We start from the raw sequence: 144,179 nt of genomic DNA on the forward strand, positions 1-144,179 counted from the left end.
CGGAGACAGCACGGGTATTGGCGGTGGACATCGAGAAGGCCTTTGACAGTCTGAAGTGGAGTTTCCTTTCCACGGTAATGGCGAAGAAGGGTCTGGGGCCTGGTTACATCGCATGGGTAAAGCTGCTGTATACCAAACCAACAGCTAGGGTTCGCACCTGCCAGACAATTTCAGATAGCTACACAGTAGAACGAGGTACCAGGCAGGGCTGCCCCCTGTCACCGCTGCTGTTCGCGTTAGCAATGGAACCCTTGGCAGCGGCAGCTCGGAAAGGAATAGGAGGTCCGGGTATAAGAGCTGACGGAGAGCCATTGTATCACCCTATATGCGATCTTAACTTTTTGAAACATATGCAGAGAGATCTACAAGGGCTCAGGAAATGCTGGCTGAGTTCGTGGGACACTTTGGGGCTCAGAGTTAACTGCGACAAGACCCGGCTCTTCCCCCTCGGGTCAAACGGGACACCCCCCAGGATCAAGGTGCTGTGGTGTGGGAACCACACTGTCTTGCATACTTGGGGGTCGGAATATATCACAACCCGCAAGAACTCCTAGAGGGAAATGTTGGAAAGTCCCTCCGATCCATACAGAATTGCATGGCTTTCTGGTAGACATTGCCGCTGTTGGTAGCAGGAAGGGTAGCACACCTTAAAATGATAGTTCTGCCCTGGCTACTGTACTACTTTACAGTCCTGCCGATGTGGCTTCCCAGGGCAAACTTTAGGGATTTGGATGCACTGGTGGTGTCTTTTATTTGGGGTAGTGGGCGGCGACGGGTGGCCCTGACTACTCTTCAGCGATCGTCATCGGAGGGAGGCCTGGCGGTGCCTAATTTTGAGGCTTACTACCTGGCAGCACAACTCCAGGGACTCGCACAGTTGATAACGAGCAAACGAGGTCTGGGGGAGTTGGCGGAGCTGTTCACCCCTCTGCTGGTGTGACTACGGAAGGTGGTGCTGGGAATCCGATGCGCTAAGGGGGAGAAAGACTCCCCTGAACTGAAAACTGTCACACAATGCTGGACCAAATACTTGTGTAGGATTAGGTCCACGGGTCTTACTCCCCCGATCTCCTCCTGCTGTTCCTAATGGTGCTGCTGCGCAGGGGCGACTGGGAAGGGTTGCATACTTGGTGTGCAGCAGGTGTGCTGACGGTTGGAACCATAGTGAGCTCATTTGAGGATCTCAGGGCAGAGTTTAATCTCCCCAAAGGTCATTTCTTACTGTATGGCTCGATATCGGCAGGGCTTCGACAATGTTGGCGGACGGGGCTGGGAGAACCTCAGACACAAACCACATGTACATACCTGGCGACCCCGACAGGGCAAACAAAGGCTGTCACAAACCTATATAATAGCATACGAATAGATACAACTCTACCACTGATCTCGCTAAAGCAGAAATGGGAGGGAGATTTAGACATCAATGTCCCTGGCAAGGGCTGGGCACAAATACTGGAGAGAACCCCTAAAGGATTGAGAATTGCCAGATTTAAATTAATCATGTTTTATGTATTACATCGGGCATATTTAACCCCTGGGCAGATTAAAAGGCACTTTAACACTGTAGGAGCATCATGCCCTAGATGTGGGGTGCTCAGTGCCAAACTCAAACACATGTTTTGGAACTGCCCACAGGTTGGTTCATTCTGGGAAGGGGTGACCCAAGTGGTAGCAGGGGCAATAGAGAAAGTGGTTCCATACACCATGAGTCATTGCCTACTGGGATGGTTCCCATGTACTTCCAAAATTAAGACCACCAGCAGATTCCAAGACTTAGCTTATATTTTAGCCAAGAGGGAGATCGCAATGAATTAGAAGAACACTAGGGTTCCGAGCATAGCCAACTGGCGCAGGGAGTTAAACAAATGGGCCGGTGCGAAGGAGATGTACTACTCAGGGAGGCAAAAAGGGGACCGTGAACTTTAGAGACGGCGCAAGCATAGGACAACCTAATGGAATTGTTGAGAGAGACAGCCAAGAATCCACGGGACCCTGACCGAGAGGGGCATTGATGGGCCCAACCACTGATAGAGCGTTCCGTCCTAATAAATTACCTGTATCTGGATGCTCTTGGGTCGATGAATCTTTTGACCAAGTGGGGCTCTCTTCACCCGAGAGTAATCAATTTAATCAAATCAATAATCAATAACGAACATAAGCAATGCCCTGATCAACATAACACTTCACAATTAATCCAGAAAACATTTCGGCGAACCATGACCTTTCGGCCATGAATAACCACACCAGTTTATTCAAAGTTAATGAATTTATTTCCCTATATTAACAAAGCTAGCACGATATAAATGTGTCTCAACACCAAATGATATATGTAAATGAACATTAATAGCTGTCCATAACGGCGAAAAAGATGCAATCTATGCAGCATTTGAATAACAATGCATTCGATAATAGCAACGCAAACCACTAAAACTATAATCTGTAATGGGCTAATTGCATACATTAGTCAGCATAACAAGGTCTCAAATTGCATCGTGCATCAAATGAATCCTCATCTAACCTCAAATTAGCATCTGCATGTGGGACTTCATGCAAAAACAATTTAGCAACATTAATTTGGAAAACTCCTAACTAGGGCCCTTATCAAAAATCAGCAGTTGGTTACCTAAAAGAACCACAATGCAATTGTACATTTTCCTTTCATATTTACCAAATTCAATCAGCATTCAAGGAAGTCTTCGTCTCACAGGTACCGGTTTCGATCAGCATGGGACGGGGGCAAAGGGGCAGGGTGGACGGGGCAATTGCCTCACAGCGGCAAGATAAAAGGACAAACTACTACTTTATGCAAAGGGGCAAATCAAAGTTAAAGTCTCTAGGGCGAGAATTACTTAAAGTCTCTTTCTCTCGATTAGAGAAAGCATCAAAGTCTCATTCAAAATGGCGTCGAACATCAATTGGCATCGTAGAAGATGGCAAAATGACGAGGTCGGCAAGATGGGCCATAATGGCTGCAATGTCCTGCAAATGGCGGGTAATGGCAAATGGCGGGTAATGGGTAATGTCTAATGGCAAATGGCTAATGTCCGGGTAATGGCCGCTTTCTTCTTGTGCACCAGGTTTAAATAAACAACAGTTCAAATCCAGTAGGGTCTTCCATTGGAGGGTTCATAGGTTGGCCTCAAATTGTCCAATCAAAAACAACAATTCACAAGCTTCTACCTAAGCATACATTATCCTTGGAGTCGGGAACGTAAGTTGCAACATATTTTACCAATTAACTCACTTTCAGAGCTTCCATTGTCTGCACCTGCAGATTGACCTTGGAGCAAATAAGAAGATGCCAGGCTGGCACGAAACCTTAAAGATAAGCATGTGAACCGATCTCACTTGAAAAGTACAGCTTCAAGCAAAAATACACGTTTAATAGCACATTAGAAAAACACGAGCATCTAAACCGTGAGACAAGGCAACTAGGCCGAAGCCTCCACTAAAGTTATGCTAAGTTAAAACATTTCAAACAAGCAAATCATGGCACACGTTTACGGTTATGTCAGATTAGTACAATTCTAATACATCACGTTATATAAAGCACGCTTATAAATGTTGGCGAACTACTCTGAGGGCACATTTGTCCCCGTACAATCTTTATTAATTCGGTTAAAGTCACACTTGATTATTTCAGCACTACGTTTATGCGCTAATAAATGTAAAACCTTCATTTCTGCGTCATCAATCCCTCCTCTGATGACTACTTGTCATCACACAAAACTATTCCCACAAATTTTATTCCATTAAAATTCTGTCAGTTCTCTTTGCCTTTTAGTTCCCCTTGTTCTTGCCTTGTATTCTTCTGCCATTCTTTTCATCATTTTCTCTTCCTTCCTTCTCTTAATTCTTGCCATGATCATTAGTATTCCCCTCTTTATTCCCCAAATCCCAAAAATGCAAATTAGTACTATTAGTATTCCCTGTATTATTTTTAGTAATATTCCATTCCAAATGCTACCAAGCCAATTTCCCACTGAAGCAACTCCCTTTCCAACCTTCTCCCAAACTCCTGGTTCTTTCAATTCCTTCAAGTCTGCACTCTCTTTTGTTAGATTTGCAAGCATTGTTTTAATCTTCACACTGTTGTCTGGTATATACGTGCAACAGTGACGCGCACCAAGCATTTTGCAAACGCCGCCATCCTTTGCTAAAAGAATGTCTAGGGCAAGCCTGTTTTGAAGAGTCATAGCTCTTTCCGCTGCAAGTTCAGCATCCATCAGGATTATAGCACCTGAAAACTTTGTCAACATGTTATCCACTATAGTAGACAACTTTCTTATTTTGATGGAATTCAACACAACTCCCAATGAAGGAATCATGGCTCCAAATATATCTCCTACCACAGCAGCTGCGGTCTCTCTTTTCTGGATACGATGAGATCCAGGCGTCTTTGGAATCACTGATAGGTCATCCAGTTGATAAACCTTTGGGAACACTATACCCAAATAACATCTCCCCCACCATCCCTTTGGAAGACGATAATAGGCATTATGCCCACAAATTTAATATACACCAGGTATGACAGGGTCAAGTCCGTTCAGCATGAATGTCCATTTGGCCTTAAAGATAAACGTATGTTTACATTCACTCGCTCCCACGAAAATGTTATCATAATAAGATTCACCACGATATATACAAAATTTCCCTACATGCCAAGCGTCTAAAGCTATTCTTCCCTGTGTTTTTATTGCGGCAAAAGCATAATTATCTACTGAAGTCCTCTTACTTAGCTCTTTTTCTAATTTCGCATTCATTTGTGCCCTTCTATCATCTGTGCGATCTAAAAAGCTTATTTCTACTGTAGAGAGCGAGCAGGTAAGGTTTTCCCTATGAGTGTGAGCTGTTTCAAAAGGTTGCATTGGCTCGAAAAATTCCCTCATTATTTTAGCATCCCAATCTTTAGCAATCTGGCTTAGTTGCGTTATTATAGGAACATATGCAAAGGTAACATCAGAATTTGAATAAAAATACTGTATGTTAGTTTGACCATAAAATCTAGAAGCTACTAAACTACATGTAATCCCATATGTAAGAGGCATGTGGTGATAAGTCACCCCTTCCGTTACCGATGTCGGTATCTGTGTACACACATAACAATCTTTCGCATCCATAGTCTCAACATATTCTTTTAGTAGGCGATAGAAAACATTATACGAAAGTTCCTTCTTATCATGCAAGTGTCTCTCATCTAATTCTAGTCTTTTCAATGCGGTTAGTTCAGTGACAGTAACAGGAGCAGAAGTAGAAGCATCAATTTTCTCATTCTCACCCTCACCACGCGTTGCAAGCACTATTGCCATTATTATTAGTACACATGCAGTTAACAAGCCTATACACGCATATTTACAATATTTCACTCTACTGTTTTGTGTAGCGTACTTAGTCATGATCTGTATAGAATCAGAGAGCTAGAAGCACTTATAAAGAAACGATTTAGCAATTAGTTACAAAGCTGAACGAGCGCAGTGTTCACACAGTTTTCTTCAGGAGCCCAGTCACTTATCGGTTAGCAGCATTTGTCTCAATTCGGCAATAACTCAGTCTTTTATCAGTTAGCAACGTTGTCTCAAATCGGGTTTAAGAGTCAATCAGGTTATCAAAGTCTTATCAAGTTAGCAAATGTCTCATCTGGTTTAGCAATGTCTCAGCTGGTTGTATCACGTTACATTATAGCAAGCAATGTCATTTATCAGTTTTTTTTTTTTTTTTTCAATCAATAGTGTCCATAAAACTTTTCTTTTCTATTGGTATCTCTTCTTCTTCGTTCTCGAGGCTAAGAGATACAAATTCGTCGGTCCAATCGTCATTGACTACATATGCCCATTCTGGACCGGAATATCTCCTGTTTGGTATCCTTTTCCTTTTCAATTTTGCATCTCTCTTTGATTCTGCCTCACTGGTACTTTCCTCTTTGGCCAAGTCTTTTTCTTCACTTGATGTTGGTACCACGACAGACACTTCCTTTCTTTTCTCTTTCACTCTTGGCCCTTCACTGTCGTTCAACTTTTCTCTAGTTCTTAGTTTTACTGGTGATATACTTTGTCTTCTCTTTGCACTGTGTCCACTTGATGGACCTGCGATCCCTTCTGAGGAAGTTTGAACAGTTTCGTTCTGTTCTGCCTTGTCCCCTCCTTCTGGGGAGTCAATCAGGTTTTCCTTTTCTTTTTCTGTACCGTCTGCTTCTGGGAAAGCCCTCCTCTGATCAGGCTCTCCTGCTTCTTCACCTCTTTCGAGCCCTTTGTCACCGTTACTTTCTTCAGGCTCTTTGTCACTTTCAGCTGCTTCAGGCTCTTTGTTACCTTCAGCTGCTTCGTCGCTGTCTGAGGTTTCTCCTTGGTCTTCCCCAAGTGAATCGGTTGTTTCGTCCTCAGAGAATATTTCTCTCTCCTCTATTTCTGCCTGTTCGCTTCTAGTTCTGTTTTGCTCTGTCTCAGCGCTCGGCACTTTGTTATCAGGTACTGGCAGTTTCAGCGCTTCAACTTCCTCATCTGTGGGACACAACACCTTCTTTGTATGACTGGCGTGAATCCAGTTGGGAACTCCCGCACACTTCACAGCGGTAGTGGTCGTCAGGATCACTTGGAAAGGGCCTTTCCAACGGGGTTCCAGACACGACTTCCTCACGTGCTTCTTTATCACGACCCAGTCACCTGCTTTCAGTGTGTGTCCTGGACCTTGGATCGGTGGCAAGGTGGTTGCTTCCACCTGGTGAGAGAAAGAGCGAACCACGTCAGCCAGACCTTTGCAGTAGTCTAACACCATATCATCTGTAATATTCAAAAGCGCGTTTGCGGGAACTGCAGGAAGTCTCATGGCCCTGCCCATGAGAATTTCGTGCAAGGACAATCCAGTCTTTCTGTCAGGGGTGTTTCTCATTGACATTAACACCAAAGGCAATGCGTCAGGCCATTTCAAATTTGTCGATGCACATATTTTCGCCATTCTTGATTTCAGTGTACCATTCATTTGTTCCACCAGTCCTGAGGCTTCAGGGCGATAGCTACAATGCAGTTTTTGCTCAATGTTCAGCGCTGCGCAAAGTAACTTTATCACCTCGTTATTGAAGTGACTTCCTCTATCTGATTCTAAAGAGATCGGGAATCCGAAACGTGGTATCAACTCCCTCAACAATAGTTTTGCAACTGTAAGGCTGTCATTTCTACGTGTGGGGTAGGCTTCAATCCAGTGACTAAAAATGCACACAATCACCAACACATACTTCAGACCTCCATGCACAGGCATCTCAATAAAGTCCATCTGCATTCTGCTGAACGGGCCGCTCGCCCTGCCAATGTGGCTCATGTTCACAACCGTTCCCTTTCCTGGGTTCATCTGCTGACAAATGACACAACGCTGGCAGACTGCTTCTGCAACTTGACGGAATCTGGGGTTAAACCAATCAGTTTTGAACAATCTTATCATGGCATCTCTCCCTAGGTGAGCCTGCTCATGATAGAACCGCGCTAGCTGCGATAAGAGACCATTTGGTAAAACAAATTTTCCTTCATTTGAAACCCATAACTCATCTGGTCTCCTCGTACATTGTGACTTAATCCAGGAAGCTCTTTCATCCTCCCTGACGCTATTCTGTAATGCTTTTAGTTCATCCATTGTATCCACGACCTTCAAGGCAAATGCTTCAGCTGGTTCGAGTTCTGGCTCACTTATCAAATTCCATTCATCCCTGAGCAATATACAGTTCAAGGCACAAAATCTTGCGACTTGATCCGCATATGCATTTCCCAGGGAAACATAGTCCTGTCCTTTTGTATGAGCACTACACTTTTACCACTGCAATTTCGGCTGGCATCTGAATGGCGTGTAACAATTTCCTTATTCTCTCCCCGTTTTTCACTGGGGACCCTGAAGAGGTCAGGAAACCTCTCTGTGACCATATTTGCCCAAAGTCGTGCACAATTCCAAACCCGTACTGACTGTCAATGTAAATGGTAACCTTCATCAATGTAGACAGTTGGCATGCTCTTGTAAGGGCTACAAGCTCTGCTACTTGTGCAGAATAGACTCCTTGAAGCCAGGACGCTTCCAAGACACCTGTTACAGTACATACAGCATATCCTGCTTTCAAAATTCCCAATGCATCTCTTAAACATGACCCATCAACAAAAACAATTTGGTCATTTTCATCAAGCTTAGTATCCTTAATGTCAGGTCGGGGTTTTGTGCAAAATTCAGTCACCTGAAGGCAGTCATGCTCGACGTCTTCAGCGTTCTCAATTTCAGCATTTTCTCCGGGAAGCAAGGTTGCTGGATTCAACGTAGTGCACCTTTTCAGCTGCACATTCGGTGAGCCCAGAATTATTGTTTCATACCTTGTGAGTCTTGCTCCAGTCATGTGTTGCGTTCGGGAGCGGGTCAAGAGTATCTCAACTGAGTGAGGGACCATGACTGTTAATGGGTGTCCCATCACTATTCCTTCACTCTGAGTGAGGCTGATACCAACTGCTGCTACGGCGCGCAAACACCCTGGCAGTGCTGCTGCGACCGGATCCAAAGTAGCTGAAAAATACGCTACTGGTCTGTTTATGCCACCATGGGCTTGGGTCAAGACAGACAAAGAACATGCATCACGTTCATGACAAAACAATGTGAAAGGCTTTGTGTAATCAGGCATACCTAAAGCTGGAGCCCTGCACATGCATTCTTTCAATTCAATAAAAGCATCCATCTCATCTCCTTTCAGCTCAATTTCATCCAAGGCATCCTTCTGGGTCAGTTTCAGTAAAGGCTTTGCTAGAGTTGAGAAGTTGGGAATCCACTGGCGACAGTAGCTCACCATCCCCAAAAACTTCCTCACCTCCCTCCTTGTCTTTGGTGGACTCATTTGAAGTACACTTGTTATTCTTTCCTTCATTATTCTCCGTGACCCTTTCTCTATTTGATGACCCAAGTATTTCACTTTCTTCTGACAGAACTGCAACTTTGAAGGAGACACCTTGTGTCCATTCCTTCCCAAATGGTTCAGTAGAGCAATGGTGTCGGCTGTGCAGCCACTTTCTGTCTTAGATGCAATCAGTAAGTCATCAATGTACTGTACTAGGGTTGACTCGAATGGCAATTCTAACGCTTCCAAGTCTTTCTTTAGAATCTGATTGAAAATTGACGGTGACTCCGAAAACCCTTGAGGAATTCGACACCAACTGTAAATTCTGTCTAAGAATTTGAAACAAAAGAGAAATTGGCTGTCCTCATGAAGAGGCACCGAAAAGAATGCTTGTGACAAGTCGATGACTGAGAACCACTCGGCATCGCAAGGGATTTGAAACATTATCACAGCTGGGTTCGGTACTACAGGGCAGCATTTAACTATGATGTCATTTATTTTCCTCAAGTCCTGCACTATTCGGACCTTTCCACTCGGCTTTATTAGTCCCATGATTGGTGAATTACATGGACTGCTTAACACTTCTTTCAGTACTCCCTGTTTTACAAACTCGTCAATGAGTTGGGCGACTTTCATGAGGGTGTCTTGTGCCATGTGGAATTGTGGGGTCTGGGGAAAGGTTACATTGGGTTTTACGGTCACTTTCACTGGTTCCACTCCTTTCACCAATCCCACCTCTTTTCCTGTCATATCCCACACTTCCTTTCCGACTGTTTCCCGTAATTCAGCTGGAATATCTTCTTCAGTTATCATCGGAAAAAGGTTAATCAGAGGGTATTCTTCATCGACAGTTTCCATCTCATCCCCTTCTACACTGTCCTCTTCTTCCCCATCACTGCTCGTCTGAATTCTAATTCCATCGTCCGAACACATAATCGAACATCCCAATTTGCACAATAGGTCTCTCCCTAACAGTGCTATCGGGCTTGAGTCACATACCACAAAACTATGTGTCCCTTGATAGTTACCAATTCTGACTTGTACTGGATCTGTGATTGGGTTCGTCAGGTACCTGTTTGCTACTCCCACTACTTGAACTGTTCTCCCTGAGAGTGGCAAATTTGGTACTTCAATGCTCCTAACAGTTGAACGTGTGGCTCCTGTGTCAACCAAGAATGAGACACGATGACCCATAACTCTTCCCTCCACATACGGACCCTTTTGATCAACTTCCAAGGATGCTGCAAGCACACAATTTCCCTCCTCTTCTGAACTTTCACTCTCCCATACATTGTTTATTCCATTCTCACTGTGTAATGGGAACTGTTGTACTGTGCCATTTGTATTCATCACCTGACCCGAGACCTGTGGAGGAACCATCACTTGCTGCTGACTCACTGGTGCCAAAGGTATTTGCATTTGCTCATTAGGTACCAGGGGAAACTGCTGTTGCATTGGCTGCATTTGCGTCATCTGCATACGGGGCATCTGCATCTGCTGCGGCTGCATGGGCTGTAATCCCTGCAGCTGATTTATGGTCTGAAAATTTGGGTTTGGACCTCTCATTTTCGGTCCCCTCATTGTCTGGAATGCATTGACATCATTGTTTTGCTGACCAACACCTGCACCTTCCTGCACCACCATCGGGCACTCGCGTTTCCAATGTCCGACGATTCCGCACACGTGACACGGCATCACCCTTTTCATTGCCTGCACACCATTCGGAATCGCAACAGTGTTCAAATCTGGACCATTACTCCCAAAGCCTCCTCTGCCTCTCCCTCTCGCCTGTGGCTGAAACACCATGTTTCCCTGCGGCTGCGGCTGCGGTATCTGCTGTTGGAACCCTTGCAATCCTTGCAAACCTGTCTGAGCTGCTTTAAGTTGCATCATCATCACTTTCTCTTTCAACCTTTTCTGTTTCACTTCAATTTCGTCGCTACAGTATTTCGCATAATTCAACACCTCATCAATAGGTTTCGACTGCCAACAAATCAAATGCGTCTTTATCATCTGACTTATCTCTGGTCTCAGCCCTTCCACAAATCTAAACACAAAATGAAGCATGTCCTTCGCCTCTATTGTTTCTGTGCCACTGTAGTTCTTGAACGCCTTCAACAACCTCTCATAGTAACCATGAATCGACTCTTTAGCCTCTTGGGCAGTTCGATCAATCTTCTGCCAATCCACATTTTTCGCGGCAACCTTCGTCTTCAAATGCTCAATCACCTTATAGTACAAGCTCATTACCATAGGTGATGGTGCACCCGTATCCCTGTCTCTCTCTGGTTCACTTGTCGGCCAACCTACAGCCCTTTTGCAGTCTTCCCACAAATCTGCCGGAACCACAATCTCAAAGAGGGTGTTCAGGTCTTCCCAAAGACATTTTGCAAGCTTCACAAACCTATCAGTCTGTTGATACCATTCAATCGGTTTCTCTCTCAGTTTGGGAAAATCATCCGTAAAAGACTGAATGTCGCTTCTGTGCCACGGCACATGTACTAATTTTCCCCCTGCTGTCTCCCTCATTGGTAACATGGTTATTGCATCACTACTCTGTGGTCTTTTCTCCTTGTGCTCTGGGACACTGTCTTTCTTCTTTTCCTTTTTCTTTGCCCATCAGCTCTCCCATTTGTCTAAGCACCCCCACACTTGTGCACTCTGCAGCAATTCTCTAAGGTGCGTTTTCATGCCTGCTGACCTCATGTGTTCAAAGTCTGTGGTCCCGAAATCCAATCTATAGCTCCTGCTCAAGTGTTTTGTCTTGTCTATCTCAACCCCGTTTTTGTCAGCTATTTCTTGCAACCTTCTATGTACCTTGTTCACTTCTCTCGTAATCCTGGGACATAGATACCTCAGCTCTTCTTCCGAGTAGGACTCTAACCTATTCAAACCCATAGTCCCTTCCACCAATTCTTCTGCTTCCATGTTCAACCTGACCCTATTCATATAGTCTTCTCCCTTCCCACTGGCTGAGCTTTGTGTGGAATTCAGACTGTTGAAGCACTGTGTCAGCTGTTGCGCATTCAACCCCATCAGTGTAGCATTCCCATTGACTGCCATTGATGGTTGCGGCAACTTTTCAGTGTTCGATGATAGCGGTATCATCAGTGGGGGACTCGACCTCACCACTGTTGACTGAGCACATATGGGACTAAACTCCATCAAGGACCCAGATCCAGTTGGCAGAGCCGCTATCGGAGTTGTCTCTGGAGTGTTTTCTATGCACCTCCTTTCCGTCCCATTCTGCACCATTGATCCTTGACCGCTCATACCTAAGTTAGGCTGAGTGTACAAAGGTACCGGTGGACCTACAGTAATGGGTAGGGATATCGCATCTGGGTTCTGTCCATTCCCCAGGTTCTGAGGCATGTTCATTCCCACACTATGGGTCATCATTGCCGGCATGCCCGTCTGACTCCCCGTCATCTGAGCATGTGCGGTTCCCCCCTGCATCTGCTTTTGAGGCATCAAAAACTGGGTTGATTCAGCTTGTGCCAATGTTGGGTTGCGACCATTCTGTACTCCCATTACGGTTGGATCTAGAATCATTCCCGTACTGTTGTCACTGCTGTAGTACCTTGGGACCTGCGGCTGATAATTTTCTGCTGTTTTCAATATAGGCACATCTGGATATATTCTCCTAACCTGCGGTATCTGCGGGGTATACAGTAAACTCGGGTCCTTAGATCCCGATGGCGTTTCTGAATTCGGAGTTTCATTATTCTGTACCGGTGCCGGAGGGGCAGAACTGGTACTTGGACCTTGTTCACTCTCTGCATAAGGTGGTGGACGGTCGTTCAGCAATTGCATGATGAACTCCTCATCCTCTGACTCTTCTTCTCTCCTTAACTTTTCCTCGTCCTCTCTATCTTTGGAACACCTCCTGTTTGTCTTACAGGTAGCTTTCTTGCCTGTCGCCTCTTCTTCCTTAGCAATTGCGGGAAACAATTTTATCCCCTGCAATATATCTGACCTCCACACCTTCTGTGCATTATCCCACCTAGCGTCCGCTAGTGTCTTTTCTACCTTCTTATCCTGGTCTCGAACTTCTTCTGCTGTTGCTGTCTAGCCATTAGTTCCCAAATCGCTAGAGCCTCAAACTGTGCTGGCCTTGGAGGTACCTTCATGTCGTACATCGCGAATCTCAAATTCTCTAGGATCCTTATATTGAATGTCCCATGGATCGGGAACGCTACGCTCCCATGTCTCTCTGTCAGCTTGTGCCATTGCTTTAGCCAAAGGCACGGAGCTACCCCCCTTTCCTCCATTACAATGTAAGCTGGTGTACCTTCGGGTGGCGTCTCCTCTCCTACGCTCGCTTTAATGTAAGACTCCCCCTTCATCGCACTCTTTAATGCTTTAAAAAATTTCATTTTCTCGTCTTTTATTTCACAAAGTTTGTAATCAATAGGTGACTTTAATTCCCGGAATACTCTTCGCTTGCCTTTCCCCTTCCAATCGAGCCCCACGGACTGCGTCCAATCCGTGCGCGACCCTTCTCTGCAACCAACCTATCCCAGCGCGGCTCCTAGTGACGTCACACTCACACACACTGCGGCTGACAAAGCCTCGCGGCTTGTCCTCCTTCACTCAGCTCCTCTCGTAACAACTTCTAGCATGTATCGCGAGCAACCAAATAATAATAAAACAGATCTGTCGGTTTACTACAGGAAGGGTAACACAATCGCTTCAGGACCTTAGGGATTTTTCACTAGCCTCGGCAGTTATTCCATCTTTCTCGGTCCCCACTTTCGCAAGCAAATCTGACCCGCAGACTCTGCTCTCAACTTGTCAATGATCTATTCTAGTGCACTTAGAATTTGTCAAAGCCCGAAGTCGAAGTTTTCTTTCACTCCCTTAACACACGTACCGACTCGTTGACCACGCCCGGTCAACCTATTAAACCGACCAGACCACAGCATAAAACAAGTGTCTCATACACTTTTCAACATACTCCGGAGTCTCTTGACCTCGCAGGGCCCGTCTCAACAACAACAACCACGTGGACCTTTTTCTGCACAAAGCGCCACATGCACATGAAGTTCGACGACTTCCCTACTCTCACACTCGGAGTGGCACCTCCGCTATTCTCTAAAATCCTCGCAACCTTTTCAAACAATCTGCGGCAATAAGCTGTGCAAGCGCAAAATCCTAACTTCACTCATACCGTCACTAGTACCGCCAACGCCGATTTCACACCTCCATTCTCTCCATTCGCAAGCTCCGAGATCCCGGGAAAGTCGCGGGGGACTTAGGGCATCATCATTCTCTCAATCTGTTTTACCCAAGAAAAATCTAATTCAACACCATATATTTCTCGAGTGGGGTCTCAAAGGGCGTAACCTTCAATTCAACACCATATACCTCTCGAGTTGGGTCCCAAATGGCGAAACCGTTACCTCTCGAGCGGGGTCCCAAAGGGCGAAACCGTTACCTCTCGAGCGGGGTCCCAAAGGGCGAAACCGTCCTCTGCTACCATCTATTGATAGAGCGTTCCGTCCTAATAAATTACCTGTATCTGGACGCTCTTGGGTCGATGAATCTTTTGACCAAGTGGGGCTCTCTTCACCCGAGAGTAATCAATTTAATCAAATCAATAATCAATAACGGACATAAGCAATGCCCTGATCAACATAACACTTCACAATTAATCCAGAAAACATTTCGGCGAACCATGACCTTTCGGCCATGAATAAACACACCAGTTTATTCAAAGTTAATGAATTTATTTCCCTATATTAACAAAGCTAGCACGATATAAATGTGTCTCAACACCAAATGATATATGTAAATGAACATTAATAGCTGTCCATAACGGCGAAAAAGATGCAATCTATGCAGCATTTGAATAACAATGCATTCGATAATAGCAACGCAAAACACTAAAACTATAATCTGTAATGGGCTAATTGCATACATTAGTCAGCATAACAAGGTCTCAAATTGCATCGTGCATCAAATGAATCCTCATCTAACCTCAAATTAGCATCTGCATGTGGGACTTCATGCAAAAACAATTTAGCAACATTAATTTGGAAAACTCCTAACTAGGGCCCTTATCAAAAATCAGCAGTTGGTTACCTAAAAGAACCACAATGCAATTGTACATTTTCCTTTCATATTTACCAAATTCAATCAGCATTCAAGGAAGTCTTCGTCTCACAGGTACCGGTTTCGATCAGCATGGGACGGGGGCAAAGGGGCAGGGTGGACGGGGCAATTGCCTCACAGCGGCAAGATAAAAGGACAAACTACTACTTTATGCAAAGGGGCAAATCAAAGTTAAAGTCTCTAGGGCGAGAATTACTTAAAGTCTCTTTCTCTCGATTAGAGAAAGCATCAAAGTCTCATTCAAAATGGCGTCGAACATCAATTGGCATCGTAGAAGATGGCAAAATGACGAGGTCGGCAAGATGGGCCATAATGGCTGCAATGTCCTGCAAATGGCGGGTAATGGCAAATGGCGGGTAATGGGTAATGTCTAATGGCAAATGGCTAATGTCCGGGTAATGGCCGCTTTCTTCTTGTGCACCAGGTTTAAATAAACAACAGTTCAAATCCAGTAGGGTCTTCCATTGGAGGGTTCATAGGTTGGCCTCAAATTGTCCAATCAAAAACAACAATTCACAAGCTTCTACCTAAGCATACATTATCCTTGGAGTCGGGAACGTAAGTTGCAACATATTTTACCAATTAACTCACTTTCAGAGCTTCCATTGTCTGCACCTGCAGATTGACCTTGGAGCAAAGAAGAAGATGCCAGGCTGGCACGAAACCTTAAAGATAAGCATGTGAACCGATCTCACTGGAAAAGTACAGCTTCAAGCAAAAATACACGTTTAATAGCACATTAGAAAAACACGAGCATCTAAACCGTGAGACAAGGCAACTAGGCCGAAGCCTCCACTAAAGTTATGCTAAGTTAAAACATTTCAAACAAGCAAATCATGGCACACGTTTACGGTTATGTCAGATTAGTACAATTCTAATACATCACGTTATATAAAGCACGCTTATAAATGTTGGCGAACTACTCTGAGGGCACATTTGTCCCCGTACAATCTTTATTAATTCGGTTAAAGTCACACTTGATTATTTCAGCACTACGTTTATGCGCTAATAAATGTAAAACCTTCATTTCTGCGTCATCACCACCCTCCTATTGTAGGCAAAGTTGCCCCAGAGGGATTCCCTCACTCATCTTGCCACAGACCTGAGAGATGTTATCGTCCCCCCACCACGATGGACACACTGCACATTACCACATACGACTCACTGGGAAGGGGGAGGGGAGTTGGGTAGGTTGGAGTAGTACAAGGAGCGGAAACCATAACTGTTTAGCAATAACATTGAGATCCGGATATAGAGTGTAGAAGACATGCATTTTGACTGGTTATCTGAGATGTAACATTTGAAATATTACCTGTATGACTGTTTCCTCATTCATGATAAAAACCAATAAAAATTTGCTTAAAAAAAAAACCCAAAAAACCCAGTAGAACCTATGATTATTGCACCGTTTATATTTCTTTCAAGCATAAATGGATGCTGGCAATATGGGGCACGTAAGCCTCCATGTAAGTTACATGTATTGATCTTTAAGTACTATTTAAATTTTACGAGGCAGGACACGATTCATCAACTGCACCTAAGTATGGGGTAAAGAATCAGTCTTGACCAAAACCTTGGACCCATAGAGGCCATAACGTTTAGGCAGAAACATGTTGACTTTCAAAATGGTGTAGGGACACTAATTCCCATTGACACCAACATTTACAATTTTTAACTATACCAAGGGCACTCATGATTAAAGAGAAACTCAGGTGTCCATGGGGTAATTTTACTCTTGGAACCCAGTCAGATAAATATCCCTGGAATATGGTCGAGCCCATCCTGATATAGAGGGATCAGAAAAACACCCAATGATGAGGCATGCCGCTAATGGAGTGTGGGAGGTTCCACAAAGAAGCTAAAAAGAGAATCTCTATTTAGTCTTTCCTGCTCTAATGGAGGAGCAAGAGGGCTATAGGATACCTTAGTGAGTTGTTTTTTGAGAAATTAACACAATTCCCCTGGTTGACTCCTGTGTCAATGAGGTATTCATTTATTTAAAAAAGTCCAGCCTTGCAATTTTAGTAGGTTGGGCTTTGAATCAGCAAAACAACACATTTTTGCAGTACGTAATAAACACTCTCGAAAAACGTTGTCTTGCTTTGTGTTGTTTGCCTTGATTTATGCGGCTGTAAAGCTTTAGAAAATCTGTGCCTGTATTTTTCTACATTCTTGACCTATGTATTAAATGTATTTAATGGTTTTTGCAGTCGCAAATCATGCAATTCACAAAGCCACAAATTGCAACGTACCAAAGGAATGTTGCAATTCAGAAGCATGAGTGGGCGTAAAGGGGTGTTTTCCCTTCCTTCTGAGTTGCAAAGTATCTTATCAATGATTTGAGATTGCAATTGTGGTTGTAAATTGCTGATTAAATAACAGCAGTAAGCACAAAGTGGAAATTATTGGAGATAGTTTCTGCTTGGTAAAAGTGGGTGTTTAGCATTGAAAAAAGCAGACAGGGGTCTTGGAGATGTATGCACCCACTCTTAAATGCCATTCAAAGACTGTTGCTTTTATGAAGGCATAGTTTATTTACGAGATGCAAAAAACATCCTACATCATTATCGTTAATAGAGTGGGATTCTGTGAATCCTAACAAATAGTTATTTTGTTCTGCAATGGATTTGTACAGACTAAAGATGAGGTCACAAAAAAGTCTGGGCCATATTTACAAGGTCCGTGTGCACAGGGCTTCTGAGCAAGTGCCTTGCTGCGCTGCCCTGCGCCATCTGAAAAGGGCAGAAATGAGCCGTATCTACAAGAAACTGCGCAGTTCTGTCCTCTCCCCCTGCGTTGGTGCAGACATTGCTGCCATGCGTTTACAAAGGCACCCTTGCACCATGGTGCAAGGGTGCCTGCAGGTAACGCACTGGTGGTGCAGGCTTCTTGTAAATATGAGCCCCAGTGTTTTTGCAGAGTGACTACTAGGTGGCCTGACCTTTGTTACATCAGGTTCCTTGTCTCTTGTGTATTTGAACTCATACGCAGTACGTGAGCCGGTAAATGACACAAGTAATCCAAGCAGGCTGAATAACACTACAAAGTATAAACCCAAATGAATCACTTTACATGTAGTTTGGTCAATTTGATAACACGTTACTCTCAGGGATAGAAGGATTCAGCTGCAAGGTGTGTGTGGTTCCTGCAACTCTAAATAGGTGAAAATTCTACCATTGGATTCAAGAGATCATTTCATATAGGCGTGTGCAAAATTTGCATCATTTCCTTTGCATAACTTGCCGAATGCTGCACCAAATTCCAACCCAGCATTTTTGAAGTTGAGGATTTATTTCACATTAAATAACAGAGCAAATCCCACATCCGTCGGGAACAAAACCAGTTTGTGTATTTTTTACAAACACATTCTTGCATTCAGTTTTGAATGTGAGGATGCATTTTGTGTTAACAAATAGAGCTAAATTGCATGTGAAGAGAACAGCAGCAGCTCATGTTCTGTTTATCTGCATTGATCCAGTGCTCCTTCAACAGGTTTTTTATCTAAATGGAATGTCAATTGTGGGATTTTTTGTAATGGCTTATTGTTAGGGGGCATAACTGGTGTAATCCTCTCTAGAATAATTTATGGTTTATGTACTGTAAATTGTTAATGGGTACATTACATTAATACCGGTTTTTTTTCTATAGAGTCTTTAAAGGTTTCTTTAAGTTGATTCATTTTTCTATCTTTTGGAAACAATTTAAGAAAGCTTGATTGTAATTTTCTTTCAAGATCAAATCAACATTATTTGGGCCAGTGCCAACTTTATTTAATTGTTAATCCAGCACTGGGTCCTGCTAATTTTCAGGACTTTCAAGTAAACATTGACAGGTCAAAAATTACCTAGATTACGCCGGTGTAAATGAAACTTCACCTGCATCTAATTTTCAACTGGCGAAGATTAAATGGCACTGAATGAATAAAAGCCTTCCGGAACAGGCACATGAAAGAATGAACCCATGGAAAAATATTCACATAGCAAATAAGTCACAATTTTCCTCCTCCAGATAATGTCATCCACAATAAACTCACCCTCTTCCAGGTTGCCGGTCATTTATTTGTAATTGTTTTTAATTGGACTAGCACATCAGGACCTTTTGAAAAGTTTCCTGAGGCATGAATATATCGAGCAGATACTGGACAAATATAAGCCCTCCTCCTTATCATGTCCTGCCAGCGCAGCTTTTGTTCCATGATTCACTTCCTCATTAACAATAATGAGAAGTCACTGTATTCCATGAATAAATTATAGCATCTGTTGTGTTCTTTAGTGTTGTGTTTAATGTTCTGTCAAGGATTTCACCCCAAACGCCAAAGTTGAGAAAAAATAGGTAACTAAAACATTACAGTTTTAATAAAATGAGTAAAGCAAAGCTGTACTAAAACCACAGAGAAGGAACTGAAAGAAAATTGATCGAAAATATGCTAGTGTGAGAGGGTTATAACATGGAAATTACATGAAAAGGTATATGTAATAACAAGATTAACATTCATTATCTTTTTATTATTTTTATGTTTAATATTCTTTGGTTAATAAAACCATTTACACAACCTAAAACATAAATAGCACTTACAAAAAATCGATGAAACCCTTTCCTTAGTATTTATACAGAAACGTTAGTGATGGACCCGTTATGAATAAAACACTACCAAATACTGTGATAGTCTATTTATTAAGGTAGAAATGTGGTCACAAAAGGGAAATAAAACTCAATCCATAGTAGTATTCATATATTTAAATATTGATGCTATTTTCACACTTTAAAAATTTTCATGTGTGTATTAATTCTCAAAGTGTATAAAAATTCTGTCATCAATTTATGCATCTTTTCATGCCACATCTTAAATGTTGCTATTTCAGTCGACTTCAAAAGCTGCATAGTTAAAAGAATAAACTGTTGACTCTGCACTAAATATGAATCTTGCTTGAAAATGATCAAGACCATTTAAGAGCATAGCTGAACAAATAATCTAATGTTTGGATCTGACATGATGTTATGGCCAGATCTAAGAAGGCCTAGTGCCTTCTTGCGCTCGATTAGAGTAATTTGTTTATGCTAATGTGGCTCAAGGAGGCAAGTTTCGCCGCACTCTATTCACAAAGTGGTGCAATGCATGCATTGCACCACTTTGCAATCCCTTCCGCCACATTATGTCTGCGTCAGGAATAATGTATGCAACGGGGTGGGGCGTTCCAGCATTAGGAGTCCCGCATAAAATTTTGGCATCATTTTTAACGCATGCTCAAAGGCAGGCGTAAACATGACAAACCCATTTTAATCAATGGGTCTCCTTGCACCTTGCTACACTAGCATTCAATTTTTTGCCACTAGTGTAACACAGCGCCACAATAGCGTCAAAAAGGTTGATGCTTTTGTCCTAATTACCACAATGGTGCACCGTATGTGAAATACTGAGCAACCATAGTGCTGTTAGGTGTTGGTAGGGGGAGCTGAAAAGGTGGCGCATCAAGGTTTATGTATCACTTTTTCATAAATCTGAGCCTCTGTTTAAACCTTTGACCAATGATAACACACAGTTCACCCAAAAGAGAGTCAAATTCTTGAAGGTCCTGTTCCTATGCAACCAGTCACCAGCAGCATCATGTCTCTTTGCTTCAGAATTGATATCTGAAGCATAGAGACAACGCATTGGGATAGAATATATCAAGAACTTGCTTTGTGAATACAGCAAAGCATCTATTTTTAATAAAAAATCTGTCTGTCAATATGTCTGAAATTGGATTGGCAGCACAACAAGATTTGTTACTAAACAGAAAGAATTCAATTTATATTTTTAGTATAATTGTGACCCCCTTCTTACCTTCACATCGACCAAAAGTTTAAATTAAATATTTCTAATGTGTATTCTGTATGAACATTTTATACCAATCTCCTTTCTCTTGAGGTCTCATATAATGTTTTTAAATGTTATGAGAATAACTCTTCTGTACTTGTAACTGCAATATGCTTGATAGGAATAATTATTCTGCAGTTCTAACAAACGTTTGAAAATCATGACTCACTGTAACTTTAACATGCTAGAAAAACTCTGTTTTCCTTAAAACTGGCACCTGAATGGACATATAGCTAATCCTCTGAAGTTTTGACAAATAAGGGAAAGGCAATAGTGAGTTCTTTAACCATCTTCTTGATTATGGAATTGTCATGGGCAGAACACCGTGCAGTGCTTTCATATAGAGACATGATAGTTGTTAAAATGGCAAAATAATATAGTCAGAAATTGGGAAGGGACAATCTACAAAACTGCCTGTCAATCTCTAACCTGGATAATTTGGTATGAGGGTGTTGACAATTCCTTGTAAATTTTCACAGTAATTGATCAAGTTGAGTACGAAAAATGCCTTGTTCCTCACAGAGAACATTTAAGAATATTCATTAGAAAATTCATGAATGCAACTTAACCTGTTATAGAAAGAGGGAGGGACAGAACTTTTGTGAGCATACGTTTAACTTTATTAAATGTTGAGAGATGGTTTAGTTGGAAGCAACTGTGTAACCAGCAACAGCTAAAAATACCAACATATATAAGAGATCAACTATGCATATATTTCCTACATAAGCTAATCGCCGGGCAATCAGCAGAGAATATACTTTATGCAAGGAAAAAAGCAACAAAACACAAACAGCTTGCTAAATTCGTTGCTCCTGGGGGTCCTGTGGTAGGATTTGTGTGCCAAATTACTCATAATTACACAAATGGGTGTAATTGAATAATATTTGGTCATTTTGCATCAAAAGACTAACACGAAATTAAAAGAATTATTCTGATTACTCTCATATAATTAACCTTTTGCCAAAGCCTAATCCTGATGTGAAGACCTGGAGAAAGAAAACTCTCTTTGGTCCATTAAAACGTTTATTTTCATGGCATCTTTTGAAAAAGCTTTACAAGTTGGCAAAATCAAATCAAATATTTGAGTAGCCTAGTTTCTCAAAAAAGAGGCATTTTCTATTAATGCATAAGCTCACAACAAAAAAACTAAAAATACTGCTCTTGGAAATTACTGCCCTTATGGGTGTAAGTGTCAAATTTAAACTGCCAGTTAAATTTATAGTTCAATTGGGACTGGACATGAAAAATATAGTAACATGAAAAATTGAGTAACTAGCAAGTCTGTTTGTTAATGCACTTGGTATCAATATTTAGCTACTGGAGGGTGATTAGAATGGAGTGATGTGGTCATAAACACAGCTGTCTCAGTCAGGCTACTGTGTGTATCGCTGCCTTGAGTGGGTTAAGAAGCACTTTCAGAGTCATAGTGAATACAGAATTCCCAAATCCAATCTTGACAGCTCCATGACTCACAACGTTGTCCTAAACTCCCGTTAAGGGACAGAGCCTTCCTGAGAAGCTTGAGTTGGAATTTGGTGTTCTTGGTAGATTTGTTTATACGTGGAGGTTAAGGCCCTCATTACGACTTCGGCGGTCTTTTCAACAGACAGCCGAAGTCACAGCGCCAGAAGACCGCCAGTGTTGGCAGTCCGATGACCGCCATATTACGACTTCATTCGGATTTCTGCCCATTTACGGGTGGAAATCAGACATCGTCGGCCTGGCCGATGGCGGAAGAGAGGCGTTTTCCACCGCCAGCACCGCCATGCCAATAGGACTCTGCCTGCCTTATTACGATACGTAATACAGCGTGGCAGTTTCCTGAATGGCGGTGCGGTGCTGGCGGTGGAAAACGCCGAGACCATCTCCTCTGAGATGACCACCTCGCTGAGACAGATAGGTGGATAATCCGAAAGGGGGGGGTGCTGTGTGCATGTGTGTGGTGTGTCCGTGTATGTTAGCAGTATGGGTGTGCATGAGTGCGTGTGTGTTTGTATGTGTGTGTGGAGGGTGTGAATGGAAGCAGAGAGGAAGGGGGTGTCGGGGTGCGAGTGAGTAGGTGTCTGTATTGGGATGCGTGCAAGTAGGGGTGTTTGTGTGGGTGAGTGTGAGCGAGTGGGGCTGTATCTCAGGGAGTGTGTTGTGAGTGGGGGTGTATGCCAGGGAGTGTGTTGGTGAGTGGGGGTGCGTGCATGAGTGTGTTGATGAATGGGGGTGCATGTATGAAGGTGTGCTGATGAGTGGGGGTGCGTGTGTGAAGGTTTGTTGATGAGTGGGATGCATGTATGAAGGTGTGTGGATGAGTGGGGGTGCGTGTCTGTGTGCGAGCAAGTAGGGGTGTCTGGATGTATGCATGCGGTTGGGGCTGAGTGTCTGCAAGTGTGTGGATGGGTGAGGGGTGTTTGCAGGTGTATGGACGTGTGGAGGTACGTGTGCCAGTGACAGGAAAGGGGATTCCTGTCGCCGGGTGCGTTACCACCAGGGTTTTCATGGTGGGGTGACTGCCGCGGAAACCCTCGGGGTTTGCCAAGTCTTAATACCGCCGGCGGTCATACGGCTGCTGCTGAGCTGGAGGTGCTCACCTCCATCCTGGCGGTCCGACAGCCTGGGTGGTACTGGCGACATTGTGGCAGATTGGCTTCGTCCAAACCACCACACTCATAAAGCGCCGGTCTTTACCACCAGGTCCGCGGCTGTAAGACCGCCACCACGAGTGTGGCGGTCTTCAGACCACCACACTTGTAATGAGGACCTAAGACTCCTATTCAAGACAGTATCATTGATTAGTTGCAATCAGTGATGAAAGGTTGGATTCCAGACTGGCAATTCAGGTTAGCCAAGATTGGTGAGGCGGGTTAGAACTAGGCGGTAGATGAGATGAAACTCAGTTTTCTGCTTGTTGAGATTCAGTTGGTGCCATGTTTTCTAGGAGAGATTTTTCCCATGTCAAGGAGAAGTGTGAAATCGTATTTACTCAGGTGACCTAAAAATAGAGGTTTATATGGATGGTAGGAAATGCTCAAATGTATTTTGCTCGATTTCTAAAAAGGTAGGAGTATGTACCTTTGTGAAGCCCGACAAAATACAATGTGCCTAATTTTGCTTGTGAAAGTCAAATTAAATTGAAAAATCACCTTTAGTACTCTTCACCATTCATTGCTCCTCACACCGTCTCCTGATAAATGGGAGCCCCTTGTTCTCTGATAAGGTGTCTAGATGCACATTCATCTTACTTAGAATACAACTCTATTGTCACAACATGGCCCCTCCAATCTCATAAAGGGAAGCCAGTAATAATAATTTGAGGTTCGGATATGGGGGACATACCAAATAAAGTATGTTAGACTTAGCATCCTTGACGTGGTCTCCCCTAACTTTCTGCCTCTGTTTCCCAGGTTGTTGATGGGTGATGGACTCAGTTTTTACTGTTTGTGATACTCTGGGCATTTTACCACTGCTATCCAGTGCTAAAGTGCAAGTGCTCCTATGTAAAATGTATGTGTAATTGGCTTTCCATGATTGGCACATTTGATTTACTAGTAAGACCCTGGCACAGTGCACTAGAGGTGCCCAGGTCCTGTAAATCAAATGCTACTATTGGGCCTGCAGCACTGGTTGTGCCACCCACATGAGTAGCCCTGTAAACATGGCTCAGACCTGCCACTGCAGTGTCTGTGTGTGCAGTTTTAATCTGCCAATTCGACTTGACAAGTGTACCCACCTGCCAGGCCTAAACCTTCCCTTTTCATACATGTAAAGCACATCTAAGGTAGGTCCTAGGTAGCTCCATGGGCAGGGTGCAGTGTATGTTATGTTTAAGGTAGGGCATATACTAATGTGTTTTTTATGTCCTAACAGTGAAATATTGCCAAATTCAGTTTTCACTGTGCAAGGCCTATCTCTCTTATAGGTTAACATGGGGACTGCCTTTAAATATTATTAAAGTGCAGATTCCCTTGGGGCGCAGATTGAAATGTGAAGTTTAGGGTCTCTGAATTCACAATTTTAAAATAAATCTTTTGGTAAAGATTGTTTTTAGACCGTGTGTTTGAAAATGCCACTTTTTAGAAAATAGGGACATTCTTGCTTAAAGCATTCTGTGACTTCTGCCTGTTAGTGGATTCCCTGTCTGGGTCAGTTTGAAAGTTTGGGCTGATTGCACCTCTCCTCTAGACAGTGACACAAAGGGAGGAGGGGAGTAACCTGCATATCCTGATGAGCCATCTGTGCTGGGAGGGAGGGGAGGAGTGGTCACTCACTCCTGAAAAGAGCTGTGCGTGCCCTCACACAATGCAGTCTCCAACCCCCTAGTGTGTTATTTGGGCAAGGCCGGATCTTACAAACAAAAGAGACTTTCCTTTGAAGTTTGCCTACTTCAAAGGCAGAAAGCTGTATAAGTATTGGACCCCAACCCCTGAAAATAAGATCACTTCTGGAATCAAGAGGAACCTCTGACAAGGAGAAGAGCTGAAGAGCTGAGGAGAAGTGCTGCCCCTGCCTGTGACTGTGCTTTGTTGGGCTATCCTGCAGTTGCTGCTTCTGCCTGTGAAAGGGGACTAAGACTGGACTTTGTTGTGCATTACTGCTTGGAAAGAATCTCCATGGCTTGACTGAGCTTGCCTCCTGTTGTTGAAGTCTCAGGGCCATCAAAGACTTCCCCTGCCAGCACCTGGACTCTCTGCTGAGAATCTTGCCCTGCCAAGTGGTGCCCTATCCAGTCCATGGGGCCTTGAAAGGTGAATCTGGCAGACAAGAACTGAAAATCCACGCACAGAACGCAGTGAGGGTACATTTTTGGCTGACTTTCCGCAACACGGTTGATAAACGACGCGCCAACAGCTTCGCGGCTGAAATCGACTCTCCACCTGCATTGGGGCTTGGAGATCGATGCATTGCGGCTGGAAAAATGACACGCGACACTCACTTACAGAGGCTGATAATGACACAAACCCCACACAGTGCGGTTTTCTGATACTGTGCGACTGGATCGTCCCTGGGAGTCAAAGTCAACCCAACTCTGCGCGGATCCGAGGTGCCCCGTCTAGAAATCGACGCATCACTCTCTTGTTAGGGAGAAAAAGGATGCATCGCCGACCTGACCAGAGAAGGAAATGATGCACGGCCTCACTTGCGAGTAAGGAATCGTTGTATCGCTACCCTTTTCTAACACACGCTCGCCTATGCAGCTTTATTTTTTATGCTAACCAAGTACTTTGTGTAAAACAGCATTCTCACTCTTTTCTAAGGATTAAGGGCCATATGTACGAACACTTTTTCCCATAGACACAGAATGGGTAAAAACCTTTGCTACATCTGGCCCTAAGACTCTTATTCTTTTGAAAATTCATATCTTGACATGTGTATGTTGTATTTTTGTCGTTTTGGTCTTGTTTGATTAAGATAAATATTACCTATTATTCTAAATTGGTGTGGTGTCCCTTTTGTAGTCTTTTCACTGTATTACTGTGTGTGTTGGTACAAATACCTTGCACATTGCTTTTGAGTTATGCCTGCCTGCTCGTGCCAATCTACCAAAGGGGTGAGCGTGGGTTAACTGAGTGTGATTCTCGTTTACCCTGACTAGAGTGAGGGTCCTAACTTGGACAGGGGTAACCTGACTGCCAACCAAAGACCCCATTTCTAACAAAGTACTACTAAGAATTCCACCTTAGCCTCTATAATTCTCACATGGAGTTAATCCTTAATAGATACTGAACCAGCAATATTCACAAAATTATTTTTTATTTCATTGCAGAACAATCTTTGTTACCTTTACATCTCATTTATCTGATCTATATTTATATATATATTTATTTATATTTATATTTATATCTCATTTATCTCCCTTACACTGTCGCTGTCTTTGTCATACCTTAAATGGCCACTTCCAGCTGCAGCGTGTCCCATCCTTCAGGGGCAGGACATTCTAAGCTGGAAATCTACCCCATACGTGAACTGTGAGTGGATTAAGCATTTCATCATTGCAGTCAAATGAATTTGCGAAAAGTCATCCACCTTGGCTGTAGGAAAATATTTGGGCACCCTTAGAAGTAAATCACAAAGTGGTTACAGATGAAGACTAAAGAGTGCTGAAGAATAATTTTGCCTTGATCTACACCTTCTAGAGGAGGATGATAGAGAGACCCTGCTGCTAAACTCTGCTGAACAGATAGGATGTGAACAGACTGAAGACCTAGTCTCAGCTATCAAGGTAGCGATTTAAAGACATAAAGAAATATCTCATGGTTAACAGTATTCATGGCAGCTGACAAGTGCAAGAAGCTTAGCAGACATCGATCACCAGAATCAAGGACTCACTGGGTGTTGATCATTACTTCAAGGAAGGCCGAGTCGGAAGACTGATTGGAAAACCTTTGAAAAGATTGTTGACAGAGATGAACTGCTTGAGCTGAGTGTCCATGCGCCACTCTATGACTTTCACCAGGAAGGAAAGAACCACAAATGGGAGAAAGTTACAGCTTGGCCAGACAACATTTTTATAACATCTCTTTATATTATTACTTTGGAAGAGAGAAATTATAATAGCCCATATCATACAACAGAATGGGGTTCTGAAAGGGTGTTTAGATGTGCAAGAGAACAGGGTCAAACATTACCCAGCTACACATAGTGAAGTCACATCATCCAATAGCTTGCAAAAACTTCACATGGTCTGCTCAGTGAGTAGTAGGGGTTAGGGTCATCAGAGCATCCTCTCAGTCCTTCATTAGGACCACTCCATGGAGCTGATGAGGACCTTAGCCAAAGGCATGATCAGACTGCTGCAATCTGTGTACCCCAAACAATCACTGTAATAATACAAATGCTTTGACCCAGTACAGCACATCACTGACTTTCCTCACACTACACAAACACCACATTGAAGCATACAAAGGCTCCAAAGCCAGTCCAACAGACCCTGGGTGATTCTGAAGAGACAAGGCCACATTTAGTCAGCACTGAAAGCTGTACGTTGACTTAAGGTATGCATTTGGACCAACTTTAAAGTCCTCTGCACAGTACACAAGGTCCACTAAGTAAAGAACCAACACACAGGAACCAGTACACCTTCAAATACTCACTCCTCCTTACACGCCTAGCACAAACCTGTTCTCTACTTCTGCACATCCAATTACTCAAAATCCCAAATCCTTTGAAGCAGATCAATCACAAATTGTAGACTGTGGAATGCATCGAACCTGAGCTTAACTATTTGTATTACGGGTAAGACCTCAACATTGAGCTGTCACAGCTCAACATTAAACTGATCTTTTGCACAGGGGATGACGGTGAAGAATATCGACCTGGCCCACCATCGTTGATTGGATTCCCAGTGTTTTGCTACCCATATGGCACTTTTGAGGCACGGAATAGTGACATGTGGTGCTCTATCAAACTTCTTAAGAAATAAATACTTTCATCAGTGGTGGCTGGTGAAATTTCAAAATGGTGGGGCAGAAAGAACCAAAGTGAAATACACAAAAAAGTGAAATACACCACCCCAACACCTAAAAGTTTAGCAGGTTGTCTCGCCCAAAAAAGTACTGTTGTACTATATGTAGTCTATGCCCATCCCAGTGGAAGTAAATAAGTAAGCATTGCACAGGGCCACTTATGCACGATTGCCCACGTTGGCCTGTAAATACAGTGAAAACACTACACTTGTCTCATGCCAGGACAACAGCTTTATGGGCAGTTTATGACATGCATTCATTCATTCCTTTATATTTTAGTTTCAAGCTTCCTGAAGGTGGCCCTATTTGATTACAATACATCATAACAACTCCATTGCCGCTTTTAGTTCATCTATAACTAATCTAAATAAAGTAACTGGTGTTGCGGCATATAGGTGAGGTTTCTGAAGCTGCACAGCACAGTCCGACCATGCTGCCTGTCATCTATGAAAAACTGAAGAGGGACTGCTGCAAAACACGTGGCCCTTACTCAACGAGTGGCGTGGAGCGTGAATGCATGACGCTGGTCTTTAACATACTGGAGTGAATTCAGGACAAGTTAGGGACTTCTTAAGGATTTTGAAGTCCCTGGGCCGATGTATTTTGGGGGCCCCTGTTTGGAACAGCTTTCAATTTCTGATCCTGTTTCAGCTCTTTCATGCCGCCCTTGGCCAGCTGACAGTGCACATACACACTTATCCAAATTCTAAATGTTTATACAAACTTATATTCAGGGATGGTGACGCGTGTTTTTAATATTGTAACACAGCGGAAGCTCACTAATATTACTACAAATAATCTCTGTGACAGCCTCCCGTTTTTCATATGGGAGGTCCTGTTCTGATCTAAAAGAAACTTTTTATTGGATGTTGCATGAAAGGCAACATTGCTGTGCAAAATGTCTGTAATAAACTCACACATCACTCCCATTAAAGATAAATTAAAAGTAAACTAAAACAGTTTTAAGAATTATTCAATCTCATCAGTGCTAGGCTGTCTGCAGGACACAGCTGGCTCTATAAGGGGTCCCCTGAAAGGATAGGGCCCTGGGCCAGAGCCCACTTTGCCCATGCCTTTAAACATCTCTGGTGCTAATGCCTGTAGATTGGCATCTTCTAGATCAACGATGGTCGTGAAGTCCACGCTCAACAACAGGACAGAGACAGTGAAACATAAGTACTCCTGATGTACTGGTAGGGACCTTCCGGTCAATTATCAGCCTGAAACCCTTGCTTCTTTTCTGCCACGACCACTAGAGCTACATAGCCTGATGCTGAGGGCCATACCGATCGTTAAAGGCCATTTACCTGCAATATCCTCCTCCGTCAAAGGAAGGGGCCTCTAATGAAGAAGAAGACCCTAAACTGGTGACGCAGCCAGAGGCAGAAGGTTTATAATGTTATTAGACCATTCCATCCATTGAGGATAGAATAATGTACCTTAAACAATAAGCAAAATAGAAAAGTAAGCATTGAAATGTAGGAGTAGAAGGTGGTCTTTACTAGTTATTACTGGCCCTCTCCTTACTCTTCCATGGAACACCCAACATTATAACGTTATAGTTAAGTGTTACTGCCTGCAGTTATGGACCTAACCCCAGACAAAGGCACATAACGAGAGGAGGGCAGATATAAGCCCATATTGCCCTGTAGATAAGGGCAATAAGACTATTAGCTATTCCATTGGCTCATCTCATTTGGAACTTTTTACTGCACACTGTGACATGCTGTGCAACAGAAAGTAGCTTCTTCACACCGCAGAGCAGAGCAGTGCAGCTCCTGGTTGTGTCTTTCTCACGTTGATGAAAAGTAAGTCATTACTTTTAATACAGTGGTATCCTGCCCACTTTTTAGAAGTTTGCAGGGTAAGGGGTCGTTGAAGGGGTTAAATTATTTCAGGGAAGATAATAGTTTTAAGATGTCAGATTCATCAAGAGTTTTATAGGTGTACCAAAATGCATTGTTTTAGGGGAGAGGCCATCAGGATGCTCTTCCTGAAATATGGGGGAGTAAGGTGGAGGGGCATTGATAGTTAAGAGCTTTACCGTGTTTTGGAAATCAGTGTCAATTAGGTTTGTTTTCTTCATAGAGAAGGAGGCAAATACATCACAAAAGGAAGGAATTAAATTCTCAGATGAAAAGGTATTACATTTCTAATTAGTTTGATTTTTGACAATTTCAAACACTTTTTAGGGGAGGTTTGTGGTCCTGTCCAGTTGTGGTTTGAAGAAGGATGCTTTGGAGCTTGTGATAAGCCTATCGTAGCCTTTCCTTCTTTGTCTCACTAGATTGAGGTTAGTTGGATAGAGGGAGAGTCTCCATGTTGTTTTCCACTGATCTTAGTAAGCGACGTTCTTTGTTAAGGTTGTGATCGAACCATGGGTGAAATTTTTTGATTTGGACTCTTTTTAGTTGTTTGAGAGCAATGGCGTCCAGGATGTCAGACATGGAGTTGATATAATGATTAGTGAGGTCTTGTGTGTTGGAGAGTGAATTATTGGTAATGGAAGGTAGGTACCTACACTTAGCAATAGGCCACGAACTCATCGCTAGGTACAGTCAAGTTCTCTGTAAATTAATCCTTGCTCAACCCTTGGTAGCATAGCAACGATCTGTTAGGCTTAACTTAGGAGACAGGTGTGTAAAGCATTCAATATCAACAAAACAGTAAACAAGTAAAACACAAAACATAATAAAAAATCCAACTCCAATTTATCGACATAGATTATATTTTTATCTTTATAATGACACTAAAACAACAAAAATCCAATAAAGTGAACCAGAGATATTAATTTTTAAAGATTAAGGCCCTCCTTACAACCCTGGTGTTCGGTGATAAAGCGGCGGTAACATCGCAAACTGGCCGGCGGTAAAAAAAATAGAATCATGACCACGGCGGAAACCGCCAACACAAACAGCCACTTTAACACTCCGACCACAACGGCGGTAGCAACAAACACCGCAGCGGTAACCGCCAACAGCCAGGCGGAAGACAATGTACCGCCCACTGCATTACAACACGCCCATCCGCCAGATTTTCCAGGGTGGTACCAACACCATCAAAAGCACGGCGGAAACATTACACAGAAGGGAAACCACTCACCTCTCGACACTCAAGGAAGAACCAGGACATCATGGAGCCCGAGCTGCAGGTGTTCCCCATGCTGGTGTATCTTCTCATTTACCAGGAACATGAACGCCGGTGACGACGACCACGGTGAGTACTGCACCTAGCTCACAAGGGAGGGGGGAGGCAAAAGATAGTGACACACACACGCAACACCCCCTCCCCCACCCCCAACACCATACACACAAACACATGCAACAAGATTACATATACACCCCGTAACCCTCTGGAATAGCGCAAGGACAAAAGGAATGGAGTAAAATGAGTGTAATATCAGTAATACCTAGAAATACGTTCATAAAGATAAAACAGTATGTATAATATATACAAAAGGTAGGATGATGCCCACTCAAAAATTGTCTGTGGCCCACTGGGCCAAACCACATAGTCCAAGGCCACACTTGACTCCTGCCTCAATATGAAGAGAACACTGCAGGGGCATCAAGTCGAAAACACACAGGCACCTCAGGGGGATGGGCAATGGGGGGGCACCTCAGCCGGAAGATGGGACAACACCACTGCTCCTGGAGGGGGCTCCATGCCCACTGCTTGGTCCTGAGGAGTGCAAAGCCACAGTCTCTCAAGTGGGTGGTTTGCCCACTGCTTGGCCCTGAGGAGTGCAAAGCCACAGTCTCTCAAGTGGGTGGTTTGCACAGTGCTTGGTCCTGGGGAGTGCAAAGCCACAGTCTCTCAAGTGGGTGGTTTGCCCACTGCTTGGCCTTGGGGTGTGCAAAGCCACAGTCTCTCCAGTGGGTGGTTTGCCCACTGCTTGGTCCTGGGGAGTGCAAAGCCACAGTCTCTCAATTGGGTGGTTTGCCCACTGCTTGGTCCTGGGGAGTGCAAAGCCACAGTCTCTCAAGTCTCTCAAGTGGGTGGTTTGCCCACTGCTTGGTCCTGGGGAGTGCAGAGCCGCAGTCTCTCAATTGGGTGGTTTGCCCACTGCTTGGTCCTAGGAAGTGCAAAGCCACAGTCTCTCAAGTCTCTCAAGTGGGTGGTTTGCCCACTGCTTGGTCCTGGGGAGTGCAAAGCCACAGTCTCTCAAGTCTTTCAAGTGGGTGGTATGCTCACTGCTTGGTCCTGGGGAGTGCAAGGTCACAGTCTCTCAAGTGGATGGCTTCTCCACTGGTTCTGGAGGGGGCCTTGTGCCCAGTGTGCTTCATCCTGGCTATGAGGGGCTGAGTGGATACCTTCTTCTACTGGTTCGTGAGGGGGTCTTGTGCCCAGTGTGCTTCATCCTGGCAAGGAGGGGCTGAGAGGATGCCTTCTTCCACTGGATCTAGAGGGGGCATTGCGCCCTGTGATGCAGATGTTTTGGAGTGCAAGGTCACAGTCTCTCACCTGGGTGTCACAACGACAGCTTCTGCAGGGGCCAGGATGCACTGCAGCCCATGTAGTCACCACTACACACTGCTCTCTGGCGGTGACAGCTGCTCAGTGTATGCCAGTTGCGCTGCAGGTGGTGGTGCTGTCAGTTGTGGTGGTAGCCTCTAGACCTTCACCTGCAGCCTTGGACGGCTGCCCACTGGGGCTGCTGCTGCTGGCAGTGGTGCTGCTTGTGGCAGGGCAGGTGGTGGTGCTGGCCGTGGTGCAGGTGGCGGTGCTGGTCATGGTGCAGATGGCAGTGCTGGCAGTTGTGCTGGTAGCCTCCAGGCCTTCACCTGTAGCCTCGGACGGCTGAAGTGCTATGGCTGGTGTTCTGTGCCCCTTCCTGCCAGCTGGAGTCTTTGACTTAAAATTGCTGGCTGGTTGTGCCTCCTTCCCCTTGCTGGCTGCTGTCCCCTTCTTGCCCTTGCCTGGTGGCAGATTCTTCTTGGTCTTGGCAGGTGTTGCTGGCACACTGGCAAGGCTGGCGGGTGCCTCTTTGGAGCCTCCCACAGCTGCAGAAACCACAGTGGCCGTGGACTGGGTGGCTGAGGTGCTGGGCTGGGTTCTGGCCACCCTGGCCCGAGGTGAAGGACGGGGCGGGGGAGGGGTAGGGAATAGGTCAATGTTGGCAAAGAAAAGCTTCTTAGGGACACTGGGGCGGGAAGAGGGTGAAGGTTTGGGAGTGGAGGAAGATGGAGTGGTTGTAGGAGGTGTCAGTCTGCTGTGTTTGGGTGCAGGTGCATGGGCTGGATGCTGTTGTGAGGTGGATGCCTGTTGGGTAGGTGTGTGCTTGCGTTTGTGTACTTTGGAAGGAGGAGTCACAGACACAGTGGGAGAGGACACAGGGGATGTGTGCATGGGTGTGGGAGTGGTGACTGCCAGTGAGGGGTGTGTAGCGATAGGCGTGCTGGTGATGGAGGTAGTGGATGAGGATTTAGTGCATGCAGGTATGAGAGGAGACGCTACTGGGAGGGAGGTGGATGAGGAGGAGGAGGGGACACAGTGGAGGCAGTGGATGTTGGTGTGTCTGCATGGGGATGGTGCTTGTGTGAGTGCCTGTGAGATGAAGTGTGGTGCTTGTGTTTGCCTGAGCCACTTCTGTGTGTTGATTTGGGTGATTGCCGGTCTGAAGGTGTACTTCGGATAGGCTGGGGTTGAGGGATTGGGACTGGGTAGAGGAAGTTGGAGGGGGGATGCTGGAGACAGGGACAATGGCTGTCATCAGTGCAGAGGCCAGAGCCTGGAATGCACTCTGTTGGGCCGCCACACCAGAGTGACTGCCCTCCAGGTATGCATTTGTTTGTTGCAAATGCCCTGCTTCACTCTGGATGGCATTCAGTATGGTTGACTGCCCAACAGTGAGGGATCTCAGGAGGTCAAAAGCCTCCTCACTGAGGGCAGCAGGGCTGACTGGGGCTGGTCCGGAGGTGCCTGGGGCGAAGGAGATGCCCACCCTCTTGGGTGAGCGGGCCCCGGAAACACGCTGAGGGGCTGCTGGGAGGGCGGTGCTAGTACGGGGCATGGCAGCTGTACCTGTTGTTGGGGTGGGCACAGAGGTGTCCGCCACTGCCAGGGAGCTTTCATCGGAGGAGGTGTTGCTGTCGGTTGTGTCCCCTCCTGTCTCTGTCGTGGTGCTCCCCTCGCCCTCCGTCCCACTGGTGCCCTCACCATCAGTGGATTCGGGCCTCCCGACCCATGTGGGATGAAACTCCCTCTGTCGCCAGTGCCTCTGCTCCTCCGCCAGATGATGCTAATGCACACAAGGACAGGGTGACAAAACAAAAAAGGGGGGGAGAGACAGTGGATACACTTGGTCAATGCCAGCAACAACACTACCGTTGGCGTACACGACACACAGGGAACAGCCCTATGCACTAGGCCATGCACTACCAGTTACAATGCTAGTCACCAGGCCATGGGGTACAATGCCTAATGCCATTAGCTGCACACCTGAAACCCACAGTACCCTGCCCAGTAGTAGATGCCCACTAGCACTATTAGTGTTGGAGTGCTTCAGAGCCTGCCCAACATGGGACCTACCCTGCCATGTTCGTCCTTGCCTAGGGGCACCCACATCCCCAACGCAGGTAAAACCTTATCACACGCAAAGTCATGATACAGAATCTGTACTCGCCGTCTAGTGGCTGCTGTGATGCCTTCAAGCGCCCATCCAACTCCAGATAGGCCACCACCAGGATGTGGAACATTAGGGGTGTCAGAGTACGACGGGCACCCCTTCCTCGTTAGGAGGCCAGCCCCAGCTGGGCCTCCACCGTCTTCCTTGCCTAGCAGCGCAGGTTCTCCCACCGTTTGCGGCAGTGGGTGCTCCGCCTGTCAAAGACCCCCAGGGTCCGTACCTCCTTGGCGATGACACGCCAAACACCCTTTTTCTGATGGGCGCTGACCTGCAGGAAAATATGCATAGAAAAAGGTATGAGTCCAGCCTGTTACACTCATGGCCCACCATATACCTCCCATCCCCTTACACACAGACATTGACCACCAGACATGCAGCACTCTGCCCAGGACCCCTCAGCCATCCCCCCTACATGAGGCTTACAGACACAGCAGTCCCTACATTCTTGCCCCACACATCATGCTCACAGTGTACTCACCTGTTTGTCTGGAGGACCATAGAGTAAAGTGTACTGTGGTAGGACCCCATCCACCAGCCTCTCCAATTCCTCTGAAGTGAAGGCCCTTTGCCCGGACACTCGAGCCATTGTCACTTCCAGACACAGGTCACAGCAGCACTTGCAGTGTAGGTCCTCTCCTGTTGAAGGTCAGGTAGCAAGTGAGTGAACAGATAGAAAATGGCGGTCACGTCCGCGACGGTGCATACCGTCACCACCGGCATACATCGCCATTGGCTTCTGGAACCCATAGGGCCCAAAGATAACCAATGCGAAGTTGCACTGCGGTCATCGATCGCCGACTGCAACGGCGCACAACACCTGCGGAATTACCTCATTTCCACTTGTCTCTCCTCACACGTCAGGCAGCCACCATTTCAGGGGGGCACAGGCCATGGCACCTAACCGCGTCACAACAGACATTGACACATCAACTGACTCTCGAGTTCACATACTGTTTCTGTAAAGGAAGAAATGAATATATATTTTAAAATAGGTGTGAATATGACCCTCTGCTCACCGTTTTTCACCCTAGAGTTCAACCGCTGAGGGTGAATAAGAGATGGAAACATCCCCCGTGTACAGACCCCTGGTGGACCTGGCAACAATGGAGGACAGGCACATTATCCTGACCTACAGACTTGATAGGGCCACAATCCAAGAACTGTGTGCCCAATTGGAGCCAGACCTGATTTCACCTATCTTTCACCCCACAGGTATCCCCCTCTAGTACAGGTCCCGTCAGTGCTCCATTTCCTGGCAAGTGGTTCCTTCCAAGCGACAGTGGCCATGGCATCAGTGATGTCTCAGCCAATGTTCTCAAATGTGCTGACCAGAGTGTTGTCTGACCTGCTGAAACACATGCACAGCTACATCGTATTCCCCCAGGTGGAGGATTAGGGCACAGTGAAGGCTGACTTTTATGCCCTGGGACATATCCCCAACATCATTGGTACCATTGATGGTACACATATTGCATTTGTGTCCCCCCGGAGAAACAAACAAATGTTCAGGAATAGGAAAAGCTTTCACTCTCTAAATGTGCAGATGGTGTGTTTGGCGGACCAGTACATCTCCCATGTCAATGCCAAGTATCCTGGCTCTGTGCATGATGCCTTTATCTTGAGGAATAGCAGCATTCCATATGTAATGTCTCAACTCCAGAGGCACCGGGTGTGGCTAAAAGTTGAGCCCATGGTCCCCACCCAGTTGATGTAGGTATATGGGTGTAGGTATCCCTCAATATTTACAGGTTGTAAGGAAATGCCTCTTTGGCATGGTTACCCCCTAACTGTTTTCCTTTGCTGATGCTAAGTTATGATTTGAAAGTGTGATGGGACCCTGCTAACCAGGCCTCAGCACCAGTGTTCCTTCCCTGAACTGTACCTTTGTCTCCACAATTGGCACAACCCTGGCACTCAGTAAAGTCCCTTGTAACTGGTACCCCCTGGTACCAAGGGCCCTGATGCCAGGGAAGGTCTCTAAGGGCTGCAGCATGTCTTATGCCACCCTGGGGACCCCTCACTCACAGCTTGTGCGTGCTGGTGGGGAGAAAATGACTAAGTCGACATGGCACTCCCCTCAGAGTGTCATGCCAGCCTCACACTGCCTGTGGCACAGGTAAGTCACCCCTCTAGCAGGCCTTACAGCCCTAAGGCAGGGTACACTATACCACAGGTGAGGGCATATGTGCATGAGCACTATGCCCCTACAGTGTCTAAGCAAAACCTTAGACATTGTAAGTGCAGGGTAGCCATAAGAGTATATGGTTTGTCATACACGAACTCCACAGTTCCATAACGGCTACACTGAAAACTGGGAAGTTTGTTATTGTAGGAAGTTGGCTCTGTATGTACTATTTCAAAGTAAGAAATAGCATGCACAGAGTCCAAGGGTTCCCCTTAGAGGTAAGATAGTGGCAAAAAGAGATAATTCTAATGCTCTATTTTGTGGTAGTGTGGTCGAGCAGTAGGCTTATCAGGGGGTAGTGTTAAGCATTTGTTGTACACACACAGGCAATAAATGAGGAACACACACTCAAAGACAATTCCAGGCCAATATGTTTTTATATAGAAACATAACTTTTCTTAGTTTATTTTAAGAACCACAGGTTCGAGATTTACAAACAATACTTTAAATGAAAGGTATTTCACTCAGGTATCTTAGGAACTTTGAATCATCACAATAGCATGTACAGTTTTGGCAACAATGGCAATAAGCTATTTTAAAATTGGACACAGTGAAAAATTCAACAGTTCCTGGGGGAGGTAAGTATTGTTTAGTTTTGCAGGTAAGTAAAGCACTTACAGGGTTCAAAGTTGGGTCCAAAGTAGTCCACCGTTGGGGGTTCAGGGCAACCCCAAAGTTACCACACCAGCAGCTCAGGGCCGGTCGGGTGCAGAGGTCAAAGTGGTGCCCAAAACGCATAGGCTCCAATGGAGATAGGGGTGCCCCGGTTCTAGTCTGCCAGCAGGTAGGTAGGTACCCGCGACTTTGGAGGGCAGACCAGGGGGGTTTTGTAGGGCACCGGGGGGACACAAGTCAGCACAGAAAGTACACCCTCAGCGGCACAGGGGCGGCCGGGTGCAGAGTGCAAACAGGCGTCGGGTTCGCAATAGGTTCCAATGGGAGACCCTTGGGTCTCTTCAGCGATGCAGGCAAGGGGGGGGGCTCCTCGGGGTAGCCACCACCTGGGTTAGGAAGAGGACCGCCTGGGGGTCACTCCTTCACTGGAGGTCGGATCCTTCAGGTCCTGGGGGCTGCGGGTGCAGTGGGTTTACCAGGCATCGGGTTCTTTGAAGCAGGCAGTCGCGGTCAGGGGAGCCTCTGGATTCCCTCTGCAGGCGTCACTGTTGGGGCTCAGGGGGGTCAACTCTGGCTACTCACGGGCTCGCAGTCGCCGGGGAGTCCTCCCTGTAGAGTTAGTTTTCTGCAGGTCGAGCCGAGGGCGTCGGGTGCAGAGTGGAAAGTCTCACGCTTCCGGCGGGAAACGTATGGTCTTTAAAAGTTGCTTCTTTGTTGCAAAGTTGCAGTCTTTGTGGAACAGGGCTGCTGTCCTCGGGAGTTTCTTGGTCCTTTTAGATGCAGGGTAGTCCTCTAAGGCTTCAGAGGTCGCTGGACCCTGGGGGACGCGTCGCTGTTGCAGTTTTTCTTGAAGTGGGGAGACAGGCCGGTAGGGCTGGGGCCAAAGCAGTTGGTGCCTCCGTCTTCTCTGCAGAGCTTCAGGTCAGCAGTCCTTCTTTGTCTTCAGGTTGCAGGAATCTAGTTTCCTAGGTTCTGGGGAGCCCCTAAATACTGAATTTAGGGGTGTGTTTAGGTCTGGGAGGGCAGTAGCCAATGGCTACTGTCCTTGAGGGTGGCTACACCCTCTTTGTGCCTCCTCCCTGAGGGGAGGGGGGCACATCCCTATTCCTATTGGGGGAATCCTCCAAAATCAAGATGGAGGATTTCTAAAGGCAGGGGTCACCTCAGCTCAGGACACCTTAGGGGCTGTCCTGACTGGCGGGTGACTCCTCCTTGTTTTTTTCATTATCTCCCCTGGACTTGCCACCAAAAGTGGGGGCTGTGTCCAGGGGGCGGGCATCTCCACTAGCTGGAGTGCCCTGGGGAATTGTAACACGAAGCCTGAGCCTTTGAGGCTCACTGCTAGGTGTTACAGTTCCTGCAGGGGGGAGTTGTGAAGCACCTCCACCCAGAGCAGGCTTTTGTTTCTGTCCTCAGAGAGCACAAAGGCCCTCACCACATGGGGTCAGAAACTCGTCTCTCAGCAGCTGGCTGGCACAGACCAGTTAGTCCTGCACTGAACAATTGGGTAAAATACAGGGGGCATCTCTAAGATGCCCTCTGTGTGCATTACTTTATAAATCCAACACTGGCATCAGTGTGGGTTTATTATTCTGAGAAGTTTGATACCAAACTTCCCAGTATTCAGTGTAGCCATTATGGAGCTGTGGAGTTCGTTTTTGACAAACTCCCACACCATATACTTAATATGGCCACCCTGTACTTACAATGTTTAAGAATAGACTTAGACACTGTAGGGGCATATTGTTCATGCAGCTATGCACTCACCTTTGGTATAGTGCACCCTGCCTTAGGGCTGTAAGGCTTACTAGAGGGGTGACTTACCTATGCCACAGGCAGCATTTTGTGTGCATGGCATCCTGAGGGGGATGCCATGTTGACTTTGCCTTTTTTCTCCCCACCAACACACACAATCTGCAATGGCAGTGTGCATGTTTTAGGTGAGGGGTCCCTTAGGGTGGCACAACATATGCTGCAGCCCTTAGGGACCTTCCCTGGTCACAGGGCCCTTGGTACCACTGGTACCTTTTACAAGGGACTTATCTGTGTGTTAGGGGCGTGCCAATTGTGGAAACAATGGTACATTTTAGGTGAAAGAACACTGGTGCTGGGGCCTGGTTAGCAGGGTCCCAGCACACTTCTCAGTCAAGTCAGCATCAGTATCAGGGAAAAAGTGGGGGGTAACTGCAACAGGGAGCCATTTCATTACAGGTATCAAACTTCTCAGCACAATAAATGCACACTGATGCCAGTGTGGAATTTATTGTATCATACACCCAGAGGGCATCTTAGAGATGCCCCCAGAACACCAGTCCAAGTTCTATTGTAGGCTGACCAGTTTCTGCCAGCCTGCCACACACCAAACATGTTGCTGGCCACATGGGGAGAGTGCCTTTGTTACTCTGTGGCCAGGAACAAAGCCTGCACTGGGTAGAGGTGCTTCACACCTCCCCCTCCAGGAACTGTAACACCTGAAAGGCTCACCCCTTTTGTTACAGCGCCACAGGGCATCCCAGCTGGTGGAGATGCCCGCCCCTCCGGCCACTGCCCCCACTTTTGGCGGCAAGGCTGGAGGAGATAATGAGAAAAACAAGGAGGAGTCACCCACCAGTCAGGACAGCCCCTATGGTGTCCTGAGCTGAGGTGACCCCTTGCCTTTAGAAATCCTCCATCTTAAGTTTGGAGGATTCCCCCAATAAGATTAGGGATGTGCCCCCCTCCCGACAGGGAGGAGGCACAAAGAGGGTGTAGCCACCCTCAAGGACATTAGCCATTGGCTACTGCCCTCCCAGACCTAAACACACCCCTAAATTCAGTATGTAGGGGCTCCCCAGATCCCAGGAAATCAGATTCCTACAACTTGAAGAAACAAGAAGGACTGCTGACCTACAAGCCTGCAGAGAAGGAGGAAGACGACAACTGCTTTGGCCCCAGCCCTACTTGCCTGTCTCCAACTTCGAAAACCTACAACCAGCGACGCATCCGACAGCGACCAGTGACCTCTGAAGCCTCAGAGGACTGCCCTGGACTAAAGGACCAAGAAACTCCTGTGAACAGCGGTCCTGTTCAAAACCAGCTACTTCTTTGCAACAAAGAAGCAACATTCAACGACTGCACGTTTCCCGCCGGAAACGTGAGACTTCATACTCTGCACCCGACGCCCACGGCTCGAGATCCAGAGAACCAACACCTCAGGGAGGACTCCCCGGCGACTGCGAGCCCGTGAGTAACCAGAGACAACCCACCTGAGCCCTCACAGCAACGCCTGCAGAGAGAATCCAGAGGCTCCCCCTGATCGCGACTACCTGTAACAAGGGCCTGGAACCAACGCTGCACCCGCAGCCCTAAGGGCCTGAAGGAACCGAACTTCAATGCAGGAGTGACCCCCGGGTGACCCTCTGCCTAGCCCCGGTGGTGGCTGTCCCGGGAAGCCCCCCCTGTGCCTGCCTCCACCGCTAGAGTGACCCCTGGGTCCCTCCATTGTTTTCTACCTGAAACCCGATGCCTACTTTGCACACTGCACCCAGCCGCCCCTGTGCCGCTGAGGGTGTGTTTTGTGTGCCTACATGTGTCCCCCCAGTGCTTTACAAAACCCACCTGGTCTGCTCCCCGAGGACGCAGGTACTTACCTGCTGGCAGACTGGAACCGGAGCACCCCTGTTCTCCATAGGCGCCTATGTGTTTTGGGCACCTCTTTGACCTCTGCACCTGACCAACCCTGAGCTGCTGGTGTGGCAACTTTGGGGTTGCCTTGAACCCCCAATGGTGGGCTGCCTATGCCCCAGAACTGAGACTGGTAAGTGTTTTACATACCTCCTAATCTAACCTTTACTTACCTCCCCCAGGAACTGTTGATTTTTGCAGTGTCCACTTTGAAAATAGCTTATTGCCAAGTTTACAAAGGCTGTATATGATAATGCTTTTATTCAAAGTTCCTAAAGTATATAAGTGAAGTACCTTACATTTAAAGTGTTTACTGTAAATCTGGAACCTGTGGTTCTTAAAATAAACTAAGAAAATATATTTTTCAATATAAAAACCTATTGGCCTGGAGTACGTCTTTGAGTGTGTGTTCCTCATTTATTGCTTGTGTGTGTATAACAAATGCTTAACACTACCCTCTGATAAGCCTACTGCTCGACCACACTACCACAAAATATAGCATTAGAATTATCTACTTTTGCCACTATCTTACCTCTAAGGGGAACCCTTGGACTCTGTGCACACTATTTCTTACTTTGAAATACTATATACAGAGCCGATTTCCTACACAGGTGACTCTAGTTACCCCAACCTCTCATGGCTACTGACCCCAGTGAGGAATGCCAGGACAAGGGCAGAGGAACGTTACAATGAGGCACATGGGTGAACAAGAAGGATCATTGAGAGAACGTTTGGTCTCCTGAAGGCCAGATTCTGGTGCTTCCATCTGACAGGTGGATCCCTGTACTACTCACCCAAGAAGGTGTGCCAGATCATCGTTGCATGTTACATGGTTCACAACCTGGCCTTGGGACGCCTGGGGGATGAGCCTGGAGATGGTCGTGTGGCAGCGGTGGAGCCTGTGGATAGCGACGAAGAGGAGGCAGAGGAAGAAGATGTGGACAAAAGAAGTACACTCATTCAACAGTACTTCCAGTGACACACAAGTAAGACACTGTAACTTCACCTTCCATTGCAGTATTGTGTTTGACATTGAACATGGTAGCCTGATTTCCCTATTACTATGGCCACTTACTATACCCTTTGGCATCTCTATTTTCAGATCTCTGTGCCCCACTCTGGCTCCTGGTGTGTTTACTGCTGCCCACTACAGGTCATATCTATGTAAATATTACGGTACATTTGAATTGCACTTTTTACAGTTTGTCAAATAATTGACAGACTGCATACTTGTAATCGTTCCAAGGGTGTTTATTTCATTGCTGAAAAGTAAATGGGGATGTGCAATGGGCTGGGTTGATGATGGAGGAAAGTCCAGGATAGAGTTCAGTCTATTTGTATCACAGGAGCATTGTCCAAGGGGCCATAGGAAGTGGAGCAATGGCAGTTCAAGGTGGACAGGGTGACAGAGTGGGACACAAGGGTGACAATCAGGAGAGTCTTATTTCCTGGCGGGGGTCTTGTCAATGTTCTCTGTCTTCTGCCTGGATCGCAGGGACCGTTTGCGGGGTGGTTCTCCTTCTGCAGGGGGTAGGGTCCTGGTGGCCTGTTGGTCCTGTGGCGGGCCTCCTGTAAACTAGCGCCGACGGAGGTGGAGGGCTGTTCATCAGTGTGGCTAGTGTCAGGTGCCTATTGGTGTGCCACTGCCTCCCTCATGGTGTTGGCCATGTCTGCCAGCACCCCTGCAATGGTGACCAGGGTGGTGTGGATGTCTTTCAGGTTCTCCCTGATCCCCTGGTACTGTCCCTCCTGCAGCCGCTGGGTCTCCTGCAACTTGTACAGTATCTGGCCCATGGTCTCCTGAGAATGGTGGTATGCTCCCAGGATCCCTGCAAGTGCCTCGTGGAGAGTGGGTTCCCTAGGCCTGTCCTCACCCTGTCGCAAAGCAGTCCTCCCAGCTTCCCTGTTGTCCTGTGCCTCTGTCCCCTAAACTGTGTGCCCACCGCCACTGACCCCAGGACCCTGGTCGTGCTGTGTTTGTGGGGTTGCCTGGGGTCCTTGTAGTGGTGGACACACTGCTGATTGACGTGTCCTGGGGACTGAGGTATGGGCCAGCTGGGTGGGGACTTTCGTGGTGTTTCCTGAGGGAGGAGACTCAGTGATGGGTTGGGACTGTGGCTGGGCAAACGACTGTCCAGAGGTCCCTGATGGGCCAGGTTGGTCATGGTGATCCAGGCATGCAGAGCTGCTGTCATCACTGTGGGCCTCTTCTGGGGGTGGACTGGATGTTGCTGGCACCTCCTCACCAGTGACGTGGAGTGGGGGTCCCGTGGGGATGTAAATGCAGTGTTATTGTAGCTGTGTGTGATATCTTGTGCATGGGTATGTTTCCTCTATGGTTGTTATTAGCAAGGCAGCTTTGGCTTGGTTTGGCTAAGTGATTGTCACTAGTGTGCATGCTCTGGTGATGGGTGTCCATTAAAGTCTGTAATGGGTGTCCATGCATTGGTGTTGCATGCAGGGCTTGGTATTGGGATGGGTGGGTTGTGATGGTGGGGTATATTTGAGATGGTGGAGTGATGGGGTGAGGTTTGGGATAGGAATTTGTGATGGCATGCAGTTAGGAGGGGGGAGTAGTAAAGATTAGATTTACCAGAGTCCAGTCCTCCTGCTACTCCTGCGAGGCCCTCAGGATGCATGATCGCCAAGACTTCCTCCTCCCATGTTGTTAGTTGTGGGGGAGGAGGTGGGGGTCCACCGCCAGTACTCTGTACAGCTACCTGGTGTCTTGCAACTACGGAACGCACCTTCCCCTATAGGTCGCTCCACCTCTTCCTGATGTCCTCCCTTGTTCTTTGGTGCTGTCCCTCGGCTCTCCGCCATAGCTCCATCTTCCTTGCAATGGACGTCTGCTGCACCTGTGATCCGAAAAGCTGTGGCTCTACCCGGATAATTTCCTCCACCATGACCCTTAGTTCCTCCTCTGAGAACCTGGGGTGTCTTTGTGGTGCCATGGGTGTAGTGTGAGTGGTATTTGTGAGGGTGTGTGGGGTGATGTGTTGGGGTGTGTGCTGTGAGGTGCATGGATGGTGTATGGGTGATGGTGTTCTGATTCAGTGGGTGCTCCTGGCTTGTCTCTCTCTCTCAGTTGGTAATTTTTTGTTGTTGTAAGGGGTTGTAGGTATTGTGGGTGGATGGTTTATATGGGGTGTGGGTTGGTGTGTGTATGTGTGTCAGGTTTGGGTAGTTTGAATTGTCCAATGTGGTGTAGTTTTTTTAGTGAGTGTGTATTTTAAGCGAGGCGATCTGTACCGTCAATGGTTTACTGCGTTTGAATGACCGCCGTGGTGATTCGTGGGTCATGATCCTGTGGGCGTATTTCTGTTGACATAACGGTGTGGGTTTTGGTACCGCCAGTTTATCACTGACCTTTGGGTTGGCGGACTTGTGTGGGTGTCTGTATAGTGGCGGATTTCTCTGTGTGGGTCATAATACCCGTAGCGGTATACCACCGCAGTCATGGTATGTTGGCGGCCGTCAGCACAGCGGTAAGCGGCATTTACTGCCAATGTTGTAATGAGGGCCTAAATGTTTTCTAGTGCTTAGAAGTCAAAAGCAAAAATCTGAACAACTGGTTCAGATTGCACGCACTCGAGTGGGGTAAAGTCCAAAGTTGAGGCCAACCACAATGGAGCCCTGCTTGGTTACACTGAGCAGGAGGTCTCTGTCAAAGATTTACTTTCATACTTAGACACATTTTTGGAGATTTTCTCACTGACCAGGATGAAGTCACAAGTTGAGGCGACCTCGCTGGAACCCTCTTCAGATACACATAGCAGGAAGGTTCCTACGTTAGGATTTAGAAACTTTTTCAGGACGGAAATCTTCATCCGGGACCAAGTTGAAAGTTGAAGCTGACCTCGATGGACCCTCCTCAGATACACTGCAGGGGAAGCCTCGGTCTTACCTTTACCTTGGGACTTAGAAACGTTTTTAGTGCTTTTCCTCCCCATGTCGGGACACCCTCCACAGCAAGCCGATTTCAATGCGATGTCGGCGGATTGTCTTTCAGCGGGACAAACCTGCAAGTCAGGCTGGGTCATGTTCGATATTGGCCAGCTTCACTCATGACGCCAGGTCGGTCCACTTATGAAGCTTGTTTTGTTTTTGCTCCAGACTTCTGAATCTGCTTCCAGAGTACTTTTAATGTGTCCACAACTCACCCTAAGGTTCCAGAAGTGCTAAGTTACTCCCTGGAGGGTTAGAACTCCAATTCTCAGAATGCACCTGGTTCAAATTCTAAAATGAGCACTGGTCACTGGTCAGCTAGTCTGTTTTTGCAGGGCTTGATGCAACGGCCTCTGGTCAGATATTTTCTACCCGTAGCTTACAGGAAGCCCATTCATGAGTAGTAGAAGCCAGGCACAGTCATTTTCTTGGTGAAGCTCAAAGTGTGCAGCTGGTGCAGTCATTCTGCGTGCAGGGTCCGGGTTCATGTCAGGGGTCCAGCAGGGCAGTTCTTTTTCTTCTTGTCTTGTTCCAATAGGGATCTGAGGTGGGGTGCAGCTCTGCAAATTTTATCCTTGCTTCTGGAGTGGAAGGCAGAGGGATGCTCCTGTCCAATCATGTGCAGACCACCACCCTCTTGAGTGACCACTCCCTGGGAAGGGTAGCAAAAATCAATCCCAGGGAGTAGTATTTCTCCAAAATCCGAGATGGCAAAAATTCAGTCTTAGAGCTAGATCTGACTGAACACATCTACTGGTGTGCTAAGTTTCCCTTAACACACCCCGTTCCAGCCCTCTCCTTATCTAATCAGGGGGCATCTGGCTGTCTGGGTTTGCAGGAAATGAGGGAGGTACAGTTGCTGTCCCAAATGTCGTTCCCTCCTTTGAAGTCCAGTTTGGCTGTTCTCTCCCATCCTTTTCTACTATCTGCTGAGGCAGATCTCCTCCCACCAGATGCTTCCTTTGTTTTAGCCCAGGCTACTTCACACCTCATCAAGGCAGCCTGGCACAGGCTGCCACAGGCTGACCAATCAGAGAAGGACACTACAGTTCTACAACTCTTTCCAGGTACAAGTTATATTAAATTCAACAGTGGCAAGTTGTTGGATTTATTGTAACTTTTAATTTGATACTAAACTTGCTATATTTAGCTCCTTTCCATGGAAAATAAGACTTTATTACTTTAAAATAAAGTCTCTCCATGTTAGCCTACGGAGCCCATTCACTACAAAACAAATTTGGCTATTTTTCCTCACCGGTGCTTATAAAACATCTTTTCTAAAGTCCCAGCTTATAGTTGCACTACATTCAACCCTGGTGGCAGTTAGGGCATACCTTAGTGGTGACTTATATGTTACAAATGAGGTAGCTTAGGACTCTGGAAGTACTTTGAATTCCAAAGTCGAATTTTGGTTTACCTTTAACTTAAAAGCAGCAAGCAAGAAAGGCCCCCATTTAAAATGACACTGTATAGTCCATGCTGGGGTCCCTAAACCTAACTGCCCTACCATATTCTAGGGACTTATAGGTAGGTTGGTACAGCCAATTATAATTAACCTAATTTGCATAACCCATTTTACATAGAGCACTAGTCCTGGGACTGGTTAGCAGTACCCATGGCACAGTCAGAGTCAGTAACCACCAGTATCAGTTAAAAGGTTTTGGGGTGACCAGGGCAAAAAGGAGGACCTTCCTACATTGCGTGTCTCAGATGTAAGTGGGAGGAGATAGACTGTTGTTTCTTATAGCAGGTGACGTGAGTGGAATGATACTTCTGGTGTCTCTGACCCAGCATTTGGCTTTCACTGGTTGGCCTTTGGAGATTACTACCTTTTCTGCTATGAAGAACATGATGGAATGGTGGTCTGTCCAGTCGCATGATAGGATAGATTCAGTTTGGATGGTGTTCTCCTTTGCTATTTTTAGGTCTAATTGGCCCCTTTATTGTGCGTCTGGCTGTTGGAGGCTTGAACCAAGTTGAGGTAGTGAAGGAAGCATTTGAAGCTATTCACCAAGGAGTCGTTTGTGTCATTCCAATGGATATTGAAATCGCAAAGGAAAATCTGATTGTTGCATGATCTATTGTGGGTAGCGATTACCTCTATGATTTGTTTGATGAATATGTGGTTATCACCGGGATGGTAGTAGATTGTGTGCATTGTAACAGAGACTGATCTGATGAATGCAGGCAGTGCAATCACCCAGACGGCCTGAATGGTCCAGACTAATTATGTCATGGCTGGGAGGAACCAGAATGTCCACCATGAGGGATGAGGATACATTAAGCCATATTTCAGTGAGCAGTAGGAGGTCCAGGTCAAGAATATGAATAAGGTTAGCAATATCGGCAGCATGTTTCACTGCCTATCAACAATTGAGTAACATGCATTTTAGGTTAGTTTTGGTTACAGTTGGGATGAATGAGATATGGGAACTAGTTTGAGGTTTGAGGTGTCAGTGTGTTTGACTGTGTTCACTGGGATCTGACAATCTGCATCCACAAAGACTCTTTCTGCAACATTGTTTCCATGGCTGTGCATCCTCTGAGGGTGGCAAGCCTTCAGTCTGCACAAGAAGGAAGAAGGAATCTCCCTTGGAGTGAAGGAGTCACTCTCCTGCATCCACAGGCACCTACTGCAACGACGACTGGTTGCGTGGATCTCCTCTCATCCTGAGCTGCGCGGATCCTGCATCACAGGTGGTGGTCCAGAGTAGTCCTCTTGGTCCTTTCTGTCAGCTGTCCAACTTTGGTGGAGGTAAGCCCTTGCCTTCCCATACAGGACAGTACCCTTGTGCACAACGTCTCTTGCTGCTGCCAAAACATGTTTGCATTTCCTCAAAGGGATCTTCAGACTATGTCTAGCTCCAGCCCCAGCACTCGTTCCTGTGCCGCACAGCCCTGTGCGTGGCTCTCCTACGGCGTGGAACCCTTCTTCAGTCGTGCTGCGTGGGCTCTTCTGCAAGTCCTGTGTCCTCCTCCTGTGGGTCTCCTGTGAGTGCTGCCTCTGTTCCTGTGGGCTTTCTGTAACGCTGAGGGTCCCCTCTGACTCCTCCTCCTGGGTTGAGTCCTCCTGGGCCTTGCTGGTCTCTGGCAGCTCCACTTTTTACTAACCACAACATTTGCCTTTGCCAAGGCTTGTTAGTGGAATTCCTGCACTGACACCCGACTGCAGTTCTCCTTCAAGCTTGAGACGTCATCTGCATCCCTCAGGAACTCTTCGCCTGCTCCAAGGCTGCAGTGTTGACCTTCTTCTCATCACCATCGACCAACTCCTGCATCCAACCTGGGTGAGTGGTAGCTCCTACTCCTCCTGGACTCCACTGAGACGCTTGGACTTGGGCCCCCCCTCAACCCAGGTCCTCGTCTCCAGGAATCCACTGCTGGTTTCTTGCATTCTTGTCAGGGTGTCTTATTTTCTTCTTTTCCTTCCTTTTGGGTGGTTTGGGGAAATTCCAGTGAATTACTCCTGCTTACCTGGTCACTGGGGGATACTGTGTTACTTATCTCAGTGGTTTTCTAGTACTCCCAGCTCCCCTCTACAAATTCCACTTACCTAGGTGAGGGTCCTGTGTTTGCATTCCATTTTTTTGTATATGGTTTGGGATCCCCCTAGGGTCACTATTGGTTATTTGCAACTGTGATGTTTTCTAACCTTTTCTATGCCTATTGCTGTTTACTAGTGTATATAATTAGTGTATTACTTACCTTCTATTGGAGGGTGGCCCTTCTAGTATCTTGTGGTATTCTGTGACCAAAAATAAAGTACCTTTATTTTTTTATAACTGAGTGTTTTCTTTCATGTGTTTAAGTGCTGTCTGTCTACAGTGGTTTTGCATGAGCTTTGCATGTCTCCTAGATAAGCCTTGGCTGCTCACCCACAGCTACCTCTAGAGAGACACTCCCTACACCACACTAATAGGTGATACCTGGACCTGGTAAAAGGTGTAAGTACCTTAGGTACCCACTACACACCATGCCAGCTTCATACACTGGCATAGTGTGTTTGATAGATGCATGGTTGTAGGAGTTGAGAAGTGAGAGAATATCGTTATTAGATAAGTGACTGTCCAATCTGTTAGGTTGAGCGTAGAGGTCTAGATTTGGTTTACAGCTCCATTTAGTTAAAGGGGCCCTGGTGTTGGAGGGGCTGTTGGCAATAGGATGTTTGAAGATGGGGGTGTTCTTGTCTGATGTTTCAGCTTAGCTACATATGGCCCAACCGTGCTGCTCCCATTGCCGATGGGGGATGTGAAGGTGCACACATTTAAAGGCCTCACATCCTTTGAATGTTCTACTTAAGAGATAAGCATGGTGTCACTTCACTACCTGGGTCATCTTAGCTTCCAAAAAGATCTTGGGCACTTCTTTTGTGTGCTAGTCAGACTTTGTGATGACAAGGAGTTGTGTCCGCATACGAAGCTCCTGCTCTGATGGCCTCTGATGAAAGATCTGATACGAGCCATTCTTCCTGGTCCATGAAGAACAGCTGTCCCTTTTTGTAAGATTCTAGTCAGACTGAAAAGCCTTTAAACAAGAACTGGGCAGGGCATTTGGACCCCACTGTGGAGGAGTTTGTGCACTTTGGTACTCTTTTGGGTATTACAATAAACTGGGCCAAAGGTAAACTTTCTGGTATTACAATAAACTGGGCCAAGTCAGTGGTTTTTCCACTGACGAATGTTACAGTCCCACACCTCTCGGACTACCTCCTACGTTGGGTGTCTGAACCGGTTCTTTACCTGGGTATCTGGCTCAGAAGACGGGTGGATGAGCTTTGGACTGAAAACTATGGAAAGGCTATTGCGTGGTTGGAAGATAAGGTCACCGCCTGGCGCCTCCTACCACTCTTGTTGACTGGCTGAATAGCAAAAGCTAAGATGGAAGTCTTGCCCAAACTTTTATATCTGTTCAGCAATATTTGCCTCACTCTTACAGCTAATTTCCTAAAGCGGCTAAGATCGTTACTTATATCACTGGTCTGGCCGGGTACGCAGCCCAAAATCTCATGGGAAATGCTAACTCAACCCTTCGAAATAGGAGTTCTGGCGGCCCCGGATCTGGAATTATACTATAATTGTGCCCAGGCACATTTTTCACATTTTTGGATTCATCCCATCAGATACCTACTGCACCTAGCTACGGAACATGACTCCATATGGCCGCGCAGGCTCACAGGCACTATTTACCACCCGCCAGAGCTGATCGGGGCGGGCGTAGATACGGTAACATGCATGGTACGGGCCTGGTGGGCGCTGTTTTGTCAAACTGGGGCTTAAAAGTTGTATACGCCTCCGATGCCGGTGCTGGATCTTCGGAGACTCCAGTTGGTGGAGAGGGGCAAGGAATGCGTGCAACTCTGCAGCATGCAATTGATAACCCTGGGTTCATTGTACCCAGAGGGCCTGTTTATTTCCCCGGAGGCTGCGCTCTGCGAACCCCACAATACTACCCTGCATTGCCTGACGTGCCTGCAGATTAAAGCAGAGGTACGGACTCACTACCCAGAATTCCCTGTTGCGCCAGAAACATTCCAAGCACTTTAATTATTGTACAGGGCCCCGATGCCCCTTAGGCTCATCACCGGTCTGTATGCTAGTATGTAGGCATCTGCTCCCTCGGCGATCCCCAAGGCTAGGTTGCAATGAGAGACAGACCTGGGTGAAGCCCTCCCAGACGATGTCTGGCGATATTGCTCTGCGCATATGCAAGACATTTCCCCCAATTACAGACCGTGTATAATCCATTTCATGTTCCTGAACTGCATATACTATTCACCGAAGCATCTCTGGAGGATAGGTGTTAGAGTGGATGCAAGTTGCGTTATTTGCTCGTCGCCGGATGTGGATTTCCTGTACTCGGCGTGGAGCTGCAGTGGGTTGCAGGCTATTGGAGTTAGGTGCTGGTCTCAATAGATGAAATGACTGCCACAAAGGCACCACGGACCCCCACATTCGCTCTCCTAGGGTATGTAAATGCGTTAAAGAAGTTAGTAGGCTTGCTGTTGGTGTTGGCAAAGTGCAGAGTGGCTATGTGCTGGGGGAGGAGTCAGGCATCTCGCAGGGTGGACTGGTTGCGTACTGTCAGGAGCAACTGATGGCTTACTGGGAGATAATGCTGCCAGGCTCTCTTCCGGTTGATGTGTGGGCACACCTCCAGACAGTGCTTTAAATGGGCCGGTACTCTCCGGTACTGAGTACCGGCACTTTTTTATTTTGAGAGGGAGAGTACCGGCATATCTCAAGAAAAACTTAATACTTTTAATTGGAGAGTACCGGCACTTCTCAGAAACAAGCAGGTACTCTGATAGAGAGTACCTGCACTTCTATTTTTCCATTTAAAGCACTGCCTCCAGATGTACCTTATGACTGACTTAATCCTGCAATTCAGCTGTCAGTGCAGAGATGTGTGACCCCGCCGCATTGGATCTTCCTTGAATGATTTGCTTTTGGTGCAGCTCTCATCGGAGGTTCTGGCGGTGTGCAAATCCCTCCTCCTCCTCCCATCCTTCCTTTCCTCTTTCCCTGTTTTCCTCCATAAGATTACCTTTACGGGTTAAAGTTTCTAGGTTTATCCATTTCTGTTGCCTTGTGCTATATAGAGTATTGTTGCTAGAGTGCCCAGCTTGTGGGCTGGATACAGATACACAATGTAGATCGAAGCACAGGGTTGGGCTGCTGCAATGTTGGTGATAATGTACACTTGCCATGAGAAATTTTGGCCATGTGTTGTTGTTTGTGCTGCAAAAAACTCACTAAAAGAAATAAAAAAAATAAAAAAAACAAGAGCTGGGCAGAATAGGCAGGATAAAGGTTGGATCCTACAGCCAACACCAATCCCTGGCAAGAGCGCTCCATCTGTAGGAGTTTCTGCTAACTCTGGTCATTACTTCTTCTGGAACATACATGGGGTGGGAATGGGCAGGGGCAGCTGCTCCTTAATAGCGGAGTATCGTCGACCCCCTGCTCAGTCAGTCAGTGAAAAAAATTTGTAATAAAACAATTGTATTATAATTTTATTTATCACTGTGTGACTGAGCCATGGAATCTAGGGTGGGGCGGGCTGAGCCATTGTAAAGTGTGCATGTTGGTTTGGCTGGCTGTCTTAGGACAGCCAAACTGACATGCGCACTTACATTTCTCCAACCCTGCTGTGCTCTACAGCTGGGTGGAGAAATGGTGCAGGCTTCCAGTGCCTGAGCGAGCATCAGACCAGCCGGCTCAGGCCAATCCTAGTGCTTCTCTCATGTTTGGTATAGCATGAGAGCAGCATCTGGATTGGGAGCCTGTGCTTTATGCCCCAGTGACTACAGAAAGGAGAGGAGCACCGAGGTGGCCGAAAGCTTGCTCGGAGTGGTAGGTACGCTTTTAAAAATATATATATTATTTCTCTAACACCACCACCCCACCCGCCCCATCTCTTTAGATATGTTGCAGTCACCACTAGGAACAGAGGCTCAGGTTGTACTGGATCTGGTATTTCAGCCTCTCCATCGTTCTATCATCCAGAGAATACATTTTAAGCATGTATGGCGAAAAATGAATCCCTTCTTCATCTTCCATCCACGATGGATCAAGGCCTTCATATTTGCAGGGAGAGGAAGCGCAAAATGTGCAGCCAGGAAATTGGATAGAACAAACCTAAATGCCTTATCCATGATTGAAGCTGGATTTCACAAGTTGTCCCTGACCTGGAGCTGCCCTTTTTGAGTTCACCCATATACACATATTTTCTACCAACATCAAATACTGCAGAAGTGACTGTGTCATAACGCTTGCCCACACATGAAGATCAAGTCGGAGAGAAAGAAGATGAGGAGGAGCAATTTTAGCAGTTTTTGTTCAGTTAGATGCCTTCACACTCTGTCTGTAGTGTAGCTAGAACTGCCTCAGCAACATTGAAGCACAGCTATGGGACAGACCTGAAAGAAGCCCTCCCATGATGTGGGGACCATAGGAAGAAGACCACTTATCTTCCTAAAAGGGAACTTTGTAAATCTTCTTGAAATTATTTTTGCCAGAGTAGTTTTGAGTTGTGGACATGATTCAACCAAAACAAGCAGAACTTGCACAAATGCTTTAAATGCTGGGGCATTTCAAATCTATCTTCTTGACTAAAGTATTGTTGCCTTGCCTGACTCTAGCATGGCTGCCCCTCAGGGATGTAAGAGATGTGATCAAGATGGGACTAAGATGTGATATCTCTAGAACATATTTAACCCGATATGTCGGGCAGAGGAATGCCATTTGTCTCATAAGATATACAGAACAAGGGCTGGTAAAGAATGGGCCGTTTCATTATAGATCCCTACTTGAAAGTGGACTAGCACAAAGGAGGAAAATAGAAGGACTGTCTCAAGAGAGCAAATGACTCCCATAGCAAAACGACGTGGACGAGGATGAGCCTTAAGATGGGCTTCATAGATAGGCAGCAATAGTGAAACGTTGCTCAAAATTTTTTCATTTTCAGAACTTTGGGAACATTAACCCTTACACGTTTTAGTTGAGCTACAGAAAATTACCATTTCTCAAATTAGAAACTCTATCTACATTTCTGAAGGGTGTACTTTCCTAGGCTCTCTGATTGATTTCTAACCCATTCTAGACAGTGAGCATAAGTGTGTAGAAACAGTGAAACAAAGAAAACGACACCACCGCTTTAAAAAAACATGAAACAACAAGGAAAACTGTAACAAATATTCATCTGGTCTGGGGGTTTTTTAAACTCGGAAAATTGCATTTTTTTTTAGAAATGTAAATTCTTTTATGGTGATTTTTTCGGGAAAAACGCTCGCACGTTTTTGCTTTTTGACTGTGTCAATTTTGTAAGAAGAAGAATGTCACGTAGCTCACAAGGTATGCATATATATATGCAGGTATGTGTGATGGGAACATATCGCGAGTATACAGAGGGGAAGCAATAGAGTGCTGCACATCAGTGCAGGGGACAAGAGGAGAGGTGAGCACACTTTGCAACTTTGCGAAGGTTATGGCGTTTTTCACTTTGCAACATCAATGTGAAAGAACATTGACATTTGAAACCATTTCTGTCACATTCATCCGTACTTAATACTAACAATTCGAATCGAACTAAGCTATAGTTTGCAGAAAGATCAGATCAGAATATTTTTTACTTCCAAGAAATAAATTATTACAGAAATATAAGACATAAGTCAATTTATTGACATAATACAATTACAAAAATCATAACATCTCCAATAAACAACACTTTATGTTGTCAATACAGCCAGCACATACCACCAACTTAAAGTAAAAAGCAAGTGGAACATGGTATATACAATATCTTCTCACCATTTATCCCACATATTTCAAAATGTTTGAAAGTGCATCACTTTAACCAACAGCATCATGACACATTTTATCTGTTTATGCAACAATAGAGCGTTGTACAAGCCGACAGAGCGTGAACTGGCAGAGAGACAGTCCACATTAAAAGTACCTTTTGATAGGGAATCACACATAAATGAAAAAACAGCCCTACTGGAGCATACGCATAAAGTCTCAATTATAACAAGTGAAGTGCATAAAATATAGCTTGCTGAAAACTCCTGCATATTAATAGAAAATATCTATGAAGGGCAAAATCAGGAATATTGTGAAACTTCACCGGAAAAAAAACTATGCACAACCACAGAACACAGTAAACTGAGAAGTGGCCTATGCGTGGGTGGGATCGTGACCAGAAGGGTCTTCAGCCCCTTTCCGAACAGAGGAATAGACGGAGCAATTCTGATCTGAGTTTGATTAGGACTCCTTGATGTTGGAAGTTTGTATCTCAGAACCTTTGTAAAGCTCTTTGGAAACTTGGCAAACATCAAAAAAATGCAAAGCCTTACTTTTTTCACATTTGGATTACATAATCGAGACATTTTGTTAAGTTTATCTCCTAAAAGATAAACTGACAGACAAAAAATCTGCATACATTTTACAGTCTGGTTCGTTTGATTAGAGGAATAGTGATCTATTAATGTGTTGCAAGTTATTTTTCATTGAACAAAAAGCTGTATAAGAGTGCAAAAATAAGCATATTTTATGTCAACAAAAAAACTATAACATTTTGAAGGCAAACCTTAAACACCAAGCCAGTCTTTTTACTAGCGGATTTGATACCCTTTACCATCAAGCAATTAAAGGTCTGATTACATGTTAAGGTGTTATCACCCCTGATAAATATCAGTACCAAAGGGTACGTTATTTAGCGGGTGTAAAAAATAACACCTATTACAAGTACATGGGGAATAACTTCATTTTTGGTGTTTAAGGCACCAAAATCTGCATGATATGGTAAATAACAAATGTTTTTGCCTGTTACATTTTGGCAGGTTTGACCTGCCAAAATTTAGCGAAGGTTGAGTCATTTAACGCATCTGATAATTAACGGAAGCATTAAATACATTCAAACTCGTAATTTCGTCCTGTGCGTAAACAGAAGTTTACACATGGGTTGGAATATTATGAGCAATTTGTAATCAGGCCAAACGGGTATGATTACGAGTTAAGGACTCATTTATCACCCCTGATAAGTAATGATACCACAGGGTACGTTATTTATCTCATGAGATAAATAACACCTATTAGAAGTTCATAGGGAATAACATGCAGGTTTTGGTGCTTAACGCACTAAAATCACATCATATGGTAAATACCTTGTTTTTCCCTGTTAAATTTCAGCATGTTTGACCTGCCAAAATTTAATGATTGAATTATAAACACATCCAGTATCTACTGGATGCATTAAATACCTTAAAACTCGTAATTCCGACCTATGAGTAAACAGGAGTTTATGCAGGGGTGAGAATATTACGAACAACTCGTAATCAATCAATCAATCAATCAGGAATTTGTAAAGCGCACTGCTCACTTATGAGGGTCTCAAGACGCTGAAGAGGGGAGGGGGCAAGAAGGGGGGGTGGTGGAGGTGCTGCTACTGCTTGAACAGCCAGGTCTTGGGAAGTTTCCTGAAGGTAAGGAGGTCTTTGGTCTGGCGCAGGTGGGTGGGAAGAGTGTTCCACGTTTTGGCGGCGAGGTGCGAAAATGATCTACTGCCGGTTGTAGCTCTGCGGACGTGTGGGACGGTTGTGAGGGCGAGGGCGGCGGAGCGGAGATGTCGGGTCGGGGTGTAGAAGGAGAGTTGTCTGTTGAGGTATTCTGGTCCGGTGTTGTGCAGTGCTTTGTGAGCGTGGGTGAGGAGTTTGAAGGGGATTCTCTTGTTGGCTGGGAGCCAGTGCAGGTTTTTTAGGTGGTCTGTGATGTGGCGGGGGATGTCCAGGTTGAGGTGTGCGGAGACGTTCTATATTCAGGCCTGGAGTGAAAAAAATACTTCATTGATTAGTCAACTTTCAAATCTGATTGATCATTACAAGATTTTACTCTCATACAGCAAACAGAGTTAATTTTTCTCTAGGTTGGTTGTCAATTTGTGTCAGAAAGATAATTGGCAGCCATCAATATAATGTCGATCATGTGCATGTGTTCTCCAAATCACAAGAGAGTGCACATAAGTCACGTGTGCCACAATGCATTCTGAACCATTACCTTGAACATTGAACCCATCAAACATTTTCTGTCTGACAAGACATTCAAACTGTTTTGCAAGTAAAATGATTAAAGTTTATAGAACGCATTAGCACTCCCTGCTATTGACCGGGGTTGTCATGGAGACATCTAAGGCTGCTGTAAGAGGTGCCGTCATGGAATAATATGCTGTGGAAATGGCAAAAAACAATATTAAAATAATTACAGTGAACAATCACTTTATCCTTACAAGAAGATTCCATTTAAATGACAGAAAACAGAATAAAAAGGCTAAATTGAAAAGATTTATAGCTGAATTAGAAGTGTGTGCTCTCAAAGAGCAGAACAATCTAAATGTCATTGTTGTCAAGGTTGCAGAGGGCAGCTAGGCAAGAAGTTTAATAGTACATTAGCTAGCAGAGAAAACCATGCCTTACCTGAAACACAGAAAGCATAAAGTTAAACCCAATAATTGTTTCTGATGGATACAGCTTTCAGAAGATTCCTCACCTTAGGAATACTACTTCCAGAATCTTAGGGTTCAGGTTTAAGAAAAGTGGCGCTGCACTTAGTGCAGCGCCACTTTCCTTACACCCCTTAGCGCCACCATGTGTGCGCTGTATTTCAAATATGGCGCACCATGGCACAGGGTAGGGGGCAATAGTGTCAGAATTTTTAACGCTGTTCATGTACTGTTTAGGGTCAGCGCCCAAATTTCTGCGCTAACCCTGAATAGTACATAGGGGCCCATTGTAACCAATGGTGTGCCCCCTTTTAACGCCTGCTCTGAGCAGGCGTTAAAAATGCCAAAAAAGTGGCACAAAGACATTTTTTAGATTTCTTTGCGCCATTTTTTCAGCCCCCCCCCCCCATGGGGGAATGCCCCCTGGCATACATCATGCCTGGCACAGGCATAATGTGGCGCAAGGGGTTACAAAGTGGCACAATGCATGCATTGCACCACCTTGTAAATCCGGTGTGCGATTTTGGCCTTGTTGGGCTACATTAGAGTAAAACAAATGACATTAATGTTGCACAAGGAAGCATTAGGCCCTCTTAAATCAGGGCCTTAGATTGGTACAGAAAACCTTTTCCCCCAGCATTGTCTCTCCAACACCAGTAGTTGGTGCCACACAGCTCCAACCACATTTCAGCCTCCGAATGTGACTTCCCCAGAGTGAATCAGGGTCCAAACCTGCACAATGATGCTGACTCCTGTTTTGGGTGCCTCACTGAGGCCCAAAGCTCGCTCTTTTGGTGTCTCACCCACAAGCTCCTCAGCATTCTAAAGAGCTTAGGTCAAATTGCCCCTCAAAGGCCTTTTACTTCAAGCCTTTCAGTTGATGTCATAAGAATATGTCACTTTCAGATGCCCACAACAACTGTACAACATATCTGGGGGCAGGAAATGACAACACAGGGTGCAGTTTCTGTCCTTTAATTCACTCAAAGGCCTTCAGGGAGTAGAAGACCTAGGTATTTTGGTTAAGGCCTACAGGGAGACTTCCTCCCTCCATCCTGGGAACCACTTGATAAGATAACTTACCATAAAAATACAAAGTACCCAATAGGAAGAAGACATTTTGCTTTCACATGGAAGTAGTCCCATTATTAAGGCCACTCAAAGTGTCTGCACTGTTGCCCAACGCTAGACTCCTCCTTAATGTTAGGTGAAGTGCCTGGAGTCCCTGGTCCTTCAGCTAACCCTGTGGAGGTTGATGTCTTACAACAGACAATGCTGAATCTTTTTGGGATGGTCGAGTAGCCCTCTGGGTTACTTCATAAGGGGGGCCCACCTTTGAGAGCTTGCCCTCTCCTGCATCTCCATCACTGGTACCTCTTAATGCTAATCATTCACAGGCTCTGGCCTGGTGCTATTGGTGAGCTTGACATCAACTTCAGAGCCATTCCTCTGTCGCTCTGCTCCTTCTGTAGAGTCTATCTTGAGGTCAATGGCAATGGAGCTGACTCCAACACCAGCCAAGGAATAGATGGGTAAAGTACCATCCTTGTGGCAAAAAAGGTCAGGCCAACCTTACTGTGGAACTGTCCTCAGGGCCTGAGTTTAGTTCCCTATGCCTTTGTTATGGAGGATTTGGGCTATGGCTACACAGAGCATGGAGCTGATCATCTACATCTACTTCACCCTTACAGTACTGGCATGGAGTCTTTTTGTACCTGCAAAATGCCATTGGTCTTAACAATTCACCAGAATGGGGCATTTCCTAGTCCTCGGGCCCTGCCTCAGAGGTCTCATCCTTTAGGAAAGTAGTTCAGATGGCAGAGGCGACCTTGGCACAGACTTGGCTTTCTGCTGAATTAACATCTAGCATTCTGCCAAGGTTTTGTAATCTTCCACCGGTTTTTTGGAGCCCCTACTCGTATTTAATAAGGTTTCATCAACCCTGCAAATGGCTGCATGGTAGAAAACATTTTCAGGTCCAGCATTCCACAGGGAAATCTCAATGCACCACTGGCTTGCTCTGGAAGTCTCCAATTACTGCACTTCCACCTATCACTGGAGAGTTTAGTGGTTCAAACTTAATTGGCAAAGCACAGTCAGAAAGCACAATGCAATGCCTTCCCCACAGTTTCTTCAGACATTACTTCAAGAAGGTTGATGTCTTGGTTTGCAAAGATTTTGCCTCTAATACTATGGGTCTCCAAATGGCCAATACCACCTGCCTTTTAGGCCTGTATTCCCATGCCTCGTGTGAACTGACAAAAATATGGTCAGCATGCTAGATCATAAAAAGGAATGATGCCTCAAGAACACACGGAGTGGGATTTTTGTTTGCTTCCTAGTCTCAAGAAGAATGGAGGCCAAAGACCCATCTTGGGTCTCTGCTTTCTAACCCTGTTTGTCTGGCAAGACAAACTCACAATGCTGTCTCTGAGCTTTGTCCTGTTGGGCTTGATCTCAAAAGGTTGAATCAGATTACTGGACCGCCAGGATACCTATTTTACATCTTCCAAAACTCCCTGCTCACAGACACAATTTTTGGTTCATGGCGGGGGTCCCAAAATTGTCAGTTGGAGGGCCTGATGACAGCACCATGTATCTTCACAATGGTGTTGACAGTCCTGGCAGCTTGGCTTTAGAGGTCGGGAGTCCATTTATTCCAGTACTTGGATGACTTGACTATTGAAGGTGGATTCCCTGAATCTGCACTTTCCCATTAATATCTAGATGTAACACCTCACTCTCACACAGAGGATCACATTTATTTAGGTACTGCTTGACACATGAAAGTATTCCCTTCTATGCAGAGGGTCACAGATATTCAAGTGATGATTCAGATGTGAATGTCTCAAACTCAGATCTCGGTCCTGAAGGTCATGTGCTTTCTAGGCCCTATGGCTTTGGGCAAACTATTAGTGCCTCATGCCAGATGGTGAATGAGAGCACTCCAGTGGGTCTAGGGAGGCAGTGGCTGCAACACCAAGGAAATCTCTCAGGTATGGATCTTACAGTCATTGTATAAAAATATGCACTGGTGGATGGATCGCCTTTATCCTTTCAAAGGGTGTACATTTGGCCATTTGCTGATTCATTGTACTTTGGTCAAAGATGACAGCTCGCACAGCTGGAATGCTCATTTGAGCAACATGATGGCACTTGGTCTTTGGTCCATGTCACAAAGCGGTGCCTACACATAAGTGTGCTCACACTGTGAGGGCTCAATCTTACTTTGAAGACATTTTTCCCTTCCATCTCAGGCGGCAATGTCCAGATTCTGTCTGACAACCCCACAACTATCTTTTACGTTAACAAACAGGTGAGTGTAGGATCCTTAACTCTTTGATGGGAAGCAATGCAGCTGCGTATTGGGGCACACTGATGGGGAGTCTTGCCAGTAGCAGCCCATCTTGATGGCTCCCTTAAAGAAGAGAGAATCCCCTTGGATGTTGTTGGCTGAAGAACCAGAAGTGGGAGAAGTACCTTGAGGTGATGGAGGTAGTCTTCTCCACTTGGGTTTTATCTCTGTGAATTTCTTTGCTAGAGTTTGGTGCATCAATGCCATTAGTGAACCAAAAGACATTTCAGTTGTAAAGTGAGCCATCTATGCACACTATACTGTGATGATTAATGAAAAAGAGACACAGTGAAGTACAGTAACTGCATAGCATTAAAAACAATGGTCAATCGAGTATGCTGGGATTTTCTCCCAAGTTTGCTGGTTACACATTGTGACATTTAGCATTTCGAAGGATCTCTCCTTCCCACTCCAAAGAATATAATATTGCAATTCCTTTAGGAGCTAAATTAGTACACCCAATAAATAAATAAATACACTTACAGCATGTTAAATCAGGTGATACAGGAAGTCTTATTGAAAAAAGTACAAATTTAAGGCAGCAGTGGATACTCTGTTTTTATGTTGACATCACCAGCTTCCCCTGACTGAACAAAGAGACCGATTTCAGGAAAGGCTCAACACAGAATGCATTTACACGCATTAGCAAAACTATGAGGTTTTTAAGATCACACAGGGTTATGAATGTTCAGCGAGACACTGGTATGGTGTAGACTTCTGCTACAGGCGCACTGTTACAAACATGTTCTGCGTCCATTGAGGCAGAAAAGCTACTTTTTTAGTTTTGATGCACACACTCATCCACTTTTGTATTTTAAAAACTACACTAGGAGGAGAAAAGTGCAGTATCCGATGAGCCATTCTGTGTAGTCAGGGGCTGGGCTTGAATCAAGCTTGAGCGTTGCTTGTCTCGCCCACCTCTGCTCACTCCTGATCTGTACTGTAGTTTGGGTCCAGCAGGCTCCATCCATGGATCCTAGATGTTGCCATCACACATTTTCTGTAGAGGGAGTGGAAAATGAATGCAAAGTTTAGCTCAGAGGAGATTGAGGTGGGTATCAGGTAAGAAAGGAACTTTGAATTAAAGCAGTAGTACACACAGTACAGATTAAAATAGCAATAAGCTATTTTAAAAGTAAACACAGTGCAAAACTCAACAGTTCCTGGGGGAGGTAAGTTTGGTTAGGTGAGTAAATCACATACACAGTCAGTCTCCTGGGCATAGGCAGCCCACCATTGGGGGTTCAAGGCAACCCCAAAGTCACCGCACCAGCAACACAGGGCGGGTCGGATGCAGAGGTCAAAGGAGGGCCCAAAACTCATAGGCGCCTATGGAGAACAGGGGTGCTCGGGTTCCGGTCTGCTGGCAGGTAAGTACCTGCGTCCTCGGGGAGCAGATGAGGGGGGTTTTGTAGAGCACTGGGGGGGACACAAACAGACACACAAAACACACCCTCAGTGGCACAAGGGCAGCCGGGTGCAGTGTGCAAAGTTGGTGTCTGGTTTGCTATAGGAAGCAATGGAGGGACCCGGGGGTCACTCAGACGATGCAGGCAGGGCACAGGGGGGCTTCTCGGGCCAGCCACCGACTGGGCTAGGAAGAGCGCTGCCTGCTGGTCACTCCTGCACTGGAGGTTGGTTCCTCTCGGTCCTGGGGGCTGCAGTGCTTGGTCCAGGCGTCAGGTTCCTTGTTACCAGGCAGACGCGGTCAGAGGGAGTCTCTGGATCCTCTCTGCAGGCGTCGCTGTAGGGGTGCAGGGAGGTCGACTCAGGTTACTCATGTCCTCGCAGTCGCCTGGGAGTCCTCTCTGCAGTGTTTGTTCTCTGGAGCTCGAGCCCGGGGCGTCAGGTGCAGAGTGAGAAGTCTCACTCTTCCAGCGGGAAGGGAGAGTTCTTTCAAAGTTGTTTCAAAGTTTCAAAAATGTTGCTGTTGGTGAACAGTGCTGCTGTTCTCGGGAGTTTCTTGGTCCTACGGTTACAGGGCAGTCCTCCGAGTCCTCAGAGGTCGCTAGTCCCTGTCAGATGCGTCGCTGTGCAGGTTCTTTGAGTCTGGAGACAGGCCGGTAGGGCTGGGGCCAAATTAGTTGTTGTCTCCGTCGTCTCTGCAGGGCTTTCAGGTCAGCAGTCATTCTTCTTTGTGTAGGTTGCAGGAATATGATTTCCTGGGTTCTGGGACACCCCTAAATACTAAATTCAATGGCTACTGTCCTGGAGGGTGGCTACACCCTATTTGTGCACATCCCTAATCCTATGGGGGGAATCCTCCAATCTCAAGATGGAGGATTTCTAAAGGCAGGGGTCACCTCAGCTCAGGACACCCTATGGGCTTTCCTGACTGGTGGGTGACTCCTCCTTGTTTTTCTCATTATCCTCTCCTGCCTTGCCGCCAAAAGTGGGGGCACTGGCCAGAGGGGCGGCATCTCCACTAGCTGGGATGCCCTGTGGTGCTGTCACAAAAGGCATAAGCCTTTGAGGCTCACCACCAGGTGTTACAGTTCCTGCAGGAGGAAGTGAGAAGCTCCTCTACCCAGTACAGGCTTTGTTCCTGGCCATAGAGTGACCAAGGCACTCACCACATGTGGCTAGAAACTCGTCTGGTTGTGGCAGGCTGGCAGAAACTGGTCAGCCTAGCACTAGGATTCGGACTGGTATTCAGGGGGTATCTCTAAGATGCCCTTTGGGTGTATTTTACAATAAATCCCACACTGGCATCAGTGTGCATTTATTGTGCTGAGAAGTTTGGTACCAAACTTCCCAGCTTTCAGTGTAGCCATTATGGAACTGTGGAGTTTGTGTCTGAAAAACTCCCAGACCGTATACTCCTTATGACTACCATGCACTTACAATGTCTAAGGTTTTGCTTAGATACTGTAGGGGCATAGTGCTCATGCACATATGCCCTCATCTGTGGTATAGTGCACCCTGCCTTAGGGCTGTAAGGCCTGCTAGAGGGGTGACTTACCTATGCCATAGGCAGTGAGAGGTGGGCATGGCACTCTGAGGGGAGTGCCATTTCGACTTAGTCATTTTCTCCCCACCAGCACACAGAAGCTGCAAGGAAGTGTGCATGTGCTGAGTGGGGAGTCCCCATTGTGGCATAAGACATGCTGCAGCCCTTAGAGACCTTCCCTGGCAACAGGGCCCTTGGTACCAGGGGTACCATTTACAAGGGGCTTATCTGTGTGCCAGGGCTGTGCCAATTGTGGGAACAAAGGTACAGTTTAGGGAAAGAACACTGGTGCTGGGGCCTGGTTAGCAGGGTCCCAGCACACTTTCAATCATAACTGGCATCAAAAAAAGGCAAAAAGTCAGGGGTAACCATGCCAAGGAAGGCATTTCCTTACAGTATCTGAGTGGAATATAAATTCTCTGCCATGTGTTATGAGGTACACTACACTTGTCTACAGACTTCAGTGCCCACCCTAATCAAGCAGAAGCAGGTCTGACACTCACTGATGAATGTGATACCTCTTCTACCCAGACTACAAATACCTAAACCACACAGACCCTTGTTTCATCTTGTGTATGTGTGTGCTGTGGGTAATGTCAGCTCTGGAGGTGTTGTAAGAGCTGGTGCCATGAAAACCAAAGTCAATTCAATAGGTGGATAAATGAGCAAATACGCCTGACTTTGCACGCTTTGTGAAACCTGGGAGTATGCTAACAATGAACAATTACAATCTAATGCCCAGTGGCGGCCTATTGAGCCAGAGGTCAGGAGCAAGATGACTGGACACACCTAGGGGCATATTTATAAGCCCCTAGTGGCACCTTGTGCCACATTAGTGTCCTTTTTTTACGTTAATGTGGCTCAAAGAGGCCAAAATCCTCGTGCCATGTTTACAAAGTGGTGTAATGCATGCATTGCGCCACTTTGTAACCCCTTGCGCTACATTATGCCTGCGCCAGGTATGATGTATGCAAAAGGGGCGTTCCCCCTTTTTGCGGCTCTTTTAACGCCTGCTAAGAGCAGGCATTAAAAGGGGGCTTCCATTATTTATAATGGACCCCTATGTCCTCTGCAGGAGTAGCGCCGATATTTTAGCACTGCTCCTGCAGAGTAGATCAGTGGTGTCAATACAAATGACACTATTGCCCCCTACCCTGTGCCATGGTGCGCCGTATCTTAGGGGGGCAATATGGGGCGCAAGGAAAGTGGCGCTGCAGTAGGTGCAGCACCACTTTACTTAAATATGCCCCATAGTGTCCTTTAATGCACAGATTGGCACATGACAGGTTACAACATAAATGTCCACCTACAGCAGAATAACACTCTGCTCAGCCTCCTCGTCCAGACATCCTCACAAGCGGACATTGAAATCACACAGCCAATGGCTGAGTCCGAGCGTGAGTTTTAAACACCTTGCTACAATGATATTGTATCTAGAATACATAGTTCACTTTATGGATATTAGCAGTACATGTATCCCAGTATAGGTTTCCTATACTTAACACCACATATAGGTCATTGACGATGTATGTATCACCATGGTACATTTATGTGAAGTTAAGTACATATAGAATCAAGGTACCTATATGAGCAGATAAGTACATACATCATCAAGCTACTCACATGTGGAGTTAAGTACAGTAAACCTATATTTATCTATTTATTTACTTTCACGAAATTTTGGAAGTCAATACTCCGGCTGCGATACTTTCTTAGCGCACTATTTTTATACTCAATATTCTGACTCCAAGCTGCTGGAGGCAGGAGGTCGCTGCTTTATATGGAGGAAATTCACAGTACAAAGTGACACCTTGCCACTCAGGACACAAGGTTTCCCCTGCACTGAGGCAAAATTGCACGCACTACAGTACCCGCTGGAGCAGTGGGGCCACTGATGACAATGAGTGTACTCACAGGACAAGAAGCCACGTTGCCGCTCAGCACAAAACATACCCCGTACACAGAAGAGATGGTGTACTTACTACATCAGAGTACTTGCTAGATGAGTTGAGCCACTGAGTGATATGCAGGACTCTCACAGTATAAGAAGACACATTGCCACTCAGCACAAAACATTGCCCGTGCTCTGTGCCACTGTGGCCCTTACTAGATGATAGGATCTGCTTGCTGGAGCAGGGATTCCACTAACTTACAAGACTGTTACTCACAGTACAAGAAGAAACCTTACCACTCAGCCTAAAACATTGTTCCTGCTCTGTGCCACTGGTGCACTTACTACGTGACACACTACTTGCTGGAGCAAGGATGCCACTGACTGACAAGATTGATACAGTACAAGAAGACACATTGCCACTGCTCAGTGCCACTGGTGCACTTACTACGTGACACACTACTTGCTGGAGCAAGGATGCCACTGACTGACAAGATTGATAAAGTACAAGAAGACGCATTGCCACTCAACACAAAACATTGCCACTGCTCTGTGCCACTGGTGCAATTACTACGTGACACTACTTGCTGGAGCAAGGATGCCACTGACTGACAAGATTGATACAGTACAAGAAGAAACCTTGCCATTCAGCACAAAACATTGTCCCTGTGATGCGGCCCCTATCAAAGTCTCCTCACAAGGGACGTGAGCAACGCTGAGATTAGGAAATAAATGAATATGTAAATGAATCTCTAAGGCTACGTATGTGTCATCGTTTTCTTTGTAACGACACGTCTGAAGGCGCTGGGGCTGTTTACTGAAGCACCACAGAGCTGTCAGGACATCAGATGTGTCCTGCGGTATCCCGCCTGCTCTGGCACATGGCAGGCCCTGGTAAACACGCAGCTTACTTTGTTCTCAATGACTCTGGTCTCAGCTGATCAACTGCAATCTAAAAATACACCCCAGGGTTGTTGACTGAACGTCAAAAGAAGCTCAGAACATTGAAAACACAGATCCTTGAACTGCACAAGAGAGCTCTTCGCCAAGGGCTGCTGAACTCTTTCAGGGCCCCCGGCAGCACCCACACCTAAAGTAACAAACACACATGCAAAACCAAGAAGCAGTGGTATACATACACAAACAAATAGGAAAGTCAACTTCTTACACAACAAAGATACACATAGGAATTCAGCCTAATACCAGATGTGTGTGTGTGCACACACGTGAGCACACACACATATGAAGCCACACTCTTCTCGACTACTACACCATCAGCTTGACCATTTCTACTCGGGGGAGTATATTTATGATAGGCTTGCGTCGCCGTTGCGTTACTGTCTGTGATGCAATGGCAGCGTAAACCTTTCAACCATATCTGTGATACCATGGAAAGCCACTGTGCGTGGCTGTGAGTGGCCTCATAGATATGGAGTAAGGCAATGCCGCGCAAATCACTGCCCTGCCTTACTCTGTGTGAGAGAGAGGCATTCCATGGGCGGTGTAGTGAGTGTCCTTATGCAACACCCATAAATTTTGACGCATCCCCAGATTTACAAGGTCATGTAAAACCAGGGGATAGGTCAAAACCTTACACCACCCCAGGCGAGGCGCAAAGAGTAGAAATATCTTTATTTCTCTTTGTTTTTAGGTAGAGCATGGCAGTGCGCAAGCGCTGCTTTTTCCGACGTGTTGGTATCTCTGTGGACTTTTAACCACACCTACCTCATGCCCATCCCTTTCACTTGCTCATGGGCTTGCCTTTCAAAAATACTTTCTTATCAATGGTAAATGCTTTACTTTTGTCCCTTCTTGAAGTGGTTTTGTTACGGCCTCAGGGACCGACCCTGTTACATGGATAATTGCACGTTTGCCGATGTGTTTGACTGTGAGTGAACTTCTTTTTCCTTTTGTGTGTCTCCTTTGCACTCACGCTCATGGCAGCCGTGGCGCTTTAAATCAGCTCGCTTATATAAACAGTTTTACTTTTCATTTTTCCTTCTGTGTGTCTCCTTTGCGCTTCGAATCGGCTTGTTTATGCACACTGTTTTACTTTTCATTTTCAGTGTATGTGGGAGGAAGTCTTTTGTCTCTCCCCTTTGCGTTGCGCTCCATGGCGGCCATGGCCTTAATTCCCTCCTCCCAAAGCTATGCTTATTACTCGTGGCTAGAGTACATACAAACTTTTCACTATCTATAACGAGCCGGCCGGTTTCTTTCCCAAGTTTCTTTATTCTCTCTTCATTTTAATTGTACTTATTTAGCGATTATTACCCCCGGCGCAGCGTTACATTTGGAAACTAAACACCATATTTTCCCATAGACGACAATTCCTTCTCTATATTTCCAAACCAGAAGTCCTGGACAGTTTAAAGCTTGCAGCAGGAAAGCATGCATCGAGTACCACTGCAGTAAAAATGCTAATGCGCATAACCCAGAAAGATAGCTCAGTGGGAGGGTGTGCCTGTGGCAGAGAGATTCTTCATGCCTGAAGCCACATCTTTAAAACCGGGCGACGCATTCAGCAGATCAAGAGCGAACAAACCAGCCTAGTTGGAGAGGCTTTCCACCCCCCACTGGAGGACTTCCCGGACCAACCTCTCAGGGCCAGACCAGATTCCTGCGATCTCATGTGGGTGTCGTAAAAAATTCCCAAGCTGAGGGTGACCAGATGGCTCCATCACCGGAATGGTACGTTATCATTGCTGAACTTTGTTTTTACATGTGCCAAATCAGAATGCAGAACTGGAAATGCTGTGTCACACTGACACAGGGTCACCTGGTCGCCCTACCCAGGCTTACTGTGCACTTGGTGGTGAAACGCGTATTTAAGTTAAACTGCATGTTCGCTGATGTTACAGCGCTACACCAGCAGTCGATCTTTAAAACAATATATATATATATATATATATATATATATTCGTAGCATCTGACCATCTCACCATAATAGCTTCCAACAAAGTCTTTCTCTTCATTAACATTTTTTTATTGGCTTGTTCTCACGAAAGTGGAAAAGGCTCGTGCTAGACATTAACATCCGGTTGAACCCAACAAGTAAAAGGTCAGCCCGCCACACCAGTTTGAAGTCAGTCTGACATGTTCTTTTACAGCGACCATGTTATGCGCGCTTCAAAATAATGTTTTGAAGAGGGGGGAGGGACACGGAGTTCCTCGTATCGTTCCACATATGGGTGGTGCTTTTAATGACATCTCTCAAAACAGTCAGAATTAAGCAGTCCCACGTGACTATTTCAGCCACCATTGGCTATTGTCCAACAGCCTTCTGGGACTTGCAGTTTTCTCTTTATTGTTAGACATCTGACGTAACAATCACAGCATCCTACTGGGTAAGAAACGGGGCAGGTGGAAGGTGTCACACCTGTCTTTGGGGCACCCTAAATGATCAACTAAGATGAACTGTGGGAATTTAAACTTCCTTAATTCACCTCTATGTCACTACCATGTGTCAGGGTGTAAGAAAATATACATAGGACAGTTACTTGAAAGGTAGCAACAAAATATATTACAATGTGTTATATACATCGCTTTCCACCGAGATTTGTATTTTCTAAGCGCTTTATATAAAGGGTTTTACTGTATCGAATTTCTTAATGCCGAGTGTATCGACTTGGGAAAGATGAAGAGCCTAATTGAATCAGACACGCGGACCAAGCAAAAGTAAAGCCATCCGCCTTGCATGAGAATTTAGGTTTATTGTAAATGAGTATCTTAAAATGTGATTCTGAAAAATGATTATTTTAGGAAGTACAGTGACCTGGGGAAGAGGGTTATAATCACAGCTTCATCTCCCCCTTCACTCCATCAGTAAATCCCGTCACCGCCCTCTCGCCAGCCTACTCGATGCTGCAGTGGGATGTTTCTTGAGGGCTGTCGCCGTTTCCAGATGATACTCCGCCCATTTGTTCAGGATTTAGGGATGACACCTGCTGGCTCTAGGGGCCAGTGCTGCAATCGCCTCGTTGCCCAGTCTTTACTGTATTTCACAAGCCGCGGGTTTCACAATGAACCCCGATTTTTGTGTCTGTTTGTCTTTGTATGGCGTTCCCGGGGTTATTTGGCCGTCCATGCCACATAATTTGACAGTAAACCTCTGTAATTCTTATATTACAAGGAACCGTGAAATATTTCCATGTTTCAGGATTCACTGTGGGATAAGGTGTTTTAATAAAACTCAATTTTGCAGACATAACATGCAATTTCTCACAATTTGTATGTGGGGCTGCAGGGGACATTATTTTAATATTATATTTCCCTGGCTTCACAAACACTAACATCCAACCTGTCTGGCAGCATACTCTTTCTATTTCGATGTTACATAGATTTCTGCGTATTCAGCTGGGGGTGCAGGCACTGTATATTAATTCCATGCCACGAGTACTGTTCCGTTACTTACCGGTAATCTTCATTACTCTGATTAGGGATCCTCCTCGTCCCAGTCCTAACAATGGAGACTTGACCTCCACCGGACAGTAGTAACACTGAAGTCTTTCTTCTATTTTTTTTTTAAACAACCCCTCCCCCTGCCTCGTCCTGTATGTTACCAAGCAGAGCCAGACAAGGTGCAACAAGGAGGGAAGAGGACTGGGACAAGGAGGACCCCTAATCGGCGTAATGAAGATTATCGATAAGTAACAGAACATTAAGCTATCATGGGGTCCTCCTCGTCCCAGTCCTAACAATTGAGAAAGTAACCAAGCAGAAAGAAAACAGGGTTACACCAAAAGAAACAAACAAACGTGTCAATTTAGGGAAACATCACTACGTAGACAAAACAACAGACTCAAAATGACCATCAAGCTCTACACATACAAAAAGATGGTAATGAGTGAGGAAAGGAAGTGGAGACAACCAAGTGGTCATCCTGAAAATAACAAAAAGGAAAACACCCACTGCCTCTGCCCGGGAAGTGGATATGGCCCAAGGGGACCTCACCTGGATAACAGCAGGAAGAGACACCCCGACAGCAACGTAAGCGCAGGCGATAGCCTGCCTGACCCATCTACTCAGAGACTTGGTGGGAACCTTGGAACCCTCGGAGAGAAAACCACAAGCAACAAAAAAGAGCCCACCTGACATCCAAGGCAGAGGGAAGGGCTGACGAGGAGTCAGAAAAACAGGTAAAAGAAACTCCTGTGAAAATGAAATGAAGAAGAAACCCAGGATCCAACCGGAGAGCGACCCGAGTTGGGAGGAACACAAGTAGGGAAAAACAGCCACAAGAGCACCCAACACACCCAACCGTCTGGCCGAAGAATGGTCAACAGGAAAATCACCTTAGCTGACAGCCAAAGCAAATCAGAAACATCCAAAGGCTCCAGTGGTGCCCCTGCATCTCTCCAGGACAATGGACAAAACCCAGGAAGGAACCAATCACCGGGCAGGAGGCCACTGCAACCAAAAGCCCATGAAGCAATATTGAGACAGCCCACTGGGCAAAAGAAAGTGCTGGGGGCCAAACCCATCAAAAACCCAGCATGGAAACAGGCCAGGACCCAAAAAGGAGCCACAGTAGCAGGAACCACAGAGCGGATACCGCACCAAGGAGAACAAGACCCCCAATGCATCACATAAGACTTAAAGCCCAACCTACCTCAATGAAAGAGTAAACTTCCACACGCAACCTCCGATCAGCCGACCTCGCCTTAGCCACAGTCCCCCGCATCCAGCGCACCACCACAGGAGGCAGGTCTTTCTCCTACCTCGCCCCCAAAACCTGGAACTCCCTCCCCACCGACTTTCGCAAAACCAAAGACCTACTGGTCTTCAGAAAGAACCTCAAGACATGGCTGTTCGACCAGTGACCCTCCCTGATTCCCCCCCCCTCCCTGTTTGCCCCCGCGCCTTGAGACCCTCACGGGTGAGTAGCGCGCTCTACACATTTTTTGATTGATTGATTGATTGATTGATTGAAAGGCAGACTGCCACCAGGAAGACCGAAAGGCCAAAGCAACCTGCGAGGAACAACCCAAGTGAACCAAACCAACCAGGTCAAGAGCCAGTTAGTCAGACACAACTGAGATGTCATCAAGCCCGACAGCAGAGGAAGCCGAAGTGGAGAGGGTCTGTGAGGAAGAACCAGAGACTGCTCTTTGGGCCCGAGACAGAAGGATAGGAAACCAGTGACGGTGGAGCCAGGAAGGAGCAAAGAGGATCACACAAAACCGTTCCACCCAGACCTTCCGCAGGACCCGGGGCAGGAGAGGAATCGGAAGAAAAGCACAAAGCAGGCCCTGCGGCCAAGGAACAGACAGAAAATCCACAACCCAGGCCTGAGAAGATGGAAGGCCTGTGCAAAAGAGAGGGCAATTGACATTGTCGGGGGACGCAAACAGACCCAGCCAGGGAACTCTGAACCACTGGTACAGCAAAATGAAAAAGGGCCTGGCAAGGTGATACAGTGCAGAGGACGGAAAGCACCGGCAGAGACAGTCCGCCCAGCAACACATCACCTCTGCGAAGCACACCGCCTCCAGAAGCAGAACAGGAGCAGCCGACCAGGTAAAAATCTGGGAGGCAACCCGATTGAGGGACCTGCACCTCGCACACTCTAGAAAGAGGAGGGAAGCCTGGCAATGAGTTAGACCAGATGACCGTCCTGACCACCACAGTCAGGACCTGCTGATTAGGCTGAAAAGTAAGCAAGGCCCACAGGACAGCCAGGAGGTCCCTCCAATACGAGGACCACTGACCCTCCTCTGAATAGCAAGGGGCCCCCTCTCCAGGCAACCCAGGACTGCACCCCAACACAACTCGCTGACACCAGCCATCAAGAGAATTGGGGCGGAAGTTGGAAAAGCATAAACTCCAACAGATACACCCCAACCAACCACCATGACAGAGGCCATGACACATGAGTCGAGAGAGGAATCATAACACCACAGTCCCTGCAGCAGGGAACCCAGGGGGAGAGAAAGCGACCCACAACAATCTGCAAACGAAACTGCACCCAGACAACCACAGCACTGGAGGCTGCCAACAGGCCTGCCCACACATCCAGCACCATGCAGAACTGTGCGTACGAGCCAACAAGACTGATACTGCCAATCGAAGAGAAAGAAAACTGACATCCAGGAGAAAAGCATCACCCAGCAAAGTATCCAGATGAGTGCAGATGAACAACCACCACAGGAGGGAACAAGGTGAGACACCTGAAGAATCACCAGGAAACCAAAGTCAATAAGGGGCCCTAGCACCAACTCTACATGTGGTGGAGCGTAAAGAAAAGATGCAATAACACCGTACAAATGCAAGAAGCAAACAAGGGGCCAACAGCTTTGTGAACACTCCAGGAGAGTAAGGCAAGCTGAAAGGAAGGACCCGAAAGTGAAAGTGCAGGCCGAAGACTGCAAACCGCAGGAACGGCTGACACACTCTATATACCTGCACGTGGAAGCAAGCATCCAGGAGACCCAGAGTGGCCAAGAAATCCCCTACAGGAGAAGAGAAATTACAGATTGAAGGGACACCAACCTGTAATGTCCCACAAGCAGAAATCTGCACAGAGACCGGAGGTTCATGATTGGCTGAAAGGATCCATCAGGATTTGGGACCACAAAACAGGGTTGAGTAGAACCTCAAACCCCACTGCACTTCCAGAATCAAACAAGTGCCTGGTACAACTTTCAACAGCAACTCAATGCCCACCTGGAGACTGCGCCACCCCACCGGAACCAGTGGAGAAGGAAGAAGCCTGGAGGTGGAACAAGAACATCGAACTGGTTCCAAAAACCACAAGCCACTGCAGAAAGAACCCAGGCACTGGACAATACCAGGCTCTAATGAGGAAGAAAGGCTGTGATGCGACACCCCACCTCCACATAGACATAGCTACTGCTAGACAGAAGAGGCACCAGATGAAGAGGGACGGTCAACTATAGAGAAGGAAGCCCCCCTCCAACCACAGGCACAGCCACAAAAAAGGCTGACAAACCGTGGACTGAAAGGCACCATGACCGAAAAACCCATGTGTCTTATATAACCCTTGCTTAAAAGGACTCAGAAGCATCACCTCCTCAGCAGCCTTCTCAACTAAGGCAATGAGGTCAGGACCAAACAACATCTGTCCCAAAAACGGCAGCATACAAATGAGTGAATACTGGCCTGAATCCAACCGCCAGGACTTCAACTACAAGGAGTACCAGCCCACAATCGGAGTGCCAGCCGCAGCAGTGGACCCCCAAAGAGAGACAAACGTAGCATCAGACAAGAATTTGAGACAAAAGTTCCATACTGGCCAACAAGGCCGAAGGAACCCCAGGAGCCCGGAGACAATCAAACAAAGCAAGGAAGACTGCCCAGAGAACCTGAGAGGCAAACGCAGCGTAAGCATTGCCGCAGAACCTATAATCAGAGGCAGCAGAGGCCCACCACAAAGCAGACACCACCCTCTAATCTGCTGTAGCAGTGAGGACAGCATCCTCAGAAGCAAAAGCGGAAGAAGAGGACATTGAAGAAAACGTGGAATAGCCTCCATAACAATATCAATCCACCCCACAAGCAGTAGACCGTGAATGACCACAAGGAAGGGCAGAAGGAGAAGCAGCATACTGTGACAAAAACTCCATCCTAGCCAACTGTGGAGCAGGAAGTCCCAACTGCTTCCCAAAAAGAGACAACATTCCCTTAACCAGATCAGACTGGATATAGCGTCCTCAACAGACATCCAGAACAACAGCATCCCAACCAATCACAGATGCGTAGCAGGCAGGACTATGTCCAGCAAGGCAGCACCTACGGCTACCTTAACCAAGGAATGGAAACAAGCACCAGAAAATGCAGGATGCCCCAGCATCCTCCAACACATAAACCTGAGAACGGAGCCATCCCACCACATGTTGAGCCATAACGCCCTCCAGTCAAGCAGGCAACAACAGACACAGAAACACGCAGAGTAGCTGCTGCAGCGCCCGTGCAGTGGGTTTGAAGAGCATCCACAGTAATCAGAACTCACCACGCAAGACCGAGACTGGATGGAAAGAGAAAAGAGGTGAAAAGCGTCCAATAAGAGACAAACACCAATGAGGAAGCTGGCAAAACTGGCCCTCACATCATCCACGCTCCAGACACCATCAGAGCACCCTGCTCAAGGTCAGAACATGGACAGGGAGTGCACTGGAGCCAGGAACAGAAAATTGCCATGTGCCCCCGCAGTACGGACCATAAAGAAATACAAGGTAAGCCAAAAACAAGGTATAATACAAAAGCGTACTCACAGAGCGTGAAGGGAAGGACCACCAGCGAACTCACCGCTCGGGACATGTAACGAAACAGGACGAGGCAGGGGGGAGGAGTTGTTTAAAAAAAATAGAAGAAAGACTTCAGTGTTACTACTGTCGGTTTAAGGACAAGCCTCAGTTGTTAGGACTGGGACGAGGAGGACCCTAGGAGGGGGTAATCTGCTGTTCTGTTCTGTGCCTTTTTTAATTTTTTACAACTTATTGCATGCAGATGTGAAGCTTTAATGGCTTTGAATTAACTACCAGTGGTTCCCAACCTGTGGTCTGGGGACCTCTGGGAGTCCGCGAAGCCTCCTCAGGAGGTCTGTGACTGCTTAGACAATTTATTAATATTACCAGATTAGGTCCCCAGCTTTCAGTAATTACTCATTTGGTGGTCTTCAAATTCCAATGATGATTCATTGGGGGTCCCTGGTTTCCAGTATATAAAGTGGGGGTCTACAAAAGTCAAAAGGTTGGGAACCACCAAACTGCACCAAAACTACAAGTCCCAGAATGCAAACAAAAGCAGAGGCCATGTAACAAATGTTTCTCCGGCACAGAAGCATACAGCATCCTTGATTACTAGAAAGTTATTCAGAGGTTTCTTAACCGCCTTCCTAATGTCTACCAGGCAGCTACGCCTCCACCCCACCTGGGTTTCTTTCTTCCAGGGAGGGTTTTCAGGCATCCCCCCACTGAGACTATTTTTTGATAGGAAACAGAGCCCTTTCCACTCAAAGACTTTGTTTACCCAACCAGCTCCCACCCCTTCATGCCACCAATCTATGATTCTAGTTGTGAGGTCATCAGCATAACAAAGCCTTTGGAATACAGAGCATGAGGGGGCTTTGTAGGAGGCTGGACTGGCTTGTAGTGAGTACCTAGGGGTACTTGCACCTTGCACCAGGCCCAGTTATCCCTTATTAGTGTATAGGGTGTCTAGCAGCATAGGCTGATAGATAATGGTAGCTTAGCAGAGCAGCTTAGGCTGAACTAGGAGACGAGTGAAGCTCCTACAGTACCACTTAGTGTCATATGCACAATATCATAAGAAAACACAATACACAGTTATACTAAAAAGAAAGGTACTTTATTTTTATGACAATATGCCAAAGTATCTCAGTGAGTCCCCTCAGTATGAGGATAGCAAATATACACAAGATATATGTACACAATACCAAAATATGCAGTAATAGTATTAGAAAACAGTGCAAACAATGTATAGTTACAATAGGATGCAATGGAGACACATAGGGATAGGGGCAACACAAACCATATACTCCAAAAGTGGAATGCGAACCACGAATGGACCCCAAACCTATGTGACCTTGTAGAGGGTCGCTGGGACTATTAGAAAATAGTAAGGGTTAGAAAAATAGCCCACCCCAAGACCCTGAAAAGTGAGTGCAAAGTGCACTAAAGTTCCCCAAAGGACATAGAAGTCGTGATAGGGGAATTCTGCAGGAAAGACACAAACCAACAATGCAACAACGATGGATTTCCAGTCGAGGGTACCTGTGGAACAAGGGGACCAAGTCCAAAAGTCACAAGCAAGTCGGAGATGGGCAGATGCCCAGGAAATGCCAGCTGTGGGTGCAAAGATGCTGCTACTGGACAGTGGAGGCGTAGGTTTCTGCAAGAACGACAAGGGCTAGAGACTTGCCCTTTGGAGGACGGATCCCACACGCCGTGGAGAGTCGTGCAGAAGTGTTTTCCCACCGAAAGACCGCCAACAAGCCTTGCTAGCTGCAAATCGTGCGGTAAGAGTTTTTGGATACTGCTGTGGCCCAGGAGGGACCAGGATGTCACAAATTGCGTCAGGGGACAGAGGGGACATCGAGCAAGACAAGGAGCCCTCTCAGCAGCAGGCAGCACCCGGAGAAGTGCCAGAAACAGGCACTACAAGGATGCGTGAAACGGTGCTCACCCGAAGTCGCACAAAGGAGTCCCACGTCGCCGGAGAACAACTTAGGAGGTCGTGCAATGCAGGTTAGAGTGCCGTGGACCCAGGCTGGACAGTGCACAAAGGATTTCCGCCGGAAGTGCACGGAGGCCGGAGTAGGTGCAAAAGTCGCGGTTTCCAACAATGCAGTCTGGGGTGGGGAGGCAAGGACTTACCTCCACCAAACTTGGACTGAAGAGTCACTGGACTGTGGGAGTCACTTGGACAGAGTTGCTGGATTCAAGGGACCTCGCTCGTCGTGCTGAGAGGAGACCCAAGGTACCAGTGATGCAGTTCTTTGGTGCCTGCGGTTGCAGGGGGACGATTCCGTCGACCCACGGGAGATTTCTTCGGAGCTTCTAGTGCAGAGAGGAGGCAGACTACCCCCACAGCATGCACCACCAGGAAAACAGTCGAGAAGGCGGCAGGATCAGCGTTACAGAGTTGCAGTAGTCGTCTTTGCTACTATGTTGCAGTTTTGCAGGCTTCCAGCGCGGTCAGTGTAGGAGGCTGGACTGGCTTGTAGTGAGTACCAAGGGGTACTTGCACCTTGCACCAGGCCCAGTTATCCCTTATTAGTGTATAGGGTGTCTAGCAGCTTAGGCTGATAGATAATGGTAGCTTAGCAGAGCAGCTTAGGCTGAACTAGGAGACGTGTGAAGCTACTACAGTACCACTTAGTGTCATATGCACAATATCATAAGAAAACACAATACACAGTTATACTAAAAATAAAGGTACTTTATTTTTATGACAATATGCCAAAGTATCTTAGAGTGTACCCTCAGTGAGAGGATAGGAAATATACACAAGATATATACACACAATAGCAAAAATATGCAGTATAGTCTTAGAAAACAGTGCAAACAATGTATAGTTACAATAGGATGCAATGGGGAAACATAGGGATAGGGGCAACACAAACCATATACTCCAAAAGTGGAATGCGAACCACGAATGGACCCCAAACCTATGTGACCTTGTAGAGGGTCGCTGGGACTATTAGAAAATAGTGAGGGTCAGAAAAATAACCCTCCCCAAGACCCTGAAAAGTGAGTGCAAAGTGCACTAATGTTCCCATAAGGACAAAGTAGTCGTGTTAGAGGAATAATGCAGGAAAGACACAAACCAGCAATGCAACAACTGTGGATTTCCAATCTAGGGTACCTGTGGAACAAGGGGACCAAGTCCAAAAGTCACAAGCAAGTCGGAGATGGGCAGATGCCCAGGAAATGCCAGCTGCGGGTGCAAAGAAGCTTCGACTGGACAGAAGAAGCTGAGGTTTCTGCAGGAACGAAAAGGGCTAGAGACTGCCCCTTTGGTGGACGGATCCCTCTCGCCTTGGAGAGTCGTGCAGAAGTGTTTTCCCGCCGGAAGGACGCCAACAAGCCTTGCTACACGCAAATCGTGCGTTTGGCGTTTTTGGACGCTGCTGGGGCCCAGGAGGGACCAGGAGGTCGCAAATTGGACCTGAAGAGAGAGGGGACGTCGAGCAAGACAAAGAGCCCTAACTGAAGCAGGTAGCACCCAGACAAGTGCCAGAAACAGGCACTACGAGGATGCGTGAAACGGTGCTCGCCGAAGTTGCACAAAGGAGTCCCACGTCGCCGGAGACCAACTTAGAAAGTCGTGCAATGCAGGTTAGAGTGCCGTGGACCCAGGCTTGGCTGTGCACAAAGGATTTCCGCCGGAAGTGCACAGGGGCCGGAGTAGCTGCAAAGTCGCGGTTCCCAGCAATGCAGCCCAGCGAGGTGAGGCAAGGACTTACCTCCACCAAACTTGGGCTGAAGAGTCACTGGACTGTGGGGGTCACTTGGACAGAGTCGCTGGATTCGAGGGACCTCGCTCGTCGTGCTGAGAGGAGACCCAAGTGACCGGTAATGCAGCTTTTTGGTGCCTGCGGTTGCAGGGGGAAGATTCCGTCGACCCACGGGAGATTTCTTCGGAGCTTCTGGTGCAGAGAGGAGGCAGGCTACCCCCACAGCATGCACAAGCAGGAAAACAGTCGAGAAGGCGGCAGGATCAGCGTTACAGAGTTGCAGTAGTCGTCTTTGCTACTATGTTGCAGGTTTGCAGGCTTCCAGCGCGGTCAGCGGTCGTTTCCTTATCAGAAGGTGAAGAGACAGATGCAGAGGAACTCGGCTGAGCTCATGCATTCGTTATCCAAAGTTTCCCCAGAGACAGAGACCCTAAATAGCCAGAAAAGAGGGTTTGGCTACCTAGAAGAGAGGATAGGCTAGCAACACCTGAAGGAGCCTATCACAAGGAGTCTCTGACGTCACCTGGTGGCACTGGCCACTCAGAGCAGTCCAGTGTGCCAGCAGCACCTCTGTTTCCAAGATGGCAGAGGTCTGGAGCACACTGGAGGAGCTCTGGACACCTCCCAGGGGAGGTGCAGGTCAGGGGAGTGGTCACTCCCCTTTCCTTTGTCCAGTTTCGCACCAGAGCAGGGGCTAAGGGGTCCCTGAACCGGTGTAGACTGGCTTATGCAGAATTGGGCACATCTGTGCCCAACAAAGCATTTCCAGAGGCTGGGGGAGGCTACTCCTCCCCTGCCTTCACACCATTTTCCAAAGGGAGAGGGTGTCACACCCTCTCTCAGAGGAAATTCTTTGTTCTGCCATCCTGGGCCAGGCCTGGCTGGACCCCAGGAGGGCAGCTGCCTGTCTGAGGGGTTGGCAGCAGCAGCAGCTGCAGTGAAACCCCAGGAAGGGCAGTCTGGCAGTACCAGGGTCTGTGCTACAGACCACTGGGATCATGGAATTGTACCAACAATGCCAGGATGGCATAGAGGGGGCAATTCCATGATCATAGACATGTTACATGGCCATATTCGGAGTTACCATGGTGAAGCTACATATAGGTAGTGACCTATATGTAGTGCACGCGTGTAATGGTGTCCCTGCACTCACAAAGTTCAGGGAATTGGCTCTGAACAATGTGGGGGCACCTTGGCTAGTGCCAGGGTGCCCTCACACTAAGTAACTTTGCACCTAACCTTTACCAGGTAAAGGTTAGACATGTAGGTGACTTATAAGTTACTTAAGTGCAGTGTAAAATGGCTGTGAAATAACGTGGACGTTATTTCACTCAGGCTGCAGTGGCAGGCCTGTGTAAGAATTGTCAGAGCTCCCTATGGGTGGCAAAAGAAATGCTGCAGCCCATAGGGATCTCCTGGAACCCCAATACCCTGGGTACCTCAGTACCATATACTAGGGAATTATAAGGGTGTTCCAGTAAGCCAATGTAAATTGGTAAAAATGGTCACTAGCCTGTCAGTGACAATTTGGAAAGAAATGAGAGAGCATAACCACTGAGGTTCTGATTAGCAGAGCCTCAGTGAGACAGTTAGTCACTACACAGGTAACACATTCAGGCACACTTATGAGCACTGGGGCCCTTGGTTACCAGGGTCCCAGTGACACATACAACTAAAACAACATATATACAGTGAAAAATGGGGGTAACATGCCAGGCAAGATGGTACTTTCCTACACAACCCCCCCCCAAACGAAGGACAATAAGACTAGCCATTACCTGATGAGTCTTCATTGTCTAAGTGGAAATATCTGGAGAGTCCATCTGCATTGGAGTGGCTACTCCCAGGTCTATGTTCCACTGTATAGTCCATTCCCTGTAGGGATATGGACCACCTCAACAATTTAGGATTTTCACCTTTCATTTGTTTTAGCCAAAGTAGAGGTTTGTGGTCTGTCTGAACAATGAAGTGAGTGCCAAACAGGTATGGCCTCAACTTCTTCAGAGCCCAGACCACAGCAAAGGCCTCCCTCTCAATGGCAGACCAACGCTTTTCTCTAGGGGTCAACCTTCTACTAATAAAAGCAACAGGTTGATCCTGGCCCTCAGAATTAAGTTGTGATAGGACTGCCCCTACTCCTAATTCAGATGCATCAGTTTGGACATAGAATTTTTTAGAGTAACAAGGGCTTTTCAGGACAGGTGCAGAGCACATGGCCTGCTTCAGCTCCTCAAAAGCTTTCTGACAGTTTGCTGTCCATAATACCTTTTTAGGCATTTTCTTGGATGTGAGGTCATTAAGAGGGGCTGCAATGGAGCCATAGTTCTTAATGAACCTCCTGTAATACCCAGTGAGGCCTAGGAAGGCTCTCACCTGAGTCTGAGTGGTAGGGGGAACCCAATCAATAATAGTTTGGATTTTCCCCTGAAGTGGTGCAATCTGTTCCCCACCAACAAGGTGTCCCAGATAAACCACCTTACCCTGCCCTATCTGGCACTTTGAAGCCTTGATAGTGAGGCCTGCCTTTTGCAGAGCCTCCAAAACTTTCCATAGGTGGACCAGGTGATCATCCCAGCTGGAGCTAAAGACAGCTATATCGTCCAAATATGCTGCACTGAAAGCTTCCAGCCCTTGCAGGACTGTGTTCACCAACCTCTGAAAAGTGGCAGGTGCATTTTTCAAACCAAAAGGCATTACAGTAAACTGGTAATGTCCTCCAATGGTAGAAAATGCAGTCTTAGGTTTAGCATCTTCTGACAATTTGATCTGCCAATACCCTGCAGTCAAATCAAAAGTGCTTAGATACTTGGCAGATGCCAGTGTATCTATAAGCTCATCTGCCCTGGGTATAGGGTGAGCATCAGTTTTGGTTACCAAGTTGAGACCTCTATAGTCTACACAAAACCTCATTTCCTTCTTTCCATCTTTAGAATTGGGTTTTGGTACCAGTACCACAGGAGAAGCCCATGGACTGTCAGAGTGCTCAACCACTCCTAGTTCCAACATTTTCTGAACTTCTTGCTTTATGCAGTCCCTGACATGGTCAGGCTGCCTATAGATCTTACTTTTGACAGGTAAACTGTCTCCAGTATCTATAGTGTGCTCACACCAAGAAGTGGTGCCTGGCACGGTAGAGAAGAGTTCTGAAAATTGTCCTAGGAGATTTATGCAATTGTCTTTCTGCTCAGCAGTAAGACAATCAGCCAAAACTACACCTTCCACAAGAGCATCTTGATCTGTGGAAGAGAAGAGATCAGGTAGAGGATCACTGTCTTCTTCCTGTCCCTCATCTGTTGCCATGAGCAGGGTGAGATCAGCCCTGTCATAGTAGGGTTTCAGGCGGTTGACATGGAGCACCCTAAGGGGACTCCTGGCAGTGCCTAAGTCAACCAAGTAGGTGACTTCACCCTTCTTTTCAACAATTGTGTGGGGTCCACTCCATTTATCTTGGAGTGCTCTTGGGGCCACAGGCTCCAAGACCCACACTTTCTGCCCTGGTTGGTACTGAACCAAAACAGCCTTCTGATCATGCCATTGCTTCTGGAGCTCTTGGCTGGCCTGACGGTTTTTACTGGCCTTTTTCATGTACTCAGCCATCCTTGATCTGAGGCCAAGTACATAATCCACAATGTCCTGCTTAGGAGCTTTTAAAGGTTGTTCCCAACCCTCCTTTACAAGTGTGAGTGGACCCCTAACAGGGTGTCCAAAAAGAAGTTCAAAGGGGCTGAAGCCCACTCCTTTCTGGGGTACCTCCCTGTAGGCAAAAAGGAGGCATGGTAGAAGGATATCCCATCTCCTGCGGAGTTTTTCAGGGAGTCCCATAATCATGCCTTTGAGAGTTTTATTAAATCTCTCCACCAGTCCATTTGTTTGTGGATGATAGGGTGTTGTGAACTTGTAAGTTACACCACACTCCTTCCACATGTCCTTTAAGTATGCAGACATGAAATTGCTTCCTCTGTCTGATACTACTTCCTTTGGGAAGCCCACCTTGGAAAATATTCCCAGGAGGGCCTTTGCCACTGCAGGAGCTGTAGTGGTCCTTAAAGGAATAGCTTCAGGATATCTTGTGGCATGGTCCACTACCACCAAGATAAACCTATTGCCTGAAGCAGTAGGAGGGTCAAGGGGGCCAACTATGTCAACCCCTACCCTTTCAAAGGGAACCCCAACCACAGGCAGTGGGATAAGGGGTGCCTTTGGAGTGCCACCTGTCTTGCCACTGGCTTGACAGGTTTCACAGGACTTACAAAATTCCTTTGTGTCCTCAGACATCCTAGGCCAATGAAACAATGGTACCAATCTGTCCCAAGTTTTCATTTGACCCAGGTGCCCAGCTAAGGGAATGTCATGTGCCAGTGTTAGGAGGAACTTTCTGTACTCCTGAGGAATCATTAATCTCCTGGCAGCTCCAGGTTTAGGATCCCTATGCTCAGTGTACAAGAGGTTGTCCTCCCAGTAAACTCTGTGAGAGTCACTGACATCCCCATTAGCCTGTTTGACAGCTTGCTGTCTGAGACCCTCTAATGTGGGACAGGTTTGCTGTGCCACACTCAGCTCCTCTCTGGCAGGCCCCCCTTCACCCAAAAGCTCAGCAGTGTCTGCTTCCAGCTCCTCTGGTGTAGGTTCTGCACAGGGAGGGAATTCTTCTTCCTCAGAATTAGAATCCACTGTAGAGGGAGGGATAGTAGGAAGTGGTTTGCTTCTACTAGCCCTAGCTTTAGGGAGCACTTGGTCCATTGTTCCAGGATCCAAGCTTCCCTGTCCTTTTTGCTTTTTGGCCTGAGTCCTTGTCAAAGCAAAAATATGCCCTGGGATGCCCAGCATTGCTGCATGGGCCTCCAACTCCACATCTGACCAAGCTGATGTCTCCAAATCATTCCCTAATAGACAGTCTACAGGTAAATCTGAAGCTACCACAACTTTCTTTGGACCAGTTACCCCCCCCCAGTTGAGATTTACAACAGCCATGGGGTGGCTTTGTGTTATGTTGTGAGCATCGGTTACTTGGTACTGGTGTCCAAGTATGTGTTGTTCAGGGTGCACCAGTTTCTCAATCACCATTGTGACACTGGAACCTGTGTCCCTGTAGGCCTGGACCTCAACACCATTTATTAGGGTTAGTTGCTTGTACTTATCCAAGTTATGGGGGCAAGCAACCAAAGTGGCTAAATCAATAGCCCCTTCAGAGACTAAAGTAGCCTCTGTGGTCTCCCTAATCAGACCAACCCCAACTAAATTACCAAAAGTGAGCCCAGCTACTCCCTTGGATTGGCTATTAGTAGGTTTGCTCCCACCACCACTGCTATTAGTAGGGACACTAGGTGTAGCAGTAGGGGTTGTAGTGGTAGGAGCTGTGGTGCCTTTCTTTGGACAACTGGGATCTGTTGTCCAATGGCCTTTTATTTTACATAAATAGCACCATGGTTTCTTTTCCTTGTTCTGATTAAAGGAGGTTTTGGACCCACCACCCCCATCAGAGTGTTTTTGTGGGCCTGATGAAGACTCATTTTTAGATTTGTCCCCACCCTTGTCAGAAGACTTACCATCCTTCTTTTTGTTGCCATCTTTGTCACCCCCTGTATGAACTTTTCTGTTCACTCTTGTTCTGACCCATTTGTCTGCCTTCTTTCCCAATTCTTGGGGAGAGGTCAGATCAGAGTCCACCAAGTACTGGTGCAACAAATCAGACACACAATTATTAAGAATATGCTCTCTCAGGATCAAGTTATACAGGCTGTCATAATCAGTAACTTTACTGCCATGTAACCACCCCTCCATGGCCTTCACTGCCTGGTCAATGAAATCAACCCAGTCTTGTGAAGACTCTTTTTTGGTCTCTCTGAACTTTATCCTGTACTGTTCAGTGGTTAAGCCATAACCATCCAGGAGTGCATTCTTAAGAACTTGGAAATTATTAGCATCATTTTCTTTTACAGTAAGGAGCCTATCCCTACCTTTTCCAGTAAATGATAGCCATAGGATAGCAGCCCACTGCTTTTGAGGGACATCCTGTACAGCACAGGCCCTCTCAAGTGCAGCAAACCACTTGTTAATGTCATCCCCCTCCTTATAAGGGGGAACTATCTTGTGCAGATTCCTGGAATCATGCTCTTTTGCAGGATGACTATGGGGAATACTGCTGCTGCCACCATGGGTATCTAAACCCAACTTCTGTCTTTCCCTCTCTATTTCTAAAGACTGTCTATCCAAATCCAGCTGTTGCTTCTTGAGCTTCAGTCTGGTTTGCCCCACTCTCAATCTATTGAGCTCCCTTTCCAACAATCTGTCATCAGGGTGGGTGGGAGGGACATTTCTAGATACAGAGGTATGATGGGAATGAACATAAGGAGACCTGTCCCTTACAGAGGGCACCCTAACAGCTTGGCTACCAGCATAATGTGAGAGCACACCATCAGTATGGTGTGATTCAACCTCTGTACCAACTATGCTAGACTGTCTAGTAATGGGCAGGCTGAGAAGTTTCTTTCCTGAACCTTTTCCTGGGGGAGTGCCTGGATCAGATTGAGAACCATTAGCTACTTTTTCTACAGATTGGGCACTTATGGCCTTATCCTGTACTCTAAGCATATTAATTAACAGTTCTAAGGAAGGATTCTTCCCTACACTCAAACCTCTCTCTATGCAGAGACTCCTTGCTCCTTTCCAGCTAAGGTGATCATATGCAAGTTTGGACAGTTCAACATTTTTTCCTGTGCCAGACATTTTTTAGAGAGAGTTAAAGTGATAGACAAAGAGAAAAAAGTTTTCAGAACTTTTTGGAAAGACAGAAAAAACTTTTTAAACTTTTAAGAACTTTTTGAAAGTTTAGAAGTACTTTTCAGCACTTAGAAAAGAGTGAAAAGAGGAAATGCACAACTTTTTGTCTATGTATATATACACTGACCTTGTTTTGTATATTTTTCTCTTATGAAAAGTACAATGACAAGAGTGGTAAGTAGTCTCAAGCACTTATCCCACCACTGCACAACCAATGTAGGAGGCTGGACTGGCTTGTAGTGAGTACCAAGGGGTACTTGCACCTTGCACCAGGCCCAGTTATCCCTTATTAGTGTATAGGGTGTCTAGCAGCTTAGGCTGATAGATAATGGTAGCTTAGCAGAGCAGCTTAGGCTGAACTAGGAGACGTGTGAAGCTACTACAGTACCACTTAGTGTCATATGCACAATATCATAAGAAAACACAATACACAGTTATACTAAAAATAAAGGTACTTTATTTTTATGACAATATGCCAAAGTATCTTAGAGTGTACCCTCAGTGAGAGGATAGGAAATATACACAAGATATATATACACAATAGCAAAAATATGCAGTATAGTCTTAGAAAACAGTGCAAACAATGTATAGTTACAATAGGATGCAATGGGGAAACATAGGGATAGGGGCAACACAAACCATATACTCCAAAAGTGGAATGCGAACCACGAATGGACCCCAAACCTATGTGACCTTGTAGAGGCTCGCTGGGACTATTAGAAAATAGTGAGAGTTAGCAAAATAACCCTCCCCAAGACCCTGAAAAGTGAGTGCAAAGTGCACTAAAGTTCCCCTAAGGACAAAAGAGTAGTGTTAGAGGAATAATGCAGGAAAGACACAAACCAGCAATGCAACAACTGTGGATTTCCAATCTAGGGTACCTGTGGAACAAGGGGACCAAGTCCAAAAGTCACAAGCAAGTCGGAGATGGGCAGATGCCCAGGAAAGGCCAGCTGCGGGTGCAAAGCAGCTTCGACTGGACAGAAGAAGCTGAGGTTTCTGCAGGAACGAAAAGGGCTAGAGACTTCCCCTTTGGTGGACGGATCCCACTCGCCTTGGAGAGTCGTGCAGAAGTGTTTTTCCGCCGGAAGGACGTCAACAAGCCTTGCTACACGCAAATCGTGCGTTTGGTGTTTTTGGACGCTGCTGGGGCCCAGGAGGGACCAGGAGGTCGCAAATTGGACCTGCAGAGAGAGGGGACGTCGAGCAAGACAAAGAGCCCTCACTGAAGCAGGTAGCACCCGGAGAAGTGCCAGAAACAGGCACTACGAGGATGCGTGAAACGGTGCTCGCCGAAGTTGCACAAAGGAGTCCCACGTCGCCGGAGACCAACTTAGAAAGTCGTGCAATGCAGGTTAGAGTGCCGTGGACCCAGGCTTGGCTGTGCACAAAGGATTTCCGCCGGAAGTGCACAGGGGCCGGAGTAGCTGCAAAGTCGCGGTTCCCAGCAATGTAGCCCAGCGAGGTGAGGCAAGGACTTACCTCCACCAAACTTGGGCTGAAGAGTCACTGGACTGTGGGGGTCACTTGGACAGCGTCGCTGGATTCGAGGGACCTCGCTCGTCGTGCTGAGAGGAGACCCAAGGGACCAGTAATGCAGCTTTTTGGTGCCTGCGGTTGCAGGGGGAAGATTCCGTCGACCCACGGGAGAGTTCTTTGGAGCTTCTGGTGCAGAGAGGAGGCAGACTACCCCCACAGCATGCACAAGCAGGAAAACAGTCGAGAAGGCGGCAGGATCAGCGTTACAGAGTTGCAGTAGTCGTCTTTGCTACTATGTTGCAGGTTTGCAGGCTTCCAGCGCGGTCAGCGGTCGATTCCTTATCAGAAGGTGAAGAGAGAGATGCAGAGGAACTCGGCTGAGCTCATGCATTCGTTATCTAAAGTTTCCCCAGAGACAGAGACCCTAAATAGCCAGAAAAGAGGGTTTGGCTACCTAGGAGAGAGGAAAGGCTACTAACACCTGAAGGAGCCTATCAGCAGGAGTCTCTGACGTCACCTGGTGGCACTGGCCACTCAGAGCAGTCCAGTGTGCCAGCAGCACCTCTGTTTCCAAGATGGCAGAGGTCTGGAGCACACTGGAGGAGCTCTGGACACCTCCCAGGGGAGGTGCAGGTCAGGGGAGTGGTCACTCCCCTTTCCTTTGTCCAGTTTCGCGCCAGAGCAGGGGCTAAGGGGTCCCTGAACCGGTGTAGACTGGCTTATGCAGAATTGGGCACATCTGTGCCCAACAAAGCATTTCCAGAGGCTGGGGGAGGCTACTCCTCCCCTGCCTTCACACCATTTTCCAAAGGGAGAGGGTGTCACACCCTCTCTCAGAGGAAGTTCTTTGTTCTGCCATCCTGGGCCAGGCCTGGCTGGACCCCAGGAGGGCAGCTGCCTGTCTGAGGGGTTGGCAGCAGCAGCAGCTGCAGTGAAACCCCAGGAAGGGCAGTCTGGCAGTACCAGGGTCTGTGCTACAGACCACTGGGATCATGGAATTGTACCAACAATGCCAGGATGGCATAGAGGGGGCAATTCCATGATCATAGACATGTTACATGGCCATATTCGGAGTTACCATGGTGAAGCTACATATAGGTAGTGACCTATATGTAGTGCACGCGTGTAATGGTGTCCCCGCACTCACAAAGTTCAGTGAATTGGCTCTGAACAATGTGGGGGCACCTTGGCTAGTGCCAGGGTGCCCTCACACTAAGTAACTTTGCACCTAACCTTTACCAGGTAAAGGTTAGACATGTAGGTGACTTATAAGTTACTTAAGTGCAGTGTAAAATGGCTGTGAAATAACGTGGACGTTATTTCACTCAGGCTGCAGTGGCAGGCCTGTGTAAGAATTGTCAGAGCTCCCTATGGGTGGCAAAAGAAATGCTGCAGCCCATAGGGATCTCCTGGAACCCCAATACCCTGGGTACTTCAGTACCATATACTAGGGAATTATAAGGGTGTTCCAGTAAGCCAATGTAAATTGGTAAAAATGGTCACTAGCCTGTCAGTGACAATTTGGAAAGAAATGAGAGAGCATAACCACTGAGGTTCTGATTAGCAGAGCCTCAGTGAGACAGTTAGTCACTACACAGGTAACACATTCAGGCACACTTATGAGCACTGGGGCCCTGGGTTACCAGGGTCCCAGTGACACATACAACTAAAACAACATATATACAGTGAAAAATGGGGGTAACATGCCAGGCAAGATGGTACTTTCCTACACCAAGAACAAGAGATGACATCAGGAAGAGGTGGAACGACCTACGGGGGAAAGTGCGTTCTGTGGTAGCAAGACAACAGGTAGCCATATAGAGGACTGGCGGTGGACCCCTACCTCCTCCCCCACAACTAACAACATGAGATGAGCAAGTTTTGGCGATCATGCATCCTGAGGGCCTTGCAGGAGTAGCAGGAGGACTGGAATCTGGTAAGTCAAAGCATGTCCTAATTAAATCCCTGACTGCATGGGCTTAGGCCCAAGAAGTAGACTCAGAGGTAGCTCCAGAGGAGGAAGAAGCAGGGGAGGATGCTAGCTCCAACCACTCAGGGGAGGGATGGCATCTGAGCCTAAGTGAGGAGGAGGAAGACCAGTCCTCACTACACACAGTCACTAGGGTCATACCCAAAGCTAATTGGGGGAAGGGGGTCCCTTCAGGAGGAGAGAACCTGTCCCTCAGGAAAAGAGAGCTGGAGGCCCAGCTAGCATTTATAGCTTTGGAGGCACAGAAGCTGGCCGTAGAATAGAAAAAGTGTGCAAAGAAATAGAAAAGAGGGTGGCAGCGACAGAGAAGTTGAGGTGTCCATGGGTGGGGGATTTTGCCCCAGATTACCCAAGGGGGTGGTCCCTGCCTATGTAGAGGGGTATGACATAGATAAGTGGCTGGGGGCCTTTGAGAGGGCCTTCCAGATGAGGAGAGTTAAGCCTCAATACTGGGGTTCACTTCTTTGGGAGTTGGTCCCCAACTCCTGGAGGGATAGGCTCCTAACCTTGAGGGGGGAGGAAGTTTGGTCTGACCCCAGAGCAGTATAGGATGAAGTTCAGGGAAGTCCATAAGGTCAATACCCAGTCTTGGGTTGACTTTTAGACACCTCACTTAAGGCACTAGAGGGCTGGATTCATGGTAACAAAGTAAATACTTATGAGGGGTTATACAATCAGATCATGAGAGAGCACATCTTGACCAATTGTATCCAAGAAAGGTTACGCCAGCATCTAGTGGACTCTAAGCTGACCAACCCTAGAGAGCTGGGGGAGGCAGCTGATGAGTGGTTGAGAACCAGGGTGGTTGTCAAGTCCCAAGGCGGAGACTCCAAGAAGGGGGGAGGTGGTAAGCCCACCACAGAGACTCCCTCTGTACCCCAGAACCCTAAGAAGGAGAGAGTAAATCCCACTCCCACTCTGACAAGCAGAGACAGGGAGACCCAGGGTTAAAAAAGCTCTTACACAGTAAGGCTTGCTTTGACTGTCAGCAGACAGGTCACTTCAGAGGAGATGCAGCCTGTCCAAAGAAGCTGGTTAGCACTGGGCTGTCCAGTGTAGCCATGGAGGAGGACTCCTCAGATGATGAAGTCCTCCTAGCATTGGGCTGGGAGACAGGACCAGATGGTAAGCTGGTGATCCCTGAGGGTGGGAGTAGGCACTTTCACCCCATTCAGGTGAATGGGATCCCTACCACTGACTTGAGAGACACCTGTGCCAGTCACACTATAGTGAGTGACCGGTTAGTGACCCCAGACATGTATGTCCCAGGAGAGACCAGGAAAGTCAGGATAGCCATAGGGGAGGTCACTTCCAAACCTGTATCCATAGTGCCCCGAGAGGGAGGATATCCTTGGCTGGTTTAGGGTGGTAGTCAGTGCTGACCTCCCCCTAGATTGTATCCTGGGCAATGACCTCCCAGAGGTGAGTCTGGTCCCAGATGGGGCGGTCGTCCAGGGCGCCCCCGACCAAAAGTCCTGGGGAGTCAGTCCCTACAGTTAAGAGACTGGGGTCCCCAAGAAAATGAAAGAAGAAAAGGAAGGGTAGGCCACTCTTAAAGAGAGTTCCAGGGAGCCAAAGGCCTTCTGCCCCAGTAGTGGGGGGAGCCCAGAGTTGGCACTGGTGAGGCCTCACCTGACCCCAAGGAAGTCCTAAGTAGTCAGGCAGCTGTCAAGATGCAGGGTGTTGCCCCTGCACTGACAGAAGGGAGAGTGGAAGGAGGGTGTCTGCCACAGGAGGTGGTAGCCCCCCACTCTAGACAGCCAGAGGGGTGCCAGGACCCCATAGTTGCCCCTAAAGCAGCTCAGCCACCTGTCAGTGGAGAGCTTAGGGTATGGTTGTGGGTACTGACAGATGTCAGTAGCCTCTGCTGGGTGCTAGCCTTCCTGGCAGCACTGCACTTACTGCACTTGGCCTGGGAGGCAGACCCCAGGGCCAAAAGCAAAGTAGGCCCACTGACCCTGTTGGTCATGATGGGGTTGCTCAAGTGCTGGGTGACCTCTTTGGGTAAGCTAGGTGTTGCCCTAGCAAAGTTAGGGATAGGGGAGGTGGGCACCTCACTACCCAAGTTGGCAGAGAGAAAGGAGGAAGACCCCGCCTAGAGGAAGTTTCAGTTTGAGATGGGTCCTTTCACTGATGGGATGGATTCACTACCCAGCGGGAGTGACCATGGCAGGAGGATGTAAGGCAGAGTAGGCCCTGCAAAGGGACAGCCTGTTCTCTTCACTGTCTTCCTTGCCTGACAAGCCAGGAAGACTCTCCCCGGGTTTGGCTGAGTCTCCTGGGCATGTGGGCTGGGGGAGGGGCTTGTGTGAGAGAACAGGGCTGGTTGCAGAGGCCCCCTAACATTTTTCCCCCATTTCCACTTTTTACTGGTGTTTTCCTGACTCTGATGGTGCCCTGGGTACTGCTAACCAGTCCCAGGGCCTGTGCTCTGTGTAAAATCAATTTGCAAATTAGGCTAATTATAATTGGCTAAGTCAACCTACCTATAAGTCCCTAGTATATGGTAGGACATGGAGGTTTAGGGACCCCAGCATAGATAGTGCCCCCATAGGCACACTGCTGAGGTGCCCAGTGTCATTTTAAAGGCAGGCCTGCCATGCTGGCTGCTTTTAAATTAAAGTTACATGCAAATTTGACTTTGGAATTAAAAGTAGTTCCAAAGTCTTAAACTACCTTATTTATCACATATAAAACACCCCTAAGGTGTGCCCTATGTGCCCCTAGGGCTGGGTGCCATGTAACCATAAGCAAGGACCTTATCAAAATAGTTTTATAAGCCCTGGTGAGGTAAAACAGCCAAATTCCTTTTTCCCTAAATGTAGTGAATGGCCTCCATAGACTAGAATGGGGAGACTTTATTTTAATTTTAAAAATCCCCTTAAGTAACAGATACCAGAAGTTTGGTATTAAATTAATTGTTATGATAAATCCCACAACTTCCAGTTGTGGGATTTAATATAACATGTTCAGGTAAAGAGTTTTAAACTGTACCTGAAAAGTTGCCAACTTCAGCCCTGCAGTGTTTTTTGCTGCTGTGCGCTGAATGGCCAGCCTCTGGCAGCCTTGATGAGGTGTGAAGTGGCCTGGCTCAGCACAATGAGATGTGCCTGGGTGAGGAGATCTCCCCTCAGCAGATGTTGAAGCAGGAAGGAGGAGGGCTGCCAAACTGGTTTTAAAGGCAGAGAAGGACATTTGGAGCAACCCAGCAACACCCTCACATCCTGCAATCCCAGACAATTAGGTGTCCCCTTGATTAGATTAGGAGAGGGCAGGAGAGGGTTGTGTTTAGGATTTTTAGCCACACCAGTGGGTGGGCTCATCTAGATGTAACCTCCAAATATCACTTTCAGCCATGATGGATTTTTGAGGAATGCTGCTCCCTAGGATTGATTTTTGCCACATTTACCAGGAAGTGGTCATCACAGGGGGAAGGACCCTGCCCCTGACTGGCGAACCAGGACCCCCCTGTTTTTCACCCAGGAGCAAGGATAAAACTGGCAGACCTGCACCCACACCTCAGTTCCCTACCAGATCCCTATCAGATTCCAACAAGTAAGAACTACAGGAGAAGAAGGACTGCCCTACTGGACCCCTGACCTGCACCTGGACACTGCACTCTGGAGGACTGCACCAGCTGCACACTTTGGATTCACCACTAAAAGGACTTTACCTGTCTTCTACTGCTTCAAGAAGGACTCCCTGTTTGCTACAGGTACAAAGGAGCTGCCCATAGTCTCGTGTATCAAGTCCTACAAGCAGAGCCCAGCTGACCAGCATCCAGTGGCCATTTGAGGATTCTGACCAGCTGTATTCTGCAAATTGTAGTCCCAACTCCCAAGGAGCAATTCAGAGCTTCTGGAATCTTGGATCAAGTTGTGGACACTTCAAGGACACAAAAAGGACCTCTGGAAGAAGATCCAGAAGTTCGGAGACGTTTGGAGTAACTCCATAAGTTGAGGAGGTGCATTGTGGGAGGTGTAGTCCCAGACCCCAAGAGGCATACCAGAGCCTCTGAACCCGTGGCTGGTGCTGTGGACCACTTTCCTGAATCAAACACATCTGAAAGTAAGTGTGACAGTGTCACCTCGTGGGTGGCCTGAACTCTGGACATTGTTCCTTTCCAGTGTGACTTTTTTTTAACCCTTTGAGCGCTAGTTGCTTCTATGTGCTAGAAAGCATTCATTCTTTAAAAATTAATATCTCTGGTTCCCCTTATCCGATTGTATTCCTTTTGGTGTCATTTTAAAGATAAAAATATAACCTATTTTTATAAGTTGATTTTGGATTTTTAAACTGTTTCCTGTGTTTTATTTAATGACTGTTTTGTGATATTTGAATGCTTTATGCTTTGTCTCCTAAGTTAAGCCTTGTCGCTCGTTGCCAAGCTACCAAGGGTTGAGCTGGGTTTAATTTACTGAGACCTGACTGGACCTAAGTGGAGGTTAGTGGCCTGTTGCTAAGTGTAGGTACTTACCTGCCCTTACCATTAACCCATTTTCCAACAAATATGTATCAGTTTAACAAGCTATAAACATTGCAATTCAAATGTACAGTTATATATACATAGGTATGACCTGTAGTGGGCAGCAGTAAACACACCAGGAGCCAGAGTGGGGCACAGAGATCTGAAAATAGAGGTGCCAAAGGGTACAGTAAGTGGCCATAGACATAGGGAAATCAGGCTGCCATGTTCAATGTCTAACACAAAACTGCAATGGAAAGTGAAGTTACAAATTCTGTTGTCCAATTCTTCTTCCTCTGCCTCCTCTTCCTCACTGTCCACAGGCTCCACCGCTGCCACAAGACCATCTCCAGGCTCATCTTCCTGCAAAAAAGTCACCTGGTGCCTCAAGGCCAGGTTGTGCAACATGCAATGATGATCTGGCACACCTTCTTGGGTGAGTAGTACATGGATCTACCTTCCAGATGGAGGCACCCGAATCTGGCCTTCAGGAGGCCAAAGGTTCTTTCAATTACCCTCCTTGTTCGCCCATGTGCCTTATTGTAATGTTCCTCTGCCCTTGTCCTGGCATTCCTCAATGAGGTCAGTAGCCATGAGAGGTTGGGGTAACCAGAGTTACCTGCAAATATCGAGGGATACCTGTTAGATACACACTCACCCTTAGGGACAACCCCACACCCATATACCTACATCAGCTGGGTGGGGACCATGGGCTCACCTATTAGCCACACCCGGTGCCTCTGGAGTTGAGCCATCACATATGGAATGCTGCTATTCCTCAATGCATCATGCACAGAGCCAGGATACTTGGCATTGACATGGGAGATGTACTGGTCCACCAAACATACCATCTGCACATTCAGAGAGTCTATTCCTGAACACTTGTTCATTTCTCTGGGGGGGGGACAAATGCAATATGTGTACCATCAATGGCACCAATGATGTTGGGGATATGTCCCAGGGCATAAAATTCAGCCTCCACCTGGGGGAACACGATGTAGCTGCGCATGTGTTTAAGCAGGGCACCCAACACTCTGGTCAACACGTTGGAGAACATTAGCTGAGACATCCCTGATGCCATGGCCACTGTTGCTTGTAAAGAACCACTTGCCAGGAAATGGAGCACTGACAGGACCTGCACAAGAGGGGGGATACCTGTGGACTTTTGGATAGCTGAAATCAGGTCTGGCTCAAATTGGGCACACAGTTCTTGAATTGTGGCCCGATCAAGTCTGTAGGTCAGGATAATGTGTCTGTCGCCAGGTCCACCAGGGGTCTGTACACGGGGGGATGTCTCCATCTCCTATTCATCTGCAGCGGTTGAACTCTAGGGTGGAAAACGGTGAGCAGAGGGTCATATTCACACATGTGAAAATAAAAATGCATTTCTTTCTTTACAGAAACAGTATGTGAATTTGAGAGTCAGTTGATGTGCCAATGTCTGCTGTGACGCAGTTAGGTGCCATGGCCTGTGCCCCCCCTGAAATGGCGGCTGCCTGACCTGTGAGGAGAGACAAGTGGAAATGAGGTAATTCCGCTGGCATTGTGCTCCATTGCGGTAGGCAGTCGACAACCGATGCGCAACTTTGCAATGGTTATCATTGGGCCCTATGGTTTTCCAGGAGCCAATGGTGATGTTTGCTGGTGGTGATGGTACGCACCGCCGTGGACGTGCTGCTGTTTTTTATCTGTTCACTCACTTGCTACCTGACCTTCAATAGGAGAGGACCTACACTGCAAGTGCTGCTGTGACCTGTGTCTGGAAGCGACAATGGATCGAGTGTCTGCGGAAAGGGCCCCCGCCTTCACTTCAGAGGAGTTGAAGAGAGTGGGGAATGGGGTCCTACCCCAGTACACTTTACTCTGTGGTCCTCCAGACAAACAGGTGAGTACACTGTGAGCATGATGTGTGGGGCATGAATGTATGGAGTGCTGTGTGTGTACACCTCGTGTGGGGGTGCCGAGGGGTCCTGGGCAGAGTGCTGCATGTATGGTGGTCAATGTCTGTGCGTAAGGGGATGGGAGGGATAGGGTGGGCCATGAGTATGACAGTCCGGACGGTATGACTAATCCCTTTTTCTATGCATATTGTCCTGCAGGTCAGCACCCATCTGAAATGGGGTATTTGGCATGCCATCGCCAAGGAGGTGTGGACCCCGGGGGCCCTTGACAGGCAGAGCACCCACTGCCGCAAACGGTGAGAGGACCTGCGCCGCTGGGCCAGGAAGACAGCAGAGGCCCAGCTGGGGCTGGCCTCCCAACGAGGAAGGGGTGCCAGTCGTACCCTGACCCCCCTGATGTTCCGCATCCTGGCGGTGGCCTATCCGGAGTTGGATGGGCGCTTGAAAGCATCACAGCAGTAACAAGGGGATGAGTACAGATTCTGAAGCATGACTTTGCACACGTTAAGGTTGTACCTGGGTGGGGATGTGGGCTGTGGGTGCCCCTAGGCCAGGGTGAAATTGCAGGAAATGGTCAGGCTCTGAAGCGCTCCAACCCCAATAGTGTTAGTGGGCATCTACTACCGGGCAGGGTCCTGTTGGTTTCAGGTGTCCATCTAATGGCGATAGGCATTGTACCCCATGGGCTGGTGACTAGCATTGTAACTGGTAGTGCATGGCCTAGTGCATAGGGCTGATCCCTATGTGTTGTGTAAGCCAACGGTAGTGTTGTTGCTGGCATTGACCAAGTGTATTCTCTGTCTCTCAGCCCCTTCTTGTTTTGTCACCCTGTCCTTGTGTGACTTAGCATCATCTGGCGGAGGAGCAGAGGCACCGGCGATAGAGGGAGCTGCATCCCACATGGGCTTGGAGGCCGAACCCACAGACGGTGAGGGCACCACTGGGACGGAGGGCGAGGGGAGCACCACGACGGAGACAGGAGGGGACACTACAGACAGCAACTCCTCCTCTGATGGAAGCTCCCTGGCAGTGGCAGACACCTCTGTGCCCACCCCAACAACAGGTACAGCAGCCACCCTCCGTACCAGCACCACCCTGCCAGCAGCCCCTCAGCGTGTTTCCCGTGCCTGCTCACCCAGGAGGGTGGGCATCTCCTTCGCCCCAAGCACCTGAGGCCCTGCCCCAGTCAGTCCTGCTGCCCTCAGTGAGGAGGCTATTGAACTCCTGAGATCCCTCACTGTTGGGCAGTCAACCATACTGAATGCCATCCAGGGTGTCGAAAGGCATTTGCAACAAACAAATACATACCTGGAGGGCATTTACTCTGGCGTGGCGGCCCAACAGAGAGCATTTCAGGCTCTGGCCTCTGCAGTGGTGTCAGCCATTGTCCCTGTCTACAGCCTCCCCCCTCCAACTTCGTCTACCCAGTCCCAATTCCCTCAACCTCAACCTATCCCAAGCACACCTTCAGACCAGCGTTCACCCAAATCAACACACAGAAGTGGCTCAGGCAAACACAAGCACCACACTTCATCTCACAGGCACTCACACAAGCACCATTCCCATGCAGACACACCAACATCCACTGCCTCCACTGTGTCCCCCTCCTCCTCCTCCTCGTCCACCTCCCTCCAAGTTGCGACTCCACTCACACCTGCATGCACTACATCCTCATCCACTACCTCCATCACCAGCATGCCTATCACTACAGGCCCCTCACTGGCAGTCACCACCCCCACATCCATGCACACATCCCCTGTGTCCTCTCCCACTGTGTCTGTGACCCCTCCTCCCAAGGTACACAAACGCAAGCACACACCCACCCAACAGCCATCCACCTCACAACAGCATCCAGCTCATGCATCTGCACCCAAACACAGCAGACTGACACCTCCTACAAGCACTCCCTCTTCCTCCACTCCCAAACCTTCACCCTCTTCCCACCCTATTGTCCCTAAGAAGCTTTTCATAGCAAACATTGGCCTATTCCCTACCCTTCCCCCGTCCTTCACCTCGGGCCAGGGTGGCCAGAACCCAGCCCAGCACCTCAGCCACCAAGTCCAAGTCCGCTGTGGTTTCTGCAGCTGTCAGAGGCTCTAAGGAGGCACCCGTCAGCCAAGCCAGTGTGCCACCAACACCTGCCAAGGCCAAGAAGGTTACGCCACCTGGCAAGGGCAAGAAGGGGACAGCATCCAGCAAGGAGAAGGAGCCACAGCCAGCCAGCAAGGCCAAGTTAAAGACTCCAGCTTGCAGAACCAAGGAGGCACCACCATCTGCCAAGCCGTCCGATGCTGCAGGTGAAGGCCTGGAGGCTACCACCACAACCGCCAGCACCGCCACCTGCACCACGGCCAGCACTGCCACCTGCACTGCCACAAGCACCGCTGTAGGTAGCACCACTGCCAGCAGCAGCAGCCCCAGTGGGCAGCCGTCCGAGGCTGCAGGGGAAGGGCTGGAGCCTCCCCCCACCACTGGCAGCATCGGCACTGCCACCACTGTACAGCCATCCCCGCCGGCGGATGGACTGTAGTCCTGCCTCCATGGAGTATCATGCATCCTGCCCACAGAAAATCGTGTGGGTCTGACACCCAGGTGAGTGAATGTGACCTTGCACTCCCCAAGATCTGCATCACAGGGCACAACGGCCCCTCCAGAACCAGTGGAAGAAGGCATCCACTCACCCTATCCTTGGCAGGATGAAGCACACTGGGCACAAAGCCCCCTCCAGAACCAGTGGAAGAAGGCATCCACTCACCCTATCCTTGGCAGGATGAAGCACACTGGGCACAAAGCCCCCTCCAGAACCTGTGGAAGAAGGCATCCACTAGAGAGACTGTGGCTTTGCACTCCCCAGGAGCAAGCAGTGGGCAAACCACCCACTTGAGAGACTGTGGCCTTGCACTCCCCAGGACCAAGCAGTGGGCAAACCACCCACTTGAGACACTGTGGCTTTGCACTCCCCAGGACCATGCAGTGGGCAAATTACCCACTTGGAGACTGTGGCTTTGCACTCCCCAGGACCAAGCAGTGGGCAAACCACCCACTTGAGAGACTGTGGCCTTGCACTCCCCAGGATCAAGCAGTGGGCAAACCACGCTCTTGAGAGACTGTGGCTTTGCACTCCCCAGGACCAAGCAGTGGGCATGGATCCCCCTCTAGGAGCGGTGCCATGGTACCATCTTCCGGTTGAGGTGCCCCCCCCAATCCCTGTCCCCCTGAGGTGCCTGTGTGTTTTCGACCTGATGCCCCTGTAGTGTTCTCTCTGTATTGAGGCAGGAGTTAAGTGTGGGATTGGCCTATGTGTTTTGGCCCAGTGGGCCACGGACATTTTGAGTGGGCATTGTCCCTCCTTTTGTATATATTGTACATACTGTTTATGGCTTTAAGAAGAACCTTGCATTATTCCAAAGGGTTATGGGGTGTATATGTAATGTTGTTTTCATGTGTTTGTGTGTATAGTGTTGTAAGTGAGGGTGGGGGTTGGGGGTGTTGCGTGTTACATGTGTGTGTCACTCTCTTTTTCCTCCCCCCCTCCCTTGTGTGCTAGGTGCAGTACTCACAGTGGTCGGCGGCGTTGGTGCTCCTGGTGTATGAGCAGATACACCAGCATGGGGAAGACCAGCAGCTCGGGCTCCATGGCGTCCTGGCTCTTCCTTGAGTGTCGAGAGGTGAGTGGTTTCCCTTCAGAACACTGTTTCTGCCGTGCTATTGATGGTGTTGGTGCTGCCCCGGAAAAGCTGGCGATTAGGCCTCTTGTAATACAGTGGGCGGAACCCTGTCTTCCGCCTGGCTGTTGGCGGTTACCGCTGCAGTGTTTATTGTTACCGCTGTGGCGGTCGCAGTGTTAAAGTGGCTGTCTGTGTTGGAGGTTTCTGCCGTGGTCATGATTCCATTTTATTTACCACCGGCCAGTTGGCGGTATTACCGCCGCTTTAACACTGACCGCCAGGGTTGTAATGAGGGCCTATATGTCCTACCATAACCATACACTGCACCATGCCCTAGGGGCTACCTAAGCCCTACCTTAGTTGTGCCTTACATGTAAGAAAAGGGAAGGTTTAGTGGATACATCTGCCAAGTCGAATTTACAGTTCAAAACTGCACACACAGACACTGTAGTGGCAGGTCTGAGACATGATTACAGAGCTACTTATGTGGGTGGCACACCCAGTGCTGCAGGCCCACTAGTTGCATTTGATTTACAGGCCCTGGGCACCTCTAGTGCACTGCACTGGGGACTTACCAATAAATCAAATATGCCAATCATGGATGAACCAATTACATACACATTTTGTATAGGAGCACTTGCACTTTAGCACTGGTTAGCAGTGGCAAAGTGCCCAGGGTAACAAAAACAGCAAAAACAGAGTCCAGCACACATCAACAGCGTGGCAAAACGTTAGGGTAAAGCACGCCAAGGATGAAAAGTCTAACAATAGAGTAAAGGGAAAGGACAAAAGAAAGCAAGGTAAGCTTCATTAGAAGTCAGGAGTTTACCAAGAAGACTCAGAGGCAGATCAAGAACAAGAGACGAGTTTCATGTTTGAGCAAGCAATACAGCAGCCACATACCCAGCAGTATTTCCAGATCAACACACCTCTCTCCAGTTCACAGAGCTGAGTGAGTACTGGGCCTCAGAGTCTTCACCACCATCATGGATTCTCTTTGACGTAAAAAAACGTTCTCCTTTCTAGCTGTTGAGGTAGTCCTACCCTGAGTCCTTCCATCTTCCTCTTCCAGATTCAGAGTAAATTTGTCCCAGTCCCAAACCAAGCAGTGTAAACCTGTGAAGTGCACTGTTGTTAAAGAATAAATAGAGAAACAGAACTACAGTATTGTTTGTGTTGATTTGTGTTTGGTAACTATAGTGGAGCGTTTGTTATGAGGAACCAGAAAAAAAGGATTAGACCTTGCAAGTAAATGTAGCTACTTCTGAAGGCATTTCAATTTCAGGAACAAATGATAACCCATCTGCCCCCAAACATTGCACATCATCGGAAACAAGTTTATAATTTTGTTGAACTCCCTCCCTCACTGTCAGCCACCACGTACATCAGTTATTGCTCACAAATTCACATCACAATCAATCAATATATCACCACTCATTGGTGCAATAGTTACTTAGTTACCTCTTCCAATCCAAGCACAGTGGTTGAACAAAATAAAATACTTCCCCTTTGATAGTATCCACACATTGGAATTAGACATTGACACTGGCAGTCTTTTAATCAATGATCTTGTAGGGCATCCCTGCTAGGTGATGTAAAAATAGGGTAGGCAATGGCATGTGAGAGATTGAGGCATCATCTCCAACATACTGAAGGGTATTTGGGGGCTTATTCACTGCACAAGGGTCCAACTCCAATCCGAACTTGTATGTGACTATAAAATCAATGTTGGGGTGGCATAAATCCGACACAAACACAATATTGCACTAGTTACATATATATATATATATATATATATATATATATATATTATTTTTTGCAAACAAAGAAACTGCACCAGTTGCACTGAACACAAGTTCAGCAGACACACTGGCTACAGGACATGCCAGAAACGTTATTGCCAGACTGCTGAGCTCTGACCATTGGTGCATCTTCCCATACCAATACACCAATGGGTTTTGATCCACATAAACCTCTTTCCGGTCATCCAGATACTGCTGGATCATCCTCTGAAAGGTCATTGGTGCTGCTACCTGCTCGACCGCTTTTTGCTTCAACTCTGCACTGGACTTAAGACCTGTCACTTGAAACCAGCCAATGCAGAGGTTGGGTCAGATTCTTCTGTTGCTGTTGTCACCAGTTTTCTTGTTGGTGGGGTTAGCGGTTATGAGACAAGACTGCTCTCTCTGGAAGTTGAAAGCAGCACCCCAGAAGTGCAGAGTGAGACTCTAAGTTCCAGCCGTTCTTCTTCCAGTTCTCCTGCTTGCTCAACAATCCGCCTCTTGTCATTGTGAAACATCCCCTTCAGAAAAAGGAATGATAGCGGAAAGAAGAGAAGTCATGGTAAATGGAATAAACCTTTAAATAACCTATGGCGGCAAGGTGGTCCAGGGGAATTGGAATAATCATTAACAAAATGAATTATGCTTTTGATTTGTCTGCCATGGTCCGCAGCCAGGGTGTCCTGGAGGAAATGAACTTAAACCTAAGAAACTGAATGCTGTAGTGCAACTGTGTGTCTTTGGTGGATGGATGGATGTAGGAATGGAATGGATCGGATGGATGTGGATGGATGGATCAAGGCAAAATGCAGAGTTAAATAAAAAATTTAATACAAATAAAAAAGTATAAAAAATAAAAACAATTGAAATAAAAAAGCCATTTAAAAACTTATAGTAAAAACAAAAATACAAAATAAAAAAGTAAGAAACAGAAATAAAATATAAAAACGAAAATAAATATGAATTCAAAACTAAAAATCCAAAATCAAAATACAAAATAAAAAAGTAGACAAAAATTATTAAAATAACATACAAAATAATAAAAGAAATTTCAAAAATGAAATAAAAATGGCATAAAAATCCAAATTACAATACACATTTTCAAATAAAAATAGAAACTTAAAAAAACAAATGATCAATAATTAATGATGTTTGTATGTAGGCCTACGTCAAAGACAAGCTGACTTCACAGTGCACACACAAAATGGCTGCCAGCCAGCCACATGGTCAAACAATAACTACAAGGAGCAAGGAGGAAGCATGGAAGAAAAAGAACACATGCAAGCCTATGGTGAGAGACACTGGCTGGATGGACAAAAATGGCTAACAGCCAGCCAAATGGTCAAACAACAACAACAAAGAGTGATGAGGCATGGCAAACAAAGAACACATGCAAGCCTATGGCAAGGGGCACTGGCTGGATGGAAAATAATGGCTGCCAGCCAGTTACATGGTCAAACAACAACAACAAGGAGCAAGGAGGCACAGCAAGCAAATAATACATGAAAGCCTATGGTAAAGGGAAGGACACTGGCTGCATGCACAAAATGGCTGCCAGCCACGTGATCAAACAACAAGGAGCAAGGAGGCATTGTAAACAAAGAGCACATGCAGGCATTTGGGAAGGGACACTGGTTGGATGGACAAAATGGCTGTCAGGCAGCAACATGGTCAAACAACAAGGAGCAAGGAGGCAAGGCAAACAAAGAACACATGCAAGCCTGTGGCAAAGGAAGGGACACAGGCTGCATGCACAAAATGACTGCCAGTGACATGATCAAACAACAACAACAAGGAGGCATGGCAAACAAAGAACACATGCACACCTATGGCAAAGGGAGGAACACTGGCTGCATGCACAAAATTGCTGCTAGCCACATGGTACAACAACAACAACAAGGAGCAATGAGAACAAAGAAGAACACATGCAAGCCTATGGCAAAGGGACACTGGCTGCATGTGCAAAATGTCTGCCAGTAATATGGTCAAACAACATCTTCCTATGCCTTTAAATACTATTACCCCACAATCTATACACTTTTTGCAAAAAAACATAAAATGCAAACAATAGCCAATATTTTTAATTTAATCTAATGCCATCCCTACCCTAAATTAAGTTTTAAATATATGTACCACTGAAGCATTTATTTCATGGACTGATGACTACTAGTACTGGCCTGGGCCGACTGGTTAAATGGTCCTTTGGAAATCTAGGCCTCATGCTTAAATAAAATTGAAATGTCACAAACATGTAGAAAAAGTACTAAGCCGTGCAACAATTTTCCTTTAAAAAAGGTGAAAAAATAAATGAAACGCAAAATAAATAATAACTAAGCCCATACTTAAACTCCAGGCCTCCCACCACTATACATTTTTAAATCAAAATAAAGTACAAAGAAATATTGGTGAATGCCTAAGCAAACAAACAACAACACCCTTATTCAATAGTTTTGGAACTTACTTGTGTGATTTTACAAAAACAAAGTCCTTAAATCCAATAGGTATTTCATGGAGACAAACAGAGTGATCCTTCTACCTTGAAATTCAAGTGAAAAGTGCAAAGCACCAGGAGGAGCCTGCTGGACAGGAACAGGAAGATGCAGTCTCTGACACACTTCCTTCCTGTTTGAAACAAAAGGCTTCTCAATCTGAAAAACAAATTACAGGGTCCATTAGAGGAAAGAAAATATAGTCAAAACGTCTCTTTTTGGATAGATTTAGGTGGCTCTGGAGTAGAAAATATACTTCAGAAGTGAGTTCGAGCTCATAAGCAGCCCGTTTTGGCTGCCGGCTCGGCTGGAAGCAACACAAGAGAAAGCGAAGTCTTGTGCACGCTCGCTAGTGGCCCAGGAATATCGTTGGGCTTGCAAGAGAGGACCAAAACCCAATCTCGCAAGCGCGAACAATCTCGGCTCCGCGGCGGAGTGCAGAATTCAGGAACTCTGCCCTATCCCGCATAGAGCGAAGTGCCCGAATTCTGGAAACTTCGCCAGCGGAGTGGAGTGTTATGCCCAGACCTAATTATAACATTGCAATGAATATTGACATTAATAAATGTGAATTTATATTTGATATATACACTTAACTAAACACACATATATAATTCAAAAGGGGGATATGTAGGAGAGAAAATATATGATAAAATCTAACAGCATTCTTCCAGAAATATATACTGAGGAAGTAGTGATGGATGCAACCTTGTTCGGATGAGGATCTTACTTGGATTATTTGACAGTTCAAGGGATATTATTGTTGAGAAAACAATCGTACCACAAAAATGTACTAGTACTAATAGCTGTCTATCTGGCCTTCAAACCTCTTTTGACATTGTTCACATTAAAGTGCATCATGATTCATATAGGTCAGGGTTCTGCAAAGTCGGTCCTGGAGAGCCGGGTCCATGCCAGATTTTTAGCATATCCACATTTAGAAAAATGTAGATTTCTGAAACATCTTGTTTCTAAATGTGGACATGCAAAAAATCTGGCTTGGACCCGGCTCTCCAGGACCGACTTTGCAGAACCCTGATATAGGTAAACTCACCATCACAATACAATACCTGAACTAGCAGGGAGAAATACAAAAATCGGTATCCTGTATAGGGAGGATTTGAAAATGTAGTACTAGCTACTCCCAAAATCTATTGGTAATTACCTTCCAGGGTTTCAGAATTCGAAAGATGATAAAGTAAGCAGGCATCTCCTAGGGGAATGTGAGTGACCCTTTCTGAAATAATACTCACATACATCTTTGGATTTTTGGAAACCCCACAACTGGAACTGAATGTCACCATAAGAAGAACAACTTGTAACTTTGTGTACAAGTTCCTAGTGACAACAAGTGTCATTAAGTCAGACAATTTTGTGTACAGTTCTCTGCCATTACCCGTTTGCAAATATTTCTAATTAATCTTAAGCAAGAAATCACAAGCATGAAGGTTGTTGCTATGTATTCATCACGCCAATCATGATTTTTATACTTACTTTCCCTGTTACAAAAGTACACAAGAGACTTTCACGTGGCCTGATCTCCTGTTCAGAAGTTTGTGAAAAAATCTGCACCTCGGACTTCAATTGCCTAAAACGACTACCTAGCTCCCTACTGCCCCCAGGACTGTTATATTATTCTATTATGCTATGTTATTATGTTATGGTATGTTATTATGTTGTGTTATATTATCATGGTATGTTATTAGGTTATGTTGTTATGTTATGTTGTTATGTTATGTTGTTTTATGTTATGATGTTGTTATGTCATTGTTATTATGTTATGTTGTAACATTATTATGTTATTATGTTCTGTTATTTCATGTTATGTTATGTTATTTATGTTATGTTATTTTATATTATTATGTTATTATGTTATGTGATTATGCTATGCTATTATATTATTATGTTGTTGTATGTTAAGTTGTCATATTATGTTCTGATGTGATTTTATGTTATGTGTTTATGTTTTGGTGATATATTTTGTTATTATGTTATGTTATGTAATGCAGATTTGTAGAGTGCACCAGGAGGGTATCCTGGATCTGAGTAGGTGTGAGCCTAACCAAACCTAGGGTTGAAAAGCCAGCTCTTAAGTTTCTTGAGGAATTCAGGAAGGGAGGAGGAGGCACTTATGTGTAGTGACAGGCCATTCCATTCTTTAGGATCAATGTAGGAGAATGCTCGACTACTGGATCTGGTTTTCCATCTGCTTGAGATGTGTGCAAATAGGAGTCTGCTAGGTCAGTGTTATGGAGTGCCTTGAAAATGTGGGTGAGGAGTTTTTTTATGTTTTGTTCTGGGACATTGGCTGGGAATGGTGGGTGAAGAGGTGGAAGCATTCAGGATGAGTGTGAACTAATGGGTTGCTGTCCTCTGCAGTAGGCGTGGTTGGGGGAGCAAGAGTCCGATGGGGCCCCTGAGTGGATGGGCTTCATGGTGGTGGTGGTTTTTTCTGAGATGATGATGGGCCATGTGGTTAGCATTGGTTTTTTACTTAAGATCGGGACGCGTTTGACGAGATCTGACAGGTCTGGTTGTGGGGTGAAGTTGCTGTAAATAGCAGTGATTTTCTTGCTGACAAATTGAGAGAGATTGTTGCTGAGGACCTACAACGGGGTGATCAAGTTGGAGGTGGCCACTAGGGAGGTGAAATGCATAACAATGGTGAAGATATCTGTGCTTCTGTCGGTGCCGACATGGATGCGGTCCAACAGAGCGGTGCATTTGATTATCTGGATAATTTGGTGGTAACGTCTTAGAATCTGTCCAGGATACTGGTGTAAGTTAATTAAACTGTGATCTTGTTAACGGTGGTGCAAATAGGGTCCAAGAGGTGTCCAGCGATGTGGGTAGGTCTCTGTGCTCATTAGATGAGGCCCAGGATTTCATGGTCTTCGATGAGTGCTTTTGAGTTGGGTTTGGCGTGGTCTACCAGATGAAAGTTCAGGTCTTTCGGTTGGATGTATCTGCTAGTGTTGAGGGTGAATGGTATGATGAAATCCGTGATGGAGTTGGTGAGGGTGGTGCACAGTCCCGGTGGTCGTAGATGAAAATGCTGCTTAGGGTGAAGTTGGATGTTATGTGGAGCTTGAATGACAGGTGTTCCATGATGGAGGCTGATGTGTCCATGGAGGTGGTGCAGCTGATGGTATACTTGTGGAATTTGGTGATTCCGCCTCTGAGTTTGTGAAGTCTGCCTTGCCCGGCGACCTGGTACCCATGGGGTGGTTGCGGGTTACATTGTCAGGTGCTGAAGTAGGGTTCAGACGGGTTATTATGAGGAAAAGAAGGTCTGTGACTTTGTTGTACAGCAGGTCCAAGACCTCTGTGGCACGTTTCATGAGTAAGTGGGTGTTGAGGAGCAAGCTTGTGAGTGTGGTGTATTGTGTGAGTGGTTGCAAGACTGTGTGAGGGAGTGGGGTGTTGGGTGCTGTCCGTGCGGGTGCGGTGAGTGTTGGCTGTGGGTAAGTGCATGAAACCTTGCAGGAAGTGCAGTGGAACACTTCACCTGTGATATGTGATGCGATGAGGCAGCAGCATGTGGAGCAGCGGCAGGAGTTAAGGGCATGGAGGGTCACAGTGGGATGGTGGCAGGAGGGGGAAGATCAGGGTTCCTGGGACTGGGCTGGGTATGGTCCAAGCCCAGACTGGTGCAGATGGGCTTCCCTATGGTGCAACTTCAATGCACCAGCGGCATGCCCACTGCATGCTTCTGCTGCATGCATGCGCAGTGGCCACCATTAAGTAGGTCCTGGGGGGAGGACTGATGTCCCTTTCCTATTGCAGAAGGATGAAGGGAAACACATTGATGCCACTTCCTGTGCAGATGCATGATGGGAAATCCAGTGATATAATTTTAACTTGCCATAAGACTTCATATACATCCTAAAGGAGGCATAATACACTCACAGAAACTTCATAAGTCTTTAGGTAAAACAGATTTATATATCTGGTGTTTGGAGAAGCAGACCGATCCCAGAGTCATGGTCAACTTAAATATGCCACCTAAAAGCTAGAGGTATGCACCAATACATTCCTTCTTGCATTTTATACATTTCTGCCTACTGAGTTGTATTGTTAGGGGCATAGTTATCAATGAGTTGTGTCACCGTTCCACCATGCAATGGGGCACAAGGGCGACACAACTATTAAGCTAGATTTATTAAGGCACGCAAGGCCACCTTGCATAGCCTTAGGTGGGCTGATAAACCTAGAGTAAGGCCCAAGGAGGCATTCCATGGGTGGAGTGTGGGTGTTCCACACATCCACCCATGGATTTTGATGAGTTCTCATATTTACCATTAGTGGTAGACCTGGGAATGTGTCAAAATGCTACACCTCTCAAGGGGAGTTATAACGAGGAAAAATATGTTTATTTCGCCTTGTTTTTATCTCTTTCTAGGTGTGCAGCAAGGTGTGCTGCAGAATGCAGTACAGATTGAAAGAGGAACATTTTCTCTGAGGATTGTTTTTTGTGCAGGATTGTGGCCCTTGCTGCACAAAAACAATCCTGTGTGCAACTTAGGCACCCTTGCACAATGGTGCAGTGGTGCCTGCATTGACGCAGGGTAGCACATTGTGCGCTAGTGCAAGGAAAGGATAGGAATGCGCCATATCATGTTAAATACAGCATATTTCTGCCCTTTCCCGCAGAGCAGCAACAAGGTGGCTTGCTGCATGAAATATTGGCAAATATGCCCCTCACTATTTAAAATCCTCGGAGCATAGGTTACTGATCTGTTTATGAACAGGTTGGTATCCAACCCTACCTGTATACTGTAACAAAAACATTTCACAGGTACTCAAAGAAATAGGGTTATGGAGTATGGATAAGCTGCCCTGCCCATGTGATGGGAAGTCAATGCAGCCAACTCTGCAGTTTGAATTTTCTGTAAATTTTATATTAAGTGAAGGAAATATTCTTATAAATTGTTACTTGTTTATATGAAATTTAATAATCATAAATGTGGCTTTTTATCTATACAAAATTTATGTTATTTTACTATGTAATGCAGTGGCTCATAATGGCATATTACATTGACGATGTGGGTAAAATATGCAGTAAATGAATTGTCATGCAGCACAGTGCAGCAGCCAAAAATGTGGTGCTGCGCTGCATGAGAAGGAGAGAGCAGGAGAAATATGGAACTCTCCTCCCCTCTCCCTTGCTGCCATGCGCCATGCACACACCTGTGGACCATAGTGCAAGGGTGTCTGTGTGAGTCTAGCATGGATTTTGTACCGGAAGAATTCCCGAAGTTGTTGAAACCGGAGGTGGAGTAACTGAGAACTCAGGGTGTCAGACTAATAATTTATCTTGATTATATGCTTTTGATGGATCAATCACATACTCAGCTGCTGGATTACGTGAACATGACTTTGGCCTTGCTTCAGGATCTCAGATTCATTATCAACTGGGGGAAGTCTCTGCTTCTTCTGTCACAATCCACAACCTTCCTGGGGTTTGTAGTGGACACTGCGTCGGGGACACTGAAACGTCCAGAGAACAAGATCATTAAAGAATTATCCAAAGTGCTCAGGAGGGACAGGACCTCCCTCAGGCAGATAGCCAGAATAGTGGGCCTTCTGTCTTCGTCAATACAGGGTATCTTTCCGGGCCCACTACATTACAGGGCCCTCCAGCGATTGAAAGCTTCACACCTCAGGAAAGGACACACGTACTCGGAACTGGTGGCGCTGTCGTCAGAAGCCAGATCGGAGATGCAGTGGTGGCTGGACCATATGGAGGCGTGGAACGGGAGAGCGATCTTTGGGTACCTTCCAGACTTGGTGATAGAGTCAGACTCCAGCATACTGGGCTGGGGGGCCAGGTGTGGACAAATATCCATGGGACGTCTTTGGACTCCAGAGGTGCTGAATCTACACATCAACTGCCTTGAACTCCTAGCGGATTCTTTTGCGATCCGATCGCTGACACAAGACAAGGTATCGTGCGGTATCCTGTTACAACTGGACAATATCTCAGTGGTCCAATACACAAACAGGTTGGGGGCACTCGCTCCAGAGCCCTGGCGGAACTGGCAAATGACTTCTGGCATTGTTGCCTACAGAAACAGATCTAAATGACGGCGGAATACCTCCTGGGAGCGCAGAACAAGGTGGCAGACTGGAATTCCTGCTATCTCAGGGATTCCAGCGACTGGCAACTGGATCCTGTGATCTTTCGATCTCTGATGGATTGCTGTGGACCCTGTGGGGTGGACCTGTTTGTGTCACAACTGAACATTCAGCTTCCCAACTATTTCAGTTTGAGACTGGACCCGGGAGCGATGGCCGTGGATGCTTTTCTGTTGGATTGGTCGGGAATTCAGGGATATGCTTTCCCTCCATTTCTGTTGATCCCCAAGGTGGGATCTCAAGTCAGAGGACAGAGAGCATCATTGATCTTGGTCACACTGATTTGGAAAGCTCAAGCGTGGTTCCCTCCACTTCAGGAATTGTCATGGATGGCACCCCTCAATCTTCTGACTTCCATGGGAATCCTTCAGGATCCAGCTGGACTCCCACACCCGCTAGTGACTCAAGGTCATCTCAGCCTCATGGCTTGGAGGATATCAGTGGAGACTTGGGCAATACATCCAACTTTCACAAGACACTAAGGGCCATATTTATACTTTTTGACGCAAAACTGCGCTAACGCAGTTTTGCGCCAAAAAAATTAGCGCTGGCTAACGCCATTCTGAAGCGCCATGCGGGCGCCGTATTTATTGAATGGCGTTAGCCGGCGTTAGCCGACCGGCGCTGCCTGTTGTGCATGAAAAAAACCACGTACACCAGGCAGCGCCGGCGTAGGGAAAAATGGCATTTGGGCGTCCAAAAATGGGGCAAGTCAGGCTGAGGCAAAAAAAACGTCTTAACCCGATTTGCGCCATTTATTTTTGGCGCCCAACCCCCATTAACATGACTCCTGTCTTAGCAAAGACAGGAGTCATGCCCCCTTGCCCAATGGCCATGCCCAGGGGACTTCTATCCCCTGGGCATGGTCATTGGGCATAGTGGCATGTAGGGGGGCACAAATCAGGCCCCCCTATGCCAAAAAAAAATACTAAAAAAATACTTACCACAACTTACCTTTTCCTCCCTGGGGTGGGTCCCTCCATCCTTGGGTGTCCTCCTGGGGTGGGCAAGGGTGGCAGGGGGTGTCCCTGGGGGCTTGGGAGGGCACCTCTGGGCTCATTCTGAGCCCACAGGTCCCTTAACGCCTGCCCTGACCCAGGCGCTAAAATCTGGCGCAAATGCGGGTTTTTTAGTCCTGCCCACTCCCGGGCGTCATTTTTGCCCGGGAGTATAAATACGACGCAATAGCATCGGAGTCATTTTTTTAGACGGGAACGCCTACCTTGCATATCATTAACGCAAGGAAGGTGTTCACGCAAAAAAATGACGCTAACTCCATGAACTTTGGCGCTAGACGCGTCTAATGCCAAAGTATAAATATGGAGTTAGTTTTGCGTCGAATTTGCGTCGAAAAAAACGACGCAAATTCGGCGCAAACGGAGTATAAATATGCCCCACATGCACTTATCAGTCGTGGGCTCCGGGCATGATCAAATGATACAAGTCAGCCTGGAATTGGTTTGTTGGTGTGCAGAGAGGAAGGTGGAGGCCATGAGGGTCCCCGTTACTCTCATAGTTAACTTCCTTGCAGAGTTGTATAATTCTGGCTTGGCATATTGCACAATCAATTCTTTCCGATCAGCCATTTCTGCGGGCCACAACCAAGTCAATAATTTGCAGGTCAGTGAACATCCTTGGGTGAGTGAACTACTCAAAGGAGTTAGATTGTCGAGACCTCCCGATACCCAGGCTTATGGGACGTCAATAAGGTACTCAACCTCATCTCTTTGTGGCAGGATAATCAGTTTCTATCCAGAAAACACATCTCTGCAAAATTTGCGATGCTGTCGTGCCTGATTTCCTGCAGAAGGGCTTCAGATGTATGCGCCTTGGATATTTCGGCACGGGTTTTCACTCCGGAAGGGGTCATGTTTATCATTTCTAGGAGAACTAAAACGAGTACAAGGTCAGTATCATAACCCAGTTTTGACATCTAGACTATGGCCCTCATTGTGAACTTGGTGTTCCGTTCTGCCTGCGGTGGCGGTAGAAACCGGCAACAGAGGAGCGGGCCGGACCGCCAAATAATGAACCAAACCAAACACACACATCCTGCGCACAACCCACCGCCAGGAAAGGAGTACCGCTGACGACGGCCGAGTCTGCCCACAGGCCGTCGGAAAGGCCCAACCCGCCCATCAAATTATGAACCATCATTCCACCGCCAGTTCTGGGGCGGGAACCACCACCACACAAAGCCAGGCAGAAAAGAAACAAACAGAAGGAAAGACTCACCGGAGTTCCACAAAACGTGCAGTGGCAGCCATGGACAGAGAGCTGCTGATCATGCCAGCTTTGCTCCTTGCCATATATCTACTTGGCCAAGACTGCCGACGAAGAAGACGACGGTAAGTACCGCAACCTACGACACAAGGGAGGAAAGGGCACAGTTACATACCCACCCACTCTGCAACGCCACCCCAACCCTTCCCAGCAGCACAAGTCAGACACCCCACACCAAGAGGGATGTACCCGACCGAATGCCACTGCAATTTGACCACAGTACATGCAATAGCCCCAGACCCATAAAAAATTAAAACAAACACCAGGGTGGAACTGCGTGCAGCCCAAACAGAGGCCACACAGAAACTTTAATTTGTAGCTCACTGAGCAAAACAGTGCCAACAGGGCCAATGGCCAGTCCATAAAAAGCTAATTGTCCTTGGCCACAACTGGCCACACCTGACTCCCACAAGTGCTGGATACTCCACTGAACAGGGCACCATATGGGGATCCTGGCACCTCACAGAAAGGGAGTAGGGTGGGTGGGGATTTCCAACGGGGGTGGGAGTTAGACTTGCGTGAGGAGGTTGGGGGGTGGGCTTCTCCTTTGAAGGGGGTGGGGGCTGTTTGGCTCGGGTGGAGCTGGATGCCTTAGGCTTTGAGTGGGCCTTCTTCTTCGCCGGAGAATGGGCACGGGAATGGGAAGGCTGGGCCGGGGTGGGCTGTGATGTGGAAGGAGCGGAAAGGGCAAGGAGGTGGGCACGTTTCGGGACAAGACGGGGTGGGCCAGTGGGTTGGAACAGGTCTGCACGGGAGAGGAAAAGGTTTTTGGGAACAATTGGGGTGGACATGGATGAGGGCGTGGGACTGGAGGCAGAGAGAGTGGATATATGGGGTGTAGGTGAGCGTGTAGTGGGTGCAGGTGACTGCTCAGTATGCTGTGGTGTGGTGGATGTCTGATGGGTGGGTGTCTTGGTGCGTTTCTGTGTTTTTGGGAGGTGGGGGTGGACACTGTGGGAGAAGACAGACAGCTAGTGTGGATGTATGTTGGGTGGGTGTCTGCAAGTCTGGTGAGTGTGCTGCATGTGTCAACTACAGTAGAGGTGGTGAGTGCAGGTGTGGTGTATGGGGTGCATGTATGGCTGTCTGCTATTGTGGTGAGTGCAGGAAGAGGAGCAGTAACAGTGAGTGAAGGTGCAGTGCATGAGGGTGTGGATGTAGAGGGGACAGACAGGGAGGCGGAAGAGACGGGAACACTGGGGGAAGTGGATGCTTGTGGTGGGAGGTGTGGTGCTTGTGGTTGGAAGTGTGCTTCTTGTGTGTTGATGTGCCTGTAAACGGGTCTGATTGTGTGCTTTGGATGGGTGAAGGGAGTGGGGTGCTGGAAGGGGTAGAGGAGGTTGGAGGGTGGGACGGAATGGCCAGGGAAATTGGCTGCCGTCCAAGAGGAGGCCAGAGCCTGAAAAGATCTTTATAGGGCAGACACGGCACCGTGAATGCCATCCAGATAGGCATTGGTCTGCTGCACCTCAGAAGCCAGACCCTGGATGGCATTGACAATGGTTTTCTGCCCTACAGAGATGGTTCTCAGGAGGTCAATAGCCTCCTCTGTGAGGGCAGCAGGGCTGACTGGGGCAGGGGAGGAGGTGCCTGGAGCAAAGGAGACGCCCACCTTTCTGGGTGGGCGGGCAACTCGGTGGGGAGCAGAAGGGACGACGCTGCTAGTATGGGTGGTGGCGGAAGATCTAACGGTAGTGGTGTTTCCACTAGGGTCCACCACCGCCGGAGGTCCCCCATCGAAGGAGGTCTCAGAGTCATTACCTCCTGTGGTAGTAGCCTCCCCCATGGAAGCCCCCTTGCCCTCCAACCCAGTGGTCCCCTGGGCGTCCGTTGTTTCTGCCTCAGAGGATCCGTGGGCCGCTGCCTCCCCACTTGCCGGTGCCTCAACTCCCTCGCCTGATGTTGATGCTGTACCAAACAAACACAAGAGAACAGGGATGGGGAGACAAAACAGGAGAGACACTTGTAAATAGCTGAATGCTGATACACAATGGCCAGACATACACCTACAGGCAGCACCGTGCACTATGCCCATGGCCATGCCCCTGACTACTGAGCAGTATACTGACCTACACCCATCCCCTGAAATAGTACTGGAGCTGAGGTAGGTGAAACCTGACAGGGACATCCCTACACCCTTTGGGGAACAGACATTAGATGGACACCAGCCAAATTACCTGCTCTAAGCACCATGAGCCCTATCTCACACACACTCATCTTTCCAGGCTGAAGTATGGTCTGTGAGTACTCACCACCTTGTGACTGCTGTGCAGCCTTCAAGCTCCCATCCAGGTCTGTGTACGCCACCGCCAGGATCCTTCACATGAGGGGGGTCAGTGCCCGACGGGCACCCCTTCCACGTTGGGAGGACTTCCTCAGCTGGGCCTCACTGATCTTTTGCACCCAGCGCCGCAGGTCCTCCCACATCTTTTGACAGTGGGTGCTCTGCCGGTTGTAGACCCCCAGGGTCCGTACCTCCTTGAGATGGCATGCCAATGTGCCCTCTTCTGGTGGGCGCTAACCTAGTAGGGTGACACAGAAATGGAACACAGAGGTCAGGCACCTGCACAATGGCAACAGCTGGCAGATTGTCAACCATAGGACAGACAGTACTCCCAGACATGCAAGACAGTGGCACGCAGCATTCCATGCACCATGGCCCATCCTGGCTCACAGGAGCACACATCTGTGCAATCCACTCTATCCATTACACACACAGTGCCCCCCAAACCCAGACTCACCTGTACCTCTGGTCGGCCGTAGAGTCTGTCATACAGGGGCAGGACCCTTTCCACTAGTTTCTCCAGTTCTTCCTGGGTGAAGGCCGGGGCCCTTTCCCCTGCACCACGTGGAACATCCATAGCCAGAGGCAGGCGACAGTAGTACACAGAGTGGAGTACCTGTCCGCACAAGATCAGGGAGTCAAGTGATCAAACGATGATGAACATGCGTACGTTCTGTGGCGGTATGCACCGCCACCCCGGGCGGCGATCATGATACACCAGGTTTCCCCATTGGCATCCTTGTAAGCCAATGAGTGTGTGAACAGCGGTCAACACCGCCGTATGCTGTGAGGTCAACCGCTAGTGGTATTAGGTCACTTCCACAACGAAGGGGCAGAACTACAGTGGGCAGACATTTTGCCATCACCTATGCATCTTGAAATTCATTATACTCACAATGCTGGGCTTACTAGCCATATTAGGCACCTAGGCCTCTATCCATTGAGTATATAATCACACATGATTAACTCTGTTCCCTCCTAGTGATGTACATGTACATCTGTCAGGTTGCAGTTATTGTACAAACACTACTATGAACACTGCACTGCATGTATTTAGCAGACAAAGAGATGGACAACCTTCACCAGGCCCCCAAAAAACGTTGCAGCAACCTCCAAGACTCTCCTGCTTTCTTTAGTTCATTGACCCCCATGGACCCTTTCCTGGACTTTGACCCGGACAACATTGCCCATACACGCTCTTCAGACTGGTCCCCCCTCTCAACAGTTGCAGAATTTGCCCACAACAGGTTACGTAAACCTTTCGACAGACATGTACGGAACTGACTAAGATTGGAATGTCTGTGTCCTGACATCCCCTACAAACTGGCAGAAATCCCAGAACTCAACAGCAACCTCACCACCTTTCTTAAAAGGTCCTCCAAAGACCCCAAAAAGGCAGTGACAGGTCATGGAAGGCCTGTCAGGACAAATTACTTGATATTTCCGGACCTCTATGTAAAATCCTGGACATGGCTGTCACAGCGAAACAGAGAACTACCCCCATTGACACTGAGACACTGGGGAGCTAGGCGCAGAGGGCCCTATGCATTCTAGGGAAGGCCAATGGCACGCTGTCAGTGAAGCGCAGACGCTCAATACTCATGCACATTGACCTAAAGCTCACGGAGCTAGCTGATGTAGAACCAGGCCCCATGCTATTCAGCTAGAAATTCGTCAAGAAGCTGGGCAAATTTATCCACGCCTTCACAGCATTAGACAAAGCACAAAGCTCTGTACAAAAGGTCATCAACCAATACCTTTTTTCTAAGGCCAGCCGTTGCAGAGGGCTAGCGCCCGGCTGCCGCACCTCTCGCAGCCTCCTACCTTCCAACACAACCGGAGGCTGTGGCTATACCGCGCCAACCCGAGACACCTTCTACCCTGCCAGAGCGCAAGGTGGCTATCTCTGCAGGTCACAATTCTATTGAAGGCAAGCCAATTGGCAAAAGGCTTATGAGAGGGATACGTCTAACCAACCCTCCTCTTCCGAAGTATTTGACCCTGTGGGATGTTAATATCATCCTCATATTCCTTCAGTGATGGCCGGCTAACTCCAATTTGTCTGGGAAGCAAATATCTGCCAAACTGACCATTTTATTATGCCTGGTCTCCTACAGAAGGGTTTCTGACGTCAAGGCCTTAGACCTAGCAGGTAGAGTGTATTCTCCAGATGGAGTTACCTTTTCCTTGGCTAGACGTACCAAGAACCTCTTGAGGCAAATCACTTATCCTAGCTTCCCAACAAACCCTAAATTGTGCAGTGTCCAATGTATGAAAGAATACGAAGAACACGCTAGGGAATTTTGCCAGTCCTCTGGGGGCCAACTCCTAATTGCTCTTCAGAAACCTTTCCAACCGGTTTCATTGACAACTCTGGCTCACTCTGTAAAGTGTATCTTGTCAGAAGCTAGTATAGACTCTTCCAGCTTTGGCGCTCATTCAGTTAGGGGGGCCTTGGCCTCTAAGTCCTTCAACCTAGGATCACATCTTCAAGATATAATGAGAGCAGCAGATTGGTTTGCTTATTTCACCTATAAAACATTTTATTATAAACCAATTGTTGATGTGGCCTCTTTAATTATCCAACAGCTCCAAACAAGCAGAAGCCTTGGGTCCTGACGTAGAATAAATTTTTTCTAGCTAACATGTAAAGAATTTTCTATTCTATTAAGGACACGATCTCGGTCTCTCAATACAATAGAATGATTCATTGTGTAAAGAGTTACATTTTTTTTATTGATGAGGTGCTTTTTTCCTCCCATCAGTAATGATTATTGTTGGATTGAGTCTACCCCCAAGGCTATGGATATTATGGTGTCTTTTATTTGATCATTTCAGATCCTGAGCATAAGAACGGGTAACGGAAGTCAAGAACCCTACTTCCAGCTGCGGATAAGGGCCAGGTTGGCCGGTTGCTTAGGTTGAGTGTTTCGTTCCACTAAAGTTGCAGTGGTTGTTCTACAGTTGGGAATTCTTTATGGTCAAAGAGGTTCAAGAAAAGAATCAAGCCGTCAGGCAAAGAAAGAGGACGATCATGGCGCTGATGTCTTTATATATGAAAGCAGCAATTGGGCATCATAGGCGCAAGGAAATGTATTATAATGTTGGGATATGTAGTTTTTTACTTTAAGCAGTTTTATTGGCTGATGTGTGTTACGTGTTACAATAAACAGCAAAGAAGGAGCAGCACAATCCTCACTACCGTGACCTTAATAGAAATTAAAATCATGGCGCTGATGTCTTTATATATGGAAGCAGCAATTGGGATAGGAAATGTTGTCATAATGTTGGGATATGTAGTTTTTTTACTTTAAGCAATTTTATTGGCTGATGTGTGTTACGTGTTACAATAAAGAGCAAAGAAGGAGAAGCATAATCCTCAACTCTGTGTCCTTAATAGAACTGAAAATTCTAGACATTTTTTTAGTGTCCTTTCGCTAGGGCCAATGCTTCCTGTCTTACAGTGACACCAGGGCCGAGTGTCCTTTCTCTATGCCTCTAGTGCCAAGGCCTCCTACCTTACAGACACCAGGGCCCAGTGTCCTTTCTCCATGTCGCTAGTGCCAAGGCTTCCTGTCTTACAGTGACACCAGGGCAGAATGTTCTTTCTCTATCTCGCAAGTGCCAGGGCTTCCTGTCTTACAGGGACACCAGGGCAGAGTGTCCTTTTTCTGTGTTGCTAGTGCCAAGGCTGTCTTTCTTGCAGTTACACCTGGGCTGATGGTCCTACCCATAAAGCTAGTACCAGGGTTGCATGTCTTACAGTGATGTCATTAGTGAGCTCCCCACACCTCCCAATGACACCATCATTAGGATTCTATGGCAGGATCAGAGGCACCGATTATGTTTTCTCTCTCCTCATCACTCCAAAACAGCAGCCAATGAAAAACATGAGAAATTACACACAAGAACTATATAAACCAGGATTCTTTGAACCTCCCCCGTTAACAGAGTTCACCAATCATGTCCATTTAACATTTAACAGCCTCAAAACAGTGAGATTCCATCTTGACTGCCGCTTTCTTTGCTGCTCCGCAGTCAAGATAAGAGCCTCACTGTTTATTCATGTCTTTGATGATCCAAAGTTGGTTTACTTTGCCTTTCTTTTTGTGATTCTATTCATGATTGCAATTGTTTTTTCTTTCATCCCCCCCCTCTTTGCTTGCTGCGCTATTGTGACTTGTTTCTGTTGCTTGTGCTTCCATTGGCACTGACTCACATGTTGGAGTCTGTGTAACGCTATTGCCCCTTATTAATTCAGCCTTTTTTCTTCCACAATTATTTGCTTTTTCCCATTCATATCTAATAATAATAATAAAACTGTACTCATATTTCCCTATACTAATCCATCACTAATTCTTGTTGGGTTCCGGACTAGCGTGTTACTCACCGAAAAGCGCTTCAACGCCTCGTCAGGGGTAGTAAGCGCTATATAAATACTAATACAATACAATATCTCCTCAGGCGCGGGTTGCGCCTTCCATGACCTTTCCACTGAATTTGTGTGGAGTGGGCCGCTTGTGCGGTGGCCACGCTTTGGAACAGGGAGCGCGCAAAGTCTCACGCATAGTCCTTTGTTATGTTGCCAGCAGCATTGAGTATGCGCTCATTGGCTCCACAAGTGATTTCTCCTTGCAGATGGAGGCTGTGCATTTCCCGGGCTGCAATAACAGGGGCTGCACTACTCCTCATTATTTTTTCATTATTTTGTCAATATTTAAGCTCCCACCTGATGCCCTGACTGGCAGAGTCCTTCAGTAATGCAAAATAATTGGTGTTTCTCACCGGGTCAATTTTCTTTTCTCCCTGTTCTTCCTGAGCTCGACCTATTGTTTCCCTATAGGGACTACACTGAGAGCCTACATTAAGAGGTTTGTTTCATGGCTCAATCACCCCCGACTATGAGGCCTACTGGCATGATGATGATGAAGGCTACTATTTTGAAGATGGCCTTGTGGAGGCGATTGATCACTCAGTGCATTGTTCTTTGAAAAAGGTGCTCTCAACTGCCTTACAACCCATTACTAAACACCTTGATGAGATCAGTGGACGTCCTACAGCTCCCTCCCTCAACCCTCCCATGCCCTCTAGGTTCTCACAATCCTTCCCTGAGTCAGTCCCTTCCTCCCAATGGCCCCATTGTGACACCATCGCCAAACTGTCAGAGGGAATCCTGGGGGAACATACATACAGTGCCAAAGAGCTCCTGAGCTCCTAAACACAGGACACTTTCCTGTCTCTGACTCTGACTCTCCTTCTTCCCCTATCTCTGACAATAGCAGACCCTCTCATAAGCGGAAAAGATCTTTCAGCCCCCGCCCGGGGTCCTCTCACTCCTTTCCCTACACCCCCTTAACCATTGAGCCGGACAGTATCATTCACCTCAGGTCCTCCGACTGAACACCACCTCCTACGGTAGCAGTAAACAAGCAAACCCTCCTTTGTAAAAGCTTAGAGAAAGAGATATGCTCTAGACTCAGGGCAAAATGTCCCAGACCAGACCTTCCTCACAAGATGGTTCAGACTCCTGAAATTGAACCAAGTATGATCACTGTGAGAAAATGAGTTGTTGGTTGACTGGAGTGTGAGCACTGGTCAAGCAACAGCCACAATCACTTGCAAGGTGAACTACAAAAAGTCACTAATTCAACCTGTGCTTAACCTCGGGTAGCTTGGCACAAAAAGCAGTCAGACTAAACTTAGAGGCAATGTGTTAAGAATCTATGTAGTACACAAACAGCAACACAATAAAATACAGTAAAATCCCAAACCAATTTAGAAAAATACAGAAAATGTTAATACGTTTTTGGCATCAAAACCATGGGAATCCAATTAGTAACACCAGATTTCTGAATTTCTAAAGTTTAAGGTTCCAAATAGCGAGTCCTCAGTATTGGAAATTGGCCACCTGTGCTGGGCCATGCCACCTGGTCACCTTTAACACCACAAAAATGTGTCCACGAATGGATGATGACCTTGTGGTCACTTACTCAGGTTGGGTCCATGTGCAGGTTTGAGATGGTGGGAGCCTGTTATGTTCTTGTGGCTCAGAACAGGAAACCATGTAAACTAGCCCTTGGAGTCACTTCTGTAGTTCTGGGTGCAGGTTGTGATGCAGGGCTATACAGCAGAGCTGGCCTCTGAAAGTTCTACGCAGACTCCAGGCAGTAAAGCTACCCTTCTAGGTGCAGCAGCAGTCTCGCATAGTGCACAGCAGGCCACAGCAGCAGGGAGTCCCAGGAATTTCCTACCTCACCTGTCCATACTCCTAGCTGGTTGCTTTGACAATACATTGGTGTTAAGCCTATTGTGTGGTGGCAGAGTCCAGCCTATTCAGTTGCCAGTGGGGCTGTGCTTAGCTCTGCCCCCATCATGTTATTTAATGATCCACTCAGGCTCTGCTAATCCCCATACTGTGTGACTGTTAGGGGTGAATTCACAAAGTCACAACTGTCAGTTATACCCAATCATGTGACCTAAGGCAGGTTCCAGGCACAGAGGGCTAAGGGCAGGAAAATGCCAACTTCATAAAAGTGGTATTTTCAAACCTGTATTGATAAATCCAATTTTACTATGAAAAGGGTTTATCATTACAAGTTCATAGATACCAAACATGACATATCTACCACCTCTGATTTAAGAATTATCACTTATTAATTTTAATAAGGAATCCTCAATGTTACCCTATGGGAGGAGTAGGCCTGTCAGTAGTGAGAAAACAAAGTTGAGAGTTTTTCACTACTAGGACATGTGAAAGCAAAATGTACACATCCTTCCTGTTAATTACAGAGCACTCTGCCCTATGGCCTACCTATGGACTCCTTTAGGGATGACATATTTAATAAAAGTGGAGTTTCAGCCTTGGCAAGGGGTTTTAAATGCCAAATCGACATGGCAGTGGGACATTGCAATGGCAGGCCTGGGACAAGTTTTAAGGTGCTACATAAGTGGGTGGCACAATTAGTGCTGCAGGCCCACTGGTAGCATTTAATTTCCAGGTCCTGGGTATATGGTACACCACTCTACAAGGGACTTACATGTAAATTAAATAGGCCAATCAGGTATATGCCGATCAAACCATGTTTAGGGGAGTGAGCACATGCACTTTAGCACTGGTGGCAGTGGTAAAGCACACAGAGTCCTGAGGCCAACAGAGCAAACATCCAAACAAGATGGAGGCAAGCAGGCAAAAAGTTTGGGGGAAGGTCATCCTAAGGCTGACACTTCTAACAATCACCTTTTTGAAGAAATAGGTATGTGATCCTAAAAAGGGCATTGACCAAGACCTCAGAGCCTGCCAAGATTAATGATTGGGCATCTTTGGGCCCTTAGCAAAGATTTTCAAATTGACATTAAGTGCTCAAGAAACCGGCACTGCTGTGACTCCTAATGTTTCAGCAGGGTGGGCTCAATGAGTGGTATGTCTACACGTTAATGCCAATTCTGAGCTTGCATCTGAGAGACGCAAATCTGTGCTTATGAGAATCAATACTATGTTGGTTTAATTTGCTATGTCTGAAGCTGGTTGCCTAGCTGAGGAAAGCTTTTTGGTGACCGTTTCGTCAAAGACATTGGAAATTTTGTCAATACGTTCACCTCCTTAACAAGGCCTAAACATCCTAAAACAGATTTTCAACCCTCTTTTGAGACTGGCTGGCTGTAGAAGTGGACCACCGGCCAGCCAGACCGCATCCCAAGGTCCTCAGAGAGGTTTTAGCTTCTGTTGCTAAGGGGAACTAGCAATACGGCTCTCAAGCCAGCTTCATTCCCTCGAGATCCAGTGGCTTTCAAGGACATTACAACAAATGTGTCAATTGAGGCAGTCAGGCCTCCTTCAACTGCCATGTTGCAGGTAATTCCTCTTCCTGTCATTCCTTTGGGGGGTCAGACTTCACAATTAGGCCAAAATGTCCTCGGACACCTGGGCTCTGGACATTGTCCAAGTTTATCTTATAGAACTCTCCCAGGCCCCTACCCAATCCTGTATCCCACCTTCTCTCCATTTTTCCTAACAAGACATGAGTTTTATAGACTCAGAGATTCAGAAACTTGTGACAAAACATTGCTCCTTCTTGTCCTCATCCCAATGGTTTCTGCAGCAAAATATTTCTGGTCCAAAAGAAAGGGGGAGAATGAGAGGCTGGTGCTCAACTTGAGGCAGTTCAATCAATGGGTGGTTTACTGCCACTTCAAATTGGAAGGTATACATCTTCACGACTTGCTCCAAGACCAGTACTGGGTGGTGTGTTTAGATTTCAAGGGGACCTATCTCACAGTCCCTATATTAACTCCTCACAGACGATTTATACAATTCCAATGGCAAAACCATTGGTTCGAACACCTAGCACTCCCCTTACGGCTTCCCCTTGGTGTGCAAATTGCTCAAGGGTATTAGTCACTAATCCTCCAAAGCCCAGATACGCTCAATTGTGGGATGTGAACTGTGTTTTATCCCTTTTTGAAAATTGTATGGATAATGAGAACTATCCATGTAATAACTTCTGTCTAAATTGACAATGTTGTTTTGCCTAGTCTCCTGTAACCGAGTATCTGATGCTGATGTGTAAGTGGTGAACGTAGCAGGTAGGGTGTTCTCTCTTGAAGGTGTATCATTTGTTACATCACAAAGGGCAAAGATTATGTCTAGGTGTACTGAATATCCAGCTTTTCCTCATAGTGAGAACCTCTGTGTGGTTAAGTGTTTGAAAGCATATGAGAACCACACATTGGGTTGTCATGCAGAGCCCTATGGGCAATTGCATTTGGCTCTTCAAAAACCTTACAAACCAGTTTCTGCTGCAACCTTGGCCTGCTGGGTCCGTTGGGTCATGGCGAAGGCTAGTACAAACGTTGCTAGTTATGGAGCTTATTCAGCTAGTGTGGGCATGGCTTCCAAAAGCTTTTGTGTTGGGTTCTAGGCTGGAGGATATTTTATGTGTGGCTGATTGGTCTTCTCATTCTGTGTTTAAAGTATTTTATTATAAAGCTATTGTACATGCATCCTCTGTTGTGGTAAATCAGCCTTTAACCAGCATAATTGGAGCGCCCAGTACTGCCATAGACTAAATAATTTTCTAGCATTTGCAACAAAAATTTTAGATTCTGTTAAGGACACCGAGGCTAAGATTATTCCACCCGTTTGGGGCAGATAAATTGTTTCACAACAATATGTTGTATTTATGATACAAGTCAATCAATAATGTCTATTTTTGTTGTATATTGACCATCCTTTTATTATTGTTCCTTTTAAAACATGAGTTCATGCAAGATGATTTGATTTCAGGAATGGATCAGAAGCAAAAATGATGCATCGCTAGACGTAGACTTGTTGGTGATACCTGATGGTCTCCTACGCTCTCGGAAAGAATTTTGTTGGTTGTGGACCATATTGGTTTTGGGTTCCCTAGTTATGAGGATATCCTGAATTCTTTGTTCGGTTAGGACTTTCAAAGAACGAGGCAGTCAAGATGGTATCTTACTGTTTTGAAGCTGTTGAATGGACATGATTGGTGAACTGTGTTAAGGGGGCATGTTTCAAAGCATGTAGTATGTCGTTCTTCTGTGTATTTTCTCATGTTTTTCATTTGCTGCTGTTTTGGAGTAGTAAAGAGAGACAAAGCATAATACTCGTCTCCATGTCCTTAACCACTTGGGTGCCCTCGACGTAACGGTTACGTCCTGGGCAGCACCACTCAGGTGCCCAGCACACCGCTCGGGTGTCCAGGACGTAACCATTACGTCCAGGTAGGGACCCTCGGGGGAAGCGCACCCCTTGGCAGAGCTTCCCCTTCCAACCCGTACCTTCCTGATCCCCCCATGGCGTCTGATGATGTCAGCGCACGATCGCGCGCTGACCTCATCAGAGACATACCCCTCGGATCCCGTGGAGGGGGTGAGAGAGGCATGAAAGGAGAGGAAACGGCTTTCCTCTCCTTTCATGTCTCTCTCAGCATTCTGCTCCCCGATCACGATGCGATCGGGCAGCAGAAATGCCCACTAGAAACCAGGGGAATTTTTGTTTGTTTATTTTATAAGGGGAGTGGCCCCTTGGGCAAGGGCAGCTTTCCAAGGGGGCAAATTATTTTTAGGCCTTTTCTGCCCCCCCGGGGGCAGATCGGTCTACTATCATTAGGCCGATCTGCCCCCAGGGGGGACAGAAACCCCTAGACACAGGGATAATTTTTTTGTTTATTTAATGTTTTACACATGGGAAGCGACTCCTTAGGCAAGGGTCTCTCCCCTGGGGGGGGAAGATTGTTTTTTGGGCCATATCTTCCCCCCTTGGGGGCAGATCGGGCTATTTTTATTAGACCAATCTGCCCCCAAGTGGGGCAGAAACCACTAGACACCAGGGATTTTAATTTTTTTTTGCATTAATTTCAAGCAAGGGGATTGACCCCTTAGGCAAGGGTCATTGTCCTGGGGGGGCAAATTTATTTTAGGCCATTTATGCCCCCCTTGGGGGCAGTTTGGCCTATTTGTATTAGGCTGAGCTGCCCACAAAGGGGGCAGAAACCACTAGGCCCCAGGGATTTTTTTTTGTGCCAATTTCATGCAAGGGGAGCAACCCCTTAGACAAGGATCGCTCCCCTGGGGAGGGGCAAATTTATTTTAGGCCATTTCTGCTCCCCTCTGGGGGCAGATCAGCCCATTTCTATTAGGCCGGTCTGCCCCCGGGGACAGAAACCACTTAGGCACCAGGGATTGGTGTGTGTGTATATATGTGTTTTGTTTGGGGGGCAGCCCCTTGGGCAAGGGTCGCTCCCCATGGGGGCACATTACTGTTGGCCATATCTGTCCCCCTTGGGGGTAGATCGGCCTATATTTGGAAGGCCAACCTGCCCCCAAAAGGGCAGAAGGCCCACCAGAGACCAGGGAAGAATTTTTTTTTTTTAAAAGAGTGGGGGTATGACTATACCACCACTCCAAAGAAATGGGGCCAAAGTTGTTCTGCCCACTGGTGGGCAGATGGGGTAATCACCCCCGATCCACACCCCGGGGGACAGAAAGCCTACAAGATGCCAGGGAATTAAAAAAAATAGTGGGGTGGTGGCTACCAACCAGTATGGGCATGGTTATGCCCCCACCCCAACTGAAGGAGTTAACAGTCTTTCAGATCTCCCCAGCACACTAAACATCCTATCCCACGGAAAGCAAGAGGACATCTGATTATTTTGGGTTTTGGTTTTACATTTGGGCCATGAGAGCTTGGCTAACTCTCAAAATCGTCCCACTTGGAATGGTGAGGGCTGCACTTTTTGTACTTTGGGACCCTGCCATGTAGAAAAATCCCCATGACCTAGACACATCTGAAAACTAAACATATGGGTGAGTCCAGGGTGGTGTACTTCACATGCACCCTGCACCATTTTCTTACCCACAATGTCCTACAAATCTCCAACTTTGCTGGAAATCAGACATTTTTCCCACATTTTTGTTATGAAACCTACCAGAATCTGAAGGAATCCACAAGATTCCTACCACCCAGCATTGTCTCATCTACACCAATAAAAATTCTGCCCCACTTGTCAGCCTAAACATTTGTTTTTTCAAACTGCTCTTTTGGACTTGCTTTGCTTCCCCCTCAGTTTCGACATGTTTTTGGCTCTTCCCTGTCACAGGCACTTGGCCCACCTACACAAGTGAGGTATCATTTTTCCCAGGAGACTGAGGGGAACGTTGGGTGGTAGGAAATTTGTCCCGGTGGAGTGATCCCATACAGAAATGTAAGAAAAATTTGATTTTTTAGCTAAATTTGAGGTTTGCTGATGATTCTGGGTAAGAAAACACTGGGGGATCCACGCAAGTCACACCTCCCTGGACTCCCTCAGGTGTCTAGTTTTCAGAAATGTCTGGGTTTGGTAGGTTTCCCTGTATCGCTGCTGAGCCCAGGACCATAAATGCAGGTGTCACCCCTGCAAAAACAGGTAGTTTTCTATTTGATAATTTTGATGTGTCCAGATAGTGTTTTGGAGCATTTCCTTTTGCGGTAACTAGGCCTACCCACACAAGTGAGGTACCATTTTTATTGGGAGACTTGGGGGAAAGTTGGGTGGAAGGAAATTTGTGGCTTCTCTCAGATTCCACAACTTTCTGTCACCGAAATATGCGGAAAAAGTGTTTTTTGGCCAAATGTTGAGGTTTGCAAAGGATTCTGGGTAACAGAACCTGGTGAGAGCCCCACAAGTCACTCCATCTTGGATTCTCTTAGGTGTCTAGTTTTAAAAAATTTGCAGGTTTGGTAGATTTCCTTAGGTGCCGGTTGAGCTAGAGGCCAAAATCCACACCTTGGCACTTTGCAAAAATCAGGTTTGTTTTCTTTGGGAGAATGTGATGTGTCCGTGTTGTGTTTTGGGGCATTTCCTGTCACGAGCACTAGGCCTACCCACACAAGTGAGGTACCATTTTTATTGGGAGACTTAAGGGAATGCTGGGTGGAAGGAAATTTGTGCCTCCTCTCAGATTTCAGAACATTCTGTCACCGAAATGTGAGGAAAAAGTGTTTTTTTGGCCAAATGTTGAGGTTTACAAAGGATTCTGGGTAAAAGAACCTGGTGAGAGCCCCACAGGTCACCCCATCTTGGATTCCCCTAGGTCTCTAGTTTAAAAAAATGAACAGGTTTGGTAGGTTTCCTTAGGTGCTGGCTGAGCTAGAGGCCAAAATCCACACCTAGGCACTTTGCAAAAAACAGCTCTGTTTTCTTTGGGAAAATGTGATGTGTCCATGTTGCATTTCCTGTCGCGGGCATTAGGCCTTCCCACGCAAGTGAGGTTCCATTTTTATCAGGAGACTTGGGGAGCACAAAATAGCAGAACAAGTGTTATTGCCCTTGTCTTTCCCTAAATTTTTTCCTTTCAAATGTAAGACAATGTGCAAAAAAGACGTCTATTTGAGAAATGCCCAGTAATTCACATGCTAGTATGGGAACCCCGGAATTCAGAGATGTGCAAATAACCACTGCTTCTCAACACCTTATCTTGTGCTCATTTTGGAAATACAAAGGTTTTCTTGATACCTATTTTTCACTCTTTATATTTCACCAAATGAATTTCTGTATACCCAGTATAGAATGAAGACCCATTGCAAGGTGCAGCTCATTTATTGGCTCTGGGAACCTAGGGTTCTTGATGAACCTACAAGCCCTATAGATCCCCACAAACAGAAGAGTCCAGCAGACATAACGGTATATTGCTTTAAAAAATCTGACATTGCAATGAAAAAGTTACAGAGTAAATTATGGAGAGAAATGGCTGTTTGTTTATCTCAATTTCTTTTTTTTTAATTTTAGCTGTTATTTTCTGTAGGAAAACCTTGTAGGATCTACACAAATGACCTCTTGCTGAATTCAGAATTGTGTCTACTTTTCAGAAATGTTTAGCTGTCCGGGATCCAGCATTGGTTTCACACACATTTCTGTCACTAACTGGAAGGAGGCTAAAAGCACAAAAAATAGTAAAAATGGGGTATGTCCCAGTAAAATGCCAAAATTGTGTTGAAAAATGTGGTTTTGTGATTCAAGTCTGCCTGTTCCTGGAAGCTGGTGAGTTTAGCACCGCAAATCCTTTGTTGATGATATTTCGAGGGGGGAAAAAAACACAAGCCTTCTTCTGCAGCCCTTTTTTTTTTAAATTGAATTTTTGCTGTATTTTGGCTAATTCCTTGGTATCCTTCAGGGGAACCCACAAACTCTGGGTACCTCTAGAATCCCTAGGATGTTGGGAAAAAAGGACGCAAATTTGGCATGGGTAGCTTATGTGGGCAAACATTTATGAGGGCCTAAGCACAAACTGCCCCAAATAGCCAAAAAAAGGCCTGCCACCTTAGGGGGGAAAAGGCCTGGCATTGAAGGGCTTAATACAATCTAAAATTCTTGTCGCAAGTGCTAGAACATTTTCTATTTCCATCCACTCACCCAGAAACCATATCCAAGCTTTCCATACGCTGAAAGTAGCATCAGTGCCCTGCTTCCTCTTTTTCTTAGTGCCACCAGCAACAAGCTCTGTATCTCAGCAGTGATTCCAGTGCTGACCTGTCCATCCCCTCAGTAATATCACTTTCAAAACTCCAATCTACTCATCATATCATCAACATAAATACTTTATTCAGCTTATTAAGCCATGAAAGATCCTCATAAATGCACATCATCATAGAGAAACAATTGCTTCATAAAAAGGCGATTAATTACTAGCACATACAAACAAATTCATGATCAATCAGTGCTACAAATGCTCCTCTGAACATTACTAATCAGGCAGCAGTCTCTCTTACTATTTCAGTATTGTGATTTTGGACTGGAAAAATATGATTACTGCTAAACTGGTATCAGCTAAAAGATACTGACCAAAAACAAGTGCAGATCTACATTCCCTCATATTCAAAGTATGCAACAATAACAGGTACCGTTTCCTGAGAAATTTATTGAATTTACAAAAAAACAAAAAAGTGTGTTCAGGGGAGACTGATTATCACAAGGGCAACACGGAAGTTCCCGGAACCAAGAACAACACTTAGGAATAGTGACTAGAACATGTATAACCTTTAGCCTAAAACAAATAAGATAAAATAATGTTGTGACTTAGTTACAAAATGAAAACAGGACTCCATTCCCCCGGAGTCAATATAATTGCATGACTTCTCACGGAGGGTGTTAGAAATGGGGTCTCTGGTTGGCAGAGGTATACACCATTGTCCAAAAAGGGACCACAATCCTAGTCAGGGTAAGCTACAACACAATCCAAATTATCCTGTGCCCACCCTCAGGTAGCTTGGCACTGAGCAGTCAGGCTTAACTTAGAAGGCAATGTGTAAAGTATTTGTGCCAGAACTCATACAATACCAGTGAAAACACCACATAAATACACCACATAGCTTTAGAAAAAAAGAGAATATTTAACTGAATAAAATATTGTTGAAACAATGAAAATCCAATGTACACAAGCAAAGTTCTGAATTTTTAAAGATTCAATCCCACTAAAGTGCTTAGATAAATAATAGCTCCACTGGGGCTATTGCAGTGTCATTGACGGAGTCATTCCCAATAATCTGATGCCACAGGCACCGGTCACTGAGTCGCATGGACCCCCAGGTATAGTACCTTTGAAAACGAAGAAACAAAGACATCGAACAGATGAGTGGAGGTGTGGCATCGCTGGGGCCCGTGGGGTGTCAGTCCCTTACGGCATCCGGGGAGATGAGGCGTCATTCCCCGACTGTGAGGCAGGGGGCAGCGAGGCATTGGTTCCATCCGGTTGCAGGGGGTGGTGTGGCGTGGGTGGCAATGCACCGGTTCTTTGTGATCCGGCGGGGTCGATGGATCCAGTTGGTCAAGATGAGATGTGTCGACTCAAGTGTGTTGCGATGACCCTGCGTTACATCAGCAGTGTCTCAGCGCGCATTGCAGGTCACAGTCGTTGCGAGCTGTGATGTCCACAGAGCAAGAGCAGGCTGTGCGTCAGTACTGGTGTCGCTGAAGTCGTTCCTGGCATCGCTGAAGTCAGAAAACTAGCAAAATGCCAGTAAATGAAGTCTTTGCTGTCCCTGAGACTTCAGAACAGGAGGCAAGCTCAATTCAAGCCCTTGGAGAGCAGCAGGCAGCAGGGCAAACAGCAGGGCAACAGTCCTTCTCAGCAAAGCAGTCCAGGGAGTTCCTCTGACAGAGTTCAGGTGTAGATCCAAAGGTGTCTGATTTGGTGGGGTCAGAGACCCAGTTTATATACCCAGAAATGCCTTTGAAGAGGGGGAGCCTTCAAAGAGTGGTTTTGTAGTGCACAAGTTCCCCTTTCAGCCCAGTCCTGTCCACCAGGATCCTTGTGGAGGGTTATCAGTCCTTTGATTGAGGGCAGGCCACTGGCCTTTGAAATGTGAGAGAGAGCCCCTCCACCCTTCATGCCTAGGGAGACCCATTCAGTGTGCAGATGAATGCAGATGTGACTGAGGGGGTCATTCCGACCCTGGCGGTCCATGACCGCCAGGGCCGGGGACCCCGGAAGCACCGCCAACAGGCTGGCGGTGCTTCCAGGGCCATTCTGACCGCGGCTGTAAAGCCGCGGTCAGAAAAGGGCAACCGGCGGTTTCCCGCCGGTTTACCCCTGGCCCAAGGAATCCGCCATGGCGGCGCTGCTTGCAGCACCGCCATGGGGATTCCGACCCCCTTCCCGCCATCCTGGTCCTGGCGGTAAATACCGCCAGGAACAGGATGGCGGAAACGGGTGTCGTGGGGCCCCCTCACAGGGCCCCATAATGATTTTCAGTGTCTGCAAAGCAGTCACTGAAAATCGCGACGGGTGCCACTGCACCCGTCGCACACCAGCAACTCCGCCGGCTCCATTCGGAGCCGGCTTCTTCGTTGCTGGGGCTTTCCCGCTGGGCCGGCGGGCGGCCTTTTGGCGGTCGCCCGCCGGCCCAGCGGGAAAGCCAGAATGGCCGCCGCGGTCTTTTGACCGCGGTGCGGTCATTCGGCGGTAACCGCATGGCGGGCGGCTACCGCCGCCCGCTGCGGCTGGAATGACCGCCTGAGTGTCCTGTGTTTATGGTTGTCTGGGTGGAATGCACAAGGGGGGTTGTCAACCCGCACAGACCAGATGTGGATTGGAGACAGGCTGTAGGGCACAGGTGGTAGTAAGTGCAGAGAAATGCCAACTTTCTCAAAATGGCATTTCTAAAATAATAATATTAAATCCAACTTCACCAATAAGCAGGATTTTCTATTACCATTCTGGCCATACTAAACATGACAGGGCAATTCCTTCCAGATAAGAATCTGCCACTTAAAAGTATATGAGGGCAGTTTTAATGCTTGTCTAGGAGAGGAGCAGGCCTCACAGTAGTGGAAAATGGCTTTATGAGTTTTTCACTACCAGGACATGTAAAACTCATAAGTACATTTCCTGCCTTTTACTTACATAGCACTCTGCCCTATGGGTTGCCTAAGGCCTACCTTAAGGGGACCTTATATGTAGAAAAAGGGGAGTTTAAGGCCTGACAAGTAGTTTTGAAGTGAAACTGCACACACAGGCCTTGCAATGGCAGGCCTGAGACATGGTTAAGGGGCTACATATGTGGGTGGCACAACCAATGCTGCAGACCCACTAGTAGCATTTAATTTACAGGCTGTGAGCACATGTAGTGCACTTTACTAGGGACTTACAAGTAAATTAAATATTCCAATTGGGTAGGAACCAATGTTACCATGGTTAGTGGGAGAGAGCACAGGCACTTTAGCACTAGTTAGTAGTAGTAAAGTGTGCAGAGTCCTAAAACCAGCAAAAACTGTTTCAGAAAATGGAAGGAATCAGGCAAAACGTTGGGGAATTACCACCCTAAGGCTGTCAGGTCTAACAGAGGGTTTGCAGGACTCTCATAGCGCCTTCAGATCCTTTGACGGAAGCTTTGGTAGAAGCATTAATGAAATAAGGATTGTAAAATAACTCAATCACACCCAACTGGAAGCAAACCCCTTTAAGGTAAGATAACCATGGATCCTAAAAGCATTATCCTGGGGTAAACAGTCCCATATCAACAAGACACATATCAGTCAAGCAATTCTCTAAAATAGCCAACAGTCTTCGTAAAAATTGTATCAGTCTTTTGTAAACTACCTGTATTAGTATAACCCCAAAGCCCATTACTATAAGTTGCCAAATATTAGCATTTATTTATACTGTAATCATCTCCCTAACAGGCTTCACACCAAGGGCCAGATTTACAAAGATGTCACAGAACACAGCCCAGCACCCAAATGTGCTGTGTTGTGTGACAGGGAGAGAGCAGGAGAGCGCCATAGTCACAAAGATATAACTCTCTCCTGCACTCTTCCTAGCGCCGGTGCAGAATCAAGCTTATGAGCACCACAAATGCTCCTTTGCACCATAGTGCAGAGTTGTCGACATGAGTCTAGCATAGGATTTGTACTGGAAGGGTAAACTTCTAGTACAAAATATAGGATCTCATTTATGAGGGCCATGGCGCAGGGTGGGGCTGCAAGTGCCTTGCTGCGCCACCCTGTGCTATTGGGAAAGGGCAAAACGGGATATATCTACAAGATTCAGCATGTTTCTATTCTCTCCCCCTATGCTGGTGCACAAATTGCTGCCATGCGCCAATGGATGATTGTATTTGTGCAGGAAGGCACACCTTCCTGCACAAAAACAATCACAAGAGGTGTTTTCTTCTTTCTATGTGTGCTGCAGAAAGAGGAGACAATGGGACAAATAAAGATATTTCTCCCCGTTGCGTCACTCTTATGCCACCCCTGAGGTGGCATAGGAATCTGATGCATTCCTAGACTAGTGAATATGGGAATGCGTCAGATTCCTTTGTGTTCCGTGGGTGTTGCGTGACAACACCCCAAGTAACACCCAAGGAACACCTAAGGAACGCCCCTTTAACACAGTGTTATGCGTGAAGGTGGCCCATCTTTATAAGGCCATGAAAAGCCACACAAGGTGGCTTTGCATGGCCTTGTAAATATGGGATGGTACATTATGCCACCGGAGTGTAAAAAAAAAGGTGCTGCAATTGCACAGTGTGCCGCTAGGACCTCGTAATGTCCAGATAAACTGTAAAACTGTTTCTACTTTGTAGTGTGCTATACAGTGCAGCAAACACAAAGTCAGAAAGGAAATGAGAAATACAAGTATTTCTCCTTTTAAGGCTTGCTTCAAAGTGGCACTACTTTTTGGCGGCAAACCCTGTCTACTATTGTTCTTAGATAGAGCTTTGGTCAAAAAGCATGGGTGGTTGTAGACTAACACAAACAAGCACTTTGTGCTGTTTTGCCTTAATTTTCGGCAACTTTCCAGCACCAAACAAGTTTTGCACTGCAAAGTAAATCCAACAAAAAATATTTTGTGCAGGTTTGCGTCACTTTTGTCACGCAAACCCAGGTCAAAAGTAAATCTGGTCACACGTTTGGCTGCAAACCTAAAAACATCCTTTATTGCTCTGTCAAATAGTTGCCATTTAATGTGCGTAAATGCCTCCAATTTAACAATGAAATCCTAGGAAATCCTTAGACAGTTGAAGGATCGAACACTTCCCACGCCTGTGCCGCCGATTGTATAGTGATGACTTCTCACAGATTTGGACCCACAGATCACGGTAAAGATTTTTGTCAGATTAGTGTTAAAATCAAATCTGTCCTTGAAAAGAGTGAAGGTATCAAACTGCATAATCTGCATACAACAAAACTAGTATTGGGCATGCACCCACCAGTGGCATATCCTGTCCTCTAGCCAATAGGAAGCTCTCCAAGCCATTGATATAAAGAGTAAATAAAAATGGTGTCAGGACACAACCCTGACCAACACTTCTGTTTATATGAAACGTATCAGTAGACTCCCCATTCAAAACACACCTTGACCAATAAAATCAGGTGCATCTGTGTAATGATATTTGTGTTTTGACCACTGACTCCACGTTGCGCCACACTGCACTTAGCTGAGCTGTCCACTATCACATTAGCGACATTGCACCATTGCACCACATTGCACTTAGCTGAGATGTCCACCATCACATTAGCGATGTTGCACCACATTGCACTTAGCTGAGCTGCCCACCGTCACATTAGCGGTCACAAGCTACAGACTCCATTTTCTATTCAGCTTATCCTTAGCTTCACCGCCATGTTAAAGCTACAAGTATTTTTCCAAGCATGATATGTTATGCAACATGCTTTTACTCTACATGTCTATGTGTTCTTTCTCATTAAGGGCTAAGGCAGAACAAAGGGGAGTTATACTGATAAGAATGTGCTAGGATGATGTTTATGTTATGGCAGGGAACGGTTTGGATTTGAAAAGAGCACCATGGGAACCTGGCCAGTTCCAAGGTGTTATTTACAGGACTGACCTGAAGAAGCCAGCATTTTTTGGACAACAACCTGCAGAGCGGGAGAGGTTTTCTAGAAATCTCCTCTATGGCTTGTTTAAGGTATATATGAGACCAAAGGTTGACAGTGAAGTTATTTGGAGACCTCAGGCAGGGTCGGGACACCGATGCCTGTCATCCTTCCCGTGAGGGTAGATCTCTCTTTCTCTTTACAGTCGATCTGGGGTCTACGACTTGAAGCTGGTAGGAGAAAGATGAAGGAGCAACTGTGCCCCATGGTGATGAATTTTTACTAATCATTTGCTTTGCATTGTGTATATATATATATATATATAAAGAGGTATCTGTATCTTTGCATATACATATGTATTTGAGGTTTATAGATTGAAGATCCTTTGTACATGTTTTCATTTCATTATTGCACACATTTTAAACGTGCACTTTCAGTTGTACTGACCTTTCTTACCGAACCTTGCAGAGTGGTTTAATAAATGTATTTCTCAGACTAAGGTGGTCATTCCGACCGTGGCGGTCGGCGGTGAAGCGGCGGTAAGACCGCCAACAGGCTGGCGGTCTTTTTTCATGAATTCTGACCATGGCGGTTATCGCCATGGCCAGCCGCCGCTTCACCGTTCCGACCGCCACGGCGGTAACGACCGCCGGGCTGGAGACCTGGGTCTCCAGCCCGGCGGTCATCACATACTGCCGGCGGTATTCCAACCCGGCTGACCCCGGCTTAGCGCCATGGATTTCATGCGGTTTGGGACCGCCATGAAATCCATGGCGGTAAGCACTATCAGTGCCAGGGAATCCCTTCCCTGGCACTGATAGGGGTCTCCCCCACCCCCAACCCCCACCCCGACTCCCTCCCCTACCCCCCCCACCACCCCTGCCACCCCCAAAAGGTTGCAGGACCCCCCTCCCCAACCCGATCCCCAACATATACACACACATACACGCACGCATTCATGCACGCACTCATGCACATACACACACACCCCCGCATTCATGCACGCACTCATGCACATACACACACCCCTGCATTCATGAACGCACTCATGCACATACACCCCCCCCGCATTCATGCACGCACTCACAGGCCCCCTCAACATACACACATGCACACCCCCATGCACGCACACAACTCACAACACCGCCCCACCCCCCTTCCCTAACGGACGATCACCTTACCTGTTCCGGTGATCCTCCGGGAGGGAACGGGACCCATGGGGGTAGCTCCGCCGACACCGCCACGCCAACAGAACACCGCCACAGCGAATCACAGGTCGTGATTCGCTGGGCGGTATTCTGTTGGCGTGGCGGTGGAGGTGGAGCTACCTCCACTTCCCCGCCTGCCGCCAGTATGGCTGTTGGCGGCTCTTCGTCCGGAAACGGGCGGAGCGCTGCCAACGGTCATAATGGCCCGTGAGGAAGACCGCCAGCACTGGCGGTCTTCCGTACGACGGTCCCTCGGCAGTCTATTGAAAAGACCGCTGAGGTCGGAATGACCACCTAAGAGTTGCATTCCAGGAATTCCTTTCAGTGTGTGTGTTTTCGTCCGTTGTGAAGCAGAACACTTTGGCGTAGTCAGCAGGGAGGAAGGAATTATACGTTGAAGGTGTACGTTTAAAAGTGAAAATATGTTTGCCAAAAAGCCAAAAGCATCTGCTTCTAAAAACATGTGTGAACAGTGTTTATCAAATTCCTCGATGATGCCTCGAACCTTATACTATATTAGCTAATGGATTTTCACATTTAGCTGGCAATCGGAAAGTTGGGATGGATGTTTAAATGAAGCAGAACCATCTGATGTTTTGTCTTGTTTAAAAAAAAGTACCAGTTGAAGGGAATGATCTTTCATTTCTTGGCAGACGAGGGTGGAAACTTTTGTCTGCCTACAGAAAACTTCATGAAAAATGTAAACAGTTAAAGAAGGAGAATCAGCAATTAGAAAAGCAACTTGTTTACTCAAAAAATAATGCAACCATGTTGTCTTGTCAGAATAAATTAATGCAGGATAAGGCAGACATGTACCAAACCATAGCAAAACGTGCTGCAATCAAAATGGCTCAAAACAAATATCGTAAACCTAGAGGAAGGATAAATCAGAAAAAGGTTCATTTAGTCAATGCTAGCACTGGCTTAGACTGGAGGCCAGATTCCTCTTGGGATACCGACATTTGGACCGGTAGTGATGAGGAGAGTAAAGCAGGTGGGGGCCAAGGTGACCTAGAGAAGCAGAATGTAGGGCGTACACAGCCAATATTTAGACAAAAGTTGCAGCACACACCACAAAATCCGGCAGGGATTGAAATGAATTCCTTAGACGATTACACACAGCAAGAAGTCAATGATATCATAGACAGACTTAAGCAGCAGGTGGGAGAATCATTACTTACCTGGATGGTGCGGTTGTTCGATCGTGGAGCTTCGGAGGTATTGCTTTACATAGGAGACTCTTCTAAATTCTGCATTCTTAGCTCAGATCCCCTCATACAAGAACAGTTTAGAAGTTTTCAGGGTTCCCACCAAATCACCCTGCTGCAGTTAGCCTCTGAGGGGTGTAACCATAAGTACCCTACAGAATCAGATTGGCCCCCTAATGATAAGCCCTGGTACACCTTAAGAAATGCAATGCAGAAACTTAAAGAGGAAAGTGTCAAAACTGCCATTTTCCTGAATAATGCACAACATCTGTTAGATGGACCACTCGCTATTTCAGTGCGTAATATAATTATTCACCTTGCTCCCCTAGCCTATAAACAAGTAATCATGACTCCCCTAATTAATCAGACAGGGCAGGCTTTGAAAGATGTGCTAGAGGCTTTCAGAGAGTTAGGTGATTTAGGACAATGGGAAAAACCGAAAGATCTTCAAGATCTGAGGGGCGCACAGATAACAACCGAGTGTCCAATTGAGACATGTTTATGGTATTACTAAAGGATGGTGTCAGCAAAGAGCAGATTGAGGGAATAGATACCAAAAGCTTGAGGGAGATGTACCGTAAAAGGGGTTTGGATCGTAAGAAAGGTGGCAGAAAGGTAAACAAGCCAAATAATAAACGTGGAACACAGAACCAGCCACTGTTGGACTTTTTTGCCTATGCAGGGTCATCCCCAATCTTTTTGCCTCCTGCCTCCCATTTTTTCTGACCCTTTGCTGTTGGTTTTTGAACTCTGAGCACTTTACCACTGCTAACCAGTGGTAAAGTGCATATTCTCTCAGTGTAAATTGTATGATTGATTGGTTTATCCATGATTGACATATTTGACTTACTAGTAAGTCCCTAGGAAAGTGCACTAGAGGTGCCAGGGCCTGTAAATCAAATGCTACTAGTGGGCCTGAGCACTGGTTGTGCCACCCACACAAGTAGCTCTGTAATCATGTCTCAGACCTGCCATTGCAGTGTCTGTGTGTGCAGTTTTAACTGTAAATTCAACTTGGCAAGTGAACCCACTTGCCAGGCCTAAACCTTCCCTTTTCTTACATGTCAGACACTCCTAAAGTAGGCCCTAGGTAGCCCCAAGAGTGCAATGTATGGTTAAGGTAGGACATATAGTAATGTGTTTTATATGTCCTGACTTTGACAGATTGCTAATTCGTTTTTCACTGTTGCAAGGCCTGTCCCTCTCATAGGTTAACATGGGGACTACATTTAAAATATGATTACAGTGTACATTCCCTTTGGGAGCAGATAGACATGTGGAGTTTGGGGTCTCTGAGCTCAAAATTTAAAAATACATCTTTTAGTAAAGTTGATTTTAAGATTGTGTGTTTGAAAATGCCACTTTTAGAAAGTGTGCATTTTCTTGGTTATACCATTTCTGTGACTCTGCCTGTTTGTGGATTCCCTGTCTGGGTCAGTTTGACAGTTGGGCCGGTTGCACCTCACACTAGACAGTGACACAAAGGGAGCTGGGGTGTAGTCTGCATTTCCTGATGAGCCATCTGTGCTAGGAGGGAGGGGAGAAGTTGTCACTTACTCCTGAAAGGGCTGTGCCTGTCCTGACACAATGCAGTCTTCAACCCCCTGGTAAGTGTCTGGGCCTGGCCTGGGCATGGCAGGATATGACATTCAAAAGAGACTTTGCTTTGAAGTAGGCCTACTTCAAAGGAGAAATTGGGTATAAGAAGGGCGCCCACAACCACAGACTTTAGAACACTTCTGGAAACCAAGAGGAACCTCTGCCTGGAGAAGAGCTGAAGAGCTGAGGAAGAAGAGCTGCCCTGCCTGCGACTATGCTTTGTGGAACTGTCCTGCAGTTGCTGCTTCTGCCAGAGTAAGAGGGCAAAGACTGGACTTTGTGTGCCTTCCATCTTGTGAAGATCACCAAGGGCTTAATTTAGAGCTTGCCTCCTGTTGTTTGAAGTCTCAGGGACAGCAAAGACTTCTCTCTGCCAGCACCTGGAGTCTCTGGAGAGACTCCTACTCTGCCCTGTGGTGCCCATCCAGTTTCTGGGACACTGAGAGGAGAAGCTGGCAGCCTAAGAGGAAGTAATCCATGCACAGAACGCCGTGCTGGGAAAAAATTGATGCCACTCGGACCTGTAGTTTGGAAATCGACCCGCCGCCGGCTGCGCGGCTGAAAATCGACGCTCGCCTGTAACGCGACCGAAGAATCGACGCACGGAGCAGAAAAATGACGCGCAGCATCGCTGACGGGGGCTGGAAGATCGCAAACAGCGCTGCGTGGATTTGGATCATCATGCGGCTGGATTTCCGAAGTAAACACCGCTGGGCATGTAAAAACAACTTAAGGCCTGCCTGGACCCAATAGTGCCGACTTGAATTGACGCATCACACTCCTGACAGAGAAGAAGCAACATGCCCCGACCCGGCGAAAGGAGAAACAACACAAGGTCTCGCTCGTGAGTGAAATCGATGCATCGCAAACCCTTTTGACGCACACTCACCTGTGCGGGGTTCTTTTTGACGCACCCAAGGTACATTTTCACACTAACTCTTTTTGTTTTTTAGTTGATAACTTGATTTGTGTATTATAGATTTTTGTCGTTTTGGTCTTGTTTTGTTTAGATAAATATTCTCTATTTTTCTAAACCTGTGTTGTGTCATTTTGTAGTGTTTTCATTAAGTTACTGTGTGTGTTGGTACAAATACTTTACACCTAGTACTGTGAAGTTAAGCCTACTGCCCGTGCCAAGCTACCAAGGGGGTAAGCAGGGGTTAGCTCAGGGTGATTCTCTTTTACCCTGACTAGAGTGAGGGTCCTTGCTTGGATGGGGAGTAACCCAACTGCCAACCAAAGACCCAATTTCTAACAGCCACCATTACCAGGGGAAGGAAAAGAAAGAAAGAAAATGTTTCCTCATGAGAGAGAGAGAGGAAGATCTGGAGAGTGACTGGTTAACTTTTGAGAACAGGGACGGAGGCGAGTCTGCTTGCAAATATAAAAGCATATATCCAGACCTTACTTGGGCAAAAGTTGACAGGTTTAAATCAGATTAGGAAACTGGCCAAGCTCCGGAGCAAAGTTGGGCTCGTAGAGATAACAGACCCATGTTGATTTAGAAATATATTGGAAACATAAAAATGTGCAAAATGTCCAAGCCTTAGTTGACACCGGGGCGGAGGACTCACTGATTTATGGAAACCCTAGGAAGTTTAATGGACCGCATTACACCATCACAGGGTTTGGGTGAAGGCAGACCCCCACTGTGAATAGTACACTGCAAGTGAAAATAGGGAGAACACCAAAAAGATAAATACTAGGAATTGACATTTTGAAAAGAATAACTTTGTATCTGAATGACGGTTGTTATCAATTTGGAACAAAGAGATACATTTCAGTGGCAGCCATGGGAGTTGGTCATCTGAAGATACCACCAGTGAAGGTTTCCCCGGCAACCAAAGTAATTTGTTTGAAACAGTACTGCATTCCTGGAGGGCATGATGAAATAAGTGAAGCCATAAAAGACATGATTGAGGCTGGTGTGATAGCTCTAACTACTACTGAATTGGACAAACCCCTCTGGCCGGTTAAACGACCCGACGTGCGGTACAGAATGACGATTGATTACTGCAAGCTGAATAAACATACACCCCCTTTGACATCTGCAGTCCCTGACACCATCACTTTGATTGAGCGAATACAGAAACATAAAGGGACATGGTATGCCACCATTGATATCGCTGATGCGTTCTTCTGTATACCTTTGGCACCAGAATGTCAAGAACAATTCTTGTTTTCACATGCTGGCAGACAGTTCCGGATGCAATGTCTCCCCCAAGGGTATTTACATAGCTCCACCATCTGTCACCGGCTGGTGGCAGAGAACCTGGATGAAGTATCTGTCATTCCAGGCGTGCAATTGACCCATTACATTGATGACGTGATGATTCAGGGAGAGACAGAACAGGTGCAGACTCAGTTGAAGCAGGTGGTGGAACTCTTGCAGAGTAAATGGTGGATGATTAACACAGACAAGACTCAAGGACCCTCTCAAAATGTGAAGTTTCTAGGGATTCAGTGGAATCAGGGATATAGAGAGGTGTCGCAAGCGAAGCAAAAGATGCTCGGGTTTGATACTCCCCACACTAAGCAAGAGACACAGAGATTCATTGGATTGTTTGTTTTTTGGAGACAGCATATCCCTCATTTGAGTCAGATGTTTGCCCGTCTGTACAAAGTGACAAGAAAGAAACATTAATTTGAATGGAGTGAAGAGCAGCAGTGTGCTTTTGATTTGGCAAAAGAAGCAATTCAACAGGCTTTAGACTTGTGGCCAGTGCAGGAGGGAGACACTGAGTTGCATGTAACTGTTCAGGGACAAGATGCAAATTGTTGTATGTGGCAAAAGCAAGGAAGGACGAAGGTGCCCCTGGGGTTCTGGACTATGCAACTATGTGACTGTGGGAAGCTCTATACTACCTTTGAAAAACAGCTTTTGGCCTGTTATTGGGCCCTAGTGGATACTGAGCACATAACACTGGGTCATAATGTAATTCTGAGACCTGAGATACCAATAATGCAGTGGGTGATGAGTTCACCTAAATCTCACCGTATAGGACATGAACAAGAAGCTAGTATCATATGCTGGAAATGGTACATACAAGACAGGGCTTGAGAAGGACCAGCAGGCGCTGCAGCCCTACATGAACAGGTGTCACAAGCCCCTGTACAGGATGAGGAGAGGGTGCAGGAGGTGCCACAGGTAAAAGAGTCACCAGTGAGATAGAGTGTGCCATTTGAATCCTGGTCCCTTGAGGATAGGAAGCATGTATGGTTTACTGATAGTTCATCCAAATACGTGGGCACCAAAAGACATTGGAAAGCGGTGTTATATAATCCAGTCACCAAAACGTTGTTGAACACTACAGGAGAAGTGAAAAGTAGGCAATTTGCAGAGTTGTACGCGGTGTATCAGGCTTTAAAGCAAGAGCTGCCTGGAACTTGTCACATTTACACTGATTCTTGGTCCACTGCCAATGGGTTAGCATGTGGCTTCCCACGTGGCATACACATAACTGGTACATCCACTCAAAAGAGGTGTGGGGCAAAGAGTTGTGGCAAGAAATTTGGGAAATGCTAGAGCAAAGTACTGTAACTGTGTATCATGTAGATGTTCACTGTCCCATTGACTCACTAGAACGCTGGTTCAATTCCCTTGCAGACGACAAAGCCAAAATCTCAGAGGCAGAAGTGGCAACACAGGATTCTGACTTGGTGGGGATGGCTAAATGGGTGCACCAAAAATATGGACACCTGGGAGAGAAAGCCACTTACAGGTGGGCAGAGATTAGAGGGATTCATATTCCCCTAGATTTGATAAAAACTGTGATTTTGCAATGTCCTATTTGTCAGCACACACAACAGAAATCTGTCCCGCAAACTCTCAAAGGTAAATTGAGGAGAGGAAAGTAACCAGGACAGATATTGCAAATTGATTACAGTGGGCCACTACCGATTAGTCGTGGGTGTCACTACACCTGCACCTTAGTGGATACTTACTCTGGTTGCCTGATTGCTGTCCCTTGTAAACGTGCTCCTCAGCAAAACACCATCAGAACTTTGTACTTGTTAATGTTATACTATAGAGTGCCACTCCAGGTCCAGAGTGACAATGGGTCACACTTTAAAGATAAATTGTTGCAGGACTACTGTCCTTAGCACAGTATCGAGTGGCTATATCATATCCCTTATCATCCACAAGCCTCAGGACTGATTGAGAGAATGAAAGGCTTACTGAAAGCTCAGGTGAGAAAATTATCTGATGGGACTTTGAAAAACTGGAGAGAGCATTTAAATGAAGCCCTCCAGATTCTGAATAACAAACCATTAATGAATGCTGAAACACCCCTGATGCGAATGCTGACCCCACCTTTGCAGATCCAACCACATGTGGCCACCAACACCATCATGTACTAGGAAATAAAAACAGGAGCTTTAGTTACTTACAGAGCCACACCCGAATCTTCATGTCTTGACTTACATGCTTTACAAGCTTACAGACTGAAACCACAGTACATGGCATTGTGTGAGACAGGTGTTGGAATACAGAGCACCCGGAGCATTGCGGATTGATTGCTGCTAGATCTGGGTTGGCCCTCCAAGGTATTCAGGTCTTGGGGGAAGTGATTGATGCGGAATACCAAGGAGAAATTTAAGCTATTTTGTTGAATAGCGGAGAAGCTGATTTATTCATACAGATCGGAGACAGAATTGCCCAACTTGTCATAATTCCAGCGTATGGAGGATTGGTGAGGAAGGGGACTGCCTCTGCCCTTCTTAATGTACATGGAGAGGGAGGTTTTGGTTCAAATGACAAAAACCCTAGTGCTAAAGTGTGGGTGGAATCCCCAAATGGCCCTCGAGAACATGCAGAAATTACAGCCAACGGCCCTGACAACATTCTCTTAGTGATAAAACCAGGAAAGGAGAAATGGGAACATATTCCAGCTGACACATGTTATTTGTAAGAATGATCATATCTGTTTCTTTTACAGAACATACTACAGCTTGCCTTTGCCGTGAGTGTGCTGTGTGGTCTCCTTTCGGGCGTGTGCATGTGGGGTGGGGAGGGACCCAACACCAACCTGATTGATCAATCACATTGCGCAACACCCCTGCTGCATCTGAATTACAACATATGGATCGATTTGGCGCAGACTGCGCTCAACAAATCTGATTTCTGCATAGGCACAATGCGAAGTACTGTGGATGTGTTTGTCAACCTGTTTAGTTGCCATACTGAAACCAACAAGCTAAAGATGTGCAAGAACATGACGTGGGAACTCATTTCTGTCCCTACAAGTATTGTAGGGACTGTCGAGAAGCAACTAATGAAAAGTGGGACAATCTCACTCAGATAATTACATACAACATGTCAGGGAGACCAGATCCTCGGGGGTTGCGCACGTTCCCAACATGTCCACTACTAGACAGCTCCAAAGCTCCAATAGATATACCACAGAGCCTGAGAGAGTCCAAGTGGGGGAAAAGGGGATTAGGTAGGGAACAACTGGGAAGGAGACCTGTAGGAAGCAAGAGGTTAAACAACACAATGTCAAGAAATAATCAGATTGACTTTCAATAGACTATGGTTCTAAGAGTTCTTATACTGTAATCATGGATAACCTAAGAAATGACTATAACTAGGCCTCAAGAAATCTAGGTTCCTTTTCAGGAAATATCACATACTGTCTAGAATACAAGAGCCTTCTTCAATTATGTTTCCGAATATGCATTGCATTTTTGCATGAGGACAAAGTCTATCTGAACATTCCCTGGAAACAACAGGAACTGTACTAGGAACTTAATATGCACAAAGAATGTCGCACTTTGAATTAAGCGTTTCAAAGAAATCCAAAAGCTCAGGATAAATGTGTGCACCTCAACAAACACGGCACAGCAAAGTTTTCAATGTCATGAAATGATCGCGCACACTGCCGATCTAAAAGCCAAGCGTTTTATGCCAGGGTTGAATCGCGCACACTGTTGCCGATTCGAAATACACGATGCAAATCTCAGGAAATGATCGCGCACACTACCAATCCAAAAGCCAAGAGTTTTATGCCAGGAATTGAATCACGCACACTGCTGCCGATTTGAAATACACGATGCAAATGTCAGGAAATGATCGCGCTGTAGGAAGGTAGCCTCTTTCTAGCCTTGTTAGCCCCACCTTTGACCTGTTTGTGAGTATATGTCAGGGTGTTTTTACTGTCTCACTGGGATCCTGCTAGCCAGGGCCCAGTGCTCATAGTGGAAAACCTATGTTGTCAGTGTGTTTGATATGTGTCACTGGGATCCTGCTGCCAGGACCCCAATGCTCATAAGTTTGTGGCCTATATGTGTTCCCTGTGTGGTGCCTAACTGTATCACTGAGGCTCTGCTAACCAGAACCTCAGTGTTTATGCTCTCTCTGCTTTTAAAATTGTCACTGCAGGCTAGTGACTAATTTTGCCAATTCTGATTGGCACACTAGAACATTAGAATAATTCCCTAGTATTTGGTACCTAGGGACCCAGGGCATTGGGGTTTCAGGAGATCCCTATGGGCTGCAGCATTTCTTTTGCCACCCATAGGGAGCTCAGACAATTCTTACACAGGACTGCCACTGCAGCCTGAGTGAAATAACGTCCACGTTATTTCACAGCCATTTTACACTGCACATAAGTAACTTATAA

The sequence above is a fragment of the Pleurodeles waltl genome, chromosome 4_1, assembly GCF_031143425.1.
Source record: "Pleurodeles waltl isolate 20211129_DDA chromosome 4_1, aPleWal1.hap1.20221129, whole genome shotgun sequence".
Lineage (NCBI taxonomy): Eukaryota > Metazoa > Chordata > Amphibia > Caudata > Salamandridae > Pleurodeles > Pleurodeles waltl.